The following is a 144179-nucleotide window of genomic DNA, read 5'->3' on the forward strand; positions in this document are numbered from 1 at the left end:
CTGAATTTCTGACTTGTGGAGAAGGGGTTTTTATGTCTTTGACTTTGAGATGCATAAATAATTTATAACAGTCATCTTGTGTCATTTTAATCTCCCACGTCTTTTCAGCAGCTGCTTCAAATAGTCACTTTTCTTCCGCATACAGTATGCCACTGGAGGATTTACTCTTACTACTACCATGTTTGTCAGTGCAAAAAATTTAGAAGAACACCAGATGCTGAGTAATTCTCATACCCATACATAAATTCCATAGTAGCTATAATAGATATTACAGCACATGACAAACTGTAAGATCCTAAAAACCTCTATGTTTTTCATAAGTGTAACAATGGCCCTGTGTCTGTGACCCCTGCAACTTCCAACCAGTCTAAAGAAAGACACACACAGGCTGCCTGCAAAAACAAATGAGTAAGCCTACACTTACAAACTAAAATAGATGTAGCTGTTCATGTTGAAATAGCACTGACCTTCAGACTAAAGTCTGTGCATTCAGGCGTTGTAGTACCACACATGAAGAACAAATCTTAAACACAAACTTCACAAAGACTCAAAGTCCTAAAGCTGGATGTCAAACCTAATTATCTGTATGCTATCTCTTTGGCAGTTTATGACACATTTATTTAAGGTTCTTTGCTCCTCAGGCTATAAGTAAAGTCGACACAAGCACACGCACACACACACGCACACACACACACACACACACCTCTGCTGCCTATCAATGAGGTCTCACCACACACACAAATGGGTACTTGATACTGTTTTCTAATTAAACCAAAGCTCTGTGCCCCAAACACAGCTGCATCACCTCCCACCTTAATCTCTCAAGGGACCACACACACACACATACACACACACACACACACACACACACACCCACACACACACCCTCTGACAAAAACTTCTTCAAAAAACACACACAGAGTTGTTGCTGTCCATTGGGTTACTGACAGAAACACAACCGTACCCATACATAAAAAACACCCTTGTAACTTGTATACAATGACACACATGTAAACACATACACAGCCTTATACACAAACGTCTGCACACACAAACAAGCAAACGCACACACACACACACACACACACACACACAGAAACACCTGTCTGTGGCAACAGTCCATAGAGATAAGACGGCTGACAGGAGCTGCTGGAGCCAAAGCTGGGAACCATGAGAGCTGTCAGGCTCATTTCCCCGTGACACCTCCAGGCTCTCTCTCACACACACACACACACACACAATGACACTGTATTGACTTCAATTCATTCCCTGGAGCTGTGTTCTTACCATAGCCATTTTAAACCATACTTAAGCAAACTTTAATATTGAACCTTCAACATATGAAACCTTAACTTTAACCTAACTGTAATTCTAGCCACAGTCTTTAAAATAACTCTTTCTAATAAGCTACCAAATGCAGTCAGAGCAGGGGTGTCCCTCTCTATCTTGAATCTCTTGAAGATTCATCTTTTCTGAGAGTACCTCCTCTGTAACCTGCACCTTCAATACCCTAACTAGCACTTACTCTGCACTTCCGGCTTCTTTACTTCTTGCACTTCTTTACCTGATCTCCTTGCACTTATTGAGTAGATGTATTACTTTGTACTTGCACCAAGATCCCCTACTGCACTGAGGTTTTAGTGTTGTCTCTCACTTGTGAATCGCTTTGGATCTACCAAATGAGTAAATGTAATGTGATGTGTGAGAATCAGTCATCACCAGTGAGCAGCTGGCCAGGATTTCTATTCTTGTGAGGAACAAGAAACAACAGAGATGACATGCAAACTTGCTCAGTTTATACGTGAACACTGAAAAAGCACACAATCACCCTGCACATGTAAAAAACATGGACAATGACAAAACAGAATTAGCTTTCAGCTTTGTCCAGTAATGATGCAAAGTTAAGACATTTCCTGTTAAATATAATAAACTGCTGCAGGACAGGCTTACAAGTATGAGTTACACGTTAAATCTAACAGGACTAAAAACTCTGTCAACAATCTGACTGAAACTAAGTGTGTGTGCGCTTGGTCTATGTCTTTGTTTAGATGTGTGTTGAAAAGTTTATTTTCTAATTCATGGTCATAGTTGAGCAGCTTGAGCAGGTGAAACCTGTACAGGGCAGATAACACATCAAACATAAGAATTCTTTCCCTCTACACAGTATGACGCCTTCTCCTCGGCTCAGCCTCTTTGACTCTACATTTGGTCCATTTACATCTCAGTCAGGGGGCACAGTATTTGCTAGGGACGTTCACAGATCCCATTTTTCACGATAAATAGCTATTAGTATGAGGCATCAATTTAGAAGAAACTTACTGGAGACACTGGACAACTACAGTGACTAATGCTGTCTACGGGAAATCACTGGTAAATTGCAAGAGAAACCAAGGAGAACCAAACAACACTTAACTTATGCTAAAATGGATTTCCACTCTGTTTGTATTACAACCAATTACACAGATTACTCTCTAATGTTAAACAACTTGTTTGCATGGCTGAATTAATGTATCCATCTCCTTCCCTCTGGTTTAAACACACACACGCAGACTGGTATGCAGACTGTGTTATGGCATCTGTTGAGTGGATTTAGTTGAATCAGTTTGGTCCAGTGATGTAGCTAAAGTCCCCGTACCACTCTGAGCCAGGTAGACATGTTTTAGCGAAAGATCTTTAGCTCTTCTGAATTATTTACACTACTCTCTTGGATTTATGGACTTCCACCAGAAAGCAAATAGAAGACTTAGACACTTTACTATATGTACTGTATCTATGTAACCTGGTCACATGAACATCTTCAAATGTTGGTTTGTAAGTGTGTGTTTAAATAAGATAAGGATGACACTTTGGAGACAGCAGTTGTATATAGCATGTATACTGGTTCTGTTTAAGATGCACATGTTGTGCAGTGTACACTAAACTCAAGAGGAGTAGAAAAACAAGTGGGGCAGGGTTATGAAGGTCTGAAAAGCTTTGTTTCCCACAGTATCTTTAAGGATTCTAGGTTATCTTTAAATGTTAACCTCAGTTTTACTCAAATCCAGGAGAGTCTCCCGGATAATATGATGATAATATGTTTTTGTCTGGTGTTAATAATCTTAGTTTTTTTGCCTAAGTTTATTTCATTAGTTCGGTATAGCTAGAGGCACAAATCACAGCTCTAGCAAATTTATAAGACTTCATCTTTTCAATCAGGAACAAAAACTTGACTAGTTATTGAATTCAATCAAGACCCAGACCCACAATCCCAAAGCTAACTGATTAAATCTGCTGAAAGTATTAAAGTCCTACAAAACACAATCTCTATCATTATCCCCCCAGTAGCCGCTCTGCTAATATAATTTCAAGCTTGGTGCTTGGATATTTGTTTCCCCAAAACTCCTTGGAAGTCATAGTTGACTTCTCTCTTCTCTCAAACTGTTGGCCTTTTGGATTTTTTATCATAGAGACAGATTTTCTTTTTTTACACAGTTGCTCATCTTTTGTACTGATGATTCAGCTATAAGAGTTTCCCGGCATCCATACTGTGCCAGTCATCTCATGATATTCATGCCAAAAAAATTAAGGGACCAACCAAATATTCACTCAGTTAAGCATTTCAAACATAACTACATATATAATTTACATCTCAACTGGGGGACAAGATTTTTATGCACAGTTAATTATCTTGTTTATAAAAAAAATCTAATCAAATATCTACTATCATCTGCTGGCCCTAAAGTAAACATATGCATCATCAGTTTGAGTCCACTGCACATTGCACTTTTCACTGAATACTCTACATACAGTGCTGGGCTCAGAGACGGGGAATCAAAATGTAGATGAATCATTGGATTGAAAGCTTTTAAGCGGAATGTTTTGCAGAAGCACACACATTCTGCAGGTACACAAACATGTGCAAAAGCATGCAAACACAGCACACAATGGTTTCCCAGCTTCCACGCTGCTTTCACTTTATCTCCCTCTCCACTCTGTCTTTTTTCTCTCTCTGAATATTTTAGTATTGATGAGCCCATTACTGATAATAACACAGTGCAATGTCAGCATCCTTTTTCTCTCTCACACACACACACACACACACACTCAAACACACACATGCTCGCTCATCAGGAGTCGGGTTACAACTCTGCTGCAGCTGTGCACTTCTGTGTGTGTGTGTGTGTGTGTGTGTGTGTGTGTGTGTGTGTGTGTGTGTGTGTGTGTGTGTGTGTTCAGCAGGAGGCTGGGGGATCTGACTTCCAGGCGTCAATCCAGTAAATTGCAATATTTTTCAGGATGAAAACCATTCACATGCTCTTCCTCTGGCACACAAATACACATACCCAAATAAAGATTACATGGGCCATGCCTGTTTGCTGCTAAAAGGATGCAAGATGATAACAGTGGATAAACAGTGCTTCCATTAAAGGCTGTTTATAATACACAAACACATGCTGTAACACAAAGACCACAGCATCAAACATTACAAACGAGGACGTGAATGGAGGTCTATACTTAGACAGAACATGTGCCTGATTCCTCAAAGCTTCAATCCAGAGATCTAAGACTCTAGAAAACTATCACACTGATGAAAACATGAAAAGCTGCGGATGTTCCTCTTGGAGTTTTTCAACTCATATGGTTTTATTTTATCATAATGCTCAATCAAAAAACGGGACATATCCCAATGGATATGAGCATGACATCTGCTGTTGTGTATTTTGTAACAGTATCACACTTCATGACAGAGTCCAGCTAGAACAAAGCAGGTGAGACCAGCTACTGAAACTTATTGTATGTCAGAGATCACAGACGTCCACCTGGAACATTCATTATTCCTCCATAACTCCTCAAAGCTATTTTCTCCTACACTGACCAACAAATGCCCAATATAAGAGGCTTAGTCTTCTCTGACAAGCACTAAGTAAAAGCCATTATTCTTTCAGTGATTTCCCTTATTGAATTTAAACCAATAATGAACGAGGGGATAAAGAAAGTAAAACACCTTAGAGGAGGATTTTTCAACTTTGAGGCAAAGAAGAGTTGAAACTTGATATCTGGAAAGTGCCCCTAATGTTTTGTGCAATCAGTGCATAATGGCATCACAATGTCGTTATCAAGAAATGATGCAATTCAGCTATGAGAGAGGGGGAGGGAACTAATAGTATTTATTTATATATTAAATATAAATAAATTTATATATTTAAAATATTTAAATATTTTAAATATTTCCAGAGTACAGGCATCAATGCATGTCCTGTGGGAAGCTCTCACCATATATATATATGTTACGTGTATGCCATTTGATCAGCCATGCGTTTTGATCACAATCACTCAACTCCATCAGCAGCAGATGTGTCATTCAATTTGAGAGCAGCTATTGTGTGTTTACATGGCAGACTTTAATTTCAAACAGCAGAAACCTGCTTCAACATCAGCTGGGCTCTAACATTTAGCTAAACACCAAGTGGGGCCATGACATTTAAAGGTTCATTTCTTTCCATACAGGTGCCACTGAGAAGACTGCTTGCTGACTGACAGACAGACAGACAGACAGACAGACAGACAGACAGACAGACAGACAGACAGACAGACAGACCATACAACATAAAAAAATCCAATACAACAACACTACTAATGGCCTCAGAGTTTAATGAACACTTCCTCTCTGACACATTCTCACCACATTATAAACACTCTAAGCTTTACAAAGACTGGATAAAAGACTGGGCTCTTTTTATTGCATTAAATTGTTGATTGTATAATCGTGTCAACAAAATGTCAACTATTAATGACCAAGGAAAAATATATTAGGATCAAGAGTGAACTTTCACACTGAGACAAACTCACACAAACAGCCTTGATTTAAGCTCTGAGAGGATGATGTATTTGTGGTGTTTCATAGGATAAAATGCACAAGAGCAGCATTTACCCTCAAGTTTATCTAAAAACTGAAACTAGGGATACCACTTCTAATAAGGGAATCTTTATAAAAGGATTTTTAAGTTGAGGGTGCTCGCTTGGTTAATAAAATATTTATTAATGCTTTGTGGATCCGTTATAAATATTAATAAGGACAAATTTTGGGTTACCAGGTTATGAAAAATCTCTGGTGGTAGTCGTGGCTGATGTTTATTCTTCCTTTCTTGATAACAAAGCAGTTGCAAATGTGGGTAATAAATGAATAAATGTTTAATAAGTTGTTGATAAATGGATTTAGGTCCAGTTCCTGTAGAGCTCTTTTCCAATCACTGACAGGTTTTTCTACAACCTGGCAGCCAACAGTTGTTGAACTATAAAGGGTGCCATATTAGTAAGTGGTGTCATACTAGGTTTTTGCTGGGCAGCTCAGGCAATGCAGTATTTCAGGTTAAGGCAGTTTGCTCAAAGTCAGCCCTTTAAAAAACATCTGAACATAAAGATTGTAACGACAGTGACAGAATTCAATTAGGACTATCACAGCAAATGTATCTGTCCCTGCAGGAATATTAGAGGAAGAGTAGCCTCGTCAGACTACTACCATAGACACAAAGGTGCAATAAGGTCACTAAACTCTCTGTAGAGCAGTCTAGACACACTATGAGAACACTGTAGTGTTGTGATGGTGATGGTGAGCTACAGGGCAGTTGTCCACCAGTTTACACTGACAGTTGCCTGCACAGTTTGGGATCTTCACCGCCGCTGACAGGGAGAATAATGACACCCAGCAAGTCACACTCACAGCACATCGACACTCTGTATTTGGCTCTGCGCTCGGCGCCATGTGCCTCTACAGCCGTTCAGTTTGCGTAGTGTACGTAGAAGTAGCATGAAGCTTCGGGACACAAACTGTAGCCTTTACCCGAACACACATAGTTATTAGAGACACACTTACATCTCCGATGACGGCGGCTGGCTACGGCAGAGGAGCGCGTGTCCGCACGCTTGTCCCATCGCGCATCCTGCCTCGCGCCTCCCCGGTTATCCCAAACAGCTGCAGTCGGGGAGACCTGGCGGGTGAGGGGAGGAAAAGAAGGGGAGGTGGGGTGGGGCGGGGGGCTGCTTGTGGGTCTGCCTGTTAGTCGGCCTGGAAGAGGGTGAAGGAGGATAGACGATGGATGGATAGATTGTTGGGTGTGTGCTCCGCTCGCGTTCTCCCCCCTGCTTATCTGCCTCTCTCCGGTTTGCTCTCCTCTGCTGTCTGACTGCGCAAGGGGATTGGTTGGGACCCGGTAACTGATACTCGAGCTGCGGTGAGCGAGGATATAACGGATGAGCGGAGAGAGCGAGGGAGAGAGAGAGAGCTCAGCTGGTATTTTAGCGTTCAACACCACACGGACTCATCCATAGTCAAAGACGCGTCAGTCAAACCAAAGCTGAGGCACGTCACTCATCCGCGTGCGCTGAAAAACAGTCATCCTCGGCTCACGCCTGCTCCTCCCGCCAATTCATCCGTGGAAATTAAAGTTGAGTTGTGAAAATTCAACTTCCACGGTGCGTCTTCACAAGGCAGTTGCACACAGCTCGCATGCACACTTCTCCCCATGCACTCCGGTTTCATATAGACTGTATATCTGGGACAGGACGGGACTTGAACTTGTTTTATCTCCCTTCACTAACAGAGGAGATCTTATCAGCTCGTGCTGCCAGCGTTTCATAATAAACCACATGTTGCACTCCGACTCCAGTGTGTCTATCACGGGACACAGGTCTTAAGGTCCAACACAGATCTTCTGCCTTATATGGCCTTTCCAGTACACACAAGGAAGCGGCAGGGATTCACTACAGGAGCCATGCCTAGTGAAAAAGGAGCCTTTGAAATGTTTGTTGACATCCAAGGGCTTTAAATATCTGACATGTGGATTCAAATGTCAGGTGTTCTTCATTTTAAAGACCCAATAAGGATTTTTAGACAATATATTCACTTAAGACTTAAAGGAAATGTATAAATAAATGTCACACAGTATCTAAATAACATTAAACCGCCTGCAGCCTACAACCATGGTCTACTGACACAGGTGCTTTCAATTATTCTGCCTGATTAGACCTCTACTCATGCCTGCCTGAGCAGGTACAGACTGTGATTGATTGACATCCCACTAGATTTGTTGCATCTGTTCATCATCATCATCTCTATCATTATTATTAGTTCATGAGTTTGGTGACCTCAGGAAATTTCTACCATCGTTCCACCAAACTTCAACCTGAGCAGAAGACTAATCAGCCAATCAGCCATAACTGCAAACACCTGTGTGAATGAGCAGGGCCTCAGTGCCATTAGGATTCATTTGTTGTGTGGTGTTAATCCGTGTAGTATCCATGAATTCCTTTTAAGAGTGAAAGCAGGCTATGAGTTGTGTTGGTGGGGTTACACGTGTGTTTACATTTGGATTATAGATTGAACTTTCATATTTTCCTTTACATTTTGACAGAGTGACAACTCTCTGTGGCTCTGTTCTCTTTGATGTCAGTTATTATTTTTCGGGTGAATAGATCACTTGACCCAATTGGCTTTAAAACAGACTGAAAAAGACTAACTTGAAAACAAAATGTGAAAAACGGCAGCTTGATTGGCCTGTCTTACACATTAACAATGATTCTGTACCATAAAGTGTCACAGCAAGCCATGTTGGTGAGCCAATATGCAATAGCAGGGCATTCTTATTAAATATTAAATACAGCCATTATTGATGTTATAAATTACACTTATGCTTATCCTTCTATGACATGCTAAAATGCCTGCCATGCAAAGGGTTATCTACAAGACATTGAACAAATGAGGACATGACCTCAATGTCCTCAATGGTAGTTACAGGCCTGCTTTTGCTGTATTTGAACCCCAACACAAAGTGTGTTTATCTGTAATTTGTGGCATGTGGACGATCTCCATATCACTGTCTAAACAGATCAAATCTGATTTAAGCCAGACTATCTCACTGTAATAGAGGGAGACCAGAAGAGGTCCAAAAATCGGATCTGCTGCATGTGCAAATATATCCCAGTATCTCTGTCCACCCTCACAGTCCTTTATGTGTCTAGAGAGACAGTATGCATGTTTATAGATGCTGATGTAGACTGGACTCAAACATCACACTGGAACTTATTACAAAAAAAGTAGCCAATTTAGTGCAGCCCTGGGACCCAAGATAATGTTTGTCTTGTTCAGTTGTCACGTAGGGATCCACCAGCTGGAGGCATGTGGCACCTAATTTTATGAAACACTAATTTAGAGGAAACAGAGGGATGTGTCTGAGAAGCCCTGCAATTTTAATAACAGCATCTAAGGTCACCCAGCAGAGGCTGTCAATTACAAGTGAGGACAAGGCAGAGGGAGACACAGAAACATGCAGAGGGAGAAGGCAGAGAAGAAGAGAGTGGCAGAGACTTGAGAGGTGGGACAGGAAGAATAATTCAGAAGTGAGGATCAAGGAAGAGAGTCAGGAGAGGAGAGCTGCAGCAGAATGAGGGAGACTTTGAACCTTATTATTGCTATGTCATATTTGCCACTATGTGTATGTGTGTGCGCGTGGATGTGTGCACACATGTCACATCTGGTGTGTTGGCATATAGATCTATTGTGCTCAGCTGTCTCTCTACATGGATTTGTGTGTGTGTGTGTGTGTGTGTTTGTCCAGCAGGGCTCTTGTGCCTGAGGCCCCCGGATTCAGATCAGTCAGTGTGGTGTGTGCACTAACAGACTGTCCACTGGGACTCGGGTCAAAGAATTGTCTGCAATGGACACTCATCACCAGCTAGAAAGTATTTATACTAGTGTTTTATTAAAAGTGCACTCTTCCTGACCTGAAAGGGAAATGACCACAACATTAATGTTTTTAACTTTCTGTAGAACCAGACCTAGACAGTGCAGTGTGAGTGAAATGTTTAGTGGCTGCAGGAGTCAATACTTTACAAACCATTCCAAGAAATCACATGTATAAATGTATCTGCCATCTTAAGGACTCTGGAAAAGAAATCATCCTGGGCTTATCAAACATAAGGTTTAGGGTTTAGTACTGCACACTACCAATCCCAGCTTTGGAGACATTGATACACTTGTCTCTTTGTAGGACATTGATTAATATTCTTTTTCAACCATGGTTTTTATTGTGCTTTTGTATGTAATTTATTCTATGTAATGTCTTGTCTTTTATCTGGACCCTGAGTCTGTAATAAAATTTGACTGATTGATTGTAGCAAAAATCTAATATTTTTTTATCAAAAAGTATTATTATTTAGCAGGTATAATGTTTATCATGTTCACCATCTTAGCTAAACGTGACTGCATGCAAACATACAATACAAAGTCTCACTGAGGCTGGTGGTAATGTCATTAACTTTGCAGGTATTTGGTCATAAGCAAATCAAAACTGCGACCTGATGATGGCGCTGGAAGAAAAGCCACAGGATCATCAAAATAATTAGGATTCATCCACTGGCTATGAATGTCTGTGGAAAGCGTTATGGCAATCCATCCAATTGTTGTTGAGATATGTCTGTACCAACGCACTAGCATAGCTAAAAACATTGTAGTTATCATTGTCAATGATTCAGGAAGAAATTTAATTTGCGTTTGAATCTCTTCATATATTTTGATATTCTTAACCACCATCTTGAAGTTGATCTCAAGCTGAAAGTGTTACCTTTGTCTTTCACCAGCAACAGTAAACAGTGTAGTGAAACTTTTCTTCTCACTAAACAAGGCCAGTGAGCACTCAGCACTCAGAAACCAGCGTATTGTCACATAGAAATAAAAAAGATTAAAGGCTTTCCACCATAAAGAGGGATAGTAAGAGGCAGCAGCTGTAATGTGACAGCCGTGCATGACCGGTGCTCTGCAATAAAGTGCAGTGAGGCTTGTGTTTATGAGAGGGGAAATTCCTGTTGTTCCAGTTTGTACTTAAACACACTGAGCAGGGCTGCTGCTGTAAAAAAGACGAGAGCCAGCTACAGTTCTGTTCATATTAAAACTTCTTTAATATATGATCTAGACTGAAGTGACCCATTAATGTGACTCTGAAGAGCTTTCCCCTCATTAAAAACTGATTTGTTTGTTACATAAGACTAAAATTGAAGACATTTCATCCCCCTGAGCCCAGATCGAGTGCAATGCAGTGAGATATATTATGTTTTAATCTGGCAATAAAAGGCCAGACAGAGTGTGAGATGTGCTTCAGGTTATGCCTCAGTGGGATCAATATCACTACCAGACTGTGTTCGACTTGAGTGTCCCATGGCAAGGTCTAATCAAGGTCTGCGAATCAGATGAGGTCAAGAAAACAGCAAGACAAGACAACTCCCCTGACATCTATACAAAAGTTTAGTGACCGTGAAACTAAAATCCTCTTGTTGTGATTCAACAAAGCTGTGTAGCGAAAAGAAATCGTGTCACGCTTGAGCTGATTGAGTTCCCCAGAGTGTCACTCCTGTATCAGCTTCTTGAGTTGATTACATCAGAACCTGATTAGAGCCTCCGTCTTCAACCTGGAGTGTTACCTGACATTTATAGGCAGCCTGATCTACCAATCATTAATACTTCCTGGAATTTGAAAGTGCCGACTGAAAGGACGCTTAATTATTTATGCTCCTCTCTGTGTCCATGGCCTGATTGGTAAATAGCTCTCTGTTGAGCCATAATATCAGTGATAATGCTATCTGCCAACCGGCTTTCTGTTTGAAGACATCACTGTGAGATACGGTGCCTGCAGCAGACATATGGAGTGACAATATGGTTGTAAATTAAGGCATTGAAGTGTAAGGACAAAAAGACAAAAGGATAATTAAAGAGTCTTGAAAGCTGAGCTTGAAATGAAGCCTGTGCATCTCCTGTCCTTACCTGTCCTTCACATGGAAAGATTTATCTGCTCTCTAATTTGGAGCGGGTTCAAATCACACACTGTGGCCTGGACTGGGCAAGGTTGGCAAAGCAGTAGATGTTTTTTTTCTGTGAGTGTGTTTATTGCTTGTTTTGCTCTGTCTTGCTTGACTGTCCACCTCCATTTCTCAACAAATACACATAGGCACCCTTGACAGTGTTAGCACTTGATTTTGGCATGAAAACAATCCAACCTAGCAAGCTGCATTACCTTGTCCAAACAGCACAGCCCTGCACCTTTTCTTTCGCCTCTTCTCTCACTTGTCCTGCAGCAGCAGAATCTGCAGCCCACTTTGTGGAGGGAAAGTGGATTAGGAGGCGGAGTTCAGGAATATGGATACCAACCTCAACTGGCGTATGAACAAAAGCTTAAAATATCCTTGTTTACATTTTGACAAGTGACCTCATGTCACTATCCTCTCTCAGGAGCAAAGCCAAAAAAACTGTGCAGTTAAAGAGAAGGTCAGTGGATAGTTGAGCATACAAAGTGTTTGATACTGTAGACTAAAGTTTATATTGCCAAACAGTGTTTAAGTATTTTAACCATGAAGGTGATATTTTCCTAACCTTAAACCTGTAATAACTGATTCCTGGCCACAGAGGACAGTGGAAACAACATCCCTTATATATTATGACCTTTTAAGTTGACATGGCAAAAACTAGCAAACAGTTGCCTTTTAAGTTATCCAGCAGATACTGAACAACATAATATTTAATTTGGAGCCATGTTTTTGGCCACCTGATAAATTTTAGTCTAATATTCACTCTCTTTTAGCTCTGTTTTTGGTCTCCACCTACTATTGACTAAAACATCTGGCTCTTTAGCTGCTAAAGGCTCCAATATGTTCACCACTAACTTCCTGTCTCTGGTGAGCATTGCAACCAAAAAAAAAAGAGCTGACAAATGCTAAAATGTTTCATAGAGGTGAAGGGAACAGCAGAGTTGGGTGATGATTCTCCATTGGTTGATCACTACAAGTAGTCATGTGATTGTTTATATAAAAACATTGATTATAGCTGCTTTAACTGAGCAGTTTCAGTTGCCTAAACCTAAACATATCTTAGCCATATTGTAAAGATGACAGGTCAGAGGAATCTCATATGAGCCATTTTAGGAGGACTCATATGGGTCATCTTTGAAGGCATGAATAAACCATTTGATTTGTCATTTAGATGTGAGGACTTTTTGGAAATAAATCTACTGCTAGCAAAAAAAAAAAAAAAGAGCTTCTGTGGAGTTCACATGCTTTTCAGACATTTCTCACTCCTCCTTTCTTTCCCTCCTTATCTTAATCCCTTCCTTTCTCTGTCTATGCTACCCTCCCTCTTCTGCTTGGTCCTTCCTCCATCCCAGCTGTGCTTGCTTTAATACCTTTCCTATGGCCCAGAGTCCCTGCTTCTTCTTCCCTTCTCCTTCCTCCTTTACTTCCTTCCTCTCTCTTCTTCTTTCCTCCGCTCTTCCATCTTGCCATTCCCACAACACATAAGCCTCTTCTCACTGCTATCCAAACTCAGCATTAACTAAAAAACCCTATAGGCGCTGCCATCTTCACATGATCTTTCGCGGTTTTATCACAGTGAATTATAGCCCAGTGTTGTCCTCAGGGCGGAGTTTTCCCAAAACCAATTAAAGCCTTTCTCAAGGCGTTCATCCTACAGTTTTGGATTACCTTGCTCCAGTTCAGGGCCGGCTAACTCAGGGCTAAAGCACAGTTAGTCCACTTGAACATGCCTGTGTAGCCCACATAGCTGGGCCACACTTACTCTACATTACATCTTGATTAAAGTTTATTTCACCAGTCTCCATAATTACCTCCTGTTTTAAGTATGGGTAGAAATACATGTATGTTTATGCTTGCAGTCAGTCATCTAATGATCGCACATGTGTACTGTATGTACAGCATGTGCATACAGTATTCTTGCATATTTCACAATGATCTTTAACCGTGCTGACATTACTCTGCCCCCTCTAACCATGCTACAGAACATCAAGTTAATTACATTAAATCAGGAGACACAAAAAAAATGCACAGAGAAAAATGATGTTCGGCTCATCATTATACAACTCCTTTCTGTGAACTGTTTTCTGTGTGCATATTTTAATAATTTCACCAACCAGGCCGCTTTTGATGCATAACTTATCAGGCCGCCAAAAAGGGCTTAAAAGGCTTCATTGCTTATCAAGCCTGAAAACTTGTAAACTATGCTAAATTAAAGCACAAAGCAGGTCACTGGGACTGCAGATTATCACCGAGTGGTTGCTCTTTGTAAAAATGAGTTGCATGTTTTCAGTGTCATGTTGTTTCAAATGACTCTCAATGCATCTAAAGTAAACCTTACATCATATGCTAGTTTTTTTTTTACTCATCTATATGATCAAAGACAGTGTCATATATTATCTTTGGATGGTAGGACTAGAGTCAAATATTGCGCAGCAGTGAGGTCACAGATTCATCCAGCAGGGAGACACTGAAGCTCCTACCTGGTCAGGGCCATTAGTCACCCTGGATTAAAAAGTTCCTAAAAATGTAAACTGTTGACTGACTGGTTTGTGTTGGAACTGGGGACTGTAGGTAACATAAAACTTTGCAATGTCATACACTACTTCTTTGAAATGGAAACTTTTCTGAGGCTATGCAGTGGAAAAATTGCCAACACTATTCAACAAAACCTACAGTGTTTGAGTTTTCTGTCAGCACAAAGCCAGCTGACCACAGTTAGTCATGCGCTGAGCGCGTCGCTGCCGCAGATTTGCTTTGTGGGCGTTAACATTCATTTTAACAACGCAAGGGGTTCATCCGTTTATTCTCTTCACTTGTATCACATGAACAGCTTCAATATCACTTTTTAGCCCAAGCTAGAGGCACACACAGCACCACATGTTTTGCAGGGCTCTAATATTATCTGTAAATTCTTTACAGAGTTTAAAAACCCAGCTTCACTTTTGGGTTTATTTAATTGTGTCTCTACAGTGTCCTCACTGGACTGAGCAGGTTTAATTGACATACAGTACCCTGAAAGCTGTTCAAGAGCCTCAGAGGGTTTTACAAATGCCTAGGACATTACTTTGTTCTCCAGGCTTAAAAAAAGTGACCAGTCATTTCTCATCCACTTGTCAGTGGTGTGTGTGTGTGTGTGTGTGTGTGTGTGTTGTGTCTAAGAGAGAAAGGGCACTATGAGCTGACTGACTGCTCCTTCAGCTGGGAGTTATGGTCACTCTGGCCTGTCATAATATCCTCTCTGACTGCATGCCCTCAGATTGTTATTCCCACTGAGTTTGTTGTGTGTGTGTGTGAGTGTGTGTGTGTGTTAATATCTGTAAGTGTGAGGGAGCAACAGAGGGACTGTTTGTGTGTGTATGTGTTTCAGGGGGTGCCAGATGGCTACTGTCTGACTTAGAAGCATGAATTAAAGGAAATCATATGAGACAGTTGTGCTTATCTTTCCATTAATATACTTAAAAACGAGCGCCTGATACACACACCAACCCTCTCCATTCAGACACATGTGCACATGCACACAGTGCATGCACGGCAGTGTTTGGAGGGCTTTGCAGGTTTGATAGTCTTTTCCACTAAATATTTTTGATGGTTCTCTGACAGCAGAGTTTGACAGCCTTGTTTCTATGCTTTCATATTGCTTTCATTTGCTGTTAATGCTGATGGATGTCATAAAGCGAAATTAATGTGATTAGATTTCTGAAGACGTGTAAACAAATTAAATATGTGCCACTGTTGCCACCAGAACCATGGAACATTTTGACATGTCTTTGACCCTATAAATCCCAGCACAACACCTGCTACCATCTACTGTTAAAGTGAGGCCTACGCATGAACTGGTTGGTGTATGTCCCTGTCAGTCAACATATCACTGCTCCTGTTACTTACAAATAAAATGAGTAACGAGGCTTGATTGTAACCCCTCTTTATGAACTGTTACAGTCCCAAGAAACATGCACTATAAAGTTTGACTGTTTGTTGCACGCTCTTGAAGTGGGGAAGAAGTTCCCTATTGCTATGATAAATAAGATAGATATCTGTGTTTTCAATTAATTATGATGCTTTCGTAATTAATTCACGTTGTAGGGATATGCTTATGAAGTCACACAGACTAGTGACATGGTTTGACTGGAGCAAGTAGAGTGAAAGTTAGTTTGAATACAGCTTTCCATTTTCACCTGTATATAGTTATTGGTTATGATACTATTGTAAGCACATCTGTTATTTACACCAAAAAAAACTCACAGATTTCATTAATTAGTTTTGTGATGAGCTGTTTCATTTAAAATCTTCATATTTACAATAAATGCATTTTGTAATTGATTTTTTTTGGTGAACCTATCATATATTTTGAATGCAATTATAGGTTCTGTCACTGCCACTAGGTGAAACTAGGAGAAACCACAACCATCTCAGACTAAAACAAATGCTTAGTCACCATCTCAGGTATCATAACAATGAACAGGAAAACTGAGATTACACCACAAAAGGGGTGTGACTTCATTCTGCTCAACGCGCCATTACTCTACGATATCTTTACATAGAAAATAGTTGTGTGGTGCTATGTCATTGTTTAAAATCTTCTTTACAGAAAGTTAAAAACTAAAAGTACAAATTCATGCTACATCACAACCTACATCACTTAGCATGACTGATATGTGACTGTCCAGAAGTTGTCATCCATAGCCATGCATCTGTCCTGCAGCCACCTCAGCTGCAGCCTTTCTGGCCTGTCAGTTCTTCTCCACTGAATCCCTGCCAACCTAGCTTGGAAGGTCTCTGTCTTCAGTCAGCATCTCCTTTAGCTCTTTGGCTGCCACCATGACAAGCACCCACCACCCTCTGGCCACAGAGTGATGCAGCTGCTTCCAGGGCAGAGGTTTTGAACAGGGTCCATACAAGCTCCATGTCGTTAGGTTTGCAGGGAGATGAAAGATGAAATCATTCTGGACAGAGTCCTCTAGGTGCTCACAGCAAACCCTCAATACATTTGGGTCTGCTGGGCTTGTCAGGCAGCTCCCCACAAACCTCATACAACTCAATTCAGTCAGTGGGGCTCTTTCTGATAAAACAAAGTTATTTAATGAGCTTTGGCTCAGTCTGTTGTGGTACAATGAACACATATGAGCCATCCTGGTTTTCCAGCATGATTTGCATAATCAATCAATGGTAACACCTCTACTCGAAAGTCATACAGGAAGACCTTACTGCTTTCTATATATTCCAAGCTTAGAGTTGTCCTCTGTGCAGCACAGTCACATTGAGGAAAAGCACTTGTCCCTGAGGGAAACTGTAAAACAATATTTTATTTGCTGAGAGGGTCAACACCATTCTTGTGTCTGTGCATTTAGGTTGAGGCTAGAACCACAAGGTTTTAGCTTATCTTAGCATTGAGACTGAAAGCAGGAGGTTACTGTACATCCTGTAACTATTTCTTGGTGAAAGTCAGCCAGTTACTTCCTGCAATCAAATAATCTCAATGATATTACTAGCGGAAATGGGGTTGTATCAGTTAACCTCACACACAGCTCAGACTTCCTCAAAAATAACACAAAAAAAAGAAAAAAAAGAAGCAATTTCTGTTACCAAGGGCTAAATCCACTAAATCTTATTTTGTTTGCATTTATGTAAATACTAGAAAACTAAACCATAACAGCAATTTAGTCTCCTCTGTATTTTACACTTCTCTTAATCCTAAGTATCATCTGTATCAAATAATAAAAGTAGGGATAATCCCTTAAGTGCAAAGAAACATCCGTAAGCGTACAACACAGACTCTCAGGCATCAGACTCTCAAACAGATGGTGGCATTTGTTGGAAGAAAAAAAAAAGCTGATATGTTGTTGCAGCTTAGCAGCAGCCTGGTGCGTCACACAGCAACGTACAGCACTGCATCGTATGTGCACTCACACGGCCGGGACACACGCACACAGTGAAACGAATAATGAAGCCGGAGGAGAGAAGGATGAGTGTGGTGATTTTGCAGGAGAGAGAGAAATGAGGAGAGAAAAGAGGATTACGCTACAACGTCAAAAGTTCTGCACAAAAAAAAAAAAAAACTGGCAGAGAAGTTTGGAGAATCATAAGGGGAATAGACTGTTGAATAAATGTAGCTGTGTGTGTGTGTGTGTGTGTGTGTGTATGTCTGTGTAATTTAGGATACAATCTGGGTTATTTTCAGCCCTTGGAAAATGTATTTTTGATACATACCCCCCCTCCTCTCTCTCTCTCTCTTTTACTGTGTGCAGAGTTTAGCCCTTTTCCCAAACAGCTTATGTAACTCAGAGAGCATAACCCAGGACTACACACACACACACACACACACACACACACACACACTCGGGAGAAGGCCCTGTGGCTTCATCATCTGCACAGTCTCTATCTTTTTCTCTTGGTCCCTCAACAGCACCCATGCTGCTTTGTGCTCAGAGGGGTGATCCTAACTGCAGACATATGATGCATGAAGACCTCCCTTGCCTGTGCAGTGACCATCTTTATATCTTACTTCTCAGCACTGGGGCTCAGCCATTGTTGTACTGTTATCACAGGATAATGAAACACACAGGTGTGCGTGAACATACACATTAAAAAAGCTACATCCACACGGGGCTATGGCTTGGTTTACACTCTGAGCTGTAGGATTGTGCAGGAGGTTTTAAATTCTGTAATTAGTTGTGTTTAGTTTTGTTTTTACTGAATTTGGGATGTGTTGGTGATGACTAATTCCTATGTGTATCTCCAGGCTGTTTTGATGAGAACATTTCCCCACCACTACAAGCATGTAAGAATGGACACAACACTGACACAGAATGTTCTCCGCAAGTCATACTTGCAGCCATTTATCATCATTATCTCACACTATAGTTGTTTATCAGGGTGTTTTATATCTATGCACCCCTCCCCTACAAAAGCACATGAGATATTCATATTTTTACCAGTAATATATGTGAATCTTTAAAATTCCACTCAGCATGTCATAAATTTAGATGAAATGCTTTTCCCTTACGCAAAAACATATAATCACTGTCCAGTGAAAACCATGTATCTCCAGTTCTGTTGATTTTTTTTTCAGATGTTTCAGATGCACTGAAGGATTGGTTGAGATAATCCATGCCATGAAAATAAGGCTGTTTTTCTCAGTTCAAGGAAAGCTGGCATTTTAGACTTGCGTGGTTTTCACAGGACAGCCATGATGTGTGAAATTGATGTGTCCAAATGCAAACTATCCCAGAAACCATATGAGCCTAGTGTGAATTTGATGTGCTTTATATGATTTCATAAGGGTTAAAATATGATTTCCTATATGCTTTCTATGGCTGCACCGTCACATCAGAGGGAAAATATTCTGGCTCTGTTCATCCTCTTATACACATTCTCCCAAAGATTCACCCTGACAGGGTTAGTATCTTGGAAAACTGTGAGCCCATGACTAAATTTTAAACTAAAGCTCAGAGAGTTTGAGCACAGTTTGTCCACACGACATGAGTTTGTAATGACAGTGGATGTCCTGAAGCGGGGAGGGTCAAAGAGGGGATTAAAACGTCAGTGAAATACGCAAACACAACAATGTAATGTGTCGTCTGTGCTCCCAAGGGAGCAGAAAAAGAGGGAAAATAAGAGGGAGATAAGAAAAAGATGAGGGAGAACGATAGAGTCACTGTCAGAATGTTTAAAGAGATAAGTTTCATAAGTTTTATTTATCCCACTTTGTCAGGAGAGAAATGTGTTTGCCAGCATACAGCTGACGCCACCACTGCTACAGCTGCCTTTACAATATAATACAGTGACATCATCTGCCCTGCAGCACTGTGTATGTGTGTGTGCGTACGTGTGTGTCTGTGTATGTGTGTGTCTGTATGCGCGCTCATCAAGTCAATCAGGTTTAATTAAACTGTACAGTGATTAAGGGGCAAATTCCTCAGTCCGTCGGCTTGCGCACATCCTGTTTCACCCTCACTCATAAATTCACACACACGCACATACACACACACGCGCACACACACACACATGCCCACAGCATCTTTAGGGTGACTAACTCACTATTAGCTCTCGTCTCCCTGGCCCTCCCTTCCTATTCTTCTCTTCATCCTCCTCCCTCTATCATTCTCACCACTCCCTTCCTTTTCCTCTGCTCCTCCTTCATTGATTTCAGCTCAGAGGATTTCCTGACTGTCAGGGTGTTTAGCATCTTTGTAAAAATAACAGTAGTAATTATTAAGTGACAAAATCTTAATTGTTTGGATATATAGCTCTCTGTAGCCTTCTCTGCCTCTTATATCACACCTATTTCTTTCTTCTCCTCCTCCTCCTCTGTCACTTTTACCTCCTCTTTCATGTCTCTCCACATTCATCACCTCTTACTTCCCTATCTTTATTACCTCCTCCACGTTTCTTCTATATCTCCACCAGTGTCTCCCCCGTTTTTCAATGAGCATTCATTTCACAATTTCAACCCTTACACAGCTTCTCCATACCTACCCCCCTCTCCCTCCAGTACCATCTTTTATCCCTTATATATATCTATGCACCTTTCCTTTCCTTTCCTTTCCGTAATTTCTTCTCTCCATCCTTCCAGCCAGCCTCTTTCCCCACCATCACCTCCTCCTAAGTCCCTTCATGGTGATTGTATCTGTGAGATAAGCTGGGTGTCAGACACAAAATGTTCTCCAATTTCTCTGTGTCTGCTGCTGGTGAGAAAGGAAATGTAGACTGAAAGATAAAGTCGAAGGAAGACGACAGGTAGGTGGGAATTAGGAAAAGATTGAAGAAAATGGAGATCCGAACAGGTAGAGGGGACAGAGGCAGATATGGGACAAGGATGGAGGAAAAAGACAGAAAGTTATTTATATTGTACACCGTTAGCCATCGCTAAGGCAGAGCTACTAAAGCGATAGTTTGACATTTTAGGAAATAGCCTACTCTTTCATATCTGTACAGTGAATATGAAGCCGGAGCCAGCAGCTGGTTAATCTGCCAGGAAACGTTCTTACACAAAACCCCCTTCGTAATATGGATAAATGTCATTTTTATAATTAAGTTTGTGTCCGGATTGGAAAATTGACTTATAACTTGGTGAGCTTTAAAGTTGCTATTTAGGGGAATTTTGTGACCTTTGGGCAGAGCCAGGCTAGCTGTTTCCACCTGTTTCCATGTCTTTGTGTGAAGCTAAGCTAACCAGAGGCTGGCTATAGCTTAAAATTTTACTGCACAGACTCGGGAGTGTTCAATCTTCCCATTTAACTCTCGGGAAGAACTATTGCTTCAAATAGTTCATGTTGTGATATAGCATAAGTGAGGTATCTGAATATTACAGGTCACTGGTAAGACACCTGCCTGCTCTCCAAAATATGTTTTGTCAGTTAGTGGCGACTAAGGAATAAGCAGAAAGAAAGCAAACACAGGAAAAAGATGGAGGACAGGCGGAGGCACTGAGGATGACAATGACCAAAAATAGCTTGTACGCCAAACCTCTGAGTGATATTTGGTCCCTGTGCTGTACTGTACCTCTCCCCTTTAGCCGGGCTGGGGCAGGACAGCTAGACAGTGGTTGTCTGATTGATTGTGCAGAATGGGAGAAGAGGAGAGTGGTTGCCATGGGGATGAGGAGAAGGGCCTTTTTCCCTTTTTTTTTTTTTTTCTTTCTATTTTTTCTCAAGGACCAGTAATTGGTGATAAACTTGGAGGGAGGGGCTGGAGGGTGGTAATCAGACGCAGTGAAGCACGACGGCCTTCGCAGAACTGAAGAAGTGCCGCAGGACTCGAGTAGTATGTGTGTGTGTATGTGTGATGAAAGTCAATATGTGTGTGTGTGTGTGTGTGTGTGTGTGTGTGTGTATATAAAAGGGGCAGAGTAAGAGTGGGAGAGGAGATCGAGTGTGTGTGTGTGTGTGTTTTCCAGTCAGCTGGAGGTGACTGAAGACAAGGTGTTAATGAAATGTGTTAAAGGAAACTGTTCAGATGAACTGTATCCAGCTGAGAGATGCTCCACGTGGCACTGCAGACCATCGAACCCTCTTAGGATCACACAAGTTAACTCCAACTCTGTTTCCATGTGCAGCCGCAGCCTGCAGGAAGGACTACTACACACAAACACACCTGGGAGCTGCAAACAACAGCTGAGGGTGTAGAACTGGATGAGGAGAAAAAGCGTATACTCACTTTAGTTTGGTGTCAGAACTAGGAAATACCACCGCTACATTAATATATATCAATTCATGCCCCATACTGTAGCTGAGTTTTTTTCTCACTTGTTCATTGCCCTCAGAGAAAGCTTGTACTTTTCACCATAAAGGTCAGAGAGCTGAATTAGCCAGGGAATGTGTGTATGCTTATTTTTCACAGAGATTCTGCTCAAAAACCTGATAATTTGTGGGAATATCAGCTTTTCTGAGAGTTAAGGAGCCAGATATCTGCACGTGAATGATGTAATAAAACAAACACATTTTTTGCAGACTGGTCATTTTGCGGTTCTGATCAGAGTTTTCCTTTTGGAGTCACAGAATCAAAAGGTCATATGTTTTGAAACACTTTTTCTGTTGTTCACAAAACAGTCTCACCACAAGGTCCATTTAGTAGCTGTTCTGGAGATTTTGACCATATCACACAATCTTCCCCCGAAGGGTGGAATTGTACATGTTGAAATTACTCCTCTTCTGAGCACTTTAAAGTCTTCTTGTTCCTGTTGTCTTACTGTAAAAGAGATTAAAATGTCAACCTTTGAAATTGGAAATTGATATTTGTTTATTTGATGACCAGACACAGGCACCACATCCTGGTCTTTGCAGTGTATTGAGCTATAATTGTTATTCAGTTAAGGTCAAGCTGGGGATCCTGGTGGCCTAGCGCTCAATACACATATTGTCCCTGATTCATTTCCATACAGGGACCTTTTGTTGCATATTATCCTGTCCTCATCTCTACTGGAAACTATCTGCCAGGAACCATAAAAAAGTCAACTCAAGCTGTGATGATATTGTAAACAGAAAGCCTTCCAGGCACACAGAGAGGCAACAGGTTTATATGCACCAGTCTCTGTTTCTGTAATGTTACTAGTATGACTGTATTTGACATTTTAAACTACAGTACTCGCACTTCTCCGACAGTTCATCTGTTGTTATGTCTGCCGGTGTTAGGGGTTGGACAGTGAGTGTTTTGGGGCGTAGCATCGGTGGCCCTAGAAAAGCTGGAGCTAGAAACCTCAACCTGCTGAGTTCTCCTGAAAGCAAACCCATCATTGCCCACAATACAGTTCAAATGTGAGTAACTTAAAAAGAAAGCACACGCACAAATCATCATCAATATTTCAATTTCAATTCATTTTTGTTGACATTAGATATTAGTCTCAGCTCTGACAATGTAGATCAGAGTGGCTGTGGGCCTGCTGTATGTTTGATGGGTAAACATGTTAAATTCAAATCAATATTATGCATCTGGCTTCTGACCTGAAGGAGCTGATGAATGCTCTACCGCATTCATTAATTAAGGTCTTATGTAAACATAATTTGGCTCGTGTTTGCATCAGTATGTTGCTCGCCAGCTACAGTTACTAAGTCTCTTGGGATGAACTCTCTCTTCGCTCATCTCTCCACCTGCTGTTATCTCTTCACCATCTTGTTAAGACATTCTCTCTGGCACTAAGAGTGATGGTGTTATGAAAGGAGCTCCAGACCTTCGTTTAAAATCTGAAAACACTTTAATTGAGGTGAAAATTATGTTCATCTCAGTCCCATTAACAGGCAATGTAACTCAGCCATTAGAGAAATAGTACAGAGAAGAGTTAAACATGTTTTATACAACAGTCAGTGAGTGTAATTAGGATACAAGCACACTATACTACCAGAACTGAACATATTTGCTACATTAATACCTTCAGAAGAGATTTTTTGTGACTGAACTACAAGGTCGCTTACTTTTTTGTGCATGAGACACCAAAATAAACTCTGAGTAGATGACAGAGTGGCTCTGACTCTTTAATCTCTCATGTCTCATTATCTGAGTCTAAATGACAAGTCATTAGAGGATCCAGTGCATGACAACGAACAAAAAGCTTGGCAGAAGGCGGATGTACTTTCACCTGTACACATCTCTTCACACCGCTTCAATCTGCCTGACAGCTGCTCGTATCAACGTGTGCTTCTGAACTCCAGCGCTGACATATCAGAGGCTGGGAAGAAAAGGCCCACGCTGCTTTAATGTGAATCTCCTTATGTGCCTTGACACCATAACTACAGCCTACCGAGGTATAACATTAAATACAATACAGTATGGCCTCTGACGGTTAGGCTTTTTATATTTTAAAATGCGGCAAGGATCAACACCTTTGATGTGATCGCTGCTTTCTTGGCTGGCTTCCTTGACAAGACAGCAGAAGATCAGGGTTTTCTGAGGCTGATATGATTTTTGTCTCGGACCAAAGAGGAGAAAAACGTGTGATGAATACGATCTGTACAATCAGTTACGTCTGCAGAAGTTGTCAAAACCTCGTCAGTGGTGGATTAGGACGTTTTACAGGGGTGGGGTGGGGGAGCGGGTTCTGGCAGGGCGCACAGTAATTATCCAAATCTGGACCGATGTCTCATGCAGCTTCACGCTGCAGGTGAGTGTAGAGGGTGGAATGAAGGACACAAGGTGTGACAGATGAATATGACTTGCAGGTTAGTATATTACAGACAGACACAGTGCAATATTAATGAGCGGTGAAGACAATACAAACATTGCTGTTGTGGAGTAAGTCAGGGTGTCGTTTGCTTTTAAAGACCACTGAATTGTACTTTGAACTTAAACTTCATTCATGCAGCCCCCTTTAGTGCAAAGGTAACATAGTGTTTCACATTATTGAGGAGAGGCGTAAACAGACCCAGAGACAACAATCATCACGAGGATGACTGTACAGATGAATTCAATTAGTTCATATTGGTCTGATGTGACTGTGACTGTGTAAATAGGAAGCTGAGAAGGTATCCCTGCAGGTCTACCTCCAGCAAATAAATCTGTCCATCTGTTTGTCAGATGAGAGGAGAATCAGCTAACACACACAGAGCAATTTATCTTCAAAGCTACTTTTGGGTCCATTTTAAAAACAATAAAATTGAACTGATTTGCAATTCAAAACAACTGTTGCTGAAGCACACGGGCTATTTCCAAACAGTGTCTTGAGACAAATTCAAATCAGGCTTCAGTGAATGTGACAAAGATTTTCTCCGTGATTAAATATAAACACACTAGAGGCCAACAACACCCTCTAATCCCTGACAACTTCCCCCAGATTACAGTTTTAAAGTTTTTTAAATACAGTGAGGAAGGAATGAAGGAAGAAAAGGCCACTTTAACTATGTTGTATTTGATGCTGTTGTGTCTTGTATGAAATCTCATCTTAAATACTTGTGCTTAGTACAGAGAGGAACGTTACAAATACAACAACACACAGTAGTACAATGAGATTTTGCTTAGTTGTTTGTGTGATGATTCAGTTATATCATAATTTTCTGTTGTGGAAACATAATAACAGTCATAACATTGTACAGTTATTTCACCATATTACTACACATCTTAAATATCTCATTATGAAATATTGCGCAGGGATTCATTCTACAAATTATAATTCACTCGTAAGTGTGACATGAGCTAAATGGGTGGTGGTGAGTCAGGGCTCTGGTGGGCTGCTCTGAGTCAGAGGTCCAGGGCTCAGTAATACACCACAAGAATATATTACTATACTGCCTGAGAAAACAGTGACCGCAGTCTGTCATTATGGACTCACACTGGCTTCCCATTGCTGACTCGGTTAAGGCTGAACTTCCCAAAAAAGAGGCTTCCACGTCTGCTGCTGATGCAGTGCAGCCTGCAGTGAGCGCCAATTTAAGTGTCACTCACTCACGCTGTTCTCGTTTCGGTGTTCTCTGAGTGGAAAAAAAGAAAACGGGTTCACACAGGTGGAATGTGCAGATTTCTGCGGGAGGCCAGTGGCTGCTGTTGTCCCTCCTATTGTTTGCGTATTTCAGGTCTTGTGGCACACTGTGCTCAGTGAAAATTTGCATCTAATTTTTGGGAGCTGGCAGGTGGGCTTGGCAGGTCCTGGCAGTTGGTACGCCCTGCCACCCTGCAAGTCCGCCCCTGAAGCTCATTTACTCAGTTTTGACTTTATCTCCGTCTTCCATGCGTGGCCCCTCTCTGAACCACACTCATCCGTCTTCATCCCCCTGCTTTATGCAACTGCTATGACCTATATAGTAAAGGCCATTTTTATGTGTGTGTGCCTATGTTAAAGCATCCTCCTGTGTGTGTGTGTGTTTCTCCCCTGTGGGTCTCCTGTGCGTGTGTGTTTGAACAGTATAGTGAAGGTCTCCTGTGTGCGAGCCCCTCGCGGGGCTCTCCGGTGTGTGTCTCGAGGTACAGAGTGACCCTGATGTGTCAGCTCTGCTTAGAAGAATGAACGTGGAGCTGGTGGACCACCGTGACTCACACACACACAAACACAGGGAGGAAACCTCCTCAGGGCTCTCCCTGTGATCACTGTAACCCACCCACACACACTCTTGACATTTTTCCTTGAAGCACGTCCTATAGGCTTCTGTAGCGTAGCATGACATTGTCATGAAAGCTGCTGGCCTTGAAAAACTTTCTGTCCTTATGTATTTGTGGTATATCTACATATGTATGTGTTGTGTACGTGTTTATAGCCCAGCTTGTTTTGTCACAGTTACCCTGTAGGGCAGTTTGACTGTGTATGTGTGTGTGTTTGTACATTCATTTCAATAAAAGCACCAGAGAAAAACAAGTAGATTACCATGAGGTCAAGGCAGAGCTGTGGGGCATCAACCTTTTGGAAAGCCACATTTTTTGAGACTAAAGAGAGAGAGAGACTAGCTAACTAGCTGAATGTGTTTATTAGAGTTTCAGAGATGCAAAATCAGTAAAATGCAGAGTAACAGAATAAGAAAAGAGACACACAGAAAGAATATACAACACATATATAAAGTATTCACCACCTCCTGTTGAACCCTTATACTTTATTGTTTTAAAACACTAAGAAACACTGTGACGTACTAAGGATGTTTTGACAGTGATCAAGTAAAGTAAACTTCCCATAAAAACTATGAAGACAAAGGAACTTTCAAAACAAATCACTGAGTTAGATGAACAGTTCCATCCCATCATTAAAAAAAATGAGGTGTTAATTTGACATCTGACAACAGTTGTAAAAGGGATCCCTCAGATACTGCATCATGGGAGACCAGGTGCGTACAACAACTGCTGCACTGGTGTCTCATTCTGGGGCTGTTAAACCAACTCATGACTTAAAAACATTTGCCAGAAATCACGTGGGTGACCAAGAGATAAAGTAGAACAAGATGGGAGGTTGAGCTTTTTGACTTTTATACCAAATGCTATGATTGTCATAAGCCCCGCACCGCACATCAAAATGAAAGCTGGTGGTGGCATTGTCATGTTATGTGAAGGTTTCTCTGCAGCAGGCCTTCAAAGGCTTCTGAAGGTCAAATAAATGCAGCTATCCAGACAGATCTCACAATCAGGATCTCGTGGCAGGACATTAAAAGTCTGCAGCTTGAGAGTTTGTTGACATGAAGGGGGTGAATACTTCTTTTTTTGATCAATATGTAGACATTTACTTTAACATTTTCTGATGATCAGTGTCACAAAAGTCTCTTTATAATACACCAATGTTATAAAACAATAAAACATTTTTTTTTTTTTAAAGTACATGGCGGGATCATACTTTCTATAGGCACTGTAATCACCTCACCACACGGAGTACCGAGGTCTGAGCTGGAGGGCACCTAATAACACATACACACTCTCTCATACACACATACGCTGTACTGTATACACACATTTTCACAGGTACTGTGATTAAAGGTGTTTAATACTAACATTTAGCTGAACATCGTGATGCCTCACTGGTAGAAGTTGAGCAAACACATTCTACAGTGCAGCATTCAGCGTCCTCTGCTGTCCAAATAAATAAAAATCTTTACAAGGAAAACCTACAGGCGGCATACAGGCAACAACGCTACAAGATACTAGAGGATGGTCAAAGGCAACTGTTGATAGGTTAATCCTTAACCAAAATATATACAAATTTGGACCCAAGTAGAAAGAATGATAGAAGATGATAATGCACTTTTTCTTGTGCTGACAGACTTTTCAGTGGAGCCTCTGTGACATGATGAACTATAAAAATATACTGTTGCAAAGATTCTATATTGTGGATAACGAACAAAAAAGACACCTGTTCATTCCAATGCAAGTAATTCATAGTCTAAACCTTCATAAATACAGCTGGTTAATGACAAAACTGCCCATGTACTGTATATTTCCTCTAAGTGATGCTTTAGAAAAGGACCTACACAGAGGAGGCAGTGCTGAGGACTGTGTGAGGACAGGAAGAAAGAGAGAGAGCGCACTGGGACAGATAAAACTACTCATCAGGCTCGGGCAAAAACATTGTTTTCAATAAGAAATAATCGTTTGAAATGTGACCTACAAAAGGTTTATTTGAATACAGAATAAGGGACAATAATAAATCACGTACTTCTCGCATTTTATCTCATATTCCAACATTTTTTGCCCTCACCTGTGACTTTCTTGTTTTTTTCCAGCACATGCCCGTCACTTCCCAAATTTCATACAAGGTAAAACATGTCCCACAAACACATACATAGAATCACACATGGTGTGTGCACACTGGCGCACATTGGTAGACAAACTGACACAAGCACAAATATGCCACTGAGGTTTTGCACAGTGCTGGCAAATGCCCATCACCTGCCATTTCTCAGGTTTCTCTAAAGGCCCAGTCTTGGTCCCTGTGGAATAAAGTCCAGTGTGACCAGTCAAAATCAGGTCTCAGTCTCTCAGTCTTATGACATCAGCTTTGCTTACAAAAGCAATTGTTCAGGTTTGAACTGCAGGATTATCCCAACAATGTGTTGAGCAATAGTACAGAAAGAGAGCTAAAACATCACAATATTAGAAATATGATTCAACTACAACTGCAGGTCAATAAACTTCTATTTTCTATTAAAACAAAGCTAGTGCCTAGAATAACCTGACTAAGGTTTTTGCTCAGCATTTCTTTCATGCTTCTGTCTCATAATACAATAGAGCCAAATGCCACTGACCAATGCAAACAGTGCAACATTAGACGCAGACTTGGTCCACGATGAGCTGGAAGTGATTTAGGAAAGCTTCAAGGGTGATTGTAGTCCATCAGACTGTCTCTCTTACATCGTAATGCCACACCCCCCAGCTGCTTCTGCTGTACATCAAGTAAAATTATTTTTTCCAGGGAAACCAGTGTAGGTTATAACTGATATGTGACCCTGTTGTCTGTATAGGTTTTGGTCCAGTTCATATTCAGTGGAGCTGATGGCAGTGTCAGGCCGTAATCCAGATACAGTATGAGAGTCCGTCACTCTGGTCCACACAGTCACAGAATGATGATGTCATTGGAATGTTGTCAGAGATCATCTGATGAGGTCAACCATCCGCCCTTTAAAGAACAAACATCCGGCAGACAGTGATTCAAATCAGTGTTGTTGACTTCTTCAGAAATATTTTTATTTTTTATTTTTTTTATCTATTGCCACAGAGTGAAACTAACATGCAGCTTTTATCCTTTTACCCTAAAATCAGTTTCACTGCATTTTCAAAGTCCCCTGAGGGATCACGCTTAAAATTTTCATCCCGACTGCAAATGCCTTGGAGCCATAGCAACCAGATATGAGACTGCTGACATGATGTGGACCCAATAAGCAGCGGTCAAGAGCAGGCAAACAGCAAATACACAGACTGACTAATAAACCAACAGATCAGTGTAAATAATAACATAATATGCTTCATCTTTCACTTAAACAATGTGTTAATTTCAGTGGATCCTTGTATTATATTACAGTCTTATTTACTATTGGGGCTGCATCTAATGATTGTTGTCATTACTGATCAACCTTTCTGTTACTTTTTTTCTTTCATTCATTAATTATTTAGTCAGTAAATGTTGGAAGTTATTTAAATTCTGCAGATGCAAAGGAAACATTTACATTGCTTGTTTTGTCAAACCCACAGTAAAGAACCCTAAGATATGAAATACAGAAATGCAGCGCATCCTCACATTTGAGAAGCTGGAGACAGCATTATTTTTGCAATTTTTGGTTGAGAAATAACTTAAACGATTAACAAATGATCAAAAATGACCTAGTATCTGTTTATCAACTTATTCACTAATCGTTTCACCACTATGTAATATTCAGTCTTTAGCTGCAGTCTGAGTGTCTACTCCAGTCATGAGTAAGATTTACAAGACTGTCAGCATGGAAACATTGGCTTTATGAGGAAATAAATTCGACTTCACGGTCATTTATTTACGTAATTAATCGTGTCATTATTGGATTCATAATCCAAAGATCCAAACGAAAATAATTACGACAGAGTAAATTCTGATTCACTGCAACATACAAACATTTACAAGCACTTGATTGCTGACATATGAATCAAAATTTTTTTCATTTTAAAACAGTTAAGAATTTGTAGAGTTATCTACCTTAAAACTAATCTGAGTGTGAAAGTGTCTTACCTTACTTACAGCGACCATTATCGAACATCTCTAAAGAGCTGAAAGATAAACAACAGGGAGGTTATCCCAGACAGATGGAGAAACTGGGAGGAGAAGACACTGAGAAATACAGGTGGTGAAGACAGTGATGGACTGAAGACAGAAGGGAAATGGAGAGGATGAATTAAGTGTGAAGAAAAAAGTATGTTTGAGTTTCAGAAAATAGAGAGAAAGGGATGTGTAGACTCAGTGGTATTAACATTCAAAAGTCACAGAAAACATCATTCACTTTGAGAGATTATAAACAGAACCAGTCAACCATCCTTTCTCTCTCTCTCTCTCTCACACACACACACACACACACACACTATGCGGTCAATCTCTCTCCTCCACCCCAACATACACAAACATCCTGCGTAAATCCTGCGTCTGCTGCCACCCCATCACCAAAGCAATCACACCTCCTCTCACACTCCCAACAAAAATGTATCAAGTCAATGCACTCAACAGATGAGAATCAATACAAAACATAAAGAAGGCAACAACACATCAAACCTGGAATCGTGTTTTTGCCAATAGAAGTAACAGCAGACTGAGTTGAATTCTTTTGTGCTGCTGCAGTCTGCAGCAAACTAATGAGAGGTATGTGATGGCTACAAACAGCAGGACGACACAACCACATCATCAGATTTTGGACATTTGGTCCCAAAGCACTGAGACTGAGCACAGAGAATTTTTTCAGATGGCTGCACTCAATGTTTCTATAAAAATAAGGAGAACAAATGGAGAGGGTGATACTGATGTTGTTGAACAGGTCGGGCTTAATGTTAGTGTGCTTCAAATATAGTCCAACAAACCAACAGTGATGATGTTTGTCAAATTCTTGCCAAGCATACAATTTTGTGAGCTGATATGGCAACAGTGCTGCGAAACACAGTGTTAACCATAGTTTGCCTGCAGGCCTGAGTTCATCTACAATGTGTTACGTTTCTGCTTTTCCCTTGGTGTTTTCTAGTCAGCTTTGGTAGATCATCCCCAGAATAACTCTTGCTGAAGTTTTGTTTTGTTAGTTCTCAGTCCAAACCTCCTGCAATATGATGATGCTGCTGTGTACTCCTCACATCGTCTGGATTCTTAAACATTTTTAGACCCCAACACAAATAAGTAATTTATTCTCTTGTCGTGGGATCCAGGCTCCTGAAAACACACACTCGTAGTCTATTTTTGGTCAAAACCCACAGTTTAAGAACCCAGATTTTGTCATGATGATTAAATCATAGATGAATCATGGAACAGAGATTATCCACCCTGTACAGGTACGACCCCCAACTCCAGTCCTCCTTTTGGCAGGAGTGAATAACAAAAAGAAAACACTTGAGAAGACCGATGCAGAGCTACTCATGCACCATCTTATGTCTGAAAAACTGACTCTGAATAGAAATCGAATGTAAAATATATGTTACACAACTCTTGCTCTTTGGTGAGGATCAAGGTTGAGGGTCTGGACCACCTGTTCAGCATGAATGTCTCTTATTAGCCAGCAGCTTCAGACTGAGCTGCCTGGTCTGTCCTAGATTAGTCCCAGTGATTGGTAGGTTGACTCACAGCAAGTGGGTCTTGGCTGAAAGCTGCTACGCTGTTCCGCATCTCATTCTCACTGCCACGCAGAGGTATCAGTGACACGTTACCGTGACGAGTATCCGGCAAAACACGGCTCACTCGTGTCTGCTGGAGTCCATTCTGAGGCCACACGTTGCCATCGTACTTTAATGAGGAGTGGACAAGGACAGTGGGAAAGATGGAGAGAGGAACCAGAACAGATTTTACATTACTGTCAGGAGCATATACTTATAAGTATCAGCTGGTTTAGGAAAAGATTTTAAGAGCATGTTACTGTACTTCTCTCCGATTATAAATTACATAATGGCATTAAAACTGTCTGACTGAGGTATATTACGTCCAATCGTGCTTGTCTGGTTTTTAAAAGTCGTAAAGACTTGAAGACAGCAAAATGTCAAGATTCATGAATTTAGAGTTACAGCGTGAATATAAATTATGTATATTAAAGATCATCAACTCATTGTTTTTATGTGTGCGTGTGTGTGCACTGTGCATTTGTGTGTTTGTGTAAGATCGCACCTGGATACTGAGAAAAGTAGCATACCACTCCCTCATTTCTGACTGGGTGTCACAGCAGAGATACCTGGAAATAAATAGAGGGTGATGAAGTGAAGGAGGCAGTGTGATAAACTTCAGGGATGGTGTGTGTGTGTGTGTGTGTGTGTCTGTGTGTGTGTGTGTGTGTGTGTGTGTGGTCTTGGGAGATAGGAAGTTGGAGAAAACGAAGGGAAATTTGGAAAAGAGACTCAGAAGAACGAGGTAGTCAAAGACATTAACTAAAATTGGCACACCTTCTCCTATAGCGCCACGAGTATAAACACTGATTGTGATTCCTAATTTAAACTCCCAAAAAAGAGAAACATTGATTAGCACCTTCAGCATTCAACCTGTGTCCCTGTCTGTGAAAAGTGTGTTTATGTCTCTGTAATGTCTGTGTGTGTACATGCATATTTTATACCACTCAGGTTGCTGTCGCAGAGCCCTGTGAGTCATCAACCATGCTGTGGTGCTGAATAAATAAGTTTTATTTATAATTATTATTGGCACGGATTTAGACTAAAACTATTATTCAAGAGCTCTCCACTGAGATTTAACAACACTGATACAGACCCTGGAACAAAACAGCATACACTATCCAGTATACAATAGATATAAATTTAGCTAGTTGAGAAAGTTGGCCCACATGCTAACAAACCTCTCTCTCTCTCTCACACACACACACACACACACTCACAGAGATAGAGAGAGAGAGCTCCTCCCTCTCCCTAGTTTAATATTATTATATTATATATCATTACGGCCAACAGAGCTCATTAGTGCTTGTTGGGATTCAAAAGAGGCGAGTCACTCTATTCTCGCGTGCTTACCTCCAGTTCAGTCCATGTTAATCTCCTACAATTCATTTACTTTCTGTGCCATTAACTGCTCCTCTAATCTACACTATCAACTACAGAAGAATTAATGCTGATCATTCATCATAATGGATTTCCATGAAGCTAAAGAATAAAATTTACATAATATTCTGAAAATTTATCAGTGTCCCTGTAAGATTAAGTACAGCGACTGCAAGAGTGTGCTGATAAAATAGAGAAGCAAAAAGGGAAAATTAATAAGTGTTTTGATGGAATAGTGGTAATAACAGGATAAAACTAAGCGCCATTAAAGTGCAGGTGGGAGAGTAAGATCGAGAGAGGCACAGCATCTGTCACATGGCACCTCCCCATCCATTAATATTTCTTATCTCCAACCACTCTTCCTCTCACTAAGTTCTCTTTTACTTGCACTAAATGTAAAACATCTGACTCATTATACAATATCTCCCCTTCAGAGTGGAATTTTACCTCTCTACCTTTTACTTTCTCCCCCTTCCTCCTTTATCTTTCTTCCACACTCCCTCCCTCTCTCCATTCTTCCTCTCAGGTGTGTTTTTTTGCTGTGAGGGACATGACAATGTAGAATAACCAAGAGATGATACTGCCTACAGCGTGACGAGAACAGCACTTCCATTACAATGGTGCTGATGTCTACTGCTGTTGACAGTGTGGAGCCCACTGTAACATGAACGCACGGTCACACGCTGAGCACGCACGCCGATGTACACACATATTCAATTGATGCACACACATACACAGAGGGATGTAAATGTGAACAGACCTGGATTAGAAGAACAGACGCATGGTTAGAGAAATACTTGTGTGTGTTTCTCTCATTGGGGGGAGCCGACCTTTCATATGCCTCTCACGCAGGGATCTGACCTGTTTTTTTCTACCTACAGAGAAGCTGCCAGCTTTCTTTAACATTTGAAATGTTTACATGCACATCAAAAATGTGATCTCATGTCAGAACAACTGAATAAGTTTGTACTGAAGGCTGCACACTGCTGCAGAGAGGTATAAAGCTACAGTAGTCATGTAGTACAACATGATGCTTTAACTGTAGGAAAAAACTCAAAATTCTTCAGTTCTATTCACCGCATTGATCTAATAGATCATTTAAGTGCATTATGGAAAGTTGTCCAAGTATTGAATCACAGCAATGGGACAGATTAATCAAGTTATTACCTTAATCTTTTTTTTTTTGGACACATGCATATGTAGTCATTGTAGATCCCACCTGCTACAGTTACACAATTTATGGAGGGATGGAAAAAAAACATACACACGAAGTATGCCTGAGGGCCGTATCTTTATGTGAGCTGCAAACGAGCCCAAACTAATAAAGTAATTTGAAATGATTTCTAAGAAGTTCAACAATCCTCATTTGAATTTATGCAGCAGTGAAGTTCAGAGAGCAGACTATGGAACCAAAGATGTACCGAGCTGAGGTTTAGTGCAGATAAATGAAAGCAAAAAGATTAGAATAAACCATGTGTGCTTGTTAAAACTGACAACATGAGCAGGACTAGCTGGAGCTGTGAGTGCTCTGGGTTGACAGCCATGTATTGTATATAAAAGATATGCATGGACAGCTACTCACCACTGCTGTCTCTCTGGCCGCTCTTGTTTCTTACTCTCATACACCACTGTCAGCCCCCAGCTAGAAACAGACAGAGAAAGAGAAAGAAAGATCAAATTAGTTCAACAGCAGTACCACCGTAAATGTCCTGGTGGTTGTGATTCTTGGGCTCAGTCTGCCCCCTAGTGGTCACTCTCATTACAAGCCGCCGAGAGCTGTTTAATCAAGGGCAAATGATTAAATGTTTCCAAAATGAGAGGACTGAAGTTGAGTCATTTATTATTCCCTTAAATTTTTGTACTGAAGAGCATTGCTGTTAGAGAATTGACTCAAAACCTGTGTACAGTTTTAAACTAATTTAAAGAAAAAAAAGACAGGTGTATGAAAATGTCACATAATATACATACATAATATTTCTTAAAGTTTGTAAATATATTCTCTTGATAAATGTACTTTTCTCTTGCTAGCATTCATTGACATTATTCAAACCATGCTTGATTTAAGTATATTTGCTCCTACATACAGTAGACTTGGTGCATCACCATTACCAGTGGTTTTAACCAGTGCATTCACAAACAGAACTAGTCACGCTGCTAAAAGTTTAAGAGATGCTGAGATTTTTTTAATCTGGATTTAGAATACAAAGTGTATATTTTCAATATTCACAGACATAAAGATGAGAATACTAGAAAAGTGAGTGACAGATTATTGTCAATTCCAGTGGTGTTTCATTTTTTCTGACTGTCTTCCTTCTAGCATAGCATCAAGGTGTTGCCATTCAGAGCAGCCACCTGTTGCTTTGCCACTCAGTCGTCATGGGGAGGATTGTAAGGGACATCAGTGCATCCCGTATACCTGTGCCTACACGGCATGTACAATACTCACCATGTGGGAGGACGGAGTTTCTTCTTGACACCTAGGTAAACCTTTAGATTTTTCACTGGCCAATCACGTTCTGGACGGTTACTCTGACAGTCAGACAGAGAAATGAACAGAGTGAATACGTCTTTGACAGACAGCAACGACAAGAGAAGGCGAAAGATTTTGCGTGTCCCTAAATCTTACTCTGACTTCCTTGTACATTCTGAGTGAGCTGGAATTGAGGATGAAATATCGGTCATGGAAACTTCCAGAGGTCAGTCCCAATCCGAGGATGCTTCGCTCCTCTCTGAATTTCATCATGCCATGTTTGGATGCATCCACTCTACTGGCTGGAGGGCAGAATAAGAGTTTAATGAGAATGAAGTTATGTGGAATACTAACAACACTGTAGTTCACAGAGAAACATTTTGATGGCCATTGGTTTGTGTGTTTACTCAGGTAGACGATCATCGCCTCCATGGCGAGGTGTTTCTTAATGAGCAGATGGGAATCAGTGCCAAAGGAGTGAAGGATGGGTAAGACTCGCTCTTGATAGTGCAGCGGACGTTCTGAGGGAAGCACAGAGATGCACAGAGAACTCAGTGTCACAGAATCCAAAGTAACCTTAAATCATCCTTACATGATCTAGAAGAATTTTAGCAATATTAAAAGAAGTGAAAACATGAGTGTCATGCTCACACAAATAAGCTGAGCTCCTGACGCCATGATTGATATTTTTAGTAAACATAAAAATGTTTTTGTTTCCATTTAGCAAACAATGGAACTAAGGTTTGGCTTACAATGACATTGCTTTACTCCCTTCAAGAGACTTCCCATCACTTATACTATTATTTCAATTTCCTTCCTTCTCTCAGTCTCATTCCTCCATTGCCTCCTGTAATCACCAGTCTTACTTTCTGACTAGTGATGGGAAATCTGCCAATTAAGCTGAGTGTTACTGGCATTTGACAAGCCACATACAGGTTTCACAGCAGGGAACCAGATGGCAAACATATCAGGCTCAAAACAAACCACGGCACACAGTCACAACGCTGAGAATGATCTTTTTGCCTCTGGACATAGTGTGTCACTTTGGTTAGCTCTGGCTGCAGGTTGAATGGAGAGCACTTTAAAGGCTTTGTGTCATTGTTTGTGTTTTGCTATGGGCCTTTTCATATTTCATGTTAATTTGACACAGCTTGTATTTGGTCACATGACCCCAAGTTGCTTTCGAAACTAAAAAAGAGTTATAAATACAGTACACTGAGAAATAAACGGTGATGGAAGGACATAAAAAAACAATTAAGATATATTTATGGCCAAAAAATCATTATTAAAAACACAAAGAAACTTGGGTATTTAGCATGTATTGCTTGTTTTCTCTGTCTCACCCATTTCCTCTTTGTCGCTGACCTCCCAACAGCTCCAATACTCTTTGTCTTTAACTGCGATGTTGCGCCGGTCAAGAACCTCACATGTCAGCTCTGCTGCTGTCATAGAACCAGGAATCTGAGGAGAGAAGAAACACAGGTTGAACGTGTGGCTGCATACTAATGTAAGCAGTAAACTTATATTATCTTATTTGATAAAGTCCAGATCACCTTAACATGCTGCTCTGCTGTGTCCTTCTTTTCCTCCAAGTATACTGTGCAGATGAAATGCCCTCCGGGTTCAGTGCTCTGAAGTGATTGGTGCACACAAACACACAGAGAAAAAGTCAGGCATCACTATAACAGTATTAGGATTACAAATAACAGCATGCATGGATGCATACCTTCAGCACAGACGTGCATGAACATAAGCATGTACACAACACCGAGATACAGCTAATGACAAACTGAAGGCCAGCATTAAAACTTGTGTTGATAAAAGTAAGTAAGATCACTAGAGTGATTTGTCTGTCTGTGTGTGTGTGTGTGTGTGTGTGTGTCTCTCTCACAGGAAACTTTGTGTTGAGTTTCTCTCGCACTTGGATGATAACAGTAATCTCTTCCAGCTGCTTCTTCAGCTGCTGCTCATCCACCTGCAAACAAGTATGAACACATTCATTCATACAAACACAAACAATGAATCAGTCAACAGTTGACTAACACTTTAATTAAATCATCGTGCCAATCTTTAGAGCTCAATCTGATCTGAAATCCCCCCAGGCACTTCAAACCTCATTGTTGCTGCTACACCAGCAGGAAATCAGCACTTCATATTGAGCTAATGCTAGTTAAGATAAGATCGTTTGGAGGTTGTCTTTCATGAGAAGTACATTTTGACAATGACTGCACGGATTTCAATCTAAGCTCATGAGAGGAAATCCCATCAGCACAAATTTCCTTCCTCTCTCTCCCTAACTTCCTTCTTATTTTCCCATCTCCCTTTCCGATTAATTTTCTGGAAACAAACAAATAGTACTTAAAGCATAATCTTATTACCACACAATTGAAAAATTGAACTAGATAAGATCAGTTTCTGTTCATAAGATGACAATGATGTACATTTAAATGCTACTGGAAAATAAAATAGGAGTGACTGTGCCTGAAAGTGGCATTATTTGGAGCTTGATGCAGCCAATATAAGATGCCATTTTCTTCGACATCTCAACCTTTTAAAGCTGTGCTCTCAGCGCTGTGTTTGCCATTTCCTGATGTCACCACTTAAGATAAGTGAATCATCTTACAGAACAAAATGCTGTGGCCTCCTATTATCCCCCTGTCTACGGTGAGCAATGAGTCTGACCTCAAAGATGAGTGTGTAGTGCTGTATGAGGTCCTCTATGGCACGGCCAGCTGTATAGTCCTTCCCATCTGTCTGGAACAGTGTGGGACCGAACACTATGGCCAGGTTATGGAGATTCATCTGGTTCAACTCAGAAAAACGCTGCACGCTGAAACACATGCGGAAAAACACACATGGTTATGTACAGACAGTCATAAATAGAGATACAAGAGGATTTCAATGTTTGTGTGCGCCTCTCACCAATAGAGGTGGTTGATAAGGGCTTGTAGTGTAGCCTTGTTCACGCGAGGCAGTCTGTTCAGAAGCAGCTGGTACTGGGAGATTTTCATACTTTCATCCTGAATGGCTGGAGTACAAGACAGAGAGAGGGAGGAGATTTTGAATACAATGAATATAAAGAGCAACAAGATCAGAGAGAGACAGGAAGTGTAAGAGGGAAAAATGTAAAGCACAAGATGAGCGTGTTAAAGGACAAAAGAGAAAATGTGATGGAGGAGAAACGAGAAAAGAGAGAGACAGAAACAGAAACAGAGAGCAACAGAGCGTGAGATTCAAAACTGAGTTAAAAGCTCCTGATGCACATTTACTGTAGTGCTCTGACATAAAGGCCATATTTGCTTGTGAACAGCAACAACATGACACCTGATCCGGCAACTGAAAGCATTTGGATTCCATCATATTTTTGGTGTAATTTCAACAGCAATGCATTGACTGAATTTCTCCAAAACACCCATTCCCCAGTTTCCCCCTTTAATTGCCCTTAGAGGTTTTTAGATATCAGCCACTGAGACATCTTCTGCCACACAATTACAATTTAGGACAATTTCTTAGCGCAAAATAGTCCCCAAACAGTTAAAACTCTCCACAGTGAGGTGTATGGATTATACTGAAAAACCAGGACAACTTCCATTTTATTTACCTCTCAACAGAGTCTCAACAGCAAGTATTGTATCTCCAAACCGCATAAAATAATAACAAAACTATTTACATAGCTATATACCACTAGATCCAAGTGAAAAGATGAGTTTCTTGTGGTTCAGGTGAAATGAGAAACCATTAAATTACTACTGTAGCAGAGTGCAACAACAATTTTGCAAATCTTACCAGCTGTAGTGAGCCAAGTGCTGGCCTCCTCTGATGTAAACAGTCCTTCTTCTAACTCCCTGAAGAAGCGCTTGAGTGTGTTGGAGACGTCGTCAACCTGGTGCTCTCCTTCCTTCAGACGGAGACTGCGAGCATCACGCCGAAATCTCTCACACAGTGCTGCCACACGCGAGTTCACACCACTCTTACGATAGATCCCCTCAGATGTCAAGCCTTGACAAACACATTCACACACGACATCATGTTACAGACACAGTCAACATACAGCACATACTATAACACCACAAGATATCTTGTTCCTCCAACTCAAAAGAAGGACCATATGGTAAAGTATAGATTCCAAAATGTGAACTGAACTCATAAGACATTAAAAACTGTAGAGTTTAAAATACATGACACTGCAGCTTAAAAACAATTTTCTACTAAAAGTCCACAAGAAAGGGTTGAAGAGGATCAATTCAAAATTACAGCTTGGTTATAAGGACAGAATATGTGGATATCCAATTTTGGGTTCTGAAAAAAAATCTACAGATACACCCTTCTCTAAAGGCTAAAACAGTCAAGCTCTTTGAACAAATATCTGAAAGTGATGTCAAAAATTATGTTATTCATCAGCCATCAAGTCACTACTAAAAGCAAAATATGGCAAAACAGTAAAATATCGGCTGTGACATCACTGACTGGTGCTGCCAGACAGGGCTACAACATGCCTGAAAGGTTTAACTGAACAGAGAGCAGTGTTGGCAGTTACTACAATTTCTACAAACAGTTTTCTACAATGTGTGATTTATTGTTTTCTATATACTCAGAAAACAAAGCGTCCTTGTGTGAAACACTGTTGAAATGACTCAATGCAAGTTATGTCCACTGGAGGGCTTCTGGTCATTAAAAATGTCTTTGTGCTGTTGGTCAGTTAGCTGCATTTGGTGGCAGTGTGTCATGATTAAAAGCCTGATTCAACCAGAAGCGTGTTAAATTTCTCAAGTGAGGCCTGATTACAATGTAGTTTCATTATGATAGATTTTAACCATTTATCAGGACCAGAAATACCAGGTTATGGGCTTACATTAGTTGTCCAGTAGAAGTCACTATAATTTGCAAAAAGTTTGAAAAACCCTGTTCCTGGTCACAAAGTAATAACATAAAGGATAATTACATCAGAAGTTGTGTCACGGTAAACGACCACTGCCAGTAAATGGAGGCGAGAACAAGGACAGTTCTGCCCCGATTTCCTGGAAGGCTGACCAGAGAGATTAACATTCCCAATGGGAAAGTAGAGGATATCATCATAATGAGGACTCCCACACACATGGACACACACACACAGCCCCTATACACCCTTGTGCATACATGGCAACACAAGAGCATACAGTAAATGGAGGGGAAGGATCAAAGGGAGAACACAGGGGTTGACAGAAAGGAGAAAGAAAACTAGTCAGAGTGAAAACGGCAGATCAGTTGGTGGAGGGTGGGTGGAAGACGAGGAATGAAGAGTCAGGGATTAAGAGGAGAATACAAAAGCACCACGGAGGGAGAGAGGGGAGAAATGGAGGTGGAACAGAGTTGTTTTGTTGACTTGCAGTCCGTTGGTCTAACTCAGAGCCAGAACTCCTGCTATTATAGTCACATGAGGACACACAGACAGAAAGTGCCAAGTGTGCACACACAGTAATTGGAAGAAAGGCCAGAATTTAATACAGCAATGTAGAGAGTTTAAAGCTACTTCTATGTGAGTGCAGGTATGTATGCGAGCCAGAGATATAGAGCATGACTTCATGACAAATGTGTGTGTGTGCCTGTGTATGTCGACACAGTGTGAGATGGAGTAAATGCTGTGGCTCTTTGTGTCACTCTCTGTGTACACCTCTGCATGGCGCTCACCGCACTGAGTGATGTAGCCGATGCAGCTGTGAACAATGACAGGTATGTCTGTCTCTGTGAGCTGCTGCTGGCTCAGTGTGTCTCCCCCACTCCCTGCTGCCGTCTGGATGGCCCCACACCAGCCGGCGAAATCCAGCTTCCTCTCTCCCTCTATGTACAGAGTTCTGAGAAAAGAGAGAGGGGGACAGAGGGGGAAGAGTTAAAGAGAGACAATAACAGTCAACAAGTGGAGAATAGACACCTGAGACAGAGTTTTACAATTAAGACTAAATGTTATACAATTGGGATTAATTAAAAAAAAGAGGTTATCATGCTATCTGAAGTGGCTTTAAACTGTAGGAGAGGTTGTGAAGTTAAACACAGAGTGATACATCTATTTTTCCCTTAAACATTAGAAATATAACTAGAAATCTGAAATGATTCTTTCTTCTCACCTGCCTCTCTCCACCAGAACCAGCACCTCATTGTCTTGTTGGATGGCTGCAAAACACAAACACATTGTACTCACATTATTCCAGAGAGCCATGCTTTCAGAAAATGTCTGTGTTTCAAATTGCTGTATTTCATATACAGTATGTGTACAGATTACAGGATGCATGCAGTAAAAGTGCTGTTTGTGTTGTATCCCTGCATTTGTGTTCACTCACAGAGTTCATTCAGTTTGCGGAGGTGGATCTCCTCCCCCTTGTTGTCCTCCAGGTAGGCGTGAAGTGTGGAGCCCACCAGAGCAAACCAACCAACCTTGGATGTTTGTAGGTTCAAGCCGTCTTTACACTTCAGCCGCCCAATCCTTTCAAAACCCAGCCTCAGTAAAGGCTCTGCAGAGGCTGGGATAAAGCTCTGCAAATAAAAGGGGGACACAGTAGCTTTTGTAGTACATTTGACATTATTAATCGTCTCTTTTGATGATGATTTAACCACTCTCTTGTGTATTAGTGAAACCCTCCTCAATAACCAATACTAATTAAATCCTAAGAAAGAAAGGTTCTGCTCAAAGCTCATGTACAACAATTCACTGGCAGTCAGTAACTGAAATAAATTCATGTTTGGGTCAGGTCATATATTGTCTTTGTGGCTACACATGCAGGAGCCATGGATGTGCTGTTCATCTACCATCTTGGTCAAAACAGCCAATGCAAACTTCCCAAAGCTTCACTTTGACTTGATTCAGCCAGTCCTGGACAGAGGCTACCCAGCATCATCCATATCGTGGATGATATCTTGTGCAAAACTCCAAAGTTTTTTTTTTTTTTACAATAATGACAGAATTTTGAGTAAACAGTTTGCTGCATCTATTTGGGCATGTTGCATAAACTGCAGATGAGCGCAGAAGGTCAAAATAATTCTTGCTTCATTTCACACCATCATGCAGCAGAAAATTATCTCATCGAGTGCTGTTCTGAAGGAAAACAAGTGACGCAGGAAACAGGTCAGCATTAGCTACTCCTGTCCTGACCACAAGACAGCAGTTCCCAGTTGAGCATAGCAGGAACTGCAAAGCTTCCACTTAACAGAGCTCTCTATTTTCCACAACAAAAAATTAACAATTACTATATCAAAATCTTTAGAGGTCCAGCTGAGGAGAAAGTAGGTTTTTATGGTTCTAGACCCAAGTGTGTATTTGGTAGTTACCTTGGCAATAGACTTGACCCATTCTTTGTGGCTGTCTGGATCATCAGTGCCAAAAAGATAGAGACGCTCTGACTCAGAGTAGAGTTCAAAGGTATTTTCGTACCTATAGAAAGAGAGATTACAAGGAAGAGGGCAGTTTAAAAACAGGAGGGAAAAGGGGCGAAAGGAGTCACTTTGTGATGTTTACACATCCACGCATGCGGTATATTTCCCTAGGACAGCCTAGTCTCAAGAATAACATGGATATTTGATTTTAGCCATGTATTAATTCATTTTTTTACTAATAGATCCTGTATTTCAGACAGACAGTGGGTGAATCAGTGAATGAGTGTGTGTATGTGTACCCATGTTTTTCAGGTGTGTCGACAGCCAGACAGACTATCTCTGAAGCTTTCAGAGCTCCGTTAGGGTTTGAGTTCTTGTCACTCTCATAGTAGCTGAAAGTGCCATCATTCAGGGTGCACCAGCGACGACTGAACTCTACAGGGAAAAAAAAAAAAGATTTACCAAGCATAATATTACAGCATTGTCTTTCTAACAGTGCAGGACATAAGAAAATTCTTCCTACCTAAAGCTGATGAGACTTTTACAGTGTGGTTATTTTAAAGTAATACATAAATTTGTTTAGAACAGCTCAGCTGTGACTGAGTATATGTAGAGGATGTGTTAGTGTTGCACAGTATCTGTGCATACCCTCTCTAGCCTTGCGCTCAGTGATAGCCCGAGCCATGGATGCAGTTTTGAACAGGAAGCCATTGTGAGACACGCAAGGTGGTGCTGAGTAATGTACCGCCTCCATGGCCCCCCCAATCTCTGATCGTGGCAGCTCTGCAGGTAAACAAACCAAAACATAAAACACCTTATTTTACAAAACCTATCATACAGGGTTTCATCTACTGGGAGTCTGAAATAGTACATCTGGTAAAGTTAAGTGGACAACACCCAAAAATATTCCTTGGTATGACAGGAATGTGTGTTTGGTTATGTAACATTTAGAAAAGTCATCATTACTGGAAAGCAAATGTAAATGGTACAATAGCAACACATCAAAGAAAATGTAAGGAATGTGCATTCAATTGTATTATTGTCACATAGCCAAACGATATACAGTCGACACAATCAGGCATACAGTACATATAAAGTGAATATCATTTGCAAACTATCATTTCAAATGTACATGGGGCTGAGCCATTTTCATCCTTAGTTTGACTTAAACAAATAACTCACAATCTATGATATATGATATAAACTTGTTGCTGTCTGTCACACATCATTGATAAACAATTTCATGAAAACCCTACTCAGCCCTTATGTAAGCGTAATTAAAAACCCAGGTGCTTTCATGCAACTCTGTGCATGCAGTTATACTGTACCTGTGTTGAGATTATGGCTAATTAACTCAGCCTGTAAGAGTTGTGAGTGTGCGTTGGCCAGGGAGAGGGGGGAAGGCCAACTTGCCATACCAGTTGAACAATTCACATCTGCACCGCAGAAGATCAGACTTAATGTCTCCAGCACATCACTGCACTGCACATTTATACACAGAGCCTAGGAAGAAGGGGAGAGGAAGAAAAAATCAAAACATAAAGAAACAAAAGAGTAAATGTGCATGTGTAAAAATAGCGAGACAATGATGTGTTTGTGTGCTGTGGAAATAGACATGTAACTGTGTTCCAGACACAGCAGCAAGCTAAGATGAGAACCAGGTAATTACAGCACATGCAAAACCACATACAGTCTATACCAACATGAACTGAACTGGTCAAACACAATAAACTCTACTATTCTGGTAATATAAAATAGATCCAAAAATTATGGGACTATCATGTTTATGGCATTTGTAATACTACTGCAATACAATTAGAGTCAGGAAGAAAATGGTGATGAGGAAGTGAGATATGATAAAGTGAGACACTAAAAGAAGACAGAAGGCAGGAAAGGAAGAATGCATCAAGTGGATATAGGACAGAGGACAAAGAGAGTGCGCAAGGCAGGAATCCAGTTACAGTGAGAAAAAGAGAAGAGGTTACAAAATGTGTTACGATGATACACAACTGATAATGAACTGATGACTTCAGTCCTGCAGCTGCTGATCAGGTTTTAATCATGTCATGAGATTTTGTCAGTTTATTGTTTAGAAGGAAACAGCTGAGGTCAATGTAAAATTGAGTCAAACAAAGTAAAAACAAAGTGAATAACAAGCCAGACAGACATGGCAGTGTGTGTATGTGTGGTGTGTCTGTGTAGGCAGGCTTTAAAACATGCAGAAGGTCCTCTCATAATCCAGAACCATTGCTCAACTTGGGCCAGCACTTGTCAACAACACCATGCTATATCCAAATAGAGACTAATGCAGTGTCTTCTCTATTATTAATTAGAAAAACTCAAGTAGTTACTTGGGAATTTGCAGGACCTGTGGAAGCTATTATTATGAGAAATCTATCAACACAACAAACCTTTTGCTTTATTTTAGTGGATCACTGTTAAAACAAACACTGATCTAAGAATAATAGTAAGATTACTTGGTTATCAGTTCATTTAGAGTTACACAACTGTTGTGTAATTCAGTGGCAATGCAGTTTTAAATTTATTGTTTTCATTCTCTATTTTACTGAAGAGACCACTGTGGAATTTCCAACATTTCTATTACATCCCAGTGAACTAATCACAACGTTTGAATGTGCAACATGAGGCCATGTGAGCAAAAACAACAGTTAAGATGAAAATTCACACAACTTTGGTGGGAAATTAAAATCTTTGGCAAAACAGAAAGACAAACAGTCATTTGTTGAGAGTCTAAAACAAACACTCTAATGTCAAAACATCAGAAGAAGACAATCTTCTCACACTCAGAACACAATACTCCTGTTTTTAGTTCATACAACTGGATTATCAAACATTTGGAGAAAAGTTTTTCAACAAGATGGAGAATAAAGATACAGATTTTATGAACCAGAAAACAATCCTAAGGATAAAACTTCAGAGTTGTGATCTTTATATATTTTATAATTTTACCTTAAAGAAATTACTTTGTCCATGTACTGTAAACCTAAATTTAAAAAAAAAAGAAAAAAAGAGGAAGGGGGTGTGGACAGGAAAGATGTTACATCTGAGAAAAGGAGGATGCAGTGTTTTTACAGCTGAGGAACTCAAAACACACACATAACCACACGTAACAACACACACACACACACACACACACACACAGACACACAGACACAGACACACACACACACACACACTCCAGTCTGTCTTCTGTTAAAACCAATAAGCCCTTTTGGATCTGACTGAGAAATTCCACAGCACTCCGTCACACATACAGACGGAACCCCTCCTCTATTTAATCACTACTGAGCCTCTACACACACATACTGACAAACAAACCAATTAACAAAGATTCAAATTGCACAAGACACATCCCTACACAAAAAAGACACTGAGCCAAAATGCATTTCTCTCTGTCTCACACACTATAGAAGACATCTGAACAAAAACCTGTAGTCAGCCATCTGGAGTGGAAAACATCCACATCCACATGAACAATAGTGAAGACTTCAATAGCCTTGTGAAATGGTCCATGAGTGCCACAACAGAGCTGGTATATAGGACCTGGTAATCAATATCATTTCGAGCTGCAAGTTGCATTCTAGCTATTTCAGGGGTCTGCTATAGTTTTCGGCAGCTACTCTTGTTTATATAATGATAGAGATGCTATTTTCAGGTACAAATTTACAAATTTCATGGCTAAAACACCAGTCAACTATCAAAAGCGGAGGTATTGTGTTGAAACAAACTGAAAAAGGGATGTAACGATTTGAAGACAAATACTGAACCCTAACTTGATGTGATAAATCTCATGTCAAATTCACAAGAGACATCAACAATTAAGAAAGAAAGTAAATCATATTTATAGCAACGCAAAACCAACTTGTCCTATTTTTAAAGAGCGATTTGTACTTTCCACTTCATAAATTGCATCACTTAAAAAAGACTTACATCAGATATTGGACAGTGTTTACCAACACAGCTGAGAGAAAATCTGCCTTATCTTAAGAGGCCTGCTGTCTTTTTGTTTTGCTCTCTATACTTGTTTTGTGTTTCATTACATCTGATCACACTAAACAGAAAGCAGCAGAAAAGAAGGAAAATGGGCGGTGGGTATGTAGTTTTCCCTTTTAAAACCTTGGAAGTTTGGTAGATGTGATAAATGAGAGACACCTGTGATCAGGGCTCAGAGGGGGAAACAAGTCAAACTAGAGTGAAAGGCAGAAACACAGAGGTGAGAGAGTTCAAAAGATTTCATTCAGAGTCTGAAAAACGAACAACGTGAAAGAACAGTAGGAAAAGCACAGTGTCACTGGATCCATGCAAAACCATGTGCTAGACAGAGTTGGGATCCCTGGAGTGGTTTGATTGACTTTTTTTTTTTTCTTTTTTACCTTTTTCAGCTTGAATTTGACTCTGTACCTTCTCTTCCCCTTTGCCTGGGAAACAATTACCTGCATTGCTAACCTCTCTTCTTGTAGTCTATCGCTTCAGTTCGTCTTTAATTCACTCCTCAGTACCTAAACCCAAAGTGTTTCCCAGCTTACCCAATCCCATTGTCAGTTCTGGACCGATTACTCATTTTTTACACATGAGAATAAACTAATGTTTACTGAGGGTTTAGTCTGCTGTACGACATATTTCTTTTAACCATCACATGAAACTGACCATGTTGAGCTGTAGCTGAAGCTACAAAACAGAGAAGTCAATACTTCAGATCAGCACCTATGGTCCTACATTAGCCACCATGCTCCAAGCCAAGCCATAGCATGAAACACTGTAATTTGACAAAAGACACAATGTAGTGCAGATACCTAGCTACCAACAATTATAGATCAATGCAGTGGGATGTAATGTGATGACTGATACTGCATATGTGTATGTTCCAGGAAACCGGACAATATCACCCCTCTGTTCTATGTGGCCATACATGTGAAAACTATGTTGTATGTAGGCCAATGTAGTGTAATGTATCAACAGGTCTCCATGTTCCCTCTGACCAAGAGAAGCGAACCAATCAGAACAAAGTACAATGAGGAAATAGGTTGTTTGAGTGTTTCAAGACCTCACGCCCTCCAACATCTGCTGCCTATGAAAGTGGGAGTAATGTAATAACAGAGAGAGAGACAGAGAGAAGAGAGAGAAAAGAGAAGGGAATTCAAGAATCTTACCCAATTTCCCCAGAGAGAGGGAGAAAGGGAAAGAGACAGAGACAGAAAGATTTTATCTGGGTGTGTCTAAAATCACAGGCCTCCATCTGGCCTCAGCAGTTCCATAGGACGGAATTGGAGGAAAAGAAAGAGATGACAACAGGAGAAAGAAAAATATTGTGATAGTAAGATGAAAGCATTTCAGTGAAGCACATTAATCAGAGACTGATTATACTTGGCTACAAACTCAACATGATACATTCAGACCCCCTATGTACAGAAACACAGACATGAACACATGCAGCCAATTCTGCTTTGTCCACTTTTGCATATACTGAACCTCCAAAACTACACCCCCATTTACATGTGCATGTATATGTATATATATATATATATATATATATATATACATATACATATGTATACACACACACACACACATATATATATATATATATATATATATATACATATATATATAATCCAGATGGTTAAGAGCAGTTATCCACATATGTTCCATCATTACATCACCAGGGACAGTTTCCAGAGAGAGGGAGATGGAGAAGGCCGAGGTGAAAATCCAGACACATAAGGGAGGGGAAGAGAGAAGAATAAATAGGACATGGAGGAAAAACAGAAAGACAGACAAAAAGGGGGGAAAAGAAAAGCACTGGGAAATAAACAAGAAAGCAGATCGCATCTCAAGCAGATCTCCCTGTGCAAATGAATCCTGCAGTGTGAATTAGGAAATGTTTGGATTTAGCTGGAAAAGGGAAGAAAGATGAGACAAAAGAATCAGCAACAGCAGGGAATGGACAGAAAGAAAGGGTAAGAGAGATGGATTTTCCTATGGAAACCACTTTCCAAAACTCTAAAAGCATAAAAACAAGCCCATAAAGAGCTTTTACTACTGCCTCTCAGCTATGTCAGTTTGCTATAATAAGCACCAATAACATACTGATTGTGACCAGCAGTCAACACAGACACAACAAACACGCTTAGGACACTGGTATTGCTTGTCATGCCAAAAAAAATGAGATATATAAGCTAATGTGGGATCATAACAGTGGATGAGCTTTACAATCTTTACATTGTTGAAACACATAGCTTTGTTTTAACAAATGCAACAATGGTGTATGGTAACATGAGACATCAACTGGCTCTTGGCACACATACTCTCAAAGTTAACCACTTCCCTGTGTCAAATAACTCAGTGCCATTCAGAACATTTCTCTGTCAGACATCTTTTATGCTCCAGCAAGTGCTCTTTGGTTTCTTCACTCTCTAACATCAAACAACAAAACATTTTTAAGCATTTTGATATGTCAACCAAAAGGCTCTGAAAAAAGGTTCACACATCAGTGTAATATGGTAATACACCATGGAGAAAGACAAAAGACAGGCTTATGACTGGCTGTCATCTTTATTCTTAACACACTAGTGACACACATACTACACAGAGTCCAGGTCCTCAAAAGAAGAGTTTGAACATTTTTACACATTTTTAATAAAAATATAAACACTATGTTCGTGCATGGGAACATAAAACCCAGTTAATGAATGAAAGAGAAAAGAGAGACAGCAAAAGGCAAAGAGAGGAGGGGAACAAAGCACGAGGGGATAGAGTGAGAGAGGGAGAGAGACAATGATGTCCATTGACAGAGGTGAGCCTATCATCTAGTGAGTGCAGAGAACACATGGATGGACACACACACACACACACACACACACACACACACACACACACACAAACATGCCTACTCACACATTAATATGTATGTTAACATATCTCAGCCCACTCCAGTGAAAAACATACATACAGACACAATAACTCTAATGTGCACTCACTAACACAGAATTACAGTACAGCAGTCATCATAGTCTCAAGACAAAACTGTGCCAAACACACACGTCTAAATATGGGTTTTTTCAACTACACTGAAATCACACACTGTCAGAGAGCCAAAGTCCACTGACACACATTCCTGTGCTCGCACTAAACAACACCAGTTAAGCACACACTGAGACTCACATTCTTTACAGAGCTAATCCACAAGAACATACAGATGCACACACATCATACTTTCAGTACCCTGTCCTATAGCTTAGTTCATACCCAACCTTACCTGATAGTTTTCAGTTCCTTTCAATCATTCCTGTTTGAATGTCATTTGACGCAGACACACACACAAACACATAAGTTGCAAATGCAAAAAAGTCCTAGTTTGTGATGCGCTGACAGAAAGTAAAGGGAATACTAGCCACTTACAAATAAAAGAAAGAGCCAGGAGTGAAGAGATCAACTTTCTTCGGCAGTCCCAGCCAAACAATGAGGAGGACAGGAGGAGGAGGAGAGGCGGAGTTACAGCACATTCCAGCTAAAGCAGTGAGTAATGATGTCACGTTTAGAAAAAAAGGGAAAAACAAAGAAGAAAGGAAACAGAGAAGTGGGGATAAAAAGCCAGGACTAGATCAACAAACCTGAATGTAGCCCACAGATGCTCTTATGCTCATATGGCACACAATCTACTGTTTTCCTCTCCATTCACACTCTCACACACACTGCCTTACTTTCAATGCCTTGTCACGTTGTATAATTGACACAACAGCATAACTGACACACTGCAAAGTATATTTTTTCTAAAGACACACCCAAGAGGAAATAAGAGAAATGCAGAGCTGAAGAATTTCAAGTGTTTTGACCAGGAAAAGAGAAAAACAGGTAGAGCAGCTATCAGGGTAATTATCATTATCATTATCATTAACATTATTATTATTATTATTGTCTTAAATGAAATCCTGCATTCAAAAGAAAAGCCGAACAGACGGTATCCCCAAGAGATACCATGAAAGAGCAACATGGAGAAAAAGTAGTAACAGGAAAAAGAGATATCTGCTATCACTGAGGGAGGCTGAATGAAGAAGGGTTCAACAGTTTTAACCAAAACAAGCAATGGTCGGTGTGAATTAGTGTGTGTGTGTGTGTGTGTGTGTGTGTGTGTGTGTGTGTGTGTGTCCCACATACAGTGACTCACAAACACACATACACACACACTGAAATGCTATAAGGAGGAAAAATAGAACCCACAGTCAGGTGCTAAATGTGACTCAATCACACACTCAGTGTGTCTGTGAACAGTCCACTTTGTTTGTGGTAAGTGGGTTAAGCAGCTAATGAGTGACCCAGCTGAGTCTGAACACTAAGACATTTACCGCACACGGTGGAGCACAGCAAGGGAACAATATAAAACCCCCCAAACTTAAGTTTTAGCCAGGAATTCACAGGAGTTTATTTGAAACCTGCATTAATATCATTCTGTCTGTGTTTAGTTTACTTTGACTTTGGATGTCAGTTATTAAACTTACTGCATTGGCAGACTGTTACATACTGGACTTACTCAGGGATTCAGCCAGCTTTTGTAATCTAGGAGCCTGCCTTTCAAGCTCATATTAGGCTCTAAAAAGTGTATTTACACCAAGAGAGTAACTTATGTATTATGTTTTTTTTAACTGGTTTCATAGCCTAAAGCTGCTTTGTTTCTCTGTCTGTCAGTCAATCTATCTAACAGGTTAGTACATGAGTGAACGCTGAAAGGACTAAAATACACAGAATGTATAGTCACCTATTCATTCTTGGAATCTTAGTCACAGTCTGAGGAGTGAAGCTGTTCGATATACAGAGTATGGTGTGTATATACCCGTCTACATAAAATCCAGTCACAACTAAACCTATGACCCTTTATGAGACATACGCACACAGCTCTTAAGGGAGGCACTGCATTGTTGGGCAATGGGAAACGTCACTAATACATTCAGCTGCAATGGGTGTCAGAAAAGTGAGTATATGAATAAAGACAACATGAGTTAAAAAGACAATTTAGTCATAATGGATTGCTAAACCAACCATCTCAAATGCCTTTAAATCCTCCCTGTGTACTAAAGCCTTTCTTTCCCAAGATATGTTGACTAACTCTTACCTCTGACACAAGGGTAACACAGATGATGAAAACTAATTTCTACTTACATTGTTGAGCTCTCTCTGGTTCCCGTACAGAGGGTGGTACTTTCTGTATTTTCCCTGGCGGTATTTGTTGGTGATGAAGCGCCGTCTCTCTTCACTGCAGCTAGAGGGTGTCAAAGCCTCACTTGGCGGGATGTTAGCTGCCCAGAAACTGTTTACCCGCTCATTGCCTAGCAACAGGAACACCTGCATCACAGAGGGTTTAGGGTAAATATTTCCGCATTGTCTGCATGATGTGTTCTGACATTATACACCGTGCACTTTATTAGCCATGCCTTTACATTTTCAGTATTATTATTTACATTACATAATATTGGACGAAGGTGTAAATATTCTCTACACTAATGTGTGTAAATCGATATAACACAGCCCATTAGAACACCACCTCTAACTACTGCCTCAGATAATAACACAGAGTTTAATCATCACCCCTGACACAGAATCAATAAAAGCTTGGCATTGCAGGATAACTGCATTAAACTGCATTATATTATACAAGTGTACCTCATAAACTGGTGCCTAGATACAAATTAACCTGTAGCTCTGTCAGGATTTAAGCAGCTAAATGCATTGGTAACAAATAAGTAGCACATATCCCTGTAGGGCAACAGATTTGATTGAAACATGTTATAATTTTTTGCAGGTCTCAAAACTTTAGATAGATTTTGTGTGTGTGTACATGTACCTGTATAAGCTCTTCTGTCCAGACTTTCCTGTCCATCTTTAGACTACGAACCTTTGAAATGCTAGGACCCAGTCCTCTGTGCTCTCCTGAAAAAACAAAAACACACACACACACACACACACACACACACACACACACTTTGACAAATTACATCCTGACCATGTAACACTAATGTGAAATTCTACAACAAGTTGTCCACAACTATTCTGATGAGAGTTAAATGACATTTGGCTTACATCCCTATCCCTACATCCCTACTGTCACTGCAACACAAAGCAGAGGATAAATAAATAAACATAAACAAACATGCTGATTACAATGTCAAAGAAAACAGAAAACATTCATATCTAAAAATGTATAAACATAGATGTGCACACCGACCTGCACATCGCTTGCAGACCACAACGCACAAGTTGATGGCTGCCCATTCCGGCTTGGGAGCCTCACAGTCGGCACAGAAACTGTTGCTAGGCTCCGCCCAGATCCGGTCCGCCACCTCGCTATTGGACAATGCCTCACCTATGGCATTCCTCATGGCGTCCACCCACTGCTCTCTTAGCTGCTCTGACTCAGCTATAAAACTGCGGACAGAGACAAAGACACGGCCGAGAGTTAATGCCGACATGACAGTGTCACAGCCAGATACCAAGTGACAGAGATGAGAAAGCCTGTGCTAGTCCTGTGTATGTGTGTATCCTTCTGCTCATGGGCCCTCTGAGAACTGACCCTTCCTCTGCTAAATATTCTTGAGTCTAAGACTGGAAACTACACAATCATATACACACATATACACACATAGACAGATTTGTGGCTTGACGCAGACTCTCGTGTCTGAATCCTTCCTCTTTTCTTCTGCTAAACAACATGTTGCTTCTCTCTGTCCTTAAAATACACATACACACACTCTTCAAATGACTCGAGTCATAAAACTGTCTACATAAAAACACGTGCCAAAAACACACACTCTTTGTCTCCCTCCAGAGACATTTCATGTTGATTCACCACACACAAAAATGTACATGCAGAGAGACACATATATAGTCAATGCACACTTAGACCAAGACACACACTGACACACAGTCCAACTCTATACAAATACACAACGCCTTTTCAGATTTCCCCATCCTGTCAAGCTGAGCCCTTGCACTGCAGGCTGTGCACTGTCAGCCAAAAGACCACACACACCACACCAACACATACACTTGTGCACACACATAGCCCTCACTCTTCTTCACACACAAACACACAACCTTGCACAAAGGGCTTTTCACATTCTCAAAAGATGTCCAGCTGAGGACTCCGAGGATAGATGGACGGTGGGAGTTCTCAGTATAAACAACATGATCTCATTTCCAGCAAGTATCCTAGCACCAAGACCAACTCAGACGTCAACTTGCAATGAAGAATGGTTATCTTTGCACTTAAAATCCTTTTGAGAAAACATAAACCAATTTCTGAGATGAGAAAAGAAATAATCAGTGTTTGTGTAAACAACATACATCCAGGCTTAGAGTTTGAGTTTACTGTATACACATGACAGAGTGAGTAAGTGTGTGTTTTGCATTTGTGTGTACATACAGTACCTGAATATGCGATAGGGTGTGGTGAGATCAAAGCTACGACGATCCATTTCTTTAATATTTCCTACATTCATCTCAATGGATGTGATACCAACTCCAATACGATAGTCCTGGAAGAAAAAAGGAGAATGGTACATCATTTTACATAGTTTTTTCTCCCATTATGGATCAACAGATGCATTTTAATCACTAAGTATAATATTATTGTATATTATTATTTGTACAATAAAAAAAGTACTTTATACTTTCATCATTACTGCTCATATTTTTTCTGTATAGTATTTTGCAAAATAAAGACAAAAAAAATTAGCATTACACTAAAATAGATTTATTTGAAGTATGTGATTTGTACACAAGGCTAATTTCCTTACATCGATGTTTTTGTAGAGGAAGACCTTATCTGAGACGACAACAGTATAAAGTTTGGAGCGTAACCCTTTGAGCTCCAGATAGCCCTGATAGTCCGGGGTCAAAGGTGAAGCAGGGTTCATGGTGCTGCGCCGATGGCGCCCCTTGGTGCAATCCTGCAGTACAGTCACCCAGTCGTTCCTCTCAGCTGGATAGATGTTCAATCACATGTATGAATAAATGTGGTTTGTAAAAATACATGCACAAATTTACATAAACCTTGATAGATGTATATTTGTACATAAATAAGACATATGCATATGACAGATTACAATGTAATCACATACACAGATGACCAAAGAAAAAGGACAGACCTTCATTTTCAGCCCTGAAGATAAATGTTCGATTGTTTGTAGCAACGTCAAACTTAAGCTCTCCCACACTGGTCACATTAGTGATGAAGGCTGTTGATACGATTCCTTTGGAATATATCTCCTACAAAACACCACACACACAGCAACAGCTACTCTGTTAAACAGATCCATATCTACCATGCAGCATGCAGATTGTGTGTGTGTGGTTGATAGTGTATGTGCATGGGACTGCATGTAGTTAAGGTGTGTGTGTGGGTTGCTGTTTGAGAGCGAAAGTATGTCTAAAATAATCAGTGGATGTAGGAGTGACCGATATTATAATGTGATGAATTCTTCTGCGTGTGTGAGGTCATACCTTTTCATTGTCAAAGTATCTCAGGTAGTCAACATCGAGCTTCACCCATCGTCTCTGGTAATAAAGAGCCCTATGTAAGAGGACACACACACACATTCAAAAAGTACATAATTATTTTATTCATTTGCACATATTTATATACACATAATCCTTACTTATGTCTTGTTTCCATCTCTTTGTAAAGCACTAAACAGTTGTTGCTTTTAAATGTGCTCTATAAATAAACTGACTTGCCTAGTACTGGAATAGCTATTAGTAAACTAGTAAGTACTTGAATATGTGTCAGCATATTTATTTTCCATTGTTCTTATTAATTGAAGGCTTTATGCTCTGCGCAAAATGTATTTAGCACTTGATCCCCCTTTTAGCAGAACCTCAGTTTCTGTGTTTATGTGTTGCCATTCATACCCCTGAGGTGGATTCTTATCCAGCCAGCCCATTTTGATGACTGCAGCGAGCTGAGAGCCGTCCTCTTTAGTGGCTGAAGCCAGTCTGCCAGTGTTTGGCAGGTAGACACTGCCTTGCAAGTTGCTGAGGCCCACATCCTGCCATAGGGTCGGACTTTGGATACATAGAAATAAGCACATATATCATCACACACACTGATAGATTAATTGTGCTCAACCAAAATGAAAGTAGTGCTTTTTTTTTTATCTTTTTTTTTTTTTTTTTTTTTTTTTTTACAAATGATTCACAGTCTATATGGGTAAAAACACATTTTTTCTCAATTCTATCGTATCAGTCACATACTGTGACTTGATTCTCCAAAATAAAAACCAAAAATAGCCATAAAGTCTTGTCGGTATTAAAGTTCCAGTCAGTGCAAAATCAGTTTTCCAAACCTCTCACACTTGTAATCAAAGGCTATTATTCACTGACTACGAGCAGGGAACTTAAAAAACCCCCGTCAACCGCTGATCATGGCAGCTAATGCCCATTAATGCAAATCATGAGTGAGTAGTATCATGTCAATGAAGATTTAATCATTTTCTGATGAGATAGATGGTAAATGGGCTTTCCACAAGAGTCAGTATAATCATTCTAACTACTGTGTTGTGTTATGTGATCGAGCCTGTCTCAATTCACCTTTTGACATCATTTCAAGCTCGGCCACACCCTCACCATCGCATATAACAGTTTGACAACACTGCTGAAAAGTCCAAGATGGTTTACTTTATAGGTCAGAACACTAAACTACACTACACAGATAATCACATTTACAGATACAGCACTGACTAGTAAAGAAGAAGATATTGAGATGAAGGTAAGTGAATGAATTGAGGAATTTACAAACACAGCAAATACAATGGCCTGTTAATTACACAATGAAACCCCGAAAATAGCCAGAACGAAATCTGAGTGAATAGAGTGAGTAGAGTGGGTAAGCAAGATCTCTAAATCCTGGTAAGCACTCAAAAACCCAGCTAAATGCTGATTACCAAGCTTAGTGATGTACTGACAACAGAAGTCAAATCTGTCTCTGTGTTTCTGTGTATGTGTAAATGCTTTGTGTGTGTGCTTCATGCATGACTCACTCATCATCATCCAACAGTTCATCGTCACTGCACAAAGAACTGTACCGCCCCTTTGCCTGACCGGGCACTTGCAGGGACATATCCTGTTGGAGGAGGTAGATGTCATTCACATTGTGCAGGAGAACAAAAGGAGGAAAAGTATAAAAGAAGGACTCTTACCCTGTCTGGTGTATTCAGGCGATGAACACTGGGAGTAAACAAGTCTGGATCTTCGTATTCATCAGAACTATCATTAAGTGAATCGGCTGAACTGAGCCCTGAGGGAAGGAGTAGAGGATGAGAACACAGTTGTGCAGTTTAAGTTTGGTTTGCAAGAAAAACTTGCAGAATTGCTCCCAGATGTGAGTTGAAAAGTATGCTACCGAATCATTTAGACTTCACTGAGGAGCACAGACACATTTCTTTACTGGTGTTAGCCTCAATTAACCATAATGCAACACAGCAATACAGTAAAAGACATATTGTCCTCTGTGTAAGGGACTGCCTTTTTTTATTTGAAACAACAGCAACATTATTGCTCTGTGCTACCTGTATGTATTACTCACAGTAGCATTTGATTTTTGAGGTTTTATGGATTCACATTTTTTCCATTATAAATTCAGAAACAATCAAAATTACTCTAATCAATAAATGTGGCAGGACAGATGTACAGAGATGATGAACATCCATTTTGAAGCTAACTTTACTTGGGTCGCACATAAGCCACAGATAAACTCAACACATTTACATTATTTCTCTCTGGGTTACTAGAAGGCATTCTGGGAAATGCAGTGAAATACTCAGTTGACAAGAAGCCAACAAGAGTAAGAATTGGGAAATTGAGTACAATTAAAAACAATAACAGCACTGATTATACCAATCACTTCAGTTATCTTGGACAAGTGTTAGCTGTGTTAATCTAGTGTGTTTGTGAACTCAACCGAGAGTGTTACTGGGCAAATCCAAAGTATTAGTTTCCCAGTGTGGTAAGCCTGAGTTTCTTAAGAACTAGTTTTTCAGGTTAAGCGGCTATAGTAAATAACAAATATTAGGCAATCATATTTCCCTCAGGTATGTGAGAGATGTTAAACAACATCAATTTCAAACAGTCATTTTTTGAGGAGAAAAGTACTGTGCAATGCTGCAATGTGTGAAGAAAAAAGGAGACGACTAGACGGGTACTAGATAAATGTTTATGCATAATAGCTTATTATGACAAGCCGGTCTCAGGTAAGACTAAAAACTGTACCACCTGTTCCATAATGCCAACTCAGACCTAACTCAATCAGACTCATTTAAACCTGCTTTACTGAATCCACATTCCTGACCTTAAAACACAGGCCTGAGACATTAAGCACAGATCACTTAGTTTGTCGAGGAATATAATAACCTTCTTACGGTGGAAATACTTTTTAAATACCTTGGCAATGTTTGTCTGTCCCTCTTCTATATTCTTCTGTGCCTGTCTCATTTTGTTAATTTAATCTATATGGCATTCAAAAGTCACTCTTTTAATTACAAATACTGATACTCAAGCAAAAGTGGCCTAAGCTAAACCCTCAAGCCTAAAAACATATTCATAAGCACATATATTTACTCTACAACTGCAGCCCAAATGTCACATGTATCGGACTGTTTGTTCACAGGAGTCAAGGAGAAACGTTAAAGATAGCATGGTTTTTGGCAGACTCAACTATTCAGCCATAAGTGGAGCTAAGATAGAAAATAAGCCTGACTGGAAACAGTCTCATCTAAAATGATGGTAACTTAAGTCCTGTATAAACTGCTTTACAGAAGTCAATTTTGTGATATGAAGCCTGATTTACTTGAACAAACCTGCATTTACTAGTAATCTCACTTTATGAAACACCCCCCAGTAGCAGATATTAACAATACAAATTTGAAAAGATTTGATAGGCTGGACACACATCATTTTTTACTGAATACGCTGCATGTAATCAAAACAGCATCTGTCTAGTTATGTCTTGTGATGGTTTAAGCTCTTTTTTACATGTCAGCTGGGATTGGCTTGAACTTTGTTATGTATTGTCAACCATTTCTAACCCACATTTTGCGTAATCTTTCTACTATCACTATCTAATGAAATTATATTAAAAAAGGATTATAGGCTGATTATACTACTTACTGAACTCGGAGGGAGGTTGGGAGACCCTCCTGGAAGGCAGAGCCAGCTGAGTATCAGGTTGAGTCGACTGTTGTGCGTTTTCTTGAGTTTGGGGTATCCTGATGCGGGGTGGGACCTGTGGAGTTTGGTCTTTTTGCAACTCATCAGCAAATGTCTTGCTGGTAGAGGGGCTGAGGGATAAAGAGGTACAAGACAGGTCAACAGAAGTTTGGAGATCAGGAGATGAGTCCTCGCACACCATGTTCATCTGAGATCGGGTAAAAATCCCACATAGCCGGGTGATTCTATACATCCTCTGTTGAGAAGATATTCCTAATCACACCCCCTCCTGTCTTCTCTTTTCTCACTCCATAGTAAAAGCTACAAGGATAACTTCATTCATTTTACTCCAGGCACCTATTACAAAAACAACCACTTAAACTTGCAGGCAAGTTTATGAGAAGTTATAACTCTCTCAGAAAGGCATGAAGAAAAAGAAAAAATTCAAATCACTCTGGTAACATCTCTGGTAACCAGATTGAGTCCACATTATTGACTGCTGCTCTAAAGCCCGAGTGTTCTTCAGTGATACGAGAATTGATCCCAGAACTGTGGAAAACTGGCATCTCTCTGCTCTCCACTTGCCCGATTAGTTTTCTCTCTCTACTTCTGGTTTCAGAAGCAAGTCTGAACCTGTGGTACCTTGAAGATACCATCTCCATGTAAACACAGCATACCTCTGGAACCCCCTTAAACACACGTACACACAGTATGTGTGCACTACAGATGTGCCATGAGCTCGTATGGGAGTACATTTAATGTAAGTGTATACATGCTTGTGTGTCCATTAGGGGTGTGTCAGTATTAAATTTTAATTCTATGATTATTCTGGCCAATAAGTATCACAATAAATAGTATTAACACAATATTGATCAGACTTTCCTGAAATACCACTGTTAGTGCGAAAATACACCATGCAGTAACACCTTGCTCACCAGTAGGTCTGATCAATATTGTGATAACACCATGTATATACTGGCCACAATAATCATAGAATGAAAATGTAACACCAACACACACCTAATGGATACACAGGCATGCACACACACACACATTAAAAGCACTCCCATAAGTTTACATAGTGACACTTACATACATACAGTGCATTCAGAAAGTATTCAGCCCCCTTCACTTCTTTCACATTTTGTTATTTTGCAGCCTTGTGCTAAAATTGTTTAAATTCCCCTTTTCCACACATCAATCTACACTCAATACCCCACAATAACAAAACAAAATTTTGGAAAGTTTTAGCAACAGACACCCCTTTTGACTTCCCTCTGACAGAGCTTAAGAGGATCTGCAGAGAATACTAGCAGAAAATCCCCAAATCCAAGTGTGCAAAGCTTGTCGCGTCATACCCAAGAACACTCAAGGGTGTTGTATTGGATGTTTAATCCATTCAGGGAATTCAGGATTGATCTCACACACCATTTTACGCTCACAACACATCGAGAAACTCCTCCACTTGGGACAATTTGTACCAACCGTATATATAGTGCAATTGTGATATTAGCTGAAATAATAACAGTATGGTTGTGTTTCAACCCAATGCGATACATACACACAAGGTCAACACGCCTAAAATTACATATTATTCAGCAAACATTACCCTCTACTCATTTCCTCCTCTGTCCATGCAAACCAAATAAGCACCCTAATTAATGTTGTGTGTAGACAGTGCATATAAGCTAAGTGTTAAACAGCCTATAAACTGTACACTATTTCCTTGCTGACGGGAAAGTCAAGAATGAGCACAGAATCCATCCAGAATTGTGAAAGTTCCTCTTTATTCCTCCGTCCTTTGTGAATTTCCCTCGCATAACAGCCATTTATGCTTGCAAAAGCATAAAAAGATATTAGTGACACAAAACAGCTAAATGACATTTTTAGCTTGAGAAAATGTCACACTGTGTCCAAACAAATCCTTACTTTAAAAATTTACAAATAATTACCTAGTAGTTAAAAACACTTCTTTTAGCTTGGATCAACCAAAGTGGGACAGAGCTAGGACAATAAGATATCGGAAAGCTCTAACAATGACAGAACAGTACTATCACTTTAAGGTACTTTACTTTTTCGCTTTGACAACCTACTTGTTGTTACAGACAGCAGGCTGTGCATCACTCAACTTTAACTTGTTGGCCCTTAGGCAGCGTTCAACAAGCCCAAAGATTTCAACTGGCCTTGCCCAATGGCCTGCAGGCTGAGTATAACACAGAAATACTGCTCTGTTTGCATGCCCTGCTCTAATTTAAGAGGCACATCGAGGTGCTTATGTCATGTCCATTTCTGTCAAGACCGCAAATAACTTAATTTATACCATATACACAGTTTAAATTAGCAGAACCCGGTCCACATTTGTTCTGTTAAATAATAAAAGCAGAAAATGATATAAAGACCCACAATGACGGGAAACTGACCTGTTGACACAGTTCCTCCTTCTCAGAGGAAGGGTGCTAGCTAGATGCTATATTTAACATGCTCTCCGCTAGCTAACAGATGACAGTACGCTGAAGAAACAATGACCATTCCTTTCTCCTCTGACACTGCTTGTATGTGAACTCTAAATTCTGGGAAAATATTTTATATTTCAACCAAAGATCACCTGACAATAAATATGGGACCCTTTAGCTCTGGTGTTGACAAATGAGAGGCATATGTGTTTCTTACACCAGCTTTCCTGTCTTTTTTGGTCTTAGATATAAGCAAAAAGTAGCAATTTTGTTCACACCAGAACAGCACCTATCTAGTCCACACTTCCACACATAGCCTATGTGCATGATTCATAACTTTTATCTACAAACACACTCAGTCACTGCTGATAGGGAATGCTAATGGTAAAGCTGAGAGCACAGTTTTTCTCTTAGAAAACACCTGATTTCCATGACAACTAAACACACCGGGGACGTCTTTACAAAATCTCATCTACATGCAGGTAACACACCAATACCAATGTCATTTCTCTAAGCTTGTACAGCCCCAGGGCAGAATATCTGATCTCACCAAATATCATTAAAACATTACACTCTGGTTAAGATAAAACAAACTCATGTAACCACAAAAAAAAGTCTCACTAACAGCATCTAATTTTCAATTCACCAAAATTACTCTGCAACTACACAGCACAAAACATGAGCACAGCAAGAAAGCAAGGCTTCCTTGTTTGAAACACTGACATGGAACAGAGAGAGGGAAGAGAGAACACGCTAAAAACAAGCAGAGACAGAGCACAGACATGTAAAGATATGATTGTATCAATGTTACCCGTCTCAACATGTTCAAAAAGAGTCCTCTTCAATGATGATACAAGAATCTTAAACACACTCACACATCGGAGAAGAGGGGGGAAAAAAATAAAAGAGTAGGAGGAAATGACCAGCTAACCAGAAGATGGGAGGAGGCAACGAGAGACAACAAAGCACACTGACAAGGAAACGAGAGAGCAACAAGATAGAGTGAATGTGTTCTGGTAGAGGCAACAAAAAGTCTGAGCATAGTTCCTAGTAACAAATCCCTTTTTCTTTCTCTTTATTTCTCACGCTCTCCTTTTCTCCGTCACTCACAGGGGCAAATGAGGAGGAGTTTTAATCACTCTATGTTCTTCTCCATTGTAACTTCCTCTCTCACTCTACAGCTAGTTTCCCTTCAAAACATAGACAGAGAACATACACATATGTTATTCATAATAGAAGTACTCTGCAGCCTGAGGCAAGGCTTAAGGTTCTTTTCCTTTAACTGATGATGAAACACACAAAAAACACTACACTGAGAACTAGATACATGTTAAAGGGCTACTACAGTCTCATCAATGAAACTAGTGAGGTCTGTTGTCTGTTAAAAGTGAAAACGTGAGGCCTCTTAAATGTGCAGAAATGACACAACAATGGTACAACAATACTACCCGTGCAAGAAACAGGATGTTAGATACAATGTAGAAACATACTAGTACAAGAAAAGGTCGCCGCAGAGCCTTCGAAAAAAAAAAAAAAAAAAAAAAAAAAAAAAAAAAAAGCAAAGCATGCACACATGCACACACAACACTCAAGTGGTCAGATATAAGCAACCACAACACAAATGCAGACAAGCTCAATTCACTCATGGATGTACACTCAACTGGTCTTGTTAACATAGGTCTGTATTCAACAGGCCACTGAGCTTTAGGTCCACTCAGTCAGTCAATGTGTTTCGGACTGTCAGTTTCAGGAGGCGTCTAATTTTAATTTCCAGAAGTGTTTCAAAGTCACCAATAAGGTTTTGTGTGTCTACACTGCTAAAGTTGATAAGACATGCATTTCACCATCTTATCCAATAGATGGCAGCACTATTCTCTAAGAGCTACAAAAATTTCACAAAGGTGAGGTTCTTGACTATATCACAATTAAATTTCTCTCTCAAGACACAGAAACACACACACCTGACAATCATTTACATTATTTGTCATTTTGCCTCAATATAGTATCCTTACACACTCAAAAAACTGTATATTATCAAAATTCACCCTTTAAATACTCTTCCACTCAAAGTTAGTACACAAACAGCACACAGTGGAGGTAAACACCTAAAATCCTAACCCTAATGCTGTAGGAGCACAGAGGCACATGGATGGGCCCTTTAAAAAAAAATGGTATAATCTAATAAATGATAGATAAAATCAATGTCAGAGTAAAGGAAGGCTAGTTAGGATCCAGAAAAAACAGGAAAGGGGCTGTCACTCTGCTCACATACATGTCATAAGATCCATGAGTGAAACGTTGTACATATAATAAACTGACCGTGTGCAGGAATTTAACCTATTTCTTAGACACAAGATTTCTAAAAGACAACAAAACATCAAACTGCAAACACTTAATCATTAATTTAAAGCTGCATTAATATGCATTTAAGAAAATAGTCTTACCTGTGAGTTCCTGGAGACTGTGCAGGAAAACGCTGTGGGATTGGTGGAGGGCCTTTAGGTCCTCCCCCAACTTTTGGAGGGAGAGGTGGAGCATTTCCGTCGTCACTGAGGGAAGCAATAGGAGAGATGGGGGAAGTCTTTCTTCCTCCATCACTAACCACATGTTGGGCAGATGGCTGAATGGCTAATGTCTGTGGCCGAGTTTGTGTGGAGGTATGGGTAGGGGTGCTGGTGGTGGTTGAACTCTGGGATTCACTCTGTACAGCTGGGGCTTTAACCTCATGTCTGTCTAGTTTAGGGGAGCCAAGGGTTCGAGCAGGAGGTGAGGGGCTCAAGGTAGAGGTAAAGCGCTGTGGAGGGCAGTTGGGAGTGCTTCGTGGGGGGACAGGGGGTAAAGAGGTGTCAGAAGCTGGAGAGAAAATGGGGTCAGAGGGACAGTCCACTGGAGCACTAGGACGAAACTTAGTCCTCTCTTTAGGCACAGGTCTCTCCCTTTCTCCATCTATTCCTCTATCCCTCTCTTCCTCTTTTCTTCGTCTAGGCACTGTTTGTCTTTGTTCAGGAATTGGCTTCTTCTCTTCTCCTTCTCCGTTTTCCTCTTTCATTCTGGATACTTGTCTGTCCTTAGGGACTGGTTTCTCTCTTTCTCTGGGTGTCGGTCTCGATCTCTCTCCATCTCTTTTTTCCCTTTGCATAAGGACAGGTTTTTCTTCCACTGGGACAGGCACAGGTCTCTCTCTCAGCAACACTTTAGTGTGTCCTGTTTCCTCTGATCTCTGATCCCTCTCAGACTGTAGAGGGTGAGTGTGTGTATTAGACTGTGTGTCACGATTACCATGTGTTTTGTTCAGGCTAGCCAAGATGCGTCTCTGGTGACCCGGCAGGGTGATGCCCATCCGCTCCAGCTGATCTGACGTGAGATTGCGACACTGCCGTAACGTTGTTATCCCAGCGCTCTGAAATGCCTCCGAATACTGCTCCAGACGAAGTACACATAACCAATCCCACACATTTGTACAAGATTCAGATTGAGACATGACTGATGTGTGTGAGTGCAGCATGTGTGAAGTCAACGGCTCAGATCATGGCCCACACAACCTGTGGAAGAGAAAAAAATATTTACAGTTAACAAAAAGCAACGCATACATTCGCAGAAATAACTGGCATATTCTGGTGTGTTCAAAGGTAACAAGTAGGAAATTACATAAAATTACATATTTTTTTCCCCTTATTTAAACTTTTTTTTGGTCTTAAAAGGGATCATTGTGTGTCACATTAGTGTGATTACAGACCAGATTATGAAAAACACTTCCCACACATTACACTCTGGGGGGTCACCCAATTATTCAGGCTGATCTTTGGCATTTTGAGATTAATCAGCATCTGTCTATGACTGCGCTCATGAGGCCAATTATCAAAAAATGTCTGCAGACACATGCAGAGGCAGCCCGGTCAGTGTGGCTGCTGCAGAATGATGTTAGCTCCCCCTTGTGTCAATTTTGCCATTCTACAATCAAGAATAGGAAGTCAGTGGTTGCTGTGGCATAGATATAGTAGGAAACATGCCAATACTGGTTGTAATGTTACCTCAAAGAAAACGGTAAGACTTAAATTCCTAGTGTTCAAAGCTCAATGTATTTAATAGGTCCCTCTTAGTAACATATGCAATGTATACTGTCAATTAATTTGATTGATTCTGGTCTTTTAGTGAAATAATGCAAATAAGGTAAGTTGGGAATTGTAACAGTAGTAAGCCTTCAACCAGCTAAACTAACTTAGCCCACACTTCTTCTCAGATTTGTCATTTGGAACGCTTCTGGAACGCTTGTGGGACGGTGTGCAAGTGTAACAGTGAAGCCTTTTATTGTTGGTGAGCCTGTGGTCTGCCGTTGTTAAGTATTTTACATAACATAAACATATTTTCTTCATCAATGGCCCTCATACACATGACCATGCCAGTGCAAGGTTTGCCAGCAGTAGAAGAACATTAATAGCCAGCTAGGAGAATTATTCTGAAGCGGGCAAAGTCTGCAGCACCTGCTGTCAGCTGGGAGAGGATGAAGGTGGGATTGATGAACCTCTCCTCTTGTCTCAAGTTCACAACCAGCTATCATGAGCGATTGATTTGATAGTTAACATACCCAACATTAGTTACAGTTGGTTGCATTTGCTAATGGGCTAGAGATAGCCTTGATTCAAGTGGGCTTACGTTACTAGGAGTCCAAAAAGTTTACATTATCACCTTGCCGGCAAGATTTTGGGGAATAAACATTATGGACTAACACAACATTTCTGCACTTGTGTGCATGTCTCCCTCCCTCTGCATGTGTGCGCAAGTGTGTGTACGGACATGTGTATGTGTGTATGTGTGTGTGTATATATGTTTGACTATAACACTTGGGCATCCTGTTAGAAATGTTTGACTAAATTTCCTCAATCACCATCATCTTTTCTAAATGTTTCTCCCTGTTATGTTATAATGTATAGATTAAAACAACATACTGTGATTATATATCTGCCATCGGCCATTGAAAAACACATATTGGTCAACCACTGCCACACTCTTTAGTTAGCCAGAGAGGATCATTTTCATCCGTAGTCCCTGGGCAAGCAATAGTTAGAATTTACAAGTAATTATGATTAATAAGAATGCAACGTTGTTAATCCAAGAGAGAGACATTTTTATACAGTGTAAACAGAGGTGTCAAAGTTCTGTATGATAAACTGTTTTCAGGGTAGATGATTCTCACCTCAGTAAAAGAGGAAGTTGTTTTGATATCTTGATGCTAAGGTCCTCTAGCAGTTTAGTCATTTTGCTAAGCACCATCATTTTCAACAGAACTTCAGCTCACATTAGTGTCAGCTTTAACACATACAGTAAACTGTGGATTGTGTATTCAGAAACTGCTCAGGTCAGATGATCATGTTTGATTTTAGCAAGACTTAGAGAGAAATTGCAGCTACACCTGTATTCATTTTCTATAATGTGTTACACATAAGAGGCCTTCTTGTTATCAAACATATCTTACCTCTATCTCAGAGCTGGATATACAAACATAGTATGTTTTTAATTACCTAACTTAAAGAGTACTGCTTTTGAGAAGCCGACTTAAAGTTAGTTCTGTAGTACTGCCACACCAACTATCGGAGGAAGTGTTGACACAGCAAGTGTTGGCACATAGTATTTTCACACAGTCTCACTAATGTCTCTCTACATCTCTCTCACGTACACTTGAATGCTGCATGAGTGGATTTAAGATAAGCATCCCACAAAGCATCCCCTCCCTTTCCATGAGCACTCTCTTAACACACCATCCAGTCTTGTTAATCTTATGCAGTACGTCTTATGAGATGAATTATGTACATCATGACAGCCCTTGACTAACAAACAGCAGGCATTTCCAACTCCCAGCATTCACATCATGCAAACCTGCCCGACTGTCAGCAATAGCTCAGCAGAGACTGTTGTGATACATAAACTCTTGCTATCAAAAAACATCAGCAAAAATTAATTTTAACAGTGCAATAACTTTAGACCTATACTTCCAAAGGCTATTATGTTGCTGTCAAAACCAATCAAACACCTACTGCATTCACTGTGTTTTATCACTCTGCCTTGCACCTCTGACCACAAGGGAAGCTGCTGGTTTCCCAGACAGAGCCAGAAGTAAAGTCTTTCCTTAACACATACACAAAGCGTAATGTGGAACCCTCTATACTGAATATCACTTGTTTCAAAACATCTGATATGTGCCTGAGTGAAAATTGTAAATGAAAATATTATTAGGTGGATTTGCAATTTCTTTTCAGTTCCGCTCAATGCAAGGTCCACTAGTTTGCTTCACCTCCCTACAGGAGGACTGCACCAGTTTTTTTTTTTAGTCCATGAGAACTGCTGATACAGTTAACACTTGCATTCAAGTACAACACTGTGGGTAGCTGGTGTATAAAAGGTAATTCACATGTACAATTTACTTTGTAAATAGGACATCTTAACCTATCTTGGTATATTTTTTTTAGCATAAAATGTTTTATTATTGTCAGTGTTAAATTTAAATTCTACAAAAAACAGAAGATGACAGGCTGATGTTTCATTTCATATACACACATACACATTAGCTGCCTGGTTAGCAGCAGATTACACAAAACAGAAAATACTGAAAATGACTACATTAACTTGATGTCATTGGCTGGAAGTGAGTGTAGTGGTTGGTGAGTGAGCACACAGTTACCCACATTATCCAGTCCAAGCAACACTAATCACCAGTGTTCTAGTGTGTTGAAATGAGTGCATTTCATTTCCTGTCAAGCGTTTCCTCTGACAGGGCCACAGAGGCATGAGGACAGTGTGAATCTTGCTCTAGTCTTTCAGATCAAACACAGTTCCTATTTTTTGAATTGAGGAACTAAGAAACACGATGAATTACAGTCTGGTTGGTCTTCAGCTGTCACTGGGGTGTTAGTCATAAACTAAAACACACGGGGAGTCTAAAAATTACATTTGAACACACACACAGATTTAAGTAGCTGGTCTCAGCATCTTTGACCAGACACAATTTTTCACCTCAGCACTTAGGAACCGAGAAGCCCTTAATCAGCCGTGTGTGTGTGTGTGTGTGTGTGTGTGTGTGTGTATGTGTGTGTGTGTGTGTGTGCGTGCGTGCGCATGTGTGACATCAAGAAACACAAGTGCTAAATACTAGTATACAGGGTGACAAAACAAAAGGAAAGCAGCTGCTTAAAAGCCTATCAGCAGAACTGTGCACAGTCTGTAGCAGTTGCAATAATCCAATCATGTCAAGACAAAAACACGTCAGATAATCTGTGTCTCTACAATTTAAAGCAGATATGAATTATTGCTAGAGTGAAAAATAGTGTTGAGATTTTGTTGCTACAATCTCAGCAGTCTTAACTAGAAGGTACAACAGTGCGACATCAGCAGAACAGTTAAGAGGAGATACCATGATAATGGACAATGTGACACAGGAGATACAGTTGTAAAAACAGACAGGTATGAGGAAAACCAATTTAAGTCACATGGCAGGTTAATGGGGGAACAATGGCTCAAAGTAGCAAGTTACAGTACAGAGATATAGTTATAGATAGTTTATTGTCCTCTCATTTAATTTTTTTCCACAGTTGCAGCAGCACAGTAAAAACCAGTAAGAACCCCAGTTGTCCAGTGGTATTTACACTCTTCTTCTACCACTTTTCATTTTCAAACTTTATGACCAAACAGCCAACAAACACACCTTTAGTTTTGGTCTCCAAAGCTAGACCATTTCATTTCGAAATCATCCTGGCAAGGACCCAGTTTCATTGTCCACATCCTTCTGTTGATCCAGCATCTTCTGCATCTCACAATTACCAGATTTGCATTGCAAACTAATGATTAGTTTGCTTCCTACCATGTAGAGATAACATTTTTGGAGTTGTTGCATGGATTATTTTTTCATTTTTGATACAGGCTACCTGCCTCCTGTGTTCCTCTCTAGGCTAAACATGACATGGACCTACCTCTGTACTAAATGCAGAGAGAAAACTGACCTTTTCTTCTGACAACAAAGAGTTTCCAGATGAATGCACATAATATAACAAAAAACTGTAGGTGCCTCATAATTTCTGTAGTCAATCTAAGTGGATATCAACTAGTGACTTCCTTTTTCCCCGGCTCTTATTTCATTTTCTGCATTTCCAAACCAGGATTTTGCTCTTCAATTCATTTATCTATCCCTCTCTCCTTCTCTGTTCATCTGTCCCTCCCTACATCCTTCTCTCTGCTCCCTCCCTCCCACTCAGAAAGCTGCCAATAACAGAGTCTCTGTGCGGCCTTCACAATGGGGCATTCTGTTGCCCAGGCAAGAACACACACACACACACACACACACACACACACACACACACACACACACACACACACACACACGAGAAGGAAGGAAACGCATGGTGGGGGCCCATGGTGGAGTCTGGTCACACAATCTAAAACAAGTGCTCACCTAGTATTGCGTGTTGGTGTGGGTGCGTGTAGTGAGTTGGGGGCGTCTCAGAAATTGTGTTTATGGCCTCGTATCCCCTTTCATTTAGCCAGGATGTTCCATTTTCTCTGTTTGCAGTTTGATCAGTACTGACTGACATCAGTTTCAACGTACACTGTTGTCAGCTTTGAAATACATTATGTATCACTAGTTTCCAAGTGATTTCTAAGACAATGTAACAAAATGTAAAAGGACATGTCCAACAAACCTGACACTTGAGAGTTACTTGACTGACTGAAAAAACAAAACAAGTTGTGGCATTAACTAACGTTTGGAAACACTTCTACACTCAGAGCTTCTTAACTCGTTAGGCCTTACTTAACTCACCAGGACTTGTTATACAGGTCAAGAATTGTCATGAGGTTGTAAAGCTTGCAGTAACAATAAACAGCCATGCTCCTCTAAGCAACTGATTGAGGATGTGAAAATGAAACTTACTGATGCCTGTAAAGTAAGGGAGGCTATAAAAAAAGACATTAAATTACTTCCAGCTTGACTTTTCCACTGCCTGAAATGTCATTTAAAAAAATGAAACTTTAGGGCAATTGTGGAAGTCAAAACAAGATCTGCAAGACCAAGAAAACTTCCAGATAAATCTGCACAGCTGATTGACTGAAAGGTAAATCAAAAATGCCCATGTGACTGCAAAGGAGCTGCAGGGAGGTTTAACTGACACAGGGGTGGTGTTGCACTGTTTCATTGTGCAGCACTGATGCAATACATGATTTGAGGGAAGAATTATGGAAACAAAAAAGTGAAACTAAAGAGAGGCTTGCTTCTAAACAGGAGAATGATCCAAAGAAGATTTCAAAACCACAAATTACTTCAAGAAACACAAACTGATGCTTTTAACGGGCCCTCACAGTCCCCTGACCTGAACATCACTGAAAGTCTGTGGGTAGATCGCCTGCAAGACACACTAAATACATCCTAGTACCTGAAGTCATCTACAAGGTAAAGTGGGTAAAAAAATCTTACTCGAAAAAACTAAAATCAAGAGTAAAGAACAAAAAGGGGGGTAGCAGCAACACAACAAAACATGTGTGCAGGGGTGGCTATAATTTTCCATAAAACTGCACATATGATGAAAACTGCAATGACTGTAATGTGCCTAAATTTAAAAAAAAACAAAAACAAAAAAAAAAAAACTGTCATAGTCACACTCACAAAGTGTGTGATAGATAAACTGACCACACTACACTAGAGTCATGGTGTTAATTCTAAACTGCTTTTGTGTATTGAGACACATGATCATAACTGATCATGACATGGTGTTTTTCTCACATTATTAGAGATTTCAAATGTACTTTCTCTACCTGGCTTATCGTGACATGTAATTTGTTATTATACTTCATGCTGATATTCTTGATAATTTAGCTAATTAATGCTAAACTCTGCTTTGATTTACAAGGGCTGCTGATGATATGTAATTCACATACACCATCCCTCTAATATGTTGTCTTAGGAAAGGCTCCAAATCTACTTACAATTTCCTTTACCCTAGTTCTCATGAGAGTCAAGTGAAAATAAATGAGTCTTGATTATCTGCCACCATGAAGTAGAATAAATACCAACAGTCTAGGAATGTAGAGAATTCAAAACCTCCAAGTAACTTCAGATAACATACCATTGCAAAACAAGGAGAGAGAGACTGCTTCTCTGTGACAGTCTCACAGATTTGTGTTGTTAGTGTAATTTCAACAATGAACTATCAATTTCTCTAGATAAATATTAAAAAAGGAGTAAAAAGCTTATTGTGTGAGTGTGAAACATTTCTGACTGGAGCCCAATGCATCTTTTCATATGGGCCAAAACCACATGTAGGGGTAGGACAAACAATCAATAAAGCAATATTTTGTGATTGATACACTGGCACCAATATTGTGATGGGTTAGAAAGGCACAGGAGTATCTTTCTGTGAGTATATCGACATTAAATCAGGAAACTAGTGGTGTGCTCTATGTAGGTGGTGTGCTCTCTTTGCCAGGGGATGTATTCTATGAATCTATATATGTGTATGTTGCTGTGTGTCCATTAAATTAAATGACAAAGGAAAACTTCACAAAAAACATGACATACTATCTAATATTCAAAACATTCAGCAAGCAAAATAATTGGGTCATAACATCTGTTCCAAGTTGCTAAGGCTACTGTTCAACCTATTTAATCTGTAGACTGTCTGGGCCGCTAAGGTCGATATTCACATATCATGTACCTGAGTATTTGTTGGCTGATAAATGTCAATAGATATGTTTGAGACATTTAGAAACTTTTCGTTGGCTTCACTATGCTTCCTTGAGACAAGTAGTTTGGGAGCGACTATAGGGAAATTTCCTCAGACCCTCAGATTTTTATCAAGGTGTTGTCTTTAAAAAAAAAACCCGCACACGAACACACACACACACACACACACACGCACACACACACACACACACACACAGGGTATGACTCATACACCCGATGCCAGACACACTACTGCTTTCAGCCCACTTTCAATTAGAACTGAATAGTGACTCAGTCCTGCCAGTAACCAAACGCATCCGCACAATGTACTCTAGTGAACAAGCCAGTATGTGTGTACAAATACTCGCCTCTAATGCTCTGGGGTGCAACTTTTCACTGGAGGATATTTCCCATGGCAAGAAATCACCGACTACAGACCACATAACCTAAGAGTCAACTCATGCGACCAAAGTCATCAGCCTGTAATAACAAACAATGTTTTGACTTTATTGAGTATGAAGTTTTGGGGGTTGTGATATTTTCCTCCTATGGCAGATGTCAGCTGGTATTAAAACAAGCACAAACTAGCCATACCCCAAACTTAAAAACAGAATAGGTTTGGATTATCCATGTTCTCTACTGTCCTCTCTCCAGGTTTTATCTCACTGACTTAGTTTTAACATAATTTACACACCTTTAAAAACATGACACCAGAAAATCCTAAAAAAAAAAAAATGTCAGTGAATTACACAGATATTCACAGATAAACCGATGGGTGCTTAAAATATTTCATTTTGCTTCATTGATATAAACTGGATGCACAAAATATTAGAAATGCCTCTCAGTATAACGCAATGCAATTTAATAGCACCACAAACTACATCTTCCAAAACGACCATAAAGTTGAACTAACTCCTCTCTAAAGGAGATTCAACAAAAACTGAACATTACCCTTCATGAAGGGAGGATTTATTGCAGGACTTCTGTATTAGACTGCAGTAGCTCCAGCTAGGCATACCTTATAAACCGCCAACTGAGTGTATGTCCCACAACAATAATGCACACATGCACTTACAATTGGTTGGAAAATGTTGACGAAACACAATTCTCCTTCTTTAATGTTCTACTTTCAGAAACAATTTTGCTCTGTGTCACGCTAATCTCATTTCACAAAATTTAAAATCTCATTACCAAATGGCATGTTCTCTTTTTATAACATCATCTAAACGTCAATTTAGTCACAGCCTCCGATTACTGTATCACTTCTTGCCCAACAGGGCTCTTCATCTAGCCTGTGTAATATTACAGTCGGGCTGCTCCATGTTTCCTCTGTGAAATACTGTTGCCCTCATCTCACCTCATTACAGAGTGATTCAGTAGCAAGTAATCATGTGAGTGTATGAGACAGGCTGAGAGGTCGACAAAAACACAGAAAAGATGGAAGAGGGGTAAAGAAAGAAGAGACAGGGACAGACAAAGCTCTCAGATACAACTTGATGTCAATGACCATGAAAGAAAATCAACTTCAGTGGAAGTACAACCCTTTTAAAGCAAGATTACAAATGTATATTGGCTTGATGTTGCATAGTGTGCATTCAGGCTGACAAAATAAATAAATAAATAAATAAATCACAGGTTAAGGGGTAGAGAGATCCTTACATCTGTGCCTTTATAAATGACATCCTGTAACATTACATTGTGCAGCTCTCAGTGTACTCCCGAAAGCCAAAAACAGACAGTCAGTCACCTGCTTCCTCATTATCAGATTCCATTACAGGACAAAGAAAGGTCAGTAAGACCTCGAAGTTTGCTTGATTATTTTTACAGTCCACAAAAATAACATTAAATGGGTCATTTATTGTGTTGCCATCTTGGAATGGTGAATTTGTGGCTTTTTAACACGGCACATAAGTTGTTTGATCCATGTTTTAAATGAATTTATGGCCATGGCAAGCCGTATTAGTTGCCCCGATGAAGTTCTCTAATACAGTAGTGATAAAACCACAGGGTTTCATTAACCATACTGCACAGTGCACAGCACTATTTGCTTAACCACAACAGCCATCGATGTCATTTTCATGGTTCAAGAGTTGTGTTCACAAACTGTTCACCAACCCTTTTATTCACCCACTTTAAGGGTCTGCTGAGCAAGCAGGTCATGCAAAGTGTATTCTATTTTAATCCACAGGCAAAGGGTCTTCCTTTTAGACTGTACATCACTCAGAACACATTTGTATATCAAAGGAAATACTAACAGGAAAAACAGGGTGATAGTTTCCACTGATGTCACCAAAATAACTCATCAGATAGCATTTTGACAGTTTCACCACGGATCACATCTTATCACCTCTATGTAGGACCTCAAGATGTAGCACATGTACACAGAAACGCCCTGTCATGGTGTACAAAAAAGCAGAAATAAGAAGCAGACAAAAAGTCTATAACAGTTGGTTTGTGTAATCCACCAGAGCTACAGGCTGCAACAGTGTGGAGGAAATAATGTAAAAATACCTGCACTGGGACTAAAACTGCTAGGCCTGGAAAACCACCTGTTACAAGCCCACCTGCTAAACAGATAATTCAGAAATAATGTTATGGGACAATATCTGCATCTGAATTACTCTGTGGTAGATTTAATAGTCAAATCATCCAGGGAAACAGCTTAAAGATAATGAATTCCACTGGGGATAAACATCGCCCTCAGAGAACAGAGCTGCCTGTGGCAGCTGTGAAAAACATCAAACAATTTAACATTAACCAAGTGAAGGACGAGAATTGTTTCCTCCTCTTTATTAATTGACATGTGAACGCAGAGCTGAACTCAGCAGTTGAAGGGTATTCACAAAAACATTTTCTGTTTTGTTTTCGTGTATCTTATAGCTAAAGTTAACTGCCGTTATTTTCACTGCGACAGGTCAAGCTTACGGTCAGTGCGTGATTGTAACCGAGACAAAACATTTTCTGTTTGAACCACACCAGATTTGAGCTGTTTGAGCTGTTTGAGTTAGTGGCACTTTCTCCAAAAAATAAAGTTTTAAATTCTTGTCATTCGCTTACCTTTTCCAGTCTTTACAAACGCCCAGCTCGCTGAACTATACTCTCGTTTTGCTTGCGGAGTGGAATTAGTGGCCACAACCGCGACGCCAAGTAGCGGATAACATTTTTCACACGGGTAAAAAGCAGCAGCAGCAACAACTCACTAAGTGGCCCACCATTAAGCTCAAGTAAATGAGGTATACCATTTCCGGCTAGACCTTTCAAAATAAATACAGTCATCGACGTTCAATCGTATAGCATTACATTTAGGGTCCCTGTTTTCCGGTGTTTCTCTGCCTAATTGTGGCTAACTTGGTGCACCAAAATTGCAAAAGCTTCCGTACGGTCGTCATGTGACCTCTGAAAAAGACTGGACAACCCTGTCTGTTTTCATGAAAATACCCTTTAACCAGATATTATCCCAATTACCTCTCCCTCTAACTCATTAACAGCTCACATAAGGCTACTGTTTTAAAGAATATGTACATGTTGCAAGTTTCCTCTTATATTACAAACTTTTAAAGGATTGTCATAGACGACAATAATAAGGAAAATGTCAGTGATCATTAAAATCAAATTTTTATATTTATATATTTTGTCACATATATTTTTTCAGGCTCTATATAATTACAATTTGGGGTAGTAATTAATCAATCAATGTAAACTGGATTCAGCAGAGAACTGATGAATGGATTAACCAGTTAAAACATAATTAAATGATTAAAATTGCTTTTAAAGTTTTTCTTAAAATTGACACATTCCCATGAGTTGTTGAGCTTCCTGGCTACTGTGGCTAGCAGTAGCAACAGTGTTTGCAACTGGTCGGATGGTACAGATTGAAACCTGTTGTTTATAGATGTATAACATTTCCCAATGTTACTGTTTATGGCAGGCAAGGAAAATATTCAAGACCTTGTTAAATGAAATTCAAGATTATGAACACCTTCTGAGGCCTTTTGTTTTGGGAAGTGACTTAACTGTGTTTTTTAAGACTTTTCAAGACCCACCGATACCATGAGCATATAACAAATGCTGTAAATACTAAACACACATGTATACATATTTTCGAATTGAGAATCAGTAGTATTAACTTAATTAAAGATATAGATTTAAATAGATTTTTTAAAGTTAATTTGGTGATTTAATCTGTCACTGGTTACATTTAATCACAGAATCAATGATTAATAGGTGTCTCACTCAGAAATGTTATCTTATTGCTCTGAACTCTAGTTGCTGTAGTATATAACCCAAACAGATATTTTTGAATTCATACTATTTTATGGAGGTGGCGGTGATGTGGCATTCAGATCAGCATTGAATCAGACAGAGGATTTGTTAGCTGTAAGGTCCCATAGGAGCCAGAAGAGGGCAATCATTCACCACAAGATGCTGAGCCATGTAGATGGATTTCAAACAGCATCAAGTTAAAAAGAACAAAATAATAAAGAGAAATCCCCATTTATAGTAGAAAGAGAATGTTGCATCTAAATAGACCTTCAATTATTAAAGAGGATTCCTTTGATTGCATTTCAGCCACAGTGAAGAAAGTCTGCAAGATGAAAGCAACTGAGACAGAGGGAGGCTGGCATGCAATAAAAGTCATAAGATAGATCAATTTGGGACCCATAACTTCACAGTCACAATGTAGATCATGATGTACCAGGCAACTCTGAACATAAAGCATTTATGAGCTAAGATATCCCACTTGGGATTTTACATGAATAAAAAAAATCACATCTGTCACTGTGCTGTATCAAACTTTTAATTTTCCTTGTGGCTTTTTTTAGACAAGGGGATATATGCCTACTGTGTACTTTGTGTATATGTATGTGTCACACGTGTGATTCAATGTGTGGTGTTCCCTCATGTTGCAGTCAAGAGGCCTATAGCCCTGAAGACCTAATGAGTAAAATGGTAACAATTTGGCTTTAGGAGCCTGGATGAACAATACACTGTCTCTATGACAAGTCAGTGACTTGGCTGTAGTGTTAGTCATTTCACATCTGACCCGTGGTAAGGATAAGGGGGGTGGTCAGCTTGTGGAAATGAGACGGAAGAAGGAAGAAGGAAGAAGGAAGAAGGAGAAGAGATGAAAGGAAATAGAGGGAGGAAAAGGTAGGTGAAGAAGGGTGAGGAGTGTTCGCAAGTAATCAAGGAGTAAAAGTGTCAAGACAGGAATTAGAGATAGGTGAAACAACTTGAAAAAGGAAAGCAAAAAGATGAGTAAATGAACAAGCTGGAGACAGTACAGGAGAAAAATGGGACAGGAAGGGAATAAATGAGGGAGAACAAATAGTTTCGATTAAGAGAAGGGAAAAGGAGGAGAGGAAAAGACGAGCGGCAGAGGAAGAGAAAAGATGGAGAAGATGGGAAAGGCACAAGGGAGGGGGATCAAAGAAGGAGAGAGGCCTGGATCAGAAGTGGATGAAAGGATGGATGAGAGGGTGGAAAGATGGGAAGAAGAAGAAGAAAAGAAAGAGGACAGAGGGGACGAGAAATCGAGGAAAGGATGAAGAGCGGATAATAAAGGGGCAGAAATAGAGTAGGGGGAGAATACAAGAGATGAAGGGAGAGGGAAAGGAGGAGGAGGTGGGGTGGTGATGAGTCATCAGCTATCAGCCTTGGTGGGCCGGGTTGCTGTGGGGGTGGCAGTGTGACACATATGCAGAAACACACAGAGGGATGCTGGCCGTCATGCTGCTTATATAGCTCCTCCTGCTGTGGAGGAGGGTGGAATACAATACGGGGATGCCACTGGGACACTCAGTTCACACACTCGCACACATGTAGCCCTGTCCTCTGCTCTGACACACACACACACACACACACACACACACTTGCAAATAATGATGATGGCTGAGTGAGAAGCCTCATTAAGTCTCTGAGGATGGATGGATTGTTATACCCAAAGGCAGAGAGACCAACAGTCAATACAGCTGTAGGAAAGAACACCAGAGCTGTATGCACCTCATGGCTTTTTGCATCTCTCACATACACTTCCCTTCATCATTCATACTTTATTAGGTGGTGCATATGCAGAGGCAGATGCTGTAAAAAGGGAACAGGCAAGAGCAGATGACATGCAAAAATCATTTTAAGCCATGATGTGACATGTAGAGCACAACATGTTCCTCTTACTGAGGCAGACAAAGCTTGATGGGCTTTAAAATAATTTTCTCAGCATTCTGTTCAGCCCGTTTAATGTATTTTTGTAGCCATACTGTAGGCCACCTTGCTGTTTCTGTTGTGTGTGTATGTGTGTGTCATGCTAGACGGGTGTCTTCCATCCAATTAACTCTACACGGGAAAACAGAAATTGCTGTGGACATTACATGTGCTCTTAGTCCAATTCTATATAGGGAAGGACGGGCAAACACCCTGATATATATCACTTCCTCTGTGACATGCAAGCTCTCATCTCCCTGTGTGTCTCTTTGGTGCTGAGTCGATCTCAGCGTTGCCATGCCAACAGATTGGGGGATTCCTAATTCTGATCTAGGCAACTGCGCACACATACGCAACACACATGCATGAGTGCATGGGCACATGCAATCCATCAAACACACATGCACACTTTCCAGCGAGTGAAAATACGTTGTCATAGTGTTCAAACAGTTTATCAGGTCAATGATCCTTTATACATATTTTAGCATCGCTACAACCATGCAAATCTGCAGGGAGCATCAAACATCAACACAAGCAAAAGGTAGTGACACATGTGAAGCACTCGCACACAGAAAAAATTACTCAGACTACCAGTGAAATTTGAAAACCTTTGTAGGAATATGTATTTAATTTTTAAATTCTACATACATTCAAACATCTCTCAAATAGAGGAGCAGACAGTACGTGAGTGTAAAATCTGTATGTGTGTCTATATGTATGTGTGTGTGTGTGTGTGTGTGTGTGTGTGTGTGTGTGTGTGTGTGAGTGAGAGAGAGGGTTGCAGGTTGGGTTTGGATTTCCAGCTGCCTTCTGCACACCTGCATATTTATTATGTGCTTACAAAATGTGAGGGAAACACATAATGAGTGACAGAGAGACAATACGGGCAAAAAGATACAAATCTAGTGTGTATACATGTCTGGGTGCATAAATGTAGTGTGAAAGAATGGTGTGTGTCCATTTGTCTACACAGGTATGTTCCTACTGTATACATGACCACCAGGGGTTTCACCAGTGTTTTCCCAGCAGGAAAGCATTTTCAAATCCATTGTTCATATTTTGAATGACAACAAGATGTTTAAACAGTGAATCTTAATGAAAATATATTTTGCTATGATAATCTGCATAGGCCATGATTAGAAAACTTTGATATTCATTGAACAAGCATGAAAAATCACATTTGACTATATTAAATATTAGTTTACTGACTTGTAAAAATAAGTAGTCTTGCAGCCCCTCGTGAGTAGGTACATCTATGATGCATGTTGTATATGTATTTGGTCATACATTATGTATGTAAGTGTGGAATCAAGTTGGTGAAGTATGAGTTGGTCTGTGTGCATGAATGCTTACATACATGTGACTGTTAGCATGCCTGCATATGCCAATGCAGTATGGAATCAAGAATGTATGTCCATGTGTCCACACACACACACACACACACACACACACACACACACACACACACACACACAGAATCACATTGACATATGTGTGGTTGTAGATGTGTATCAAGCATACATATATCCCTGCATTTCTGTTTGTGTGTGTGTGTATGAATACATGGGTGTGTTTGTGTGCGTGTGTTTTTTAGTCGCTGTCTTCTCTCTCCTGGGCCTCAGCCAGAGAGCTCTCATCAATATTCTCCAGGCTGTCTGCATGCTGAATGCTGAGCTCAGAGAGTGGGATGCTGGGTAATGTAGTCTGTTCGGGGTAGATCCAGGGCTTGAAGCTAGGGTTGTGTCTCTGCTTCCAGTCTGAATACTTCAAACAGGCTTTGTTGATCTTCTTCATTGCCTATAAGGAATGAAAAAAGATGACACATCTGTTTAACTCGTGACAGAGTTACACTGATCCTGAAACACTTCAGCCAACAGAAAGGGAACAATGACAGTCATTGCTAGAAATGATTTGTACTTGAAAGTGTTTTTCATTATTGGTCAACACAGACACGAAGTTGACTAAACTCAGAAACAGCACTACAGGAAAAAAAAGCAATGAAGATGGATGAGTGACAGGATCACAGGATATAAAAGGGAAAGTGATGAAGAATGGAGATATCTACAGAGATGAAAAAGAGGTAGAGACGTCAAGAGGGAGCTATTAGGAGGAGATCTTGTGTGGACCTACATATTTCACATGGTGAAAATGGTGGAAAAGCAATTGTGCAAATTTGCATGATTAAAAAAAAAAAACTTACACTAAACAACTTGGTTTAAAAATATGAATCAAATGGTAACCCTGTTTATATTTTGAATTCTGAATGACAAAAAAAGACCCAGAGAGAAATTTCCTTCAATATTTATCATATTGAAGTCATCAGCATAGTTATTTTCAGTGGGATTTGTACGTCTCACTGAGCTTCTATTTTTTGACTATCATCAAGGGATTCCTGCATCCCAGGGTGCTCTCCATCCCAGAGAGAGAGAGAGAGAGAGAGAGAGAGAGAGAGAGAGAGAGACTTTGCCCTATTTCAACAAATAAGCACACACTCTCAAACACACAAACAAATACAGTTAACTCGTGTTTCTGGAATGTGTAGAAGAGACTGCCCATTTTACATGCATATAAGGTCTGCATATTTCTCATCTTGACTGACATGCACTGTCTCCAGATTAACACATCAACAAACATACAAGACATGAACAGAATCTGTGTTAATCTGCAAATTACTTACACGAGGAGCAAGGAAGTGGGAAGACTTGTTGACAACCCACTTGGGTAATGAACCTGCAAAACGAGACAGAGTGAGCAGAAGATGGAGGAGAGAGAGAGAGAGAGAGAGAGAGAGAGAGAGAGAGAGAGAGAGAGAGAGAGAGAGAGATGAAGTGTGAGAATGAAAGTGAGACAGAAATAGAGTGAAATAGGAAGAGGAGGATTTAAAGGTTACTTCATTACATGTCATGTCATCCAGGATCAAAGTGAGGCTTTGGACGCACTTCACACACACACACACACACACACACACACACACACACAGACACACACACACACACACACACACACTACAAACGGGTGATTAAAGAGCTTTACACAATCAGCACTTGCATGCAAGAGATTGACAGTAAAGAAGTGAATTAAAGGGAGAATAAGAAGAAAGGATAAATGAATAGAAAAAGACCAAAAAGGAAGAAGGGAGAGAGAAGTGGACAAGAGAGAGAGAGCAAGAGAGATGGGAGAGTGAAACAGACTGTGTCCTTCATAAGGTTACTATGACGACTCATTTTGACATAAAGGCAGGGGAATGAATCATTCATTAGAAGTTTGAGCATGCGTTCAGCACCTGTGTGTGTGTGTGTGTGTGTGTGTGTGTGTGTGTGTGTGTGTGTGTGTGTGTGTGTGTGTGTGTGGGAGAGAGTGTGTTTCAGTCTTTTTTTTGTGTGCCGAGTTTGTCCTTGTGTGCTGATTACCTCTAATTATGTGTGCATGTGCGTGTGTGTGTGTGTGTGTGTGTGTGTGTGTGTGTGTGTGTGTGTGTGTGTGTGTGTGTGTGTGTGTGTGTGTGTGTGTGCATATTAGTTACCTCGTGGGTCAACCTGGGCCATGTATGTGAGGGTGCAGTGGTTGGGTCCCTGGCTTTGGATCATGTAGCCAGTCTGAATGGACACGGCTCGCACCATGTCCTTTTTAGGAGGGTATTTCTGTAGAGACAAAGACACACATTGATATTATCATCGTCATTATCCAATTCATGTACAGTCTTGTTTTCTGTCAAAAAAGGACAAAGAACACAGTAATATCTTGATTTTCGGTTACTTCAAATCAAGCTGCTAGCTAAATATACTTCACTTTAATTCAATTTATTTATTGACTTGTAGACACTGCAACTCACAACAACTAAAGTAATAATCCATCCAAATACTCAGAAATCATTGCGTAACAGCAGCATTATTTTAGTATCTGTTTTATGTACAAACTATTTGCCTTTAGTTTCTTGTGAGCATCTATCAAATAACATATTCAGGGTCTGCAGGGTGTCAGTGTTGCGTTTTGAAGCTGCCAGTCAATCAGATTTTGTGCTTCACAGTCATATTTCTGATGCAAATCCAGTCCACACTACCCTGTGAATGCCACAGCAGTAAAGGCCAGCTTTAGCCCACTATTCCACTGCTGGCTCCTTTGACTATGTATCTAAGATTATTATTCATGATGATACAAGTACAGCACTGGTTAGCCTGTGCTAATTGGGACAGGCACACTGCGGCGAACTTAAGAAGCACACAGAGCAGCAGCCAGCTGAAGAACTGTTATCAGAGGGGAACTTCAGATAACTGCTTTATCTTTTCCCTGCTATTTGACTCACATTTTTGGTACCTGCACTTCTCTACAAATAGGTTACACTGTAGGAATTTCTCCTGCCAGTACAATGACAGCTTTTGTGAATCATCCTCAAGTTTCTGGGAAATCAGGGACAGCATTATTATTTCTGAGGTAATGTAGAGGATTTTTTATATGACAGAAAACAGGAAATTTGAAGCATTAATCACCAGCGATGTGTCTCACAGTCTTGTAACATTCAGCTGTTGGCCATACAAAACCAACAAGACAACACTTTGCGGTCTGTTTCTTGCAATGGGCATTTGTTATTTTTGACATGTTATATATTCACAACACAATTAGAATATACAGCCATGCTAGCAGCTCTGTGAGGATGTACTTCAGCACAGTGGTGCTTTGATCTAAATGTGAATGTCAGCATGCTAACATGCTCACACTGACAAACCTAGCATGATGATGTTTTAGCAGGTATACAGTACATGTAATGTTTACCATGTTCACCATAGTTTAGCATGTTTGTATGCAAACATTTACAAATTAGCACTAAATACAAAGTGCTGCTGAGGTTGATGGGAACGTCATTAGTTTTGCAGGTATAAGTATTGGACAATTTAAAAGTTTGACCTGACGGTGGCGCAAGTAATTTTTAATTCATTTTGAGGGAGACCAAATTTAATGGTTATCCTTCAGTTGTGGAGATATGTCACGAACAGAAATGTCAACGTCAGGTTGGCACTAGAGAAGAAGTCAGGGGACCACCAAAGTCAGTAGGCCTCATCCTCTGTGGACAATTAATATCTGCACAAAATATCACCCAATAGAAATACTTTAGTCTGAACCAAAGTGGTGGACCGCCCGACAGGCCAAAAGACCAGCATTGCCATCCCAGGAGTCATGCTGTCATTAAGGCTAAAAAAAAATAGTACTCAATAGGTCAGCTGATAGAGCCGTCATTAACAGTTGTTAGTTTTAGCATTTATATAAGCCTCTCGTGCAGGTATAAATTAGGCTAAAACAATGTGCCCCAAATGTAATGGCAGCTGGATCCCAAAGGCTGATTGGTGAAACAGTTTGTAAATGTATGATTGAAAAAGCTGTTGCTTTTAATCCTGGACAAGGGCGCAGATGAATGCAGTGTCAAATACAGTAGAAACAGACTGACTCCTGGTCGTGGACGCATGAACTCAGCACTGATCTGAGTATCCCCTTAAGCTGCACTCCACAAGTCAAGCTCTCAAATACTACTGCTTATCAAGAGAGACCTCTGCTAACCACACACACAAAGTCACACCACACACACACTGTCTATTATGTTCGTAACCACTTATTGATGCAGGAATGCGGAAGGCAAGGCGGAAGTCAACAGCTAACAGTCACATGAGAGGTCTTATCCTTTTGTAAACACGACATCAGTGAGGGAAACCGGGAATGAGAAACAGAGAGGGAAAAAAGACAGAGAGAAAAGGATACTGACAGAATCGCAAGAAAGCCAGAAAAGAAAAAGAGAAGGAGACATGAAAAGAGAGGAGGGACAGAAAAGAAAGACAGACAGGAAGACAGAGCAAGAGAGGTAGAGCTGAAACAGATACTTGGTTAATTGATTAGTTGCTGAAAATTAATCTGCAGCTATTTGATAATCAATTTTCTTACTAAATGGTGGAAATAATCAGCTGTTGTAGCCCCAGAGAGGTAGGTGATGAGTGCAAGCTTTTACAATGGAAAATGCCAGTCCTCACATACCGATTGGACAAGCAACATAGAAATAGAGCCAAAACTAAAAGCTGAGATTTTCAGCCTGATTCCAAACTGAAAGTTACTCACATGGTCACAGCGTTCTCTAATCAGTCTGTTTGTTTCACTGGTCTTTGGCACTCAAATTACTAAAGTTCTTAAAAAGCATGACTGGAAGCTGAGCTAAAAACACAAATACACCGAAGTGAATCACACCAACTATCTTACACTTAAAGTGAAGCAGTGCCAGCACACAGTACATCTATCATTCCCCCAAGTACGAGTGTAGGGCAGTGGTGTACGTGAGTGCTCTCTCTTAGGAAAGGTGCCAAATTGTCTTATCTTCCTGGATGCGATGGTTCCATATGAGCTGTCTTTTAAATGACTAACACACACAGCTTTGTATCACGCCTTCCTGCAGATATTTAGGGATTTCATTTCATGCAGCACAACGCCCTTAAGCTTGCTAAAATGGATAAAGGTTCATGTCTGCTCACCTAATGTGTGCTCATTTCAAAATTATTTCACAATTCACCTTTGATGCACGGTGAGTTATTAAGGGGTGAATGAGCAGGGCTCCAGCTGAGCTTGTGTAAGCCCTGTGTGTGTGTGTGTGTGTGTGTGTGTGTGTGTGTGTGTGTGTGTGTGTGTGTGTGTGTACTCACGGCATGTTTGACAGAGTAGTTCATGATGATGTAATCTTTCCCTATTGGCAGCCAGGAGCGAAGCGTGATGACATCGCGGTTCCGAAGAGGCTTTGGACACTTCCCTGTTAACAAACAAGATCAATCTGGTGAATCGTAGGTCAATACGCACCTCTGTGTGTATCTGCTCTCCTTTACAGCCCAACATCATATTAGTGACAAATGAGCGCAGGCACTTGTTGTAAGCAGCATATGTTTACACATGTAACATACATGAGTAATAGCCAACATCCGCGTTGACCGTGAGTCTCCCGATATCGAAAGTCTCGATGACATTTGTGTCCCATTTCCTCCTGTATTCAATGTCATGGAGAACGTCGTACATGATCTCAGCTGACACGTCCTTACACACCATCCGACACTGAGACACGGGTACAGAGAGACAGGCAGGTTTTAGTCAGTCAGGCAATAGAGAAAAACTACACAGAGTTAATACCGCTCAATTACAGAAAAAACTATTTTATTTTATTTTACACCATCTCATTGAACATACTTTATTTTTACCATATATCCAATGCAGAGTATGCAGCAGGAAAATGCATGAAATTTTAATGAAGCTACATCCCATAAATTCTCGGTAAAGTACTGTGCTATGGTGGAGGGGAGCTACAGAGTTCACTGCTATTCATGCTGACAAAGGCAGAAACAAAAACCAATCCTGGTGCACACATCAGAGACAAGCACAAAATTCAACACCCATACTTAATCTGGGATATAAACAGAATAAATGAATGAAGAGGATGAATGTAAATATAAGTGTTTGGGGGATCCTGCACATACTCAGTTTGAAAGAAGCACACACACACACATAGACAGGCAAATATGGCAACTGACGTGTAAATGATTAGACATCAGATGGCTGGAGAGTATCAGTGTCAGAGAGCAAAGAAAGAGACAGAGTGTGTGTGTGTGTGTGTGTGTGTGTGTGTGTGTGTGTGTGTGTGTGTGTGTGTGTGTGTGTGTGTGTGTGTGCGAGAGAGAGAAAATTAGCAGAGAATCAGGAGATGGGCCACGGACCACAGATGAGTCATTACTAGACCTGAGCTCTTAAATGGAAAACAACACATTCAGAAAAGGACAGAGAGAGATAGACACACACACCACACAGTCTGTCAAATGGTTGTGAAAGTGAAGGGGTAGCAGGGGGGGTCTGACTGCTTGATTTTGAGAGGCTATACACGTCCAAAGGTCCCCTGCTGTTTGGACAAAAGCATGAAGGATATGTCCAGTTTTAAACCAGAAATGAGATTGAATTGTTTCATGCTGGAAACCACATTCAATGGAACAAACTCAAAAGCCAAAATAGGCTAGCATCCATTTCGAACTCTAAAGTCTACTTAAGGAAACCTTAAGATAAAGCATAGTGATACATTTTAAAGCATTTTAAAGTAGTTCTTTACACATCGATACTTGTTGATTTGGAACCAGTCTCGTGTAAGTGTGTCCAAGCTTATTAATGAAACCATGGGGACTCATGCCTTTGTCAGATTTGGAGTAGATGGTAGTATACATACACCCCATGTAAAGAGAGGTCTGCAGAGTAAAGCTGTTACTACAGTTACAATTGTCAGGGGGAATTAGTCTTTATAATAACAACAAGGAGAAAGAGAAAGGAGAGTCGAAAAAACAAAACGGCTGAGATAAAGACATAGAGGAACAAAGCAATGGAGGATGTGTGACAAAAAGAAACACTAAGAGCAGTTAAGACTGAGCGTAAAACAGATCAAGAGGAGACAAGTAAATGAGAAAGAAATGGACCGAGAGTGGTTGAGTGTCCCTGATGATTTTAACTCCCTTTACAAATAGTCCAGAAGGTTTCAAGCTCAGTCTGTACTATCTTCTTTCCTGTGTTCCCTCGGGGCTTAATTTGAGAAAATGATCACTTCAGACTTCACTCTACATTTGGCTTTACAGCTGTTTAAACAGGAGGTCTCCTCCCCAGTCTATAATAACAATAGCTAGTGAAATACTAAGTGCTCACCTTCGGTGTAACAGGACAAAATATGAACCGGCAATTTAAAAACATGTCATCTAAAGTGCTTGTTCAGATATGGATTAGCAAAATTGATCACTTATCATTGATTAATAATTAATGATATAATCATGTGAAAGAGTAAAATAACATGAGTAGGTGGTTTGAGCTAAATGCTAACACCAGCATGCTAGGCTGCTCTGACAGCTGTAACTACTTCTAATCTCTACTTTTTAGCAGGTATGTTTACGATGTTTACCCTCTTAGCTTAGCTTCGTAGACAGTTTCACTTTGTTCATTCAATGCTTTCTTCTGATTCATATGCATCTTTATCAAATACTCATTTTGGGCAAAAGGATTATGAAGAGCATTTCCATCATCTCTTTGGAGTTGGAAGTTCCAGCAAAGAGGAAATGAAAGATGATGCTGGGGAATAACGACATGCAAAAAGGAAGGAAAGTGGGAGGGTAAAAGTGAGGACTGAGAGCTCACAGAAAATAAAAAAAATAAAAAAAATATTACAATTTCAGAAAACTTTTCTAGGCAAAGACCCAAATTAAGCAGTTAATTGTCCTGGGACCAGATATCATTATATCTCTGGATTGTCCCATTTTGATGCCTCGATCCACTTGTTCAAGAAATGTTATTTTACTACTTCTGAATCCAAAGTGAACATGTACAACAATGTCATGTTGTGCACTATAGCTATGTTCACTTGTTGCTGAGCCACTGCTGTTTAAATCAACTTTATTTATAGAGCCCTTAGACACAGGCACAGGCTCACACGGCTTCAAAACAGCCACGCTGTGAAACAAGAAGAAGTTGAAAACATTCAATTGAAATGACATACCCAAACACAGTAAACAAGTGAATGCAGGAAATTTTTTTACATGAAACAGACAGAATAAGAACATGTACAGTAAATGTCTGACTGTGGCGCAGGGCATCATTATTATGTGGTCTGACCTCATCATTTATCCTAAAATAGGACATCACTGAGGCTAATTTATGGTTCTGTTCAAGAGGTAGAGTGAGTCATGATTTCGGGGTCAGACGCTGACACATAATACTGAGAGAAATGTGAAAATGTCTGTTCGACTCCAGTTATTATACTCAAAGCTCAGATGGCTAAATAACTTGAACAGCAGTCAGGCAGAGTGCAAGTAAAGTTCAAAAGATTTGAGGACAGGCAGACAGTAGGTTCATGTTGGCCAAACAAAGCCCTCCTTAACTGGTTGCAACACCGTCACAGAGCTAAAACATATACACAAACACTTTCATGCCCACCGTCACAGCGATGGACGATTTAGAGATTTTCAATTAACCTAGTCTTTAGACTGTAGAAGCATAGTCCTCAAATAAATCAAAGATACATAACTGATATACAGCTAAAATTATATGTGATCAACCTAAATGCATTGTTATAGATTAAATGTATGCAACCAATGGCCACTTTATTAAGCACACCTGTACAGTCTAATGCGACCCAATACTACTGTTCTGTCATCAAGTCTGTATAATGTTAATTCAATTGCATGTTTTAGCATTCAGGTCATAGTTAGTGCTGCTGTTGTGCTGGGCCGAATGACATTCAGAGGTGTTTCTAATATTCTTTCCCTTACGTATTAAAAGTGACCTTATGACCTCAGTAATTAACATATAACTGAATTCACACATTTCTGACAATGTCAACTAAATCTGAACATTATCTTTATAAGTGTAAATATTGTAGTGGGCAGTTGTACTGGATTGCATAACGTTGTACCGGTGTATCCATTAAAGTGGCCACTGTTGTATAAAGTCATTAAAACTAGCTGAATCTTGACCAGCCACAACATGAAAATGCTACTTAGACTTTATTTTACACTATTTATGAACTATTTAATACTATTTACTATTTAATAATTCCTAATGAAATAAAGAATACAAGTAAAGTTTCAAGCACTGTGAGTAAGCAAAGGGAGACCAAAATCAGCCTGTTAGATTACAGAGACAGGCTCATTAACTGTTGAAAATCGATTAGTGATTATAGAGTTATCTGATAAAGTGCTGCCTAAACTAATGTGATAACACTCTATTAAAGACAACAGTTTAAACCTTACCCAGAAATTATTTTGTGAGTGCAAGGAGAAATTTTGCAAGGTACAGAACTGGGGTATGGCTGCAGATTGACATTGCAGGAAAATAAAATTGCCTACTGACAGAGAATGCATGAGGATGCCTGCTGGTAGCAGTGAAGGAGACGCTGTTGTTACAATGAATTTACAGGCTTGTTTCTGACTGTTCAATATGAACCCTCCATACTGGAATTACAAAAACACATACAGTATACAGTATGATGGGATTTAGAAAATAAACTGTTACTATGTCCAAGTCATTTTTGTTGACCACTAAAGGCTCCCACAAGAGAACAATAACTCAGAACACAAGTGTCAGTAAGGTCTCACATTTGATATCTGTGTGTGTGTGTGTGTGTGTGTGTGTGTGTGTGTGTGTGTGTGTGTGTGTGTGGACAGATTCACAGAAGACTTGCAGTTCAGAAAAGACCAGGGAGAATAAAGGATGTGTTGTATCCACAGGCAACTGAAACAGGAGTAGGAGGAAGAAGGAAAAGCAAATGAAAAGGTGAAAGAAGAGAACTGTAGGGAAGAAAAGACGTCCAGCACAGGATGAGGACATACAGGCAGCTAAGTACACGTGTGCATAATTCCATTATGTACTAATTCAGTAAACTCAACAGATGAAGCAAGGAGAGAGGCGGGTGAAAGAGAGTTCAGAAAGATAAAACAGAGACGGAGGGAGACAAACAGGCGGACAACTAGGTACGCAAACAATAGGTGCGTGTGCTTTTTGCGAAGTCTTTTCTTCCAGCCTGTCCACACTGCGCCCGCTGCCCACTCAGAATACCCAATGACCTGTGACCTCTGCACATCCAATCCACACCACCCACCTTTCATTCTCTCCCTTATTCCATGTCTCAACCACTTTTGTTCTCTCCCTGCCACTCTCATTCCATCCCTACCTCCCTCCAACCTGTCAGCTCTCATCATTTGCTCCTCTGGGTGCTGATGTGTGATTGCTGAAGACAATTATGAAAAAAAAAAAAAAAAAATAGATGGGTGAGTGTGTGATTCAGAGCCAGGACTCCCTCTGTGTCAACATGGGAGAAGGCAGACCCCGGCAGTCTCCACTATATGTGTGTGTGTGTGTGTGTGTGTGTGTGTGTGTGTGTGTGTGTGTGTGTGTGTGTGGCAGAGAGGCAAAACGAGCTGGCAGCTATCTGACAGCTTGTCCCAACTATTAAAGTAAACAAAACCACCTACACACAAACACACACATATATGCAAACACACACACATTGTGCATTGTGTGTGGAGTCATGTGCTGACAAATGATATCATGATGATGATGATGGTTCATGTGAGTGATTACAGCTATGATTACACGCCATTATTGGTGAATATGGCAGTGGCAATGATTACAATGATAATGAAGCTGATAATAATTACACGGCTAATGATAATGGAGATTGCCAGTCTGTTCTCTCTCTGGATACACACTATGTTTTCCCCTTTACTGCTGTTAATGCTACAGGGAAGAGAGAAACTGATACGGGAGGAGAGGTTGGGAAAGCAAGTCTCAACTCACATCAATCATTTGACATGCATCAGCAAAGAAAAGCTGTATTTATGGCATCACTGAATGCCCCAGCCCTTACCCACACACACACACACACACACACACACACACACACACACACACACACACACACACACACACACACACACACAATTGTGTCTACATTTGCAGAGCGGAGGATTGAGCGTCTGAAAGACTGAAAGAAAACGAGAAATGCAAAATCTAGCTCCTGTAACTGTCATATTTGCATAAAGATAGAGTGCCAGTTACTGTATAGATAGAAGCCCCACCCCATCTCCGAACGTGTGTGTGTATGTGTGTGTGTGTGTGTACTTTCTACTTCTCTGTTTGCGGAGCTGCCATGAGGAAAAACACCTGTCCTGTATAAAAAAGCATGAATAAGGAGAACCTTACCCTCTGCGCACGCACACACACACACACACACACACTTTATACCCTGCTGATGCAGACATGATACACCTCTCCTTGTGCACACACAGGACATACCCTGAGGAGTAACACAGGCAAATTAGGCTAATTTGCACAAACCTGACCCCCCCCACACACACACACACACACACACACACACAAACACAAACAAACACACAAAGAACCTGCCTCACAGGTACAAAGACAGATAGCAGGGGGCTGAGAAAAGACCCTCTGCTGTTGTGCCCCCTGCACATGAAGATAACACCCCTATGCACACAGACACACACCCATGCACGCACACACAACTTTATTTAACAATGTAAACACCTGGTGGCTTGCTCACGCTCCTCAGACCCGGATACGCCAGCAGGACAGCACACACACACATTTACAGAGAGGAGAAGGTGTTCAATTTCCATATCTCTATACGAGAGGGAAATGTTTCCCAGAGTAACTGACAGTAATCACATTTTTTCGTCAGCTGTGGTCAGATCAGTAAGTAGTGTGAAGGTTGGAAGCGTGGAGGCAACCTTCCCTAAATTGTCCGCTATGAAGCCAAATCAGTCTTCAAGTGAAATGGACAACACTGCGAGAGGTTTTGAGCCAGTTAAGGACTAAACTGTCAGTCAGACAGGTTCCCAGTCGACACCGGAGGCTAAGTGGAGACTGTAATGCGTACGGGCAAGGTGAACTGCAACTATAGCTGTGATATAACAATATCTTTTTTTTCTCAATTTTCAGAATTTCCCAGGGGCTGTGGGACCCAAGTGCTGCTAGATTTGTTCAAAACTGTGGCGAGATGTAGAGGTCTGGATGAAAATCTTTAACCATTTATTCAAGTACATATTTTTGACTTAACTAAAGATGAGTGAATGTCCTGTATGCAGGCATTTATACATTTTGCATATTAACAGACAACTTCAGCCAGGCAAGGGTGAGTAAGATCACCTGAGACAAGAAACTGCAACATGGCTTACAGCGTTTAATCATCTTCAAATAATGGATAATCTTAATGACGCTATATAATTAAAAAAGGGAGCTGAAAGTTGTATTAAAGTTTCCCTTTGTATCTGAGCATGTGTGAAAATTCAAACCACTTGTATAATCATCTATTCCTATTAAAGAAATAATAGCATGCTTTCCCACTGGTGTGCTGTGACGAGAGCGTTTGAATTAGCTTTTTCCTCTGGGCCTGTGTCTCAGAACACTAACAAAGCAATATTAATGACTGTGGTCAAATATAATGTGTTAGATGTTACGCAGCAGTTTTTCCACATCTTAAAGTGGGATCACTGTTCTGATGGAGCATCCACATCACCTCCCAAGACAAACATTCACACTTAAGGCCAACTGCCATGACAGCTATTAACAAAGTTTGCTCATCAAGTACTTTCACATGGTTGTCACATTATTATCTTACCTAAACTATGATCAGGAACTACTGCATTCCCCCCCACCCCACCCAGCGCACCTATTGTTCTTGAAGTGAACGACTTTCTAATCTAGTACAACTAGATTAGAATCCTTGGCTTGGAGATCATTTTGTCAGTGTTCACAAGCAAAGACAAATGGCCAGCACTAGATATCAGAGCCCAAAAGGTCTTTAAACTGCATATTCAGTCATTAAAGCCAAAGATAGTCAATTTAGAATAAGTTGAAACCAAGTATAGCAGAGCATCCTCCCTGTAATCACTGAATAAAAGACAAATCCATAACTCGATCCATCAATTATTTTTATGGACTGTTCTTCTGAGCCCTGATCAGTTCTATTGTATATTGTAGTAGCTCAGGCTGTGCTTTTGAACACCTCTGTGTTAAATGGATGACAAACTGTATGCACATCTAATTCCACAGAAGTTGACATATTTTGCTAAAAACTAGCTAAGGTAAATATGCTTATGGGTGGAGACTTAAATAGTTTCACTGGCAGAGGATGATGTGTCTGTGGATAATTAAACCTGCCTCCTGAGGCTGACTCTTGCTCTCACTTCTCTTTATCATGGGGGGGGGGGGGTTCTTATACAGTGTATCAGGCCTAAATTCACAACCCTACCACTACACACATTTATAAATAGTTGTGTTAATCGAACACAGGATGTGTGCACTAAACAGTGAATAAAAATAGAAAGTTTCCTCCTGCACTGTTACCACCATATTTAAATTTTTTTTCAACCCATTTGTTTATGTGCTTACTCAGTGACAACATACAGTATGCTTTGTCATTTGAAATCTGCTGTTAGTGGTTTGGAGAAGCCTCTGCAGCGACAATGGGACCATGCAGCAAAAAGCAGTGGTTAAAGCATGTCAGCAGTTTGAATCATATGGGAATTTAGAAAGAGCACTTAGAGCAGGGTTTTTATTTCTCTCCATTCCCTTTGTGTTTGTGCTGCCCTCACTACTTTCTATTATTCCTATAAATGTTTGTTATAAAACTCCATAGAAATGAATGAAATTTCTTTCTCTCTTGTAATTTAATATATTCTAAGAACTCCCACTATATTTTTGCCTTGACATATTTCATACCTGTAGTGTTAAGAAGTCTCACCTTAATTTTGTGGACGGACTTCCCTTCCTCCAGACCTTGGGTCCACACCGTGATGCCTGCCTTGGTGTGGGTCAGACTCCAGCTGTCCTCGCTCAGGCACTCGGCCTTGAAGCTGGCGAACGCCTGGTCGTCCGGGATGGTCACAGTCTGTCCAGACATGGCTCGTTATCGGGAGAAGGTAGGAGGAGAGAGGGGAGGGCTTAGGAGACTCCTGGTGGGCCCGGAGTAGACACGGTGAGCCGGGAAAGCAAAGGAAAGCCGAGAGCCAGCCCCTCTTGTGCTTCTCTTCAGTAGGAATAACTTCTAACGTCTAATTCAATTTCCTCCTTGCAAGAAGCTTTTGTGGGCTGCACCGCGTCTTGTGATGATCTGTGTGCGTGTGTGTGCGCGCGCGCGTTCAGGGAGGTACAACAACCGCAATCCACCCTGCACAAACTAATCAAACAGATGTGTAAGCACAGCCCCACACAGGTGTGAGCACGCGAAAATAAGGCAGAGAAGTGTCGGGAAAAAATAAAGAGGACGAGTGAAATGAGCCTTGTAGTTGATCGCGGCTGGTTGAATAAGTTTCAGCCCGGTTCAGCAATCCTCAGAAACAGCCGCTCACCACACACACCATATGTTTCTGTTTTCGCTTGTCACTCTCTCTCTCTTTCTCCCTCGTTCTTTCTCTCTCTGTCTCTCTCTATCTCTTTCTTTCTTACCTATCTTTTCCTCTGTGTCTTTGCCTTTCTCCCTCGGTGGTGGTCTTCTGTGAGATTACAATAATTTGCAGCAGCTCTCCATCGCTGCGTCGCAGCTGTGGCAGGTGGCAGAGGAGATGCGGTGAGAAATAAAAGGAAGAGGAGGAGGAGGAGGAGGTGGTGGAGGGGGAGAGGAGGACAAATCAGGCTGAACAGGCAGGAGACGCAGCGATGGAAACGCCTCCCTTTGCTGCCTTTAAGTGCTCCTCGTAAAGCTCAGAGGTCTGCCTTGGGCACATTTTGTTCGTTTAACTTCCTTTGATTGGAAATCAGATAAGGAGACTTTTAAGGAGTGTTTTTTTTTGTTTGTTTGTTTTTTTTTGTTTTTTTTATCTGCTTCTGCTCTATTGTAGAAATCCCACTCAAGCTCCAGCTAAAGGAAAATTTAAATAAACAGTATCAACACTACTATCTATTCCTATTATAACCTATTTGATATTTCCAAATTAATCTTACTCAATAAAAAAACACTAGAGCTTAATTATATAATTAGAGCATACTATAGCACCTATTACTAGAGCTTTAATATATCATTATTGCAACCTGCACATTAAACCCCAGATACCAGATACAGATAGTAGCTTTAGCATATTCTATTATAGACTCTTAATATTTTATTTATCAAGTTAATTTGTGTGTGTAAATGTAAATCAAACTTAAAGCTAACTGGCTAACTATAGCCTACTGTATATCACTTAGCCTACTAAAACCAAAATATATGGTTGGTAACTTATGCAGGTTTTTTTTTTTTTGGATAATAAATTCTGTTTAGACAAAGAGGTTTCCCCCCTTTAGAACAATCACTTACTTGCTTTTGACTCCATTTTGGGACCCTTAGCTCATGATAAAGAATATAAACCAAGCCTTCCAAGCCTATTTTCAGCCACTGAAGCACAAACTTTGGAATTAAAAATCCAGCAACATGCTTATGCCCACATTTGGAATATTTTTGAAAATCAAAAATGGCCCACCAGTTGATCCAGGAATTGCAGATGAGCTGTAACAGGAAAAGGGGCCTACATTTTCTTTAAGAGTCGTTCGTGTAAAACTACTAGTAGCGTGAACATCACAGCAGTGGTGACTTCTATGGTCTCCATGGCCACTTTACACCTTTATGAATGATGGCAAGGTTGTTTTCTACAGCTTATGCGGGCTCCTGTATGGATATTACACCGTTTCATTTACCGTTTACATTTCCTACACTACTTGAATGCAACCCACACTACCACACCATACAGGAAAACCTTTTAGTTAAGTAGTTAGTTCATGCAGCAGCGGGAGCGCGCCTGGCTCCGGTTGGCTGACGTGTGTAAAGTACTTGGGAGTGTTCTCCTGTCTTTCTGTTATGCTTCCTCATGAACTGTTCACTGCTGAAAAAGTCAGCTAAAACAAGGTATAAGCTCATTACTACTGAGAACAATGAACATTTACATTTCCTATAATGCAATACGTGGCGCTGTACATCTAATATTCTCTGGCACTGGCTGCCTGTCTCCATATTTTTCACTCAGTCTGTCGTGTCATTTTTTCTTTCATCAGTCTCTTCCTTCATCTTGGAGTGTGTAAGCCCATTACCAGCATCTTTCACTCAATTTGATCTGTGGGTGTTCTCACGACATCTGGAGGCCCAAATCATCTTACATTTTCTTCTTAGAATCACGTATGTATACATATTTCTGTAAAGATATAAAACAAGGATAGGCCATTAGAAGTTTTTTCTGTGCTGAAATCTTTCATTTTGTGGTGGCTGACAGGTACAAAAAGCTGTGAACTACCACCTTTATCACCCACTTACTGGTGTAATCTATACCTGGTCTGTGGTTGTGAGCATACACACAACAACCACTACATCACTGTGCATCCATTAAAGAATAACTGTCATTTGGGTATACGTCTTTTCTGAAAGCACAGGCTTTAGTCACTTGCTTTGCACAGGACAAATTCAGCCTTTTGGCTATTGAAACTGTCTTTTCAACCATCACTCTAGCCACCGTGGTGCAATGCAACAACTTTGCTTAACAAAAACCCCTACAGCAACAGGTTTTCTATTACAGATCTTGACCTTTGACCTTTGGCAAGTGAGAGCAGGAATTTCTTCACCAGAATGAACTTAGCATTACTTTGTCATACTGAAAACATAAACTACCCTAAACGACAGCTGCTCAGTATAGAGCAGTGGTTCTGCGGGGCCACTGCAGGACAGTCACACATGACCAGGAAGAAAATGAAACTTATGTTGAACGTGACCTCTCTTGCAGCAGATATAGTTGTTTGTTTTGTTCTTTTTTTCAAACTGTATGGTGATCATGTCAAACATGAACTTCAAATTCATATCAATTCATAATTATTTTTACACAATGAACATCTACAGTAGATTAAGGGTAAAAAAGGTCCGACATGACATTGCCTCCAGACCACTTCCTGTTGAAACCTGCAGGGGTCTACGGAAAAAAGGGCCGTGTGATGAAAATAGATATAGGTAAATGGAAAGGTTTACTATCACCTAGGCTAAAATCAAAGCAAAAGCAACACTATTTAACCTCGACTTTATGTTAGGCAGATATAAAATCTGGGCTTTGTTTGGCAAAGTGGGAAACTGGGAGGCTCACTGTGTCTCTGTTGGTTTGTAACTCCAATTTAACCCTAATTTCTGTTCAGGAATATATTCCCCAAAAGCAACTGCAAAGATAAAGACTTTAAGGTGAGACCTACCTTAAATCCAACTTCTAAGACACTTAGTCTGTTAAGAGATAACTGGTGTCATTTCTTTACCTTCGAGTTTATTGTAATCATTCAGTCCATTTGCTGTTTACAGCATATTGGTATTTTCTACGTGTCGGCTATAATCAGTTGGCCATTATCTTCATTAGTCCTGTACAGTCACTGGAACAGCCAACTGGTGGTAATAATAAGAACTATGTCATAATGCACATATACTAAATAAGTGAAAGTTTACAAGGTTCATTTATTTATCATTTGACACAGGGCTGTATAACAAGATTCATTAGTCAGGCTACTGAAGTTATAAAGCTGAAATGACTTTGAGCCACTTGGGGAAAAGGGTTACCTGACTGACCCCATAATCTACAGTAGCTGTGTAGTATACCCCCCCAACAGGTCTCATTCTGATTTTGAATTGGATATAAAGTTCAAGGTTTGAAAAACCTTTGGTGAAAGAAATAACGGAATCAGTCAAAGCACCATTCATTATTAGAGAACAAACTGGGATGACATTGCACATTTCAAGGTTCTCCCTTTAGTTTCTAACTTTAGAGGAGAGTGCTGCATGTTCACAAATATTGACCAATCTGTTCTGGGGTCCCGAAAAAAGAAATGTGAATTCTTAATAAAGGGTCGGATTCTCCTTTAAATGCACAATGCATGATTATAATATAGTGTTCCGTCCTCAAAGTATCTGGTACAGAAAAATAACAGGCTAAAATGATAAATATTAAAGTCATTATAGAGGCCTATTGGGGACTTAACTCAAATGATCATGTAAACTTGAAAATGAAAATGTAATTCCGTGACAGCAATGCAATTTTTCACACATGTATGTGTGCTAGGATTATACTGGACTTTTACTTTAAATATGAGCAAAGCAGGAGAAGCAGTCAGCAGGTTCCATTTGAAAGTAATCTTTTGCTCGCAGTTAGTCGCAGTAGGTGTGGGTGGTTACAGCTGAGTGCTTATACTTCTACACATGAAAAACAGCATACACACAGGTCAAACTCTATCATATTATCTTGAATAAAGCAAAAACAAAAACAATTCTAAATAAAAAATCAGTACATCAACACATTTCTCACTCTAAATATATAATAATGTGAGCAGAAACCAAGGAGATTATATGTACTACTTAACAACAAATTAAATATGAATTGAGGAAATATAATGAAATGAACTCACTCAATGCAATCAGGAACAAAAGTGAAAAGACAGAGGGAAGCAGCTGAACTGAAGTACAAACAGAGAATGAGCTCAGGACACAGAACAAAGAACACTCAAGGCACCTGTGTGAGCTGCCCAGTTAGCACACCTGTTCTCTTGCTGCTCTTCAGCCCAGCAAAGTAAAGACAATTAAAATGCAACATATGCAACATAACTAAAAATCATGAACAGACCCTTTTCATTGTAGATATATTGTCTGGCATGGCAGGAGAAACAGGTGTAATTAATAACATTAACTGCCTCTGCAGTCTGTTTAAGTGAGCCGGTTCCAGGGCTCTGCTGTTGTGCATACTGTATCACCGGAACAGCATACAGGGAGACTTACTAGAACTCAGCCATCGTTAGAGAGAAATTAGTTTCAGCTATGTTTGCCAGTCCATTTTGGTCTCTGAACTGTGCAGCTGACTGTCTCAGGACACAAATACCTAATACTAATTGTGATCAATTGTAATAGTGTGTTTTAAAAATGCTTTAGAAACAGATATGGACCTAAACATATATTGACATGTTTGTGTGGGTACCTTTAGCTGAATGAATGTATTGTCAGGTGTCTGCAATATTAAACCCACTCCAACACCCCATGAGATGGCTGGTAAAGGTGCCACTGGATTTATGATGGCAGAGCATGTTCGTCCTCTATGATTCATGTCTGGTGAGGCACAGTAAACCTGCTGCCAGCACACAACACACCCACTTAATAAATTACAGCTCTACTCCACTGTGGGAGGCCCACTCTCCTATATGTTCTGCTTAGATTGTATTTCAGTCACAACAAAATGACATTTTCAACAGCACTGTGTTTCCTTGATTACACTGTGTCTTTAGTAACCTCATCATATGCAAATAAGAAGTGTAGATGAAAATACCAACCAGTAAAATCATCACAGATTTCTGAACAATCCATCCCCACCATTTATCCTACTAAATGACAGGGCATTTCTCTTCCCTAACTGATATACCATTGCTTTGAAATTTTGAATGATTTCTTTCTCCATAATTGTCTGCTGCAGCATAACATTTCAACAGTAAAAGGACCAGCTGATATATTATCATTAGACATATCAAGCTATGTTTCTTGTGCAGGAAGTAATACATTCATGCAACTTTTCCCCACCCACTTTGAGCTACTGTCACAACCCTGCTTTTGTGGGTATGCGTGTGTTTGTGGTGGACAAGTTTTGTACTTCCTGATACTAGAACTGTGTAAATAATTTCTAGTTCAATGGGCTTTACACTGTGACTAATCTTTCTATCCTGCTTTTTTCTTCCTCATGTAGTCACAATAAAGCAGATCAAGCACAAACAAAAACCAAATTAATGGATAAGTGCTCACATTGGGGAATAGGCAACAAGTGAATTAACAATATGTAACACTATAGCTTATATTGTTAACAAGACATGGCGATTAAAGAGGAATGCACTAATAATCTTTTATCCTCTAGATATTAAAAATGCACAAATGAGAGAAGAGACAAGAGTGAGAAAAAGACTTGGAAAAAGAAGCAGATGAAAGAAGCAGAGAAAAGGGTGTACAGCTGAGAAGTGGGGCAAAGGTACATGGCTTGTATGGATACAGATGTATGGTTATATATTTTGCATGTGTTATTTTTTCTGGTGAGAAAAAAACAACCAATATTGTATTTTACTATTTTGTGTCCCAGTGAGAAACTGAGAACCTGGGAATGTGAGACAGTCTATTCCAGTTTGATTACAGTATACTGTCTTTATTTACAGCTGTTCCGTCCGTTTCCTGATTAAAAGGAAATAAATAAACTCTCTTCAGCCGTTCTCCAAATTATCTCTACAACAGATGACTGGAACTAGTGTCCTCAGATGATGACATTTGCCTGCAATGTCCCTGTCTGATGCAGCCGAGACCGCATCAGCACCATGCTTTGACGCCATCTGGCGGCCATGGTGGCGCTACCCAAGGCCAAGTGCTTTGACAAAACAACAGCTTGTCTCATCACATTTTTGTCACAGAGATTGCCCTTTAGAGAATAACAGCACTTGTACAAAAGGAGATGTAAACGAAAGCCCCAGAAAACTAAAACAACTGTGTCCCGTTAGTCAGACACGTTAAATGACGGTTGAGACGGGAAACCAAAGGCCACAGATTAACTGTAAAGAGACACCCCTTGTTATTTCCCCTAGGGGATAAATAAAGTATCTATCTCATATTTCAACAGCCCAGTAATTGTTTGAATGGGACAGTGTAACAATACAAATGTTTTATATTAATCAAATTAGCAAATGAGACAGTTATCCTGTTCTGTCGACAAAACTGCTATTTTAGGCAAGAAACTTAAACATTAGCACTTGACAAAAGTAGGCATGCGCAAACAAGGACTAACTTCAAGATGATTTTAACCTCTGTCTTGAAGCCCTTTCAGTAGCTAACTGTGTACCACTATAAGTGTCAAAAACATGAAACATTTACTGCCTCGTGAGTCAAATTAAACTGCAGTTTAACCGAACAGGGAAGTATGTGAAGGATATATATCTTGTCTAAGAGGCTGACGCAGAAATTTCTAGTAAAACAACATTTCCCAAGATGCACCGCGGATTCTGGTGATATCCACGCTACGATGATGTGAAGCGCTTGTTTTCGTCCCGGAGGTTGTGATCAGCTACCTGTAAACTGAAGCGTAACGGCTGTTATATCGAAATTAACGCAACATCCCCGGACTGTAGGGTAGCTGTTGCCCTCTGGATTCACTGTCAGACTGAGGGTTTCATCCACCGCTTCTTTTTCGGTGAGTTTATCGCCATGTTATCATCTGTTCCCACCAGGCTAATTGCGCGAAGGTCGCGCAGCCTGTCACCGTGCAGTCGTGTGCTCCAGACTAGTGCTAGCGGTGCGGCCTGTCAGGGCATCCGTGAAACACCGACGGAGGCCAACCGCAACCCCATTGTATCCACCTCCCGCGTCTCGAGGAGGGGGATTTTGGCTGAAGAGACCTCTGGTTCCAGTGTCAATCTGTCAGTGCAGTACCACCACCTCGCCCCTAGATGGCTGTCCAACCTGGAGAACCGTCGCAGCTCCTGGGCGGCTCTGGCCAACAGGGGGCGTAACAATAACAAATATTGGGAGGAGAGCGGGCAGAGCGGCGGAGGTGAAGGCCGGGGAACAGGTGGAGGAGCCAGCCGGGCAGGAGTGGCCTCTGCCGGTGTGCTGTCTGCTGCAGCCGTGGCCTTCTGCCTGAAGAGAGACTCTGATTCCAAAGGTAGGCTTAATCAGCTGTCATTGTGTACTCTGACTTAGAAGCCTGTAGTTCCTTAGTCTGGGCCTGACACTTTTACACCTTTTCACAAAAAGCATACAAGTTTTGTAGTGGTCAGCAGAGTATATAGTGGGGTAAAACAATTTGCTAATGTGTACTTGTACTATGTTTTCCGTATTCTTGTGTAATGTTTTCTGTATCTCTTTTGCAACAACAAGGTGATGCTCTTCTGGAGGCAGCAAGGACCAATAACGCTCAAGATGTGGCCAGGTACTAGACAGTCATGATTAAAAGGTTTCACACTCACCCCACGTAATTTTTTCTTCACTTTTATGCTATGTACAAATGCTTCAGCTACATTTCAGACATGTATACAACTTTTTTTTTTTTTATATAAATATATGCATTATACCAGAAATTAGTATCTTCTACCCCCATCTGTAATGATGGCAGTGGATTATATGAAGATCAAACTTGAATATAAAAGACCACTATATGACGAACAAACTACATTCCCAATGGGACAGTGGACTGATATACAGTACATCCGTGAAGTATTCACACCTCTTCACTTTCCCCACATTTTGTTATGTTACAGCCTTATTCCTAAACGGATTAACCCCCCCCCCCATCAATCTACACACAATACCCCATAATGACAAAGCAAAAAAGGTTTTCTAGAAATTTTTGCAAATTTATTAAAAAAATAATAAAAACAAATATCACATGTACATAAGTATTCACACCCTTTACTCAGTACTTTGTTGAGGCACCTTTGGCAGCAATTACAGCCTCAGGTCTTCTTGGGTATGAAGCTACGAGCTTGGCACACCTGTATTTGGGGTATTTCTCCAAGTCTTCTCTGCAGATCCTCTCAAGCTCTGTCAGGTTAGCTGGGGAGCGTCGCTGCACAGCTATTTTCAGGTCTTTCTAGAGATGTTCAAATCAGGTTCAAGTCTGGGCTCTGGCCGGGCCACTCAAGGACATTCACAGACTTGTCCCGAAACCACTCTTTCGTTGTCTTGGCTGTGTGCTTAGGGTCGTTGTCCTGTTGGAAGGTAAACCTTCGCCCCAGTCTGAGGTCCTGAGCTCTCTGGAGCAGGTTTTCACCAAGGCCCTTCTCCCCTGATTGCTCAGTTTGTCTGGGCAGCCAGCTCTAGGAAGAGTCCTGGTGGTTCCAAACTTCTTCCATTTACGAATGATGGAGACCACTGTGCTCTTCAGGACCTTCAATGCTTCAGAAATGTCTTTGTACCCTACCCCAGATCTGTGCCTCGATACAATCCTGTCTCAGCGGTCTCCAGACAATTCCTTTGACTTCATGGCTTGGTTTCTGCTCTGAGATGCACTGTCAACAGTGGGACCTTATATAGACAGGTGTGTGCCTTTACTAATCATGTCCAATCAATTGAATTTACTGCAGGTGGACTCCAATCAAGTTGTAGAAACGTCTCAAGGATGATCAGTGGAAACAGGATGCACCTGAGCTCACTTTTGAGTGTCATAGCAAAGGGAGTAAATACTAAGAATTTCTAAAAAACCTTTTTGGCTTTGTCATTATGGGGTATTGTGTGTAGATTGATGAGAAAAAAAGGAATTTAATCCATTTTGGAATAAGGCTGTAACATAACAAGATATGGGGAAAGTGAAGGGGTGTGAATACTTTCCAGATGCACTGTATATATGTATATATAGTGTCAAGGCAGAATTTGTGTAATAATCTCAACCTGGACTGTATTTCACTGGATAGTAGAAAGTAGAAGTCACAGATCATCTGCTGAGGCCATTCAAAACAGTAGGGAACATCTGCAGTTATTTTAAAGCACAGTTATATCACTTGTAGTCGTATTCCCACCAATAACCACTAGGTGGAAGAAGAGGACTGTGTGTGTGTGTGTGTGTGTGTGTGTGTGTGTGTGTGTGTGTGTGTGTGTGTGTGTGTGTGTGTGTGTGTGTGTGTGTGTGTGTAAATGTGTGTCTGAAGAGGAGGTGATTGCAGGATGTTACACTCAGCCTCTTAGAGCTCCATTTCAACACTGTGCCTTCAGATTTTTTCTCTGACATTGCATCACTTTTATTTTTCTATTCTAACTCACAAATCTAATAATATAAACACATGCTCTGAGCTTGATCTTAGACTTAAACATATCCCCTACAAATTCCTTGCACACTCACAGCCACTCAACCAAAACAGGTATGCCACATGAGTAGAGAGGTGTGTGTGTGTGTGAGTGCTTTACCAAGCTTGTAGTATTTCTTGGTCCCATCTGTCTCATTGAGAATATTGCATTGCCAAATGCGAGGGCAGATTATGGAGACTGACACAGGTATACACACTCTGTCTCGGTCAGAGACATGAAACCAACTCCATAACCTGAACTTTGCTGTGGAAATCTCTTTGTGGTAGCAGAATACTCAAAAACCCATTATGTCCCAAGTAAGTACCTATGACTACATTGGTACACACACATCACTCTTCATGGTGGCGTGTGGTGAGATTTCCTGTTAGCCGTGCCGTTCACCCCCGGGAAGAAATCAGATTAATGTGTACATCTATTTTAATTGTGTTAAATGGATGATTTTTATGTGCGCTCTCTGTGTTGTTGGACATCAGTATCCAAATCTATGTATTTGAGTGTGTGCATACATGTGTTTATCCATGCGTGTCTCCATTTGCAGGCTTGGGTTACCTGTGCCCATGTGGCAGATGGTGCAGGTGAGAGTGCAGCGAGACAGCCAGTCAGCAGGTCACAGATGTGTTAAGTGCTTTGGTTGAGTTCATAGAAGTGGTAGAGTGTCAGGGTGTGTCTGCCGAGAGGCAGTCGAGAGATTAGAGGTTCCGTTTTCACATGGGCTTCAAAAAGAGATTATTCTTCAACCGTAACATCGGAACTTTTTTACAGTGTTGAGTCAGCATCACAAGGAGCATATGAGACTCATGTGTTGTCATAAAAGCAGGTTCTTCTTTTATGTGTCTTACTGTTCAGCTGCCAGAATGTCCGATATTCAATATTTTTAGATTTGAAAATGTTGGTTGGAAATAGTCAGTATTCCTCCTTATGTTACGTTGGTAAAGCCCTTCTCAAGGCCTGCTTTCAGTTTACTCTGCTGTATTGGTGGTACGCAGCATTGCCTCAACAGTATTCAAGTTTAATTTTATTCAAGGTCACATGTGACTGTTACATTGGTCAAACCCAACAGTGTCATTCTAGGTATACTGTAGTGTCACCTGTGTCACCTTTACAAGTGGCAGCTCTGTGAGGCTCCTCGTGTTGCTGCTTGATTCACTTGACTGAAGCTCTTTCCCTCCTCATGGAGCACAGTCCATCTTCAATTCTGTTCATTTCAGTTCAGAGTTCTGACTTCCCACAATGTCCCGTCTTTCACTTAACCGTCTCATAAAATTAAAGTAGTAAGAGTCGCTTAATTTGACTGGACTGAAACAAGTACTGCAACCTGAAAAGTCTGGATGCAGCTGTTACAGCATGCAGACCAGGCTGTGAAAACAGAGCCAGAGAGCACCAGAGCTGAGAGCAGACCTGACAGAGGCCACTGTGTTGACTGTAAACACACACACTGTCTACCTTCTCAGCACAGGAGACGACAGACGGATCACTTACACTCTCTCTCTCTCTCACGCTAACACACACACACACACACACACACACTTATAAAGACTGTGCTGCTCCGGTACCTGATGTCATACCCTCGGGGAGAGAACGTAACACACACCTGGCTTACACCACAGACACTAACTGGTCAAGGAGCAAGTGTGTGGCTTCAGATAAAGACATAGGCATTGTGTGCAGGTTTCATGCTGGTGTGTCTAACAAGGCAGATCTTTGATACAAATACACAAGCAGCTGGCTAGCTATAAATGCATTTTCACGTGCATTCGTTCCCCTTTACGTACAAACAAACATTTATTCTCGTATCATTATACTGCATCTTGGTATGTGTTAAAATGCTAACAAAACACTACTAATACAAGTGTATTTTTACCACTACTATAAAGGCACTTGTTTCAGACCTCTTCTACTAAATGTTGGCATTAATAGTGATGCTAAAATCAAATTATAACCCCTTTCTGTTTCATTTTCCCATCAGGCTGCTAAACGAAGGGGTGGACCCAAATCACCGCCACCGTCTCGGTTGGACCGCTCTCATGGTGGCTGCCATGAACCGACAGCACAGGTCTGTGTGTGTGTTTCATCCAACTAAACCCACTGAACAAAATGTGTGTTTTACAGTTGCGAGACGCCCTCCCTGGTGAGCATATGTTAACAGTAATGTAGCACTTTGGTATCATGCAGCTGTCTGCATGAGTTAGCTTGTGAGCATATGTCATCCATGTCCCTGCTCTAGTTGTTACAGTAGGTCTTCAGAAGTGCAAAGTGCGACTTTCAGACTGGCAGACGGTCTTTACCCGTTCCCCCATCTCTCTGTCCCAGCAAATTAAATTAGCCTCCTGGCCCCCAGAACACACACAACACAGAGAGGGGCCGAGGTTAAGGCTGGGCCAAATCCAATTTACAGGGCTTTTTTTTTTTTTTTTTAATTTTCTATCAGGACTCTGTGGTCACTTTTTTTATTTAAGGGCCTCATGAGCCAGTGAGAAGCGTAATGTGAAATTTGAATATGGAAATACCTTAAAATGAGCTTATTTTAATTAAAAGGTAACAGCTTCTGCTTCTTCAAGTTGGTAAGATAATGTGAATTAATGCCACTAAAATGGAAACAGTGTCTTCTAATGCTTAAATATTTATATAAAGTTATTAGTGTTGAATCAAGTAATCAGTGGTCCAATTAACAGAAACTTAATTGACAATTATTTTGACAGTTGGTCAAAAGTTTCAGTCATCTATCAACAAAAACTGTCAGCTGGTTCCAGCTTCTCAAATGTGAGAATCTGCTGCTTTTACATGATTGTAAAATTGCATATCTTTTGTAGACATCACCTTGGGCTCTCGGACATTTTGTTGAACATTGCTCACAATTTTTCTTCCATTTTAGAGACAATAATCAATCATAAAAACAATTGTAAGGTTGATCGTGAATGAAAATAATTGTCAGTTGCATTCTTTTTCTACTTTGATAATTTCACACAGTATGTCTTTGTATTTACATGATGTGTGCTGAGCGGTTGCTGGTGTGGAACGTATTGATGTATGTTATGTCGTGTGTAATGATGTGATGTCTCTGTGTTTTTGGATACAAATCTGGTTGTATGGGTGTTTTGAATCTGTCTGCACTGTGTACACGTGTCACTGCACTCTATGTGTGTGTGTGTGTGTGTGTGTGTGTGCGCGTTATGAGTGCTATAACTCAGCGAGGCAGTGACACCCCTCTATGTTTAATCCCGTCTTCCAACCCCCCAGTGAGCCGTCACTGCTGCAGGGAAGACAGAACATCGGTTCACACACATCACTCACGCGTCTCTCTCTCACACACACACACACTCACACACACTCACACACACACACACACACACACACACACACACACACACACACACACACACACACACACACACACACACACAGTGTGTGAGGATGCATGTGTGAATACACACATACACACACACACAAACAGGGGGATTTTATACCAAATATCTTACAGGCCAACTGTCTATTACTCAGCCACACACAACTTTATTTGCAGCCGTTAAGTGAAAACACAAGGAGCATTAGTCACGAACAAGGTCTACCCTGTAGCTACAATGTCAGTGTGGACCCTATTGTTGAATTATTTCACCCCTCCCTCACTATATATATATATATATATATTTTCCTGGACCAGAAGTGATAACTGTGTTTTGCCATTTCAGTGGAAGATGTAGCTGTCCTCTGACTGTTTGTAGGTGTAGTGTCCAACAGGCAGCCTCTCTTGTGTTCAGGGGTCGAGGTGCGGGTGTATGAGAGAATCAGGGGTGGAGTAGAGGGGTAAGAGTTAAGGGTGAGACATCAGGGGGCGTGTGATTGCTTAACTTTGATGTGGAGCTAAATCGGGGAGGCGCAGGGCCTGGCCCACTGTTTGCACTCTTTAACACACAATACCCATCTCCATCTCTCTTTCTCTCCCTCCATCCCTCCATCGCTGCATTCACGTGCACAATGGGCGCTCAGCCGAGTGAAACGCCTGTTGACCGTTCCGACCTGTCGGGCCGAGTGACTCGATGGGAGGGAGGGGGACACAAACGAGGGAAAGCGGAGGTATGGTGGAACGAGAGGACGAGTGGCCCGTTGGGAAAGAGAGAGGGAGAGAAAAGTTTAGCAGTGGAGAGAGTGATGTGGAGTGGGATTATGGGTTTGGGATCGGGATTAGCTGGACTACATTTCACATTTGGAGTTTTAGAAAGAAAGAAATGCACTTAATGACCATAAACCCATGATGAACACCTTTTTATATACAGTATATTATGACTTTCAACAGCAACCATTCAAGTCATGATGTCATGGTTTAGATGGTTTTCCTCAGGACAGCATGGAAAGGTGTAGTAAAACTGCAGTAAGAGCCTGTTACCTGCAGCGCTTCATTGAACCATCACAGTATTCGACTAAAGTGTTTTTCCTTTTGATTTTTTTTTTTTTTACATATTATATGTATTACTTTCAAGTTCTTTGTTTAAGAAGTAAATCATTACAGCACATATTTTCTGTATAAGATGAGGATGTTTCTAAAGTAATCCCCTTCTCATGTAGGACTTCTAAAAGAAAATACTTGGAAGAAGACACAATTAGATAAAATTACATTTTGACCAATCAGGTTATTTGTCTGAAATAAACAAGTAAGTGCAGTGAGCCTCTTCTCCTGGCACCTACCTGACCCCAGGTGCGCACCAGGTGAGATTAGGTCAAGTGAGGTCCAGCGTCTGGGCCAGGTGGTCAGAGACATGGATGGTCAGTTCAGCTCGGGTGTCTATTATAGCACCGGAGAGACGGAAGTGTCTGTTTCCTGTCTTCCCTCCAGGGCAGGATGGGAAACTAACACCAGTGTCCAGCAGTAACACCAGTCACCTGCTGGCAAACCTTTCGGCCCGAGCTGGAAGGTTAAATCTACCAGCCTTCGCATAACCGTGTTGAATAATGAGCGGCCATTACTACAACATTTTTGGTACAAAAGGAGAAGGAGGCAGCGAGGAGATCATCCTTTTAACTGGAGGTACACGTTCCAAGCATCTCCTCATCTGAAGTGTCCTTGAGCAAGACGCCGAACCCAGCTCAGCGCCGGGAGTGGTGGATCCCTGATGAAGTAGACAAATAAAAAAGGATTTTGTCACAAAGACTTTAACACTAACGTCATTTTAATACAAGTGTAACTGTTTGGTGCTTTGATGAGTGGTGTGTGACTCTGCACCAGAGGAAAAAATGCACATTAATAAAACAAAAATGTAAACAAAGATTGCAAAGCTCTCGAAAATGCGATCAGATTAATTAAGGTTAGGGTTAGGATGTTTCAGTTCAATAAAATGCTGCCTATATTTCCTGTTACATCTTGTGAAAGAGGCACAAGGTTGAGACAGTGGACCCAAGACTGCCAAAGTAGTTGGAGATGAGGGTATTAAGTCGGCAGCTAGATAATTCCTTCCTTATTTATCTCACGTGAATTTTGAAAGTAAAGTAATAATGATATTGTTTTGGTCATTGTGAGATTGTGTTAGGAAGTCAGTAATTTAAACTTTTGGCTCAGTACTTTTAAAATCAGAATTTAACCTAATTAACCTCTGCATGCCTTCAGTTTGGCCTCAAATTAGTGCTGCAACTCTCCTAAATGTCCCAAATAAAGTTAGCCACTTGATCAGCAGTTGATTAGTAAAACTATAAAGTGTTTTGAAAAGCTCATTAGTTTTAACACTATCCTGTGTAATTAAATCTCCCTCTCTTTCATCTTTTTAGCTGCACTTCCCTCCTTTCATCCACTCCTCCTCCTCCTCCTCTCTGCCGTTTTCCTCTCTTTATCCTTTCTTGTTTACCTTTCTGATGCCATTAACCCTTTTCAGACCATCTCATTTCTTCACACAGTCCTGCCCAGCCTCGTGTGACCAACCATAGTTTGAGTTTGTGTGTGTCTGTATGTGTCTAGGAGGATGCATCGATGTGTTTGTAGAAGTGCTTGCAAGGGTGAGAGGAGAGCCCCCTGTGGGTCCCCCCCCCCCCCTGCCGCCTCCAGCCACAGTGATACAGTAACAAAGGGGGACCTCCCGATAGTCCTTTTATTCCCCCTCAGCAAGGTCAGACACAAAGACCTGGTCAGGCTGTTCTCAGCCTCGCTCTCCCACAGGAAAATGCACGTTCTGTAGTAATGACACAAACTCAATCTGGTCAGTTCTTAATAATGTGAAAGGAGCTGAAGGGAAACATTGTCTCATTTTTTCATTTTTTCACATTGTTTGAATACTGTGTTGTGATATTTCATCCTCTACTATCATCCCGGACACTGATACCAGAGTCTATTTTGATAATCTAATGATAGTCACTTTTTAAGCAAAAATGCCAAACATTTGCAGATTCCAGCTTCTGAAATGTGAAGATGATAAAACAGATAAAACAGTAATTTGAATATGTCACCTTGGGCTCTGGGAAATTATAGTTGGCATTTTTTTCTGATGCACAGTCTAGAGAGAAAGTAATCATAAAAAAAAAAAATAAAAAAAAATTGCAGATTAATTTCTAGTGGAAAGAAAAAAGTTGTTTAAATATCCTCTGATTCCCTTTTTAAAAAAAGTACTTTTTTCTGTTGCTGTAACAGGTGTTTAATTTCACCCCTCACCTTTAAATTGGCTCAGTGGTGTAATATCTGAGTTGACTTACGAAGCTGCTCCATCATTGAGGTCATATCTCCTGTCATGTCTCATTTTTAAGAGCACAGCCTCTCCGAAAGGGACGCTGCAGCTTGTTACGTGGTCAAGTGTGGTAGCCTTTAAAAAAAAAAAAAAAAAAAAAAAAAAAAGGAGTCCACCTCATCCTCTTATGAGTAATCATTTTTGCTCCATTTAAGCCTTTTCAGGCCCCTTCTATAACCATCTAGCTGAAAATGATCCATCACTCCCTCCCAGGCTGCATTACATAGTCACAGGTTTAATGACAGCCAGCAGCGAACTGGCAGGGTTCATGTTTCGGCCATCGCCCCTGTTCTCTCTCCCTGTCGGCAAAGATGAGCTAACTAGCTTTTGTGTGTTTGTGTGCATTCATGTGCATGTCTGCGTCTCAATGTCAAAGCCATTGCTCATGTTCATGGTGGTAAATGTAAAGTGTGTGTGTGTGTGTGTGTGTGTGTGTGTGTGTGTGTGTGTGTGTGTGTGTGTGTGTGTGTGTGTGAGAGTGTGTTCTGTAGACGGAGAGACGGTACCTGGAATGTCCGTTGGGTCACAGTGAGTGGTGTTGCCGAGGTACTTGTGTTTGTTCTATAAGGCGGTACGCTCCAATGAAGGACTGCATACAAACACACACTGCAACACACAGACCCCCCCCCCCCCCACGCCCCCCACCAGAAAACAGCGCCGGAAACAGGCCCGACCCTTGCCCCTTCAGTGTACACATATGTACATGTTACGGAGCAGACGAGTGTGTGGTGAAGGAGAGAAGCAGCCATTGGAGTGTATTCACCATAACGGGACAGACTAGAAACGGAAGTGAATCAGGCGAAAGAGTTGTGGTTGTTTGAGGAATTGGATATTTGCACCTACGTCTGCGTGCATCGTGTTTGTTTTTCTTTTAATCACAACCCTTCACCAATGGGTCTGAGTTACGGTATGTTTGGTGAAAGCAAGTCTCACCCCAGTTCCAATAAAGAAAAGATTTGCTTTTATTCTGTCTTCATTGATAGGCATGTATACGCTACAAAATGATGATGAATAACTGAAGAGGAACTTAGCTTAAAAACACCCCATTCAGAAACAGGTTTTGATTGACAGCTTCTGTATTAAAGTTCCACATTCATTTATCCACTGAAACACCTTTATTTGAATAATGTCAACAGTGATTAAAGTGTCTCATTTATTGGCCACTAATATATCTCTATAACATATGGGGATGTACCAATGTACTGAATTCTATATGGGATTATTATATGTAAATAAAAATTGTGTGTGTCTTTTCTGTTTTCCAGTGTGGTGAAGGTTCTGGTGGAAGCCGGTGCCGACCCAAACGCCGGAGACAACTTCAACAATGTTTACGACACCTCACGGGAGAAAGGCATCCACTCCCTGGAAGGTAGAAAAAACACACCCTGCAACTGTGTGTGTGTGTGTGTGTGTTTGTGTGTGTGTGCATTCGGTTGCTATATTACACATATGAATCCTAAGTGTTGAACCAGATATTATGAGACATTATCATTTGCATAAAGATTTGCATATATGTACACGATTCATTTCTTCTGTATTATTTGTTTTATATGTTCTGTGACAAGTAGTGTGTGTTTTATTTGTTTTTCTCCTGAGCTGCACACAGAGTCACACACAAACACACTGACAGGATGGCACAGGCACACACACACACACACACACACACACACACCCCGTCTGTGTTGGGTTTCTGCAGACATATTTATATGGGATATGTATATTGCAGACATTTATATGGCTGTCAGGTTTGGGTCCACGTGGGGCTGGCGCAGCGTGGGGAAGCGTTTCCCAGACGCACACTGATGGATGGGCTAGGGGGGCCTGTGCGACGCTTTATTGGGTTAGCTATGATTATCCCGCCCTGTCTCACACACACACACACACACAAACACACACACACACACACAGAGACACTGCAGAGAGAGACTGTCAGAGCGATAGAGAAAAGGAGTGGGATGGATTGAGGGAGGGAGGGAAAGACTGATGAAGCGAGGAAGAAGGAAAAGAGAGAAGCAGTGAAAGAAAAAAGGGGATGGGAAGAAGAACTGGAGTGTCGATGCGCAGCAAGAGGTTAAAGATGGAGGAGAAGGAAGAAGATGTGGATGTTTGGAGGGGTGTTAGAGGGAGGGAGCGATTGAAGGAAATGGGTTGGATGATGAGGGAGGGAGAGGAGAGGAAGTCAGGAAATGGATGAGACAAAGTTATTGGGATAGAGAGAGCAGGGGGGGAGGGGGGGAGGAAGAGGGTGCAAGTGATGAAAGGAATTGATGGATGCCGAGGAGGAGAGGAAGGAGGCGGAAAAAATAAAATGGGATGATGGAGGAGTGGCACGAGATGAGTGCTCTTATGAAAAAGAGAAGTAAGGAGAGAATGATAGACTATCTCTATTATTAGTAAGGAGCAGCAAAGGAGGCCTTAAAACACAACTTGCATTACTCCGATCGTGTTGGACAGTTGAGCTTAAATCTGTGAAAATGAACAAAGCTGGAAACAGGAAAGACAATTTTGCAGTCTGCAGTGTTATCATTGTCACACTTTGTGGAGCCTCGCTGTTGAGTGAGAATAGATTAAATAAAGTTCTTCCGGAATCAAAGGCTGAAACGTTTCCTTTTAAATTTGTTTGTTACTTTATAATGATCATTTTCTTCAGCTCCAGGGAATATACTGTTTGCATCTCATTGGACTCGTATTTTTCTTGTTTCCATCTTTGAGAAAGTTGTTATTTTTTTGAAATCCTTTTTGATTCAAAACTTATTAAAAGTAGAAGATTTTTTTTTTGTTCATTATTTGTCAGACATAAAAAAAAAAAGTAAACTTATAGCCCGTGTGCATGTGTTTTTTTTTTCTGTGTTTTTCTCACATCTCTCATCTCTTTACTTGTCTTCTCAATGTTTTTTTTCCCTCTCCTCCCTCACCTCCTCCCCTCCCCTCCCTCCCTCCCTCCCTCCCTGCAGTCCTGGTGTCCAGAGAGGATGAATTCAGCAGCAGACTCAGCAGCAGGGCGGGTTTCCGCGGCTGCACAGCGCTTCACTACGCCACACTGGCAGATGACCCACACACTGTCCGCATGCTGCTGGAGGCGGGTACGTCACAGCCCACCCACCCTAACACCACAGTGGAGTCCACATCGTTCATATTTTTTGATATCTACACACAGACTGTTAAAAGAAGTTGTACCTGTGCACTATCTGCATAACACCTCTGCAGTTTTACATCATAGTGGCCTGACTTGATTCTCTCACGTGAAAATCTAAATAGTGAAATTCTGAAGGTAGGATCAGTTTCCAGTAAGTATTTTAGACTTTACTGTGGCTCATTTTCATGTTGCTCATTTTATTTTATTCTGAATTCTGTCAGTCGCTGCTAAACCAGGCTGACACACCTCCGTTATATTTCCCTTTGGAAGCGAAAAGTCCCAGTGGTTCAACATAATATCTTTAGCTGTTGTTAGGATGAAGTTCAAGCAGTCTGGATTGTTGTCATTCCACAGTTAGTTTACTCATTTATTACCTCTGCCAAGGAGGTATGTTGTCAGTCCCAAACAGTTTGTTTGTTTGTTTGTTTGTTTGTTTGTTTGTTTGTTTGTTTGTTTGTTTGTTTGTTTGTTTGTTTGTGGACATGGGTCAACGATCTTGATAGAAAGTTATTCCAAAGAAATAACTTTGTGATGCCATTTAGTGAGCCCTTTACATTTTCACTCAAATATTTTAACTGTCGTGTGTAGAAATAAAATTTAAGCCTGAACTGATTTTCTGGCATTTTGAATTTCTGGCAAAACATTTATCTTTTTTTTTCAGGATATTTGATCTGGTCCTCTGAATCTAGATCAGAATTTTTATTTATTTATTTATTTAGAGTGTTTTCTTCCCCTGAGATAGAAGGATACACACATCCTTATCCTTATCTTTTACATCCTCCTTTTATTGGATAATAATGTTTCTGTTAATTAATGAGAAATTAATTGAAGAATACCATTTATTTATTTTAGGAAGCAAATTACTAATTCAAGGGTACAAGTTTTACCGCGACACATGCAGTGCTCCTACTTTTACTCTTTGATGTCCCAACGAAATGTTTTTCATTGCTCTCCATAAGCGTTAAGAAGCTTTCCATGTGTCATCATCTTAACGTAATATAAACAGTATTACAAAGCTCATTTGAAATTGATCACTTGTTCATACCCCCTCTCTGTTCACCCCCATTACAGTCGCACCTGTCATTGACACAGCTCCACACACACACACACACACACACACACATTCATAGACCCAGAGGGCAGAATATCCCCCTCAGTTTCCAGGCGAGCAGCTCTTAAACAAGCTAGGCCTAGTTGAACCGTGACCCCTGCACAGAACATGCCCTTGGGGTAACTCCACAGTCACAGGATGTGTGTGTCTTTGTGAGTGTGTTTGTGTGTGAAAGCATGTGTGTGTTTGTGCACTCAAGCCTCCATTTCATTAAAATATTCATATATTCATGTATGCTTTTATCCTTTTTATATGCGTCTGTTTGTACACGCCTCTTTGAACCTTAACTTGGGTGACATTTGGAGTTGTTGCTTTTTAGGCTGATGGGTTTTTAATCTAAAAACACTCCGTCTTTTGGCTCAAACACCCCAACCACTACCACCATCACTACACACACACACACACACACACACACACACACACAAACACACACAAGCTAGTATTAATGTCTTGTTTATGTTTATGATGGATGGTGCATCCAAAGCTGTGTCTGCCTGTCTCTCCGTCTCACCCCTGCGCCTGTAAGCACTCTGTACGCTTAAACAAATCACCTCGTCTAACTCGATCAAATGTTCTGCAGACGCATTTTTGAATTAAAAAGGTAAGAAATTTCACAAAGCAGAGACATTTGTTTTAGGACAATCAGATTAAAGACGGGGTTGGTTGTTGCTCGCCCGACTGTGCCGTTTCTGGGTTGGCGCCACCATCTCGGCCAATAACAATCATGACATCACGCACTCTCAATCAAAAACACATTGCTGTTCGTGTGTGTGCGTGATTCAGTGTAAATCGGTGCATAATTAAGTCTTTGATTGTAGAGTTTTTAAGGCCTGTTTGATTATTCTTGACAAAGCATGTGTCATTTATACTGTGTTTGTCTTTCATCCATTTCCCCTTTGTAGCCTCCTAGCCATCTTTTTTTCTTTACATCATCACCAAAAATCTTATAACTGCCACAGCTTCAGGACATCTATGTGGATTTGGGTGTGTGCGTCATCTTCCCCTCATGTATGTGCACATCGTGTGTATCCTATACCTTGTTATTTCCCCTGTGTTTGTGTGCGTCCATGTTACTCTGCTAGCCGTGGGTTTGCTCTTTTGGCCTTAGCTGGCCCTCGACTCACATCTCCATCCATCACAGTCTCCAGGCCCACCCTCAGGCTTCTCCTGGCCCCTCAGTCCCTCACCCTACCTGCGGAGGCTCTCTAGCTTCTCCCCGAGCTCCGCATCAGGCCTGTGGCCAGGGGCACTCAGTAATGGACCGCTCCGTAGGTGGTAGGAGGCTAGAGGAGACACACATGCTCACAGTCGCACACAATACTGATACAAGGACACACACACACACACACACACAAAGACCAGCAGGGTCTCTCTCCCACCAGCTGCAGTGAAAGAGAGGGAGGAGGAAATAGGAAAGAGGAGGGGACTCCTAATAGGCATAACTAAAGCGCTCCTAATGAAGGGGTCCTATGTATGCGAGAGGGGGTGTGTGTGTGTGTGTGTGTGTGTGTGTGTGTGTGTGTGTGTGTGTGTGTGTGTGTGTGAGAGAGAGAGTGTTTGTGTGTGTGTGTGTGTGTGAGAGAGACAGTGTTTGTTTGCGAGTGTCGTTAGTGTTGATCCTGTTATAAAGTGCTATGGCCCAGAGGGTTGGCCTGATATTAAAGCCCTAAATGATGCTATTTATTATGTCCAGTGTGTGTGTGAGTGTGTGGGTACTTTATTGCTTTCCTCCCTCATGTTTTTGGTGGGCTGGGGGGGGGGGCGGTTAGTGGTGTATTGTTGTTGGGATCGATAGCTTTGTGAGCAGGTCACAAAATTTAGGGGTTTATCAATAATCACCACAGTGATTATTAGTCTCTGTGGTCAATGCACAGAGCAAAAGGAGCAACCGGCACCTGTATTGATTACATACAGTTTTATCTGTAGCTGTGTGTAGCTTACTCACAAAAACTTCAGAGGGACGTGCTGGCTCTTAATGCACAATTCAACAGTTTGTACACGTAGTATAGATGTTGCTAATTTACTTTAATGCACCTTTTTCAAGTTTGGTAAAAATATCTACGCCTATCAGGTGAAAGGGAACAGTTGATAGACATGGAAGAGAGTATTGTCATTGATTCATTTTAATCTTCTTGTAACTAAGAGATTTCTGTGGATTTTCCTGTCAACTTACAATTAAAGTGACACATTTGGTGTCGCTCCCGTGCGTTTGCACTGTTGCATTTCCTAAGTGTCAGTAATGTCTTAAATTGCATTAAGGCCTCAGACTAAATGGCCAAAGATTGTTGCACAGTGATTCGTCACAAAACTCTTTTGAACCTCCAGTGGCGGCAGTAAGGTCTGAGTAAATTCAGAAATATCTGTGAGTAACAGAAGTGTTGCAGTGAGTGCATCGCTGGGATGAAGCTCTAAAACAGTTTATGAATTCAGAACATAATGCTCAAGCTTTTGTTTCTTGTATTTCAAATAGAATAGGAGTGGGTATTATTTGAAAATGCTGAAACAATATTTTTTTCCATATCATACCTTAAGGAATAAAAAACCTGTTCCATTTATTTTAATTTAACCTCTCAAATGTTAAATGTGGTTCAACTGTGTTTATGATTTATATCAGACACTGTTGCATCACATAATAAGTATTGAGTATAAATCTAATGGTGCATTCAGTACCAACTTTTACACTTACAAATATTTTAAGATGACACATGTTTGTGCCTTAAAGGCTTTTTGAGCTTTTTCCTTCCTGTTCACATTTGTTATGGTGCTGGACTCCAAACACCGAATTTGTTCACTGAGTGTGACTTCTTTTTTTTTAACTTTTAGCTGATGTGATGGAAACATCCACTTGTTCATGTGGAGGCATGAGTGCGTTGGTGACTCTGGGTGGAGAATGGTGGCACAGGTCAGGGCAGAAGGCACTGCTAACCATCCTCACTGACAAGCCCACCACTGTCCAGTGCCCTGGCACACTTCACACGTGCTGTGACATTATGTTTCTTCTACATATATACCCCAGCCTTTTTAAAGATAGTCCGTTTAACAAAATCTTTCCTCCATTTGACCCCTCCTGCTGTGTGGAAGTGTGTGTGCTTTTGCGCCTCAGTGGCCCCCAACCTGCAACAACCTGCAGCGTGTATAAATTGTATAATAGTCCAGGGTGTTGGTGTGCGGGTGTAGGGGTCAGAGTTTGTGTTATTGGCACGCGTTGCAGATATGAAACCCCCTACAGGGTCATTGCATGGCCCTCCTGCTTCACTGCAGTTAGCCTCAGTGACCCCTGAACCCATGTGACCTCTCACCCCTAACCTCACCCGCTTGATCGACGTTTTGACCCTCCTGCTGAGGGAGTTTGTGCATGTTCTTGCAATTCTCAAAACAAAAACGACAAAGAATTTTTTCGAAGAAAAGAAAAAAAAAAAAGAAAAAGATGTTGACGTATTATGAGTTTCAGCTATTTTCCATTGCTTCAAACGATTACAGCTTTATGTATTTTTTTAATCTTTATTTGTTTGCGTTCACTTGCATACAGGTGCCAACCCCCTGCAGACCAATGGTTTGGGACACACAGCACGGGCCTATGCTAAGGAGGGAGAAGTGAGCACAGCACTGCAGGAGTGGGAGGGCAAGGTATGACACACTCATCACATTCACACAGACATCAACACTAACTTTGTTTTGCTTCCACACAAACTCTGCAGATTGTCCCAGCAATTAAAACCGCATTAGTTTCCATGCGTACAAATATGTTGACCGTGTAGTTGTTTCCTGCTCTAAATGACTCAGCACAGTTCACTCAGCAGACATCTGTGTCATTTATTTGCCCTCATGCACACAGACACACACTCATCAGGAGGTCTGTCAGTCTGGGGACTGAGTGACAGGTGCTATTGAGTATTACAGATGTGAAAGCTGGTAGAGGTTAACTGGGGTTAAAAATCTGCTGAAGAACAAAGCTGGGTTATAGATCAGTATGATATAAAGAACATAAGACTCGATAGAATCTGGAGTTTTTGCTATAATATTGTGACATACAGTAGCTTAAATGTTGTTTTTCTCTGCTCTTAAAGGCTCCGTTAGCGTGAAAATTTCATCATGCACACTATAATGATAATAAATCTATGGACTTATTAATATGCACAGACAAGTGATAAATTCTCCAAAAAAATCCAAGTTGAATGTTTTTTTAATTCATGTTTGAAAGTACAAAAAATAATCTCATTATTATGCATTTATTATTGATATCGATGTGTTGTGCATTATTATGCATTACCATAATGCGTATATATGTAACATGTATATGTTTACCATTGTAGCCCTTGAAAATACACATCAGTTTGGTCAGATAAACTGAACGTCTTCTTCAAATGCACAAAATCATTGTCTGAACGGGCATGAGAACATAACTCAGCACTATTTTTACATCTAAGGACGGTAACACCTTCACAAAAGCTTTGATATTACAGTCTATGAAGTGTGAAATACTTTCCTGGATGGTTCTGATAAAAATGTGTTGAAATTGGGAAAGTTTGGGTGAGGGCGGTCGTAAGATTTTATTGGTTTTGACTGAACAAACCTGCAGAAACAGCTGACTGAGAGGAGTTACTCCTCATTGCTCAGCTCTTGGTATTTCACAGGTGTGTAGTAGTAGAAGTGGGGTCTGCTGTTTTGTTAAATAAAACTTGAGTTATCCGTAGTTATCTAGCAGCTTGACAGCAGGCTGGAGCTAAGCAAGATGGAGAGAGAGAATAAACAGCCAGCCTCCACTGCAGGGTGAAAACCTGGAGTCTGAGGAGACAAATAGGAGAGGATGAATGAGTCATGGGGTGGCTGCAACAAAGAAAGAGGGAGAGAAACTCAGGGGGAAGGAGGTGAGAGAGAAAGGGGAAAGAAAAGAGAGGTGGAAAGAGATCAAATCAGCAGAAGAGAGGAAATGGGTCTCAGAGAGAGGAAGGCAGAGGATGTGTTAAAGAGGACGAAGACAGGAAGCAGATAGCAGCTGGGAAATGGAAAGGAAATTTCAAAACTGATAGGGAGTGAAGGGAGAAATAAAGAGATTTTTAGAGGAAGAAAGATTCAAGTTTCATCCCACAGTTTCAAAAAATGTGATGCCTGATATGACAAAATAACCTGGCTTTGCTTACAAAATAATGTCTATCATTCAACAGTGAGTCCACGCAACAAAAATCTGCCTTTGTAAACTGTAAAAACAGCTACACTTTGCAAAATACCTGATGAAAGTCACTTATCTGAGACAATTAATTCTCATAACATCTGTCTGAATACAGGTATGCAAAGATCTCATTTCCTGTTTGACAGCATTTAGCAATAACAGCATTTACTGCTGGGATAAAGAGTCAAGTAAGTGTTATTTACAAACCCCAAAATTTCTAATGTGCCTTTAAAGTCTGCACAACATGCAGAAATAACATTAACAGGGAAAAAGAATGAGGGAGTCACAATCCCACAGATGAGAGCTTTGCACAATTGGCTCCTCAGTAACAACATATCATCAGTATGGTGAAACTGAACTGACTCAAAACTGGGACTGCACAATTAATTGAAATATAATCCTCCAAATCACAATATGGCCAAGTGCAATATCCAAATCGCAGGAGCTGCAATTGTTTTGTTGATAAAGGTAAAATGTGTCACAACATTGTTGCGCATTGTTGGCACCACAAGCGCTGCAAAGATGCCGTGGCCTACAAATCATATTCTCCAGATGTAAGGGAACATGCTTGTTTAGTACGAGCCCCAACAAAAATTACATCATCATTTTCTTTTTCTTTTTTTTTTTTCAGTGAAAATGAAATGCAAAAATGATCATTCCAACTGAAAACATGACATGTTGTGACTAATCGCAATATGATTTTTTTTTTTTTGCACGTCGTGCAGCCCTACTCAATACTATTCTAAGAGCGTGCTCTTTCTCTGCCTCAGTGCCCCATAGTGGGGAAGAGTTGTGAAGGTGGAAAGTGTGGTAAAGAGGAAAAGGTGATGATAAAGAGATAAAGGAATAAGAAGAGACACACCTGCAGACTCTTTGTTCAGACTGTTCTTGATTCATTGACTGTCTCATCTATTTTCTGTATATTGGTCTTTTTTTTTTTTACCTTTATCTAGTTCCAGGAGGCGCAGGCTCGGCGGGAGGCAGAGGAGAGGAGGAGGTTCCCCCTGGAGAGGAGGCTGAAGGAGCACATCATCGGACAGGAGGGGGCCATCAATACCGTAGCCTCAGGTAAACACATACGCACAGGTAAACAGGTAGACACACACAAGAGACATACAGTATGTGCAGCTAAACAACCACTCACCACATACAGTATATAATAAGTGTGTACAGTAGTCTTGTCCTCCTCCTCTTTGTAACCGCACTGCCTCTCTTTTCCTTTATTCTTATTGCCCCTCTCTTTTTTCAGCATGTTTCTGTTTTGCACTGCCCTCCTCTTCCTCTCTTCTGCTCTCCTCCCTTCCCTCCAGCGGTAGGCGGGTTCAGACAGACCGGCGGAGGCTGTAATTGGTTAATTGTGATGAATGAGCTGTCTGTCAGGCATACACAGGTGCTGTGTGCATATGTGTGTGTTTGTGTGTGACAGCTGAAGAGGCCAGGCTTGGAGCCGCCAGTTAACACGATTACAGAGAGAGGAGACATACTACAGACCCCCCCACACACTCCTCCCCTCCTCCTCTTTTCTCTCCCTCTTTCTGCCTTGCCCCCTCTGTCTCTTCTCCCTTTTCACTCCTCTGTTTCTCCTTCCATCTCTATCTCTTTACCCCCTCGATCTCCATCACACCCACTCTTTCTCCTTCACCTTTCTGTCCTTTCCTATCGTACTTTGTGGCCTTCACACACCTCCTGGATCTTTCCATCATCGTTCCTCCACGCTGTGCCCTCCATCTCCTTCCCAGAGTCAAGGATGGACAGCAGAAAGGCAAAGTGATGGAGACAGGAAGAGAAAAACAGATAAGACAGGGGGAAAACAAACAAAAGCGATAGAAGACAAAAAAAGAGACAAGAACACTGATGGGAGGAGATAGCAGAGAAGTGGCTGAGAACCAGAAAGCTGGGAGCATTGACAGAAAGACAAAGAGAGCGAGTGTAATGCATGGAGAAGAGGAGGGAGGATGAGTTAGAGCACAATAACACAGCAGACAGTAAAGAGCTGATATTACACCAGGCATCCATGGAGGCCATGTATTGATCCGCGTGTGTGTGTGTGTGTGTGTGTTTTGAGTAGAATTAGATGTCTGTGTAGTGTATGTACTGTAGTGATGTTGTGTGTGTGTGTGTGTGTGTGTGTGTGTGTGTGTGTGTGTGTGTGTCAGTGAAGAAAGAGGATGTGTGTTATTTTTATGATCTTGGACATTTTCTATTTAGATTTGTGTAAATAATCAACACACTCCCAAAGCTAGAAGCAGATATTATAATCTGTAATGTGTATTTGTAATGTGCAAATACTGCAGTGTTTATAACCAACAGGAGAACAACTTGGATTTTTTTTTGCTGAAGACCTTTGTAAAATGCTTAATCAAAAAAAAATACACATAACTACAAATGTAAACATAAAAACCACAGAGTTCTCCATAAACCAAAACACATTGATGCATATTGGAGCAGCAGTTACAAGTGCCACTGTACAGAAGGGAAGAAGTGGAGTCCAAGAAGGAAGAGAGAATCATGGGACCTGTAGTCTTTGGCAGGGTGATGAATGATTGTTGTTATCATGGCAAATTGTCCTGAAAGCCATAGAAGACATCGCCACGGTGATAAAGGAACAGCTTATTGATCCTTCAGAAGTATTACAGTGAATATATCACACACACACACACACACACACACACACACACACACACACACACACACACACACACACACACACACACACACACGAGAGGGAGTGAGAGAGCGTGTGGGATGCCTAAAGAGGCAGACAGAGGATCCATCTGCAAAGATGCTCACAAAAACACCCCCGTGTAAGGTACAGTTGTACTCGTGTTGTGTGCTGCTCTGTCAGTTTTTTACTATTTTTTTTTTTTCCCCCAAAGGTGAGCCAAGCAGGAATCAGCCACACTCTGGCAGTCGGAGAGAGGAAGCAGATATTTAGAGATGAGGAGATGGACCAGTAAAGAGAGGAAGAGATATAGTGTAGATAAGGAGACCGCAAATGAGAAAACGATGTAGAGATAAAGAGAGAAAGAGTGCTATATAGGACCAGACCAGCCATATACAACAACATATTTATATTACAATAGTTTTGGTTCTTACAATGGTAAAGTGTGTCATTATTATTTTCAGTATGGATTAATGTGTGACTTGTTTTTGTTATTAATCCCTTTATCCCTGTAAAATGCCTGTAACAGGGATGTCCTGGTGGTTGAGCGATTAAGATATACACTATGTGACTGAGACGTTTCCGGTTCGATTCCAGCCAGAAACGTCAGTCTCATGTCATCTCCTCTTCTCTCTTCCTATGTGTATGCCATAACATAACACTTCACACTGATATAAATCTGAGAAAAAAAGCAAATCTTCACATTAGAGAAGCAGAATAGCAAATATTTGACTTTTTTCCTTGATAAATTAAAAGATGATTGTATTCAAGTTTTATCTCTCCACTCATTGATTAATCAACTAATTGTTAGTTGTTTGTATATCACAGCAAAAAAACAAACAGGGATAGATGAACTGATTGTTGTTAGTAAAATTCTGCAACAGCTGGCCTGCTGCAAAACACATACACACACACAAGGTACAAACACACTAACTGGGCACACACACACACACAGACACACACACACACTCACAAACACAGGAAGGAGGTTAGATTGATCCAGGTTTAGCTCTCAGGGCTAAGAGTTATTGAAGAGAATCATCCCTCTGTAATCATGTTAGAGCCAACCAGACCTGCCCATTGCACACTGCTCTGTGTGTGTGTGTGTGTGTGGTGTGTGTGTGTGTGTGTGTGTGTGTGTGTGTGTGTGTGTGTGTGTGTGTCAGTGTTTGTGTCAGTGTTTGTGTGTCAGTGTTTGTGTCAGTGTTTGTGCGTCCGTGCCAGCATGTGTAAGAAACAGAGAGAGAGAGAGAGACCGAGCTTTCATTTGTTTTGTGTCCCCTTCCTTTCCTTGTTGTTGTCAGGGTCCTCTGAGAAATGTCAATGTGCCCTTCTGTCAAAGTCGCTCTCAATCAGCTAAAACACACAGAAGGTTACGCTGTCATTCACACAGTCATTGATAAAGCAGACGGAGCTTTGGAGCCCCTCTTGTCACTATTCATCTCTGTGGCCATCTCTGACACACTCGTTTGTTTCTCTGCCTCGTTCTCTGTCTCCTTATCTCCATCACTCCTCTCGCTTTCCCCTCTACATCCTTGCTTCTCTTTCCTCCCCTTATCTTTGTTCCTCCCTCTCTACCATGTCATCTCTCCATCTCTCTCCCTCCCTCATTCTGCCTCTCCTCCTCTCCTCCTCTCCTCCTGCCGAGCTTCTTCTCCTTATGTTTATCAGCTATTAGTAGCTTGTTTAACACTCAGATCTCATGTGTGTCGGTTAGTGATTTAGCTCCACTGCATGACACACAGCTTCTTAGCCACGGCAGCTTACAGTGAGTGAGCTGGAAGAGGCTCACCGTCTTGGCAGAAGATGCTTTGACAGGACTCATAGCTGTTGTTTGACGCACAGAATTAAATCTGTAAGTTTTGGTTCCTCCGTCTTCTCCTTAGCAGCTTGGCCACAGCGTTCTCCTGCCACTTATCTGGCTGCACGCGATAACCTGCCAAGAAATTGACACCTCTGAGACAGATTGTTTAAGCTTGTTAGCTTGAATCGTGCTGCTAACTGTAAGATATTTATGCTACAACCTTGTGGGCCCTTATGAACTTTTGGCTTGATGTGTAAAGGCAATGAAAAATACATGGCATGAAAACTAGTCAAGAAATGAATTGGGTCGAATGGGTCAAGGCTTTAACAAGGTTGTGTTCTCACATGTCAGATTCAAATGGAAGGAATTTCAAGATGTAAAAGCCCTAAAGAACCTGACCTGTGTTTCTAACTGCTTAAATATACAGTTCAGATGTAAAATTGTCAAGTAGAAGCCACAGACAGACCTAGTGTAGAGAGGAGGGCCAGGTTTAGGTTGCATGAATGTAATATTTTGTGGCTCCATCAGGCTAGGAAAAAAACCCACAAAGACACATACAGCCAGCAGATTCAAACCCAGGACCATTTTGCTCAAGGCTGCAGTGCTGACCACTCAGCTGCTGTTCCACTGACTTGATCCTGTTGGCAAAACTCTGTTCATCTATGCTTCTGGTTTTGGCCTCAGTCTCTCAACAGGTTCAGATTTGGATGAGTTTTGTGCTGGTGTCTGCTTCTTCGTTGTGTGGCCGAAACCACGGCCAAATACACTCTTTACTCTCCTGCGATCCACCTCATCATCTTGTCTTTGTGTATATGTGTGTGAGTGTGGTTGCTGGGGTGATGGCAGGGTTGGGTAGGCACTCCTCTATAAGCAAGCGTGTGTGTCTGTGTGTGTGTGTGTGAGGCTGCGATCCATGCTAAACTGATTTCGCCATGGCCGCGCCAGGGAGGCTAACACAATTACTGCTGGCTAATGGCCCCACTGACTGTGGGGGGGGGGGGGGGGGGGGCTTTCTGGAGGTCTCTCATCTCGCTCTCTTGCTCTGTTTTCTCTCTTCTTCCTCCTTTTTTTTTCCACCAAATGTCTCTGACCTTTTTCTCATCCCTGCTCTCTCTCTCTTTTATCATAGTTTCTGGGATACCCGCCGCCCTCGGGTCAACTTGGTTCAGTTGGGTGAAACTTAGATTACTTAGTGGAAAAGCAAAGTCAACAAATGCAAATGACTGAAATAATAGCCTGCCTTTCTTTTCTCTCTCTCTTTAGCCATCAGGAGGAAGGAGAATGGTTGGTACGATGAAGAGCATCCTCTCGTATTCCTCTTCCTCGGTTCATCAGGAATTGGTAAATCACTCTCTCATCGTCCACACCCTACACTTCCTCTCTGTTTTGATCCCATGAAGCGATGGGGGAAGAAAAAAAAAACCTCTTCAGTTTCCTAAAAGTAGCTGCCAAAATAAACACCACTTGAGTAAGTCAGGTTTTTGAAGTCCACTGAATGCATAAACAAACAAATTAAATGACAAAGAATACACAAGGCTACAAAAGCACATCTCACATTGTAGATTCGAAAACTACACAGTATACAGTGAATGAGTTTGTCCTCAAGGTGTCATCATTTATGGTGTGAAAGTAAAATAATAATAATTTAAACCATCATTTTGACTGTTTCTCAGCCTATTGCTTCATTCAAAGATAAAAGGAAGAGCTGTATTTGATTAAATCAAGACAAATAACTCTTATAAGAAGCTTTGTTGAAAACAGTGCCTGCTTAATGGACCTACTGTGTTATTCTCACAACTGACAGCTTAACAGGTTGGCTAGCATTAATGTGTACAAGCTAGCTGGCTAAGATAGCAAACTTATTGCTAATGTTAGTCATGAGTTTATACCCACACTACAGATCGACCCCTTTGGTGCACACTGATATATCTCAACAGCTATTGGATGAATTGCCATGAAATAGGGTTAAGCCAATGTACAGACATTCATGGTCCCCAGAGGATGACAACCACTGACTTTGATGAGCCCCTGACTCTTCCTCTAGTGCCACCATTAGGCCAAATCTTTGGGGGATTTTTTTTTTTTGTGTGTGTGTATTTAATGTGTTAATTTGTATTTATTCAATGGCTGCTTGCAGTTTCCACATATCATCAACAGTTGTTATGAACAGTTACTCTAGATGTATTGGATGTCGCAACTTCACAGCTTGGAAGTGTCACAAAAATTCAGTCCTCTCCACAAAGTCTCAGTTGTCTCAGTCTCAGTTTCTCAATTATTTTCCTTCAGGGGTAAGAAAGTTTATCAATCAGTCAAGGTGCCACTGGGAAAACAGATTCACCAGAACAGGTCCACACCCATTTCAATCACTGGCAACATTTAAGATGTAGAAACAGGCTAATTGTGTTTAGTAATAAAGCAGAAGTGGTACTAATGTCCCTATTATCATGTAGGAAGACACAGATAACATCTTCTTTGGTATTAACAGTGATGTCACTTCATGTCAAGTCAAACCAAACAGATTTCTACAAGCTGATCCTTGTGGATAATAGTTCAGACATGGGATGTGTTTGTATCATCTGGAAGATTAATATCAGACCCAGTTAAGGCATTTTAATTGATCAGTGTTGGCTTAATAAAACACCCATTTCCAATCCTTTGTTGATTGCAGCCCATTGAACTCTGTGTACACCAGCTGTCAGAAACAGCTGATTGCACTTTGAAACACTGGAACCTCTTCCTAACATACAGTACTGAACAGCAACACTAACTAAACAACAGCCAGGATTTTGATTTAATATCTTCTTGGGATGGTGAGGATGAATTGACAGTCTAAATCCTGTCTGGCCTTTCTGCTACTACAGATCCACACTGACACTCTATATCTATGGATATTATACAAAACACTATGCAAAACATTTTAAGAAACCAGCAAAGGAAATCTGTGATACAGGGTGTGTTTTTAATCAGCTTTTTAGATTAAATCTGTATCATCAGATATTCACTATTAAAGGACAAAGGTTTACTGGGATGTCTGTAGTTTACAGAAAAGGTTAAATGTTCACAAGCAGCAGCAAGAAGAGTGATAGAGTGATGGCAATAGGGAGACAGAGGAATATTATGGGCCAGATAGATGGCTAAAAAAGAGGGAGATGGTAAAATGACAGGCCAGAGAGATAGATGAAGGAGAGACGGTGTTCATATTCTCTGTTGCCTTCAGCGACAAACAGTGGCCATGAGACATCAATATTAAACACAGCAACAAGACACAAGCACAGACACACACATGCACACACAATCATCATACCCATATGCATACCAGACATAGGACATCAATATCATATATGAGCATTTATATGCAGAATATTTTAGCGACAAACATAATGTGTGCTGTTCTGGAGAGCTGGAGATGATTGAAAGCTTTGTAGGGGGAGGCACTGGGATTTAGGCCAGCACTTAGAGAAAGAGAGAGATCGTCTTTCTGTCTGAAATGAGTAAGACTTCCTGAAATCTCTGCATACTGATGGACTCCAAAAAGGCAGGGACTGTTTTTTGGGGTTTTTCTATTATTTTTTTTTTTTGGTTATTTTTTCATGAAAAACAAAATAATTAAATGGGAGCGGGGGTTACTGAATAATTTAATCATGTCTCTATTTTGTCTGTGTGGTGTCACAGGAAAGACAGAGTTGGCCAAACAGGTGGCCCGCTACATGCACAAGGACATTAAAAAGGTATGTGATGTAGCATCGCACATGTACACATACACACACACACGTACACGTACACGTACACGTACACACACACACACACACACACACACACACACACACACACACAGACAGACACAGGTGTTTTACCATTCAATCAATGGGTGGGAAGCAGGTCTTCTCATAGATATAAAACACATATAAGACATTTAATTTAGTCGGTCCTCCCGCCTTGAAGAAATGACAGAGAATTCAATTTGTGTTGGTTCCCATGGTAACTGTACAGTCAACAGAGGGCAACAAAAAAATACACACTGATACAGCACACACAGCAGTGTGATGAGAGGGTTAATCCATCGTGTGATTGCAGGGTTTCATCCGTATGGACATGTCGGAGTTCCAGGAAAAACATGAGGTGAGATACTTTCTTTCTGTTACAGATATAATACTGTGAAGTTGTTAGGCAGCCAAAGTGTTTGAATCACACACAATTTGTTGAATATTTTGCTCTAACAGAGGTTCATTCATTTCAGACCAGAGCATATCTGTTATTGTTGCATCACTGCTGCAGATTCATGGCAGTGACGCATTGGGTTAATTCTGTTTATGTTCTCATAATGGATGCATAAACCAAAGTTAATGTTGTTTTTGCCCTATTTTTTTGTAAAGCTTTGGTGATGAATACATTCAATCTGAATGAAGAGTTACATTATGTTGTGGCATTCAAGAACCCCATCTGATCCATTTCACCTCAGGATTCAGATTCAGTGTTCACTTTTAGTGTATTCCTGCGTAGTTTGCAGCAACAGAAATCATAGCTGAAGTGTATTCCTGTAAAATATGTGCTACATTGTTGAACTTATTTTGACCCATTGTGCTCCCTCTCCCAGGTGGCAAAGTTCATCGGCTCTCCGCCGGGGTACGTGGGACATGAGGAAGGAGGTCAGCTGACCAAGCTGTTGAGGGCATGTCCCAACGCTGTTGTCCTGTTTGATGAAGTAGACAAGGCCCATCCTGATGTACTCACTATCATGCTGCAGCTCTTTGATGAGGTGTGTGTACAAACACAAGGAGGCAGATATAGATAATAATACCTTTGTGTTCCATTCATCCCGTTTTTGTTTTGATGAAACAAGATGCAAATGTAACTTTAATGACGCAATCTCTCTCTCATACCTGCTGTTCCTCTGTCAGGGTCGTCTCACAGACGGTAAGGGGAAGACCATCGAATGTAAAGATGCCCTCTTCATCATGACGTCCAATGTTGCAAGCGATGAAATTGCCCAGCATGCACTGCAGCTCCGCCAGGAAGCTGAGGTGGTGAGCCGCAGAAAACTGGCTGACAACCTCGGTGAGAGAGAAACACAAATACAGACTTAAAAATTAAAGCACAAATATAATGATGTACAACCTTAGTCTTTATTCTCTGAGACATCACACTGACTTGCATTTGGTACATATATCATAATATACAGCTGCAGCAAAATTCATTTACTAGTTCCCACATTGGGAACCCATTCAAATCTGTTCTGACACATTTTCATCTGTTGCTATAGTTAAAATGGGCCTGATGATTGGATGTGTATGAAGTATTTTTAAATATTTTTGTTTGTCTAAATTTGTAGTCAGCATTACAAATTGGCACTACGCTGTAAAGACATATGTAGCCATCACATAAGCAAAGGTCAGGTGAATAAAATCAGAAGTGAAATGAATGTTAATACAGTGCTTTTTTTTCCCTCAGAGGACGTACAGAAAAGTGATGACATCAAAATCTCCCGACAGTTTAAAGAATCTGTGATTCGACCAATCCTGAAGGTATTACAATTACATAAACACAAATAAAACCATATTGTGGTGTAATTACAGACATATGTTTTTTCTTTTTTCTTTTCCACACAATTTGACTGTAGTTGGCCTGAGAGGCTTTATTTGTCATTGTTAATTGTTTTGTTCCTGCCCAGGCTCATTTCCGGAGGGACGAGTTTCTGGGTCGGATCAATGAAATAGTTTACTTCTTGCCATTCTGTCACTCAGAGCTGCTACAGCTGGTCAGCAAAGAGCTCAACTTCTGGGCCAAGAAAGTATGTACCACAGTGTGCAGGAAAATTACATGACATCACAACATGCACCTTATGACTGAGAAAAGTGAGAAATAAATTATGTGTTTTCTGATGTTAAGTGTTTAATGGGAAAGTAGAAAGTCTTAATTGTTCGCACTACCACTACTCTTTTGCAACATTTTATCATGAAACAAGCCCCTAACCTCGCTTTATGTACAGATCTAAACACTGTATCCACATTACTATTTTATACCCTTTGATAGTAGAGACTGACAAATTATAGCCAACACTACAACAGGTCTACAAAGTGGAGGAGAGCTTAAGCCTCCGTGTGTGTGTGTGTGTGTGTGTGTGTGTGTGTGTGTGTGTGTGTGTGTGTGTGTGTGTGTGTGTGTTGTGTGTGTGTGTTGTGTGTGTGTTGTAGTCTGAGAGAGGGAAAGGAGGCCTGTTTTCTCAGCATTTATAACGTGGGTGTCCTCCAGCGGGACACACCCTCTTCGTCCAGCAGCCGCTGAGCTGTGCAGGAACACACCCAGATCAATATTATGTGCCACTGCTACTCACTATAATGTGATTACAGTGTTTAACATGTGGAGCCTTCATCAATATTTAATTATTAATATTACAGCTGGTGTCTTGACAGTATACATGGGCCCTGCAGGCGACTGATAGGGACCTGACTCATGACTCTCGCTGAGTCCACTGAGTCTTTTGAATGCTGCTGTATGTGGTGTGTGTATATGTGTGCTCATGGCTGTTGTCTTTAATTTTTTAAGTGTGCATGTCTTGTAATAACTTGCCTCTGTCTGTATGTGGCAGCGGTGCTTACAGCAGAGATCTCGTTATTATAGAATCCTCTCGAGCCATTTGTTTGTCACTCACTTATATTAAATAAATTAAATGTTTATTGTTCTCATTATTGCCTTACAACAGTATTTATAATGTTGGAATATTAGTGTTTATGTCTCTCGAGTAAAACATGGCATCTCATTTATTGAATGGAGCGTTAACATCCGTAGCTAAATGAGCAGCTCTGATCACTACTATTGACTAGTGTTTGATTAAAACGCATTAAGGGCCTGTTGATTAGCGCTGGCAGACATGTTGCTTGACAGTATCTCCTCTCTGCTGCTACATTTATCTCTTTCGCTCCATCTCATTACTCTTTATCTTTCTCCGCCACCATCCTCTCTTTCTGATTTGACTGTTTATGATACTCGTGTCATCCGGGTTTCTCACCCTCATCCCTTTTTCTTCTCTTTCTCTCCCTTTTTTTCATTAGGCTAAGCAGCGGCATGACATCACTCTTCAGTGGGATCGCCCGGTGCTGGACCTTTTGGCGGGAGGGTATAACATGCATTATGGAGCGCGCTCCATCAAACACGAGGTATGCACATACTGTAACAGACTGCTGCACCAGGGTGTCTGAAAATACTTTCAAGGTTTGACTTTATATCATCTGTTCTCAAGGCCTTTAAAGATATTTTCTTGTTTTCATTGTTTCATCTTCTATTTTTAACAGCTTTTAGGCAGCTGTTTCATTGAGGAATCTTTGACAAAGCACCTACATACAGGCTTGAAACAGCTGGAAACAGCTTTGAAAATGTTCATGAAGACGATTAAAACTGTTAAGTTTACTGTTTAATGAAATGTCTGCCTTCATTTTAACTTCAAAATAAAGGATAATAAGATGATACAATTAAAGTGCGTTTGTTTAACACCTGTATGATCATGAGTGTGATTACACTACATTACCTTATCCCTAGATCCCACCAATAACGTTGATGAGGAAAATATATAACTGATAGTAGTGATGGCCAAACTAAATAAAAAGACATTTGTTTAGTGTAAGAAAATCATGCGCCTATTGGACATTCTTGTGCAGAAAAAAATCAGTGTGATATCTTGTGTGTTGCTTTTTCACTCATAGAGAAGTACATATTTGGTCTGTGATACATAATTGATCATGGAACAGCCTCAAATCAGCAGAGAACAATGTCCAGTATCAGTTCATATCTTGCTTCAGGGGCCAGGCAGCAAATCTCAACAACAGCAGGTGTAAAAAGCAATAATAGTTCATTTATTTACAACTGAAATAGAAATTAACACAAATAACAAATTATTCAGAGTGCAGGTACTAGGAAAGCTATGGCAACTAATCTGAGACTATAGGTTCAACAACTTAGACATCACAGGAGAATATAATATAATAATATTGAATATAATTTTAATACAATTTTATTAAACACTTATGAAACCAAACTCTGCCTTACCTCTTACCTCGTCACTGATCCCTCAGGTTGAGCGGCGGGTTGTCAACCAGTTAGCTGCAGCGTACGAGCAGGAGCTGCTGCCAAAAGGCTGCACCCTGCGTCTGTCTGTCCAATCAGAAGGCCAGGAGGAGCGGAGCTCACTCAGTCTGCGCCTTGAGGTGGTAGGAGAGGACAGCTCGCCAAGAACGCTGGATATTCGTCCACCACTCAGCCCTGAACACTAATGAAGAAAAGACAACACAACACAAGAACACAAAGGATCTATACAGATATGTATGCACACATGCACACACAGTATCATCGTCTTCATCATCATCATCATTCATTGTCAGGAGGATGGATGGTCCCTGATGGATGTTACCAATAAAAGTACCTCTGATAAACACATCACTGCCTCTCTGTTTCAGTACACACATGCAGTAATTTCATGCCAACGTGTCCACAACATGCAGTACAATACCTGCCAACAATACTGTTACCATTTAACAGCTTATCTTACAACAGAGCTTCATAGCAGTTGGAGCTGATATTAAGAACTGTGCAGAGACTCATTAGATATAAAAATGACGCACAGACTAGCGTAAGTAGCTGTGTTGCAGGTCATTGTAGCAGCACAGGTTTCAGTGTCCCTGTGCATTTTCACAAACACTACAGAACATCTTGTTAGCCGCAACGTCCGTCAACATGTTGACACTCTGACCAACGAGTATGAAGCAGTCATTACTACATTATAACAACAGTACTCAGAAATTATTACTACATTCTTGCATGAGTACTCAGTACTCCACCACACCCATCTCTAAACTCAGCCAACTACACAGACATAAACACCTGCCAAAGTACTCAATAACACTGTCATGGCTGGTAATCAAACATGTCATTAGTGGATTGAAGCCATTGTGCTGACTGAAATATGAGCTTTGCTGCATTATGTTGGTAGAAGCCAACTGTTGAACCACTCAACTGTTACATAGTGAAAAGTTTATGTCCACCTCATTGAATAAAATAATATATCATATTTATTAAAGCTTTTATGTGTAAGTTAAGTTAATGGCAGTGGACAGTGGTATATCTGATCTGATGTTAATGCTGATTAATGCATGGATGCAGAGATGAAGAATGGAGAATGGGTACTGATCAGAACATTTTAACTAGTAGTAAAACTACTGCTATACCAACTGATTTAATTCAAAGATGACAAAGCCAACTTCTCAATTTGCTGTGAAGGAAAAGAAAGCATGAATGACCAAAGATAGTTTGCCTCAGATTGTTGCCTGTGTCTTCACTTTAATGCACATTACAGTTGTGGAGAAACCCTCACCAGCAGAGCTACACTGATAAATATATGTAGAAACAACCTGCTCATTCATTTCATTTTAGTAATGAACGTGTTAGTGGAGAAATCCCCAGCAAAAATGTGCAGCAGTCAGTTTGAATTATGGATAATATAACTGTCTGGTGAATCGTTTCTGTTGATGCATGTTAATGTAAAGAAGTCTCATCTGTCACGACAGCGTGCTCTGGTGCTGTACAGTGTGTCTGTGTGACATTAAGAGAAATTTAGAGTCATAAAGAATTAGTAATCAAAGTGTTGTATCATAAATGTTCGAACAGCGTGTTTACAAGGCGCCTAATGTAATCGAGCAACATTTCTCATTCTTGTATCCCAACCTCCGCCATGTAAATAAAATCATCACAACAAAAAGGGAATTCCTGTTTTTTGTGTTCTGTTTGTCTTGAACTGACACTCTTGATGGATGGATTGTGTGGTGTGTGCGTGTGTGTGTGTGTGGTGTGCTGTGTGTGTTGTGTGTGTGTGTGTGTGTGTGTGTGTGGTGTGTGTGTGTGTGTGTGTGTGTGTGTGTGGTGTGTGTGTGTGTGTGTGTGTGTGTGTGTTGTGTGTGTTGTGTGTGTGACGTGTGTGAAGCAGAGAGTGTGTGTGTGAGAGAGAGAGTGTGTGAGTGTGTGTGTGTGTGAGAGTGTGTGTGAGAGTGTGTGTGAGAGTGTGTGAGTGTGTGTGTGAGAGTGTGTGAGTGTGTGTGACAGAGAGAGACCAGTGCCTGGGTGGGAATTCTGCAACAATAACGCTTGTCCACCTTGTGAAACAACATGACAGAGGAATTTGCTTGGAATCCTGCTCTGTGTGGGGGTCTGTGTCGGATACAGGGAGCACATGCAGCGTGGTAAATGCCACAGAAATGTAGAAAGCATGTCACACTCACACAACATGCAGGAATGTCTTCCCTATAGGAAGGAATTAGCATGCAGGAAAAAGACGCATTCACTCTTACTGTGCTCCGCCTGGACCTCCCAACAACACAAACACTCCGTTTCATTCTCTGTCAGGAGGAAGGTTCTCTGCAGTGTTTATAAATCATTCCCTGCGGCAGTATTTTTATAACACTGCAGTAATCTTCGGGCTGAAACAATCAGTCAATTAATTGATTAGTTGGCAAACAAAAAAATTGACAAATATTTTGATAATTGTAAATTTTCAAGAAATAAGTGTCAAATATAGCTGCCACCTACTCATGACTCTGAGTAGGTGGCAGCTACGCTTACTCTGCGGTTGTATATATTGTAGTTTGCATTGTAAACAAATCATCAAGTCGGCAAGTGTCATCTGCATGTTGTGAAGCTGATGGGGGCTAAACTCGCCCACAGAGAAAGTAGCAGCAACGTGGGACTCTTGAAGTGGCTGCATCTGGACAGTAGATCAGGTTTTGCTTGATACCTCAAGGCTTTTCCCATCTCTATAACCCTCAAACACATCTACACTTTATGGTTTTAGGAAGTCAAGCTGGCGCGCGTGTGTGCGTGCGTGTGCATGTGTGTGTATCCATTTACCCTCCCCGAGGAGGAAGACAAGAATAAGAGGAGGAGGAGAAAGAGAAGAGGCTCTTAGTCTGTCCGTCAGGCTATTTCTGACTGCTGCCATTTCTCTGATTAGATTATGGAGAAACAGAAACCTGGCCCTCCATCGTCCTAACCTCCCTCTCCCTCTATCTCGCTACATTTTGCTCACTCACTCACTCACCCACCCCATCCTCCCTCTCTCTCCTCCACCTTTTTCTCTCAGCCCTTCCTCCTTCTTCCTCTTCTGTCTGTCTGTCTGTCCGTCCATCTGCCTCCATCCCTCTCTGCCCTGATGGCTCTCTCCCACCTTCTGCTGATGATACAAGTGGAAACAAGAGAGCAAGGAAAACAGAGAAGTGGGCAAGAGTGTATAAGGTCAAACATGAGAGGAAGGGGCACATGGAAGAACAGAAAAAAAAGACTGAATACACACACACATTTGACTAGTATAAAAACATCTGTATTAAAGTAAAGACCAGTATTTTTTACAATAGTCTTACCATGGATTTCTTCTCTTGAAGGTAATTGGAGCTGTCTTGTGGACCCAAACCAAGACCCAAGCTGCAGCAGTTGTGCATGTAGACAAATGAGAAATTTTTCATTTAGAAAATATATTTTCCTCATTTCTGTTAGAATATATGCCTGTTCCAAACCATCAAGTTGCCATGAAGCTCAATAAATACAGCAGACACTGCAGTTTGATTGTACTGTACATACCCCAGACCCAGACACCAACCAGTACTCCTGTCCTCAGCTGAAGCTACCTCGCAAGACTCTCTGTTTCATTTGAATTATGGTAAATAAATAAAACCTACTTTGCTTTTTTAGGAATATGCACTACACTAGCACAATACCAACTAAAAGGATTTGCAACACAAGGCCACAAGATGAAGTTATAATGCACATCCTGCATGCCCTGTTGCACTTTAGAGGTGCAAATTCTGCAAACAAACTGTAATTAACCAAATTACAAAAAAAAAAAAAACGATCAGGGGCGCTCTGGTGGCAGTTTGGTCTTCCTCCACACATTCTCATCTCTATACTGTCTGCTATCCTGAAAAACCATAACATGCATAGAAAATAATTTTTGAAATGACCAAAACCATTTGACATGCAGCTCTCCTGGGGGTCTGGGCTGAAGTTGCATACACTGACAGAGCTGAGTTATGTGTGGGATCAGGCTCAGGCTCTACTGGTACTGAATACTAATCTCTGTTGTAGACGTTTGGGTGTGTTTGATTTCAGTGCAGTTGCAGTGCAGTGGTGGGCAGCCCAGGCGGCAGCAGCTTGGAGAGGTGCAGCAGCCAGGTGGAGGTGGTGAATGATGAACGACTACTAGAGGCTCTCCCATTATCATATCTGTCCCTGCTCTTAACGGGGGATTTTCATCCGTGTCCCTCTGCACTACTCTCACCGCCCCCCCCCCCCCCCCCCCCTCCCTCCCTCATTGTGCTCCCCCAGGAAAGCGATCGATTTCACCTCCATTACCTCAGTCCACTCAGCTCAGTGTAAAGATGCTCCTCATTCATGCAGCTGTACAGCAGCACAGTTATCACAGCCTACACTCAGCTTTTATTTTGGGTTTATGTGTTTGTTAAAATGAGACTCTTGACCCTTTGTGTTAACGCCTGGAGTTATGGTGTCTTTGTTGTGGTTCGGATGATGGGGGACGGGGGTGGGAGTGGGGGGGGGGGTTGGACCGGCGGACGGCCACACCGGATGCAGTCCGGTTACCGCAAGGCAATCACGTGACAGTCCCCTGGGAGAATTAGCATAAAAGACGAATAAAGGACCCCACCAAAAACACACCAGTCTGTCCTCCTTTCTTTTAAAGAAAAGGAACAAATCCATTCCGCCTAATTCGAACCTTGCTCAGGGACAGCTCGCGTGGCAGATTGCAGCCTAATTAGTTTAGAGGGAATTTAATTCAATTAACTTTCCACAGCTCCGCGCGCCCCGCCGCTGGGCTGCTTTCAGAGCGCGGGGCCAGAGCTCCAGATCTAATTAGCGTGTTTGGAGAAGCTCTCCTGCGCGCGGCCATCCCTCGCTGCTCCAGCTGTGGTGTGTGTGCGCGCGCGTGTGCGTGTGTGTGTATTTGTGTGTGTACACTGTGGTCTCCCGGGACCTGGTTTTTATCCTAAAAAGCTTCTTTTTTAAGTAACATGCCGTTATCCATTAGGATAATACAGGTCTGGTGCCGCAGTGGAGAGATGTATACGCAGCATGTGAATACCCGCAGCTGCTCTGCGTCATGTTCTGGCTGATGAGTGCGTGTTGAACTGATGTTAGAGTGGACTTCAATTAGTTTGAGTGTAATTTGATGGGTTAAAATGAATGACCACATTTTCAGGAAAAACTTCAGCCTGATGAGCCTCTGTGCTGCACTTGTTATTTTGTCTCCTTTGACTCTTACATTATTTAGTTTGGTTACATTTTTTAAAATGATTTATGGATTTCTCGACAACTCTCTCTACTGGGTTTTTATAGGTCCCAGGGGTGATAATATTTTGGGGAACTGTGCACATGTTCAACATTTTGCCTCAATTTTTGATGGTGATGGGACTTTATAAAGCACAAAAGCACACAAAATTATATCAGGTCTTTTCCCTCAATATTCTGATGGTTTTGGGGATGTTCATCTTTGTGCAGGTTTTTTTCTGTGCTACTACAACAGGCCCAAATACAACTCTTAAGTATTATAAAAAGCTTTAGCCTGAATTACAGCCACGAAAAGGAAACTTAAGTACTTAAAATATATTGTTCCAGTTGAGTATTTTCCTCCTGCGGAGTTGAACATCAGACTCAGTCAGGATCCAGTCTGATTTTGATCATGTGTATCATCACTACCTGACTGAAGTCACACATGCAGTACAACACACCGGGTGCTGTTGCTCCTCTCACTAACCCGGTTAAATGCGCGCCGTCGTCTCGAGCCGGAGCGTCACGGCACATTCCGGTAATTGGGGATTGAAATGCGGGGACAGACGCACCGACGGGACCCCCCGGCCCAGAGCCCACCACCCCCTCCCCCCTGCACCGTCTCTCATCCATCACCGGGCAAATCAAATGCACACCGCCAGCCTCTGCTGCTGCAAAGACGCGGGCCGATGTTAACGGCAGGATCTTTGATTTCTGATTTTATTTTATGTGCAATCGAATCCACCTCCGAGGGAAGAGCTTCTTAAGAGGGGCGATGACACGACACATTTCAGTGACACTGCAGGTAGAGAGCTGTATGTGATCACACTCTGACCTACAGTCAGCAGAGTTGAGGATGAAGTTGTGGCAAATGAAAAAGAAGAATGGGTCCTAATAGTACGATTAAATTATAAGGACAGTAGTCTTTACAAATGTCAAAACAGGGACTGACTGTGATTAATATTAACTATTGATGGGATATATATTACATCTAACGACCACGGTAAATTATGGTCTGATGCTAAAACCGGAAATGTTATAACGATGCAGGGAAGACCTAATGAGATCTGTGTGTGTGTGTGTGTGTGTGTGTGTGTGTGTGTGTGTGTGTGTGTGTGTGTGTGTGTGTGTGTGTCAGTAAGACAGAGAGGGAGAGATAATTCAATCAGCCACTGCGCATTTTACGCACAAATAAAATACGCAAAAATGGCAATTAAATACTGTTGCTATCCATATCCTGAATGGTCATAGATATAATTTTGATATTTAATTTGACCCATTAATTTATAGACTTCTGTTAATAAATAAAATATAACGGTCATATAATCAGAAATAATTAACAGTATAATCTAAATTAAATTGTATTTTTATTTATTAGAAACAAGTTCATTTTACTTGATTACAAGCATCTCAAAACACAAATGAGGGTATTTTGTTAAAATTACTGCAACCATAATGAAGCATTATCACATTTAGTAAGATGCTATTTCAAAAGGAATCAAGCACTGGAAGGTTAAATCATTATAAATGTTACAGTCTAACTACAGTCTCATCAGAGGCTCAACATTAGGCCTATGCCTGTTTTGTCTGCGCCGTATTGCGGCAGCTACAGAAACATCAGCAGCTAAAATCAGTTTGGCGTCATGTGTGCATGACCGGACCAGTGGCACTGACTCCAGTTAACTCTTAATGGTTGTAACAGTGTGATCTCGGCATGTATTTGTGCATTTAACCGCGTGTTTTACAAAGGTCGACACAGAAGAGGTTACTATCCAGACCCAAGAATCAATAGCTGCCTGAGTCTGAAGCTTGAAAACGGCTTTCGGCACATGGGACATGTTTTTGTTTGAGCTTTCATGATGGATGGAGCTGGCAGGCTCTCTCTCTGACTGACAGCTTCAGACCACCACCGCGTGTCACGGGACAGATACCGGACTGGGCCTCCCGCGTGGCTATTCTTCAGACCAGTGTAGCCACTGCCCTATGCTTTACTCATCCCTTATCCCCTGTCTCTATCCATACACCTCTCCATCAAGACCATTCAGGCATCCATCACAGAGCCCAGTCTTTTGCAGCCAAATCCCCCGCACCACCATCCTGACAAGTTATCCTACTGCTTGCTTCATTAAGGCTAACCTGTGTCTTAGAGGTGGAGGAGCATCAGAAACAGTTACACTGGAAGGAGATATGTGGGCAGAGAGGGAACAAATTTGAGGAAATTAATTAGGAGTTCTCCACAGATTATGACTCTGTATTAAACGGGATCTGAATATAAGGTCCATACAGTTTGTTAGAATAATGCCCTACATTTTGCGTAGTCCCTCAGCCAAAACGTTTAGTTATATGGTTAAAGTCTGTTAATAGAAAGTATGTTTATTAATTCATTAAGGGCCAGGGTCATGATTGAAGTTCAACCAGAGGCCTAAATTCATTAATCAGGGGAACCATAACGACAAAAGACATGACTTTTATTTTACAATAGCCAACACTGACTTTATAGTCTTCTTAATTATTCTTCACGCGATAGGCCTATATACAGTAGGCTAGCTATGTTTCCTTCATTACTGCCATACCCTGTATGGCATTACTGCCTTTAATCGCTCAACTCTTACAGTTTCGTCGCCTGCCATTAAAGCCTAATGACTTATTATTGCATGCTGTTGCTGGAGCTTTTTGATCAATGACACGAAACGATCACTGAAAAGGTGTATTGGTCCTTTAATTTCAACTCAATCATAACTCCCAATAGAAACGGACAGCACAAGATTTTCCCTGATAACCCAGTCTTCCATGGGCCCATAATCCCCTATAGTCGGGGTCCCTCTCTCAGGGGCCCTCAGGAGCCTCTAGGGGACCATTGTGTCCCCGTCTGTTGACTCAGACGTCATGAATGCCAAAGCTCTGTTTCCGTCAAATCGCCCCATGAATGTAAAAGTCCAAAGTTAAAGCCTCCGCAGAGGAGGAGTCTCCCCCTGCGCTGGAGCACTATAGGGCGGATTAGTGGCCTGGAAGAGACCGGTCCCCTCTTTGAAGGGATTAAAGTTTAAATGCTTAAAAGCGGGAGAGCTAGGGTCGCTCCTGGATGCTCTTTTCGGCAGGAAGAACTGGCCTGGAGAGTTTAACTTTGAAACAGTTTAAGTTTCTTGGTAAACTCACCTCTGAACCCTCCAGACGGGACGAGGACACACAACAGACGGCACGGCCTGGGAGCCAAAAATCACGAGGCTTATAAGATGTATATTTATTTTTAAATGAGCTTAAAGAATATAACACGGTCACAATCACACAGAACTTAATGGTATTTTTATGTTTACCTTATTGTGTTGCAGTAACACTCATAGGAGTGTGTTTTGGAGTAGAGTACCTTTTTGTGCCATATTTTACTACTACTGCTTCTTTTACTACACTACAAGCTACATGTGTTCACGTCTAAAAAATGTTTCACTGCTGCAACGACATTTTTGGTGTAAGTCCATGTGGGCTGGGCACTTGTGTGTACATGACACAACAAGTAACAGTGGGTACAGAGTCTGCTTACAGTATTTTATGCCATGTAGCATTTATAAAGCCTAATGTGCATGGGGACTTAAAGCATACACCTGCATAGACCTATAATGCAGGCTATATAATAACACTTCAGTAAAGGGAGCTGAGTACTTGTCATCATTTCAGGGGAGGCAAGTGCAACAAAAACACAAAATAGTTGTATTAACATGCGGAAGGATGTTTCTAATTTGAGCATAAAATTTGGGTAAATATTTTACATTAATAAGTTGTTATTATTAGACCTAGGACATATATAAAATATGTAATAATTATAATTATAATTATAATAATATAAATACAGTAAAAATAAGAGTTACAGCAAGTTCTATTAAAGTTACAACTAAAACTATTAAGAGCTGGAGTCTTAATCAGATAATAATTGACAATTAACAATAATGTGTACTAATGTATGCGGTTAATTATATTATAATTCATTATGCTCACTAAGGTTGTATATTTACATTCAGGCGGAAGACTGCCACTAAGTTTTGGTTTTAGTTAAATTAAGTCCCTTGTATCACCGGATCCGACAGAAAGAGCAACAGAAATGTTCAACCAGACCTGGATAAAATAAACCAACATCAGCACAAGATGAACAACTGTATCAACGGGAGCACCGCGTGCCGCCCCGCCTCAGACATCCACCAACTCTCACTAACCACACAATAAACACTTTAAACAAATCTTATCATTAACACTCATTTGTAGTTTAAGTAAGTACAGCACCGAAAATACACGCATGCGCGTGTAAGGGGGGGTTAGTTAATATCATTAAGGAGCATCTGCAGCCTATGGTCGAGCAGAGATAAGAGCGCACTTTGAGCTCTATTATGCATTTTACGCACGCGCGCTCACGAGACAAACTTAATTAATTTCTTGCGTGCGTCACGTACAACGTAATTTTGGTTTGTGGATTATATTATTTGGTGAAATTTATCCACTAATAAAAAGCCTGTTAATTTCATGAAGAGAGCCTGAAATGCAGAGAGCCCTGTCATGTTTTTAAATAGCGCCAGATTTGGAAACTGCATGGAGCGCGCGCCTGCCTGTCGGTCTGAAGCCCTCTACGCGCGCGCGTGAGTGTGTGTGATGGGAGCCGTGTGGGATATGACTTATCACATTGTATGACACCGAACAATAAACTTAAACCAATTTATGAAGCGTCAATGCGTTTATGGTTAGCCTGTCGTGGTTGCTCAGTTGTCTCTGCAGCCAGTTCCCTCTCTAGTCCTATACATCAAACTGACGCGCACTCTGGTGACATCTCCGTAAAAGTGATCGGAATCAAATCAAAGCTTTTAATCTCAGCAATCACCGTCACATCTGGACGTTTTCCCCCACATAAAGACTTCTGCGGCTGAGCTGCCGTTGTTTCCACGAGCCGTTTGAGGGGCTGTGAAACAATATTGACCGGTTATGGAGCAATAGACCATGTGAGGCTTAACCTGCACTTGCTCAAAAGATGTATTATAGTCACAATCTTAATATTCTAATTACACAGTTTTTGTCCTAAATGTAGGCCTATATCTCTTACAGCGATATATCAGTAGTATAACCCAAAATAACCACACATTAGACTGCCCCAGTAGTCTGTTCGTTGCAGGTGCGTCAAATATCGGACAATTTTTAAACACAAACCTAGCATAACAATTCCGTGTGGTTATTTGCTCTTCTAACCTCTGTGGGTTGTAGGCCTGTTTTCAGATATTTTGCCTGTAACGCCACATTTATATTCGACAGTTTAGACTTAAAAAGTCTCAGTCTGCCCAAGAATGCAAAGATGGAATTTCAACATGTCTATAAAACAGTGGAACAAAGGAGAATTAACGCAGCCTAATTGACAGACAAAAAAGGGAGAGCCAAACAATAACAATAACGCATCTTTCCTGTCCGAAAATGTTCCTTACATCTCTACCTGGAGATTATGAGCTGATTAATATCGTCATAAACGCAGTTTATTGATATGAAACAGTGACACTTAGGCCTAATTGTATTCATGTTTGGGCTGAGATGGAAGACTGAACTCACCAGAATTTGAAACGTCCTATAATGGAAGCAACTGATTTAAATGAAAGAATCGTTGGTTTTTACACTGATTATTTAACTGCTGACACCTGCGAGCTCGTGAGGCTCTGGTGCGCGTGGGCGGTGCAGTAAGCGGTGGGAGAGGGAGGGGGGCTGTCCGTGTCCACGCTCACTCACTGGTGGCATTGTCATGGAAACTAGACCACCGCCTCGCTATTGTCTCGCGCTCTGCCAAGTTTATTATAAACACCGCGCGAGTCGCAGCGCGCTGTCAAACGGAGCACGAGCACAGAGCGAACTGCAGTCCAGGGAACAGAAGAAGAAGAGACGGACACAGAGAGAAAACCAGGAGAAAGTGAAGGAGTAGAGTGAAACTGTAGAGAGAAAAGAGAAAAAGTCTGGATTATTTACTGTGAAAAACGAAAAACAGCTGCGTGACAGTGACACATAAACCACACAGCTGACAGGAGTTTTGGAGAGACCAACCAACCTACAGTCCTTGGACATACTGGAGAGACAGACCAGCTCTGAACATCTTCGACTAGTTTGAACAA

General features: G+C 40.8%; 3 protein-coding genes across 5 annotated transcripts; 1 reads left to right on the plus strand and 2 right to left on the minus strand.

Moving 5' to 3' along the window:
- Positions 1–26695: 26695 nt before the first annotated feature.
- Positions 26696–64856, minus strand: arap1 (ArfGAP with RhoGAP domain, ankyrin repeat and PH domain 1). 3 transcript variants are annotated; one of them, XM_022748397.1, is made up of 33 exons: positions 64338–64856; positions 59402–59571; positions 57436–57533; positions 57277–57359; positions 56150–56302; positions 55742–55811; positions 55387–55507; positions 55036–55220; positions 54668–54774; positions 53466–53665; positions 53085–53170; positions 52403–52585; positions 44557–44731; positions 43877–44011; positions 43528–43663; positions 43184–43286; positions 42199–42391; positions 41986–42031; positions 41552–41715; positions 39671–39883; positions 38807–38912; positions 38567–38714; positions 37776–37859; positions 37438–37515; positions 37228–37345; positions 36292–36405; positions 36041–36186; positions 35861–35943; positions 34997–35056; positions 32540–32603; positions 32089–32164; positions 30422–30459; positions 26696–29341 (listed from the first exon to the last, which is right to left on the minus strand). In XM_022748397.1, exons 4-32 carry the CDS (start codon positions 57354–57356, stop codon positions 30452–30454), a joined length of 3435 nt encoding a protein of 1144 aa, XP_022604118.1. In that variant the 5' UTR covers positions 57357–57359; positions 57436–57533; positions 59402–59571; positions 64338–64856; the 3' UTR covers positions 26696–29341; positions 30422–30451. The 3 variants fall into 3 exon arrangements, with proteins under 3 accessions (XP_022604118.1, XP_022604117.1, XP_022604119.1); XM_022748396.1 differs by having other exon boundaries at positions 32006–32164; XM_022748398.1 differs by lacking the exon at positions 64338–64856 and adding an exon at positions 62705–62901 and having other exon boundaries at positions 32006–32164.
- Positions 64857–79390: 14534 nt separating this feature from the next.
- Positions 79391–94929, minus strand: stard10 (StAR related lipid transfer domain containing 10). The gene is made up of 6 exons (XM_022748453.1): positions 94098–94929; positions 85723–85870; positions 85471–85574; positions 82320–82437; positions 81474–81526; positions 79391–80593 (listed from the first exon to the last, which is right to left on the minus strand). Exons 1-6 carry the CDS (start codon positions 94254–94256, stop codon positions 80387–80389), a joined length of 789 nt encoding a protein of 262 aa, XP_022604174.1. The 5' UTR covers positions 94257–94929; the 3' UTR covers positions 79391–80386.
- A 6632-nt stretch (positions 94930–101561) lies between these two features.
- Positions 101562–134480, plus strand: clpb (ClpB homolog, mitochondrial AAA ATPase chaperonin). Its single transcript, XM_022748528.1, has 16 exons — positions 101562–102018; positions 102234–102285; positions 106123–106209; positions 112123–112226; positions 113812–113940; positions 118634–118731; positions 121228–121342; positions 126004–126081; positions 128413–128468; positions 128815–128859; positions 129335–129496; positions 129639–129795; positions 130189–130262; positions 130409–130528; positions 131790–131894; positions 132807–134480. The coding sequence occupies exons 1-16, from the start codon at positions 101562–101564 to the stop codon at positions 133002–133004; spliced, it is 2037 nt and encodes a 678-aa protein (XP_022604249.1). The 3' UTR covers positions 133005–134480.
- Positions 134481–144179: the final 9699 nt, after the last annotated feature.

Source organism: Seriola dumerili, unplaced genomic scaffold (assembly GCF_002260705.1).
Source record: "Seriola dumerili isolate Sdu_G_001 unplaced genomic scaffold, Sdu_1.0 BDQW01000122.1, whole genome shotgun sequence".
NCBI classification, from domain to species: domain Eukaryota; kingdom Metazoa; phylum Chordata; class Actinopteri; order Carangiformes; family Carangidae; genus Seriola; species Seriola dumerili.

What these genes read in the sequence shown, in the direction of transcription:
- arap1 (XM_022748396.1), bottom strand. Translation starts at nt 57,356, where the DNA reads ATGTCCCTGCAAGTGCCCGGTCAGGCAAAGGGGCGGTACAGTTCTTTG. An exon ending in GATACTTTGACAATGAAAAG is followed by an intron (nt 55,508 to 55,741) that starts GTATGACCTCAC and finishes GGTGTTTTGTAG; the next exon opens with GAGATATATTCCAAAGGAAT. An exon ending in ACACCCTATCGCATATTCAG is followed by an intron (nt 53,666 to 54,667) that starts GTACTGTATGTA and finishes CTCTGTCCGCAG; the next exon opens with TTTTATAGCTGAGTCAGAGC.
- clpb (XM_022748528.1), top strand. Translation starts at nt 101,562, where the DNA reads ATGTTATCATCTGTTCCCACCAGGCTAATTGCGCGAAGGTCGCGCAGC. An exon ending in AACGCTCAAGATGTGGCCAG is followed by an intron (nt 102,286 to 106,122) that starts GTACTAGACAGT and finishes TTTTCCCATCAG; the next exon opens with GCTGCTAAACGAAGGGGTGG. An exon ending in GCCATGAACCGACAGCACAG is followed by an intron (nt 106,210 to 112,122) that starts GTCTGTGTGTGT and finishes TCTGTTTTCCAG; the next exon opens with TGTGGTGAAGGTTCTGGTGG.
- stard10 (XM_022748453.1), bottom strand. Translation starts at nt 94,256, where the DNA reads ATGTCTGGACAGACTGTGACCATCCCGGACGACCAGGCGTTCGCCAGC. An exon ending in GGATGTTGGCTATTACTCAT is followed by an intron (nt 85,575 to 85,722) that starts GTATGTTACATG and finishes GTTTGTTAACAG; the next exon opens with GGAAGTGTCCAAAGCCTCTT. An exon ending in ACTACTCTGTCAAACATGCC is followed by an intron (nt 82,438 to 85,470) that starts GTGAGTACACAC and finishes TTGTCTCTACAG; the next exon opens with AAATACCCTCCTAAAAAGGA.